The sequence below is a fragment of the Glandiceps talaboti genome, chromosome 2 (genome assembly GCF_964340395.1).
Source record: "Glandiceps talaboti chromosome 2, keGlaTala1.1, whole genome shotgun sequence".
Classification (NCBI taxonomy): Eukaryota; Metazoa; Hemichordata; class Enteropneusta; family Spengelidae; genus Glandiceps; species Glandiceps talaboti.
Window position 1 is genome coordinate 671247 of NC_135550.1, and position 144179 is coordinate 815425.

Consider the following 144179-nt stretch of genomic DNA (forward strand, 5'->3'; position numbering starts at 1 on the left):
ACTGTAGGGAAGGCCAAGTCTTGATGGTGTACATAATACCATCATCATAAAACTGTACTGTACTATGGGAAGGCTAAGTCTTGATAGTGTACATATTACCATCATCATAAAAATGTACTGTAGGGAAGCCCAAGTCTTGATAGTACAGTGTACATAATACCATCATCATAAAACTGTACTGTAGGGAAGGCCAAGTCTTGATGGTGTACATAATACCATCATCATAAAACTGTACTGTACTATGGGAAGGCTAAGTCTTGATAGTGTACATAATACCATAATCATAAAACTGTACTGTAGGGAAGGCCAAGTCTTGATAGTGTACATATTACCATCATCATAAAACTGTACTAAGGGAAGGCTAAGTCTTGATAGTGTACATATTACCATCATCATAAAACTGTACTGTAGGGAAGGCCAAGTCTTGATAGTGTACATATTACCATCATCATAAAACTGTACTGTAGGGTAGGCCAAGTCTTGATAGTGTACATATTACCATCATCATAAAACTACTGTAGGGAAGGCCAAGTCTTGATAGTGTACATATTACCATCATCATAAAACTGTACTGTAGGGAAGGCCAAGTCTTGATAGTGTACATATTACCATCATCATAAAACTGTACTGTAGGGAAGGCCAAGTCTTGATAGTGTACATATTACCATCATCATAAAACTGTACTGTAGGGAAGGCTAAGTCTTGATAGTGTACATAATACCATCATCATAAAACTGTACTATGGGAAGGCCAAGTCTTGATAGTGTACACATTACCATCATCATAAAACTGTACTGTAGGGAAGGCCAAGTCTTGATAGTGTACATATTACCACCATCATAAAACTGTACTAAGGGAAGGCCAAGTCTTGATAGTGTACATATTACCATCATCATAAGACTGTACTGTAGGGAAGGCCAAGTCTTGATAGTGTACATATTACCATCATCATAAAACTGTACTGTAGGGAAGGCCAAGTCTTGATAGTGTACATATTACCATCATCATAAAACTGTACTGTAGGGAAGGCCAAGTCTTGATAGTGTACATATTACCATCATCATAAAACTGTACTAAGGGAAGGCTAAGTCTTGATAGTGTACATATTACCATCATCATAAAACTGTACTGTTCTAAGGGAAGGCCAAGTCTTGATAGTGTACATATTACCATCATCATAAAACTGTACTAAGGGAAGGCCAAGTCTTGATAGTGTACATATTACCATCATCATAAAACTGTACTGTAGGGAAGGCTAAGTCTTGATAGTGTACATAATACCATCATCATAAAACTGTACTATGGGAAGGCCAAGTCTTGATAGTGTACATAATACATCATCATAAAACTGTACTGTACTAAGGGAAGGCCAAGTCTTGATAGTGTACATATTACCATCATCATAAAACTGTACTGTAGGGAAGGCCAAGTCTTGATAGTGTACATAATACCATCATCATAAAACTGTACTAAGGGAAGGCCAAGTCTTGATAGTGTACATATTACCATCATCATAAAACTGTACTAAGGGAAGGCTAAGTCTTGATAGTGTACATATTACCATCATCATAAAACTGTACTGTAGGGAAGGCCAAGTCTTGATAGTGTATATATTACCATCATCATAAAACTGTACTGTAGGGAAGGCCAAGTCTTGATAGTGTACATATTACCATCATCATAAAACTACTGTAGGGAAGGCCAAGTCTTGATAGTGTACATATTACCATCATCATAAAACTGTACTGTAGGGAAGGCCAAGTCTTGATAGTGTACATATTACCATCATCATAAAACTGTACTGTAGGGAAGGCCAAGTCTTGATAGTGTACATATTACCATCATCATAAAACTGTACTGTAGGGAAGGCCAATTCTTGATAGTGTACATATTACCATCATCATAAAACTGTACTGTACTAAGGGAAGGCCAAGTCTTGATAGTGTACACATTACCATCATCATAAAACTGTACTGTAGGGAAGGCCAAGTCTTGATAGTGTACATATTACCATCATCATAAAACTGTACTGTAGGGAAGGCCAAGTCTTGATAGTGTACATATTACCACCATCATAAAACTGTACTGTAGGGAAGGCCAAGTCTTGATAGTGTACATATTACCATCATCATAAAACTGTACTGTACTAAGGGAAGGCCAAGTCTTGATAGTGTACACATTACCATCATCATAAAACTGTACTGTAGGGAAGGCCAAGTCTTGATAGTGTACATATTACCATCATCATAAAACTGTACTGTACTAAGGGAAGGCCAAGTCTTGATAGTGTACACATTACCATCATCATAAAACTGTACTGTAGGGAAGGCCAAGTCTTGATAGTGTACATATTACCATCATCATAAAACTGTACTAAGGGAAGGCTAAGTCTTGATAGTGTACATATTACCATCATCATAAAACTGTACTGTAGGGAAGGCCAAGTCTTGATAGTGTACATATTACCATCATCATAAAACTGTACTGTAGGGAAGGCCAAGTCTTGATAGTGTACATAATACCATCATCATAAAACTGTACTAAGGGAAGGCTAAGTCTTGATAGTGTACATATTACCATCATCATAAAACTGTACTGTTCTAAGGGAAGGCCAAGTCTTGATAGTGTACATATTACCATCATCATAAAACTGTACTAAGGGAAGGCCAAGTCTTGATAGTGTACATATTACCATCATCATAAAACTGTACTGTAGGGAAGGCTAAGTCTTGATAGTGTACATAATACCATCATCATAAAACTGTACTATGGGAAGGCCAAGTCTTGATAGTGTACATATTACCATCATCATAAAACTGTACTGTAGGGAAGGCCAAGTCTTGATAGTGTACATAATACCATCATCATAAAACTGTACTAAGGGAAGGCTAAGTCTTGATAGTGTACATATTACCATCATCATAAAACTGTACTGTTCTAAGGGAAGGCCAAGTCTTGATAGTGTACATATTACCATCATCATAAAACTGTACTAAGGGAAGGCCAAGTCTTGATAGTGTACATATTACCATCATCATAAAACTGTACTGTAGGGAAGGCTAAGTCTTGATAGTGTACATAATACCATCATCATAAAACTGTACTGTAGGGAAGGCCAAGTCTTGATAGTGTACATAATACCATCATCATAAAACTGTACTGTAGGGAAGGCTAAGTCTTGATAGTGTACATAATACCATCATCATAAAACTGTACTGTAGGGAAGGCCAAGTCTTGATAGTGTACATAATACCATCATCATAAAACTGTACTATGGGAAGGCCAAGTCTTGATAGTGTACATAATACATCATCATAAAACTGTACTGTACTAAGGGAAGGCCAAGTCTTGATAGTGTACATATTACCATCATCATAAAACTGTACTATGGGAAGGCCAAGTCTTGATAGTGTACATAATACATCATCATAAAACTGTACTGTACTAAGGGAAGGCCAAGTCTTGATAGTGTACATAATACCATCATCATAAAACTGTACAATAGCCTTATAGGTAAGGCCAATGCCATTTCACCACAGATAGTGTTTTCAAATATATGAATGTAATGCACACAACAGCTTTATATGTATATTTTCAGATATTTGTGAAATTATGTTCTTGGTAGTATACTAGTTTGCATAAATTCTGTATATTTTATATATTTTGTGATCATTATTGTAAGAGGTATAAGATTTTTGTTACACATGGCCACTCCGTCTGGATTCTCCTGATTTTTGTTACACATGGCCACTCTGTCTGGATTCCCCTGGGGTTTTACCAGATTTCCATCCTCTGTTTTCTACAAGACCATATTTGTCATTTCAATGATTGTTCATGTTTCAGAGGAGTTAGAAATTGATGTAGCACTGTCATCTTTGGAAGTGTCACCTCATTTCATAGAGAAGCAAAAGGAATATGAAGAAGTGAACAACCATATCAAACTCAAGAACAGAGAATTGGAGGCACTCAATGAAAACCAAAATATGATGGCAAAGTATGTAGACTGAGATATATTGTGTCATTTATGATTTAGCCCTCATCAACACTTTTGTGTGAAGTGGTGGCTGATAGGGCAATGTGACATCTAAGTAGTAACAGACTAATTCATGGTAGACAATTGCGGTCAAGACTAATTAGCCACTTCGTCGTCTGTTGTAGAATTCACAAACAAGTGCAGTCCATTTCAGGCAAATTGTGGTTGATATATATGTATATGTGAAGGGAATGAGAGTCAGTCTAAATTCATTGATTTCACTGAAAATTTTACAGTACTGTAGCTATAAGTACATAAAATGTCCAGGACAGTAATCCACGTCTCTGTCAGGCCTGTCACAGTGAGTAAATGTAGTTAGTACATTTTTTTATTATTTAGATTACATCGAAAAGGTGAATTACAGGGACAATTTCTGAACTCATTACTATATCTACCTGGTCCAAGTTAAAATTAAATTGGCAATTCAGCAAGCCAATGGACTGAGATTGGGTCTAGTAAGGGGATGTACTTCTGTCATTTGATTGGCAAATTGATGAAAATGATTTTAAAAAATGCTCAGAGGTCGGCTGCTTATTGTTCTTAATCTTCTAGAGATAAATATTTTTGAAATTTACTAAAAATGAAAATATACCGCCAATGGCATTGTAGCACAACTGTACAGTTTTTAAAAATGTTTATCCATATGCTAGTCCATGCTAACAATAGGTGTTCATTTGCTGAATGACTATCCAGTTGCCTATACAACCATGTTGCTATCTTTACGATATATGCTATCATTTGGCTGTTGCTATGGGCGTGGTCATGTTGTTAGATGTATTTGTATACATTTTTGTATGTTTTTGTTCACTTGTGTATGAATTCCTGATATCATCTTTGCAATATATGTGATCATTTGGCTGTTGCTATGGGCGGGTCTTGTTGCTAGGCATATTTACATACATTTTTTGAATGTTTATTCAATTGTCTATTAATCCTAGTTGTTATCTTTGCAATATGTGGTTGTTATGGGTGTGTCTTGTTAGGCACATTTGCATACATTTTTTGAATGTTTATTCTTGTCTTTCAACTCCTGTTGTTATCTTTGCAATATACGTGATTATTTGGCTGTTGCTATGGGCGTGGTCTTGTTGCTAGGCACATTTGCATACATTTTTTGAATGTTTATTCTTTTGTCTTTCAACTCCTGTTATCTTTACAATATACATGATTATTTGGCTGTTGCTATGGGCGTGGTCTTGTTGCTAGGTACATTTGCATACATTTTTTGAATGTTTATTCTTTTGTCTTTCAATTCCTGTTATCTTTGCAATATACATGATTATTTGGCTGTTGCTTTGGGTGTGGTCTTGTTGCTAGGCAAATTTACATACATTTTTTGAATGTTTATTCAATTGTCTACAGTACAGTTATCTTTGTGAAATACATGACCGTTTGGCTGTTGCTATGGGCGTGGCCATGGTTGCCAGGGTATTTGCATACATTTTTTGAATGTTTACTCACTTGCCTACCAGATGATGTTGTTATTTGACCAAAATATACTGCCATTTGGTTGTTGCTAAGGGCGTGGTCATGGTTGCTAGGGCTAATTTTGTCAAAATGTTTTGAAGAAATTCTGCAGAATAACACTTTCAGAAACATCTCACCAAGTTTCAGACTTATTGACCAAGTACTTTTTGAGATAAGTTTTTGACAAAAAATGAACATTTTTATACCTAATTTGCATCACTCATGGAATCATTGTATGCTTAATATTTCTTCGTCCATACATCCCTAGATGCATTCCCATTAAATTTCACCCCAATCTGCTTCGTAGTTTAGGAATTATAGATTTTTAACCAAAAAGACACATGTTTAGGCCTAATTTTCATATTACTGAAGGAATCATCACGTCATAAACAAATCTTACTTTACACCCCCTTAAGAATGTTCCCACCAAATTTTGCAACATTCTGCCAAGTAGTTTCTGAGTTTAAGTCTTTTGACCAAAAATCAAATTTTTTTGACCCAAAATGGGCACCTGTAATGCGATCATTTCCATTTGAATACTTTTTCATCAGAACACCATAAGTAATGTCCCCACCAAATATCATGCCAATCGGTCTGGCGGTTTTTGACTTTAAGTCATTTACATACATACACACACACAGGGGCTGGGCGATGCCTATGAGTTCAGTTGTGCTAAAAAATGGCCAAATTATATCATAACTGTGTCTTTATTACTGACCTTTACTGAGAATGTTTTTGAGAGACAAAACCTCTGTGTCCTAACACATGTGTATATATCACCCTATATCTTCAATGTATTTGTTTGCTCTCAGGGAACTAAGCACAGCCCTACATGAGAAAGAAGGTCTACTCACAGAATTAGAAGAAATAGAACAAGCAGAAGATGAACTGATGAAGAGTGATGTTTCTGATGAAGAGATTGAAAAGGCATTTGACAAGATAAGATTAGTACAAAAGTATGGTGATTCGTTTCATAAAGTTCAATATTCATATTTTGATATTCTTGTTCATGCTATGGTCATCTTGTTATGGTAGTGTATTTAGAAAATATTGATAAATGATAAATACCCAGTCATTGCATATACTACCAAACTAGAGACTATAGAGTTTCAATTAGGTTGCACAATGTATTTGTACATCTCACATGGTTTGTTTTAGAACAACTGAACACTAAGTTCAATAGTGCTATAGGTGTCTCAAAATGTTTGTGTGTATGTGCAGATATTTGTTTGTATGTGTGACTGTGTGTGTGTAAAAAAACACAGAACCAATAATTATTGATTTGGAGACATTACTTTTCATGTCTAGATGAGAAATTCTTCAATTGAAATTGATCAGATCAGTGATTTTCAAGTTATGTCCAAAAAAGTGATTTTCTTTCAAATTTCTTGTTCTCTCAGTGCATAGGACAGGGATGTGTTATGTAATATCATGTTATGTAATCACTAGGCAACATATTCTGCTACTGTACTATATATACGACTTGTAAAATGTGCTTTCTTTCTTGCTACCTGAGTATAGTATCAGTTCACAAAAAAATAGTGATCTGAGACTATACTATTGAGACCATTGTGAACATGGAAGACTTTACCAAAGATTGTAAATGCAGCAAACATTACAAGTAGCATATATGTATCCCTAATACATCCATATTACTTGTCTGTGATCCATGCTAGTAGCAAAATTAAATACTAGTACACTACACAACACACAAACTGCTATAACTACACAAAGGAAACAATTGACACAATATACACAGAATAAAAGATAATATTATGTATGGAAGGCAACAATACAAACACTAAATATATTACTAAATCCCAAGAACATATTAAACACTCTAACCATAGAAGCATCACCCTTCAGTCGGAACTGCTAGACCTCGGATGTTCTTCTAATACAATATGACACACGACTGAACATCGCTATCGAGGATGGAAGATCTGAGATCTAGCAAAAGTCATCTCTGCAGTTCAGGGATATAAATAAACAAAACAGAGGACAATAGCTATTTTTTTCATGCATATTCAAGGGGCTTTTAAAAATAACCACCAATGCCTTAACTGAAGTGTGAATGACAACGTCTACACACTCATCAAACTCACAATTACCATAAATAATTCCGTCTTGGAACGCTGGAACCCCTTGGAATTAATAGATTATTCTCGTCTTTCCCAATCTAATTATCATGATTATTGGGTATTTTTTTAAATTTCAGGCGTATTCTATTGGGTTCTATTAGGTGCGTGCGAATTTAAGAACTTATCCCACGTATAACCGTTTATTTATATCACGCGCGGTTTTGTTCCATTACATTTAGAAATGTTCGGGTTTTCACCTGGCATTTCTCTGTCTCGCCAATTTTTCCTTTGAAAAAGAATATTTATTCGAAACGTCGGATTTAACAGCTATATATACGGACTGGTTTATTAGTTCCTTATGCATTTCACAATTACCATAAACTGATAAGACATAATACTAGTAGTTAGTAATTTGTTATCATTACGTGATATTGGACATTAGTATTATAGAGCATTTAGCATTATAGAGGTCATTGGTTATTGAATATATTAAGCATATTATATATGCATACAAGGTCCAACCCACGGCCATATGTCATCTCAATGGAATGTGAAGTCTGAAAATGACATTAGCTAGATGTTCGGGCAAGTCCTCACTGCAAACTTTGTTCGCTTATTGTATTGGAAGTAAGCCTGAATGTCTAGCAGCAAGACTACGATCACCCATGTCAGTTCTCATAATAGATCCATGGTTATACCATAGACCCTAAACGAAAAGTAGGGTCTATGGTTATACTTCCATGCTATATCCATGGAAGTTCTAACAGAGTTCATTTATCATTACATCCACAACTTTATTGATTGGTGTGTCTGTGATTTTGCCTTTTCCAAAGATATGTCATGAACAGTCTGTAACTCTATACATGGATGCACAATGTTCTGTACCAGTAACAACCTGACATCAGAGACTGGTTTTTGCCATCTAGTCAGATTTTTTTGCCATCTGTGACGGAGTAGTCTAAGATCATGATTTTTTGCAAACTGAGACTAGTCTCAGCTAGACAGGGTTTGTTTTTGCCATCTGAGACTGGCAAACAGAGACTATAGACAGACTGGTCTCAGATGGCAATTTTTTGCAAACTGAGACTGGTCTCAGACTCTCAGTTAACATTTTAGGTATCCTTACATACCACAAATTAGAGAATGATGATTTATATGATAAAGATAACTGAGATGGATAGGCAAGTGGATAAACATTCAAAAAATGAGCATGCGTGTATGCCTCACAACAAGACCACAGTCATGATAACTGCAAAATGATGATTTATATGACAAAGGTAACTGAGTTGGATAGGCAAATGGATAAACAATAAAAAATAAACATGTGTTTGCCAAGCAACAAGACCATGCTATAGCATCGGCGAAAAGATGATGTATATTGCAAAGCCATTGCTGCTATTTTTGTTACAAATTACATAAAATACAGACATTGATAGCATCAAGCATATACAAATGACACATTTTATTTCTCTATCTTGGTAGTATATAGTAGCTTCTTTGTTACTTCCTGTAATGGATAGCAGTACCCATTAATTGATCTAATTCTGGCCATAATAATTCTATTTACTGAAATAAACAAAAACAAAGTAGTATGTCCACTGTTGGTCAATTTTCTACACTGCTTTCTTCCAGATTCTTGGAGTGGAGACTGGAAGAGTTGAACCAATATGGTGTCAAGTACACATTCTTAGAAAAATCCCTAAAACTGGAAGTGACGTTTAGCAGAAAGATGGGTGAGTTGATACACAACAATTGCTGAACTTAACATCTATTCTTTTATAATTGTTTGTAAGGCTTAATAAAAATAATTATGTGGTTCCGATTACGCTCACTTTTAGAATAGGTGGGGTAGGTTGATTTTTTTTTTTATTTTATTGAATTTGTTTTTCTTGGTTGAGTGTCTAGTTCAGGTTTTCTAATGGTCTCTGTGTTATTTATTTCTTCCCATCAGATGTATAGTCATTACAGATTGGAAGAACAGTTTTTTCTTCCGTAAGGAAGAGATGAATTAGTGGGTGAAAGTCTGTGTGTGTGTCTGTTTGTCTGTCTGTCTGTGTCGTTTTCTCCAAAACAGCTGGCTCAATTCAAACAAAATTTGGCACAAATGTTCCGTTGAGTAATGGCAAGAACTGATTAGGTTTTGGTAAAAATTCCATGAATATTAATGAGCATTTTGCGTAATTAATCAATCGATCGTCTGGTTGCACACACGCTTTGTTTCGAACGTGCACCACCAACGTTGGTGTAAGGTAAACCAGGAAGCTACAGTATGGATATACATGCTGTTGTTCTACACTGAGAAAGACTGTTTTCAGGGGTTTCAAGTGTTTGTATTGATATTTTCGTTGAATCTGAAGATTATTACATCAAAGCAAGGAGGTGAGCACTGAAAATACACATCATCTGTAAGCTTTATTGCAAAAATATACAGTCACGGTCATCTGCTCTCTTCACACCTTTCACGCAAGTATACATTTGGAGCTGATGGTGCATCTGTCAATCTCGATCGAAACAAGAATGTATACATTTTACCCAGGGACCAAGTAGGGCAATAATACCTTATCACTTCACTGTATTAAAGTTGTTCAACTGTTACGATGCGTACCATGAAGTATGTAAACTTTCTGATGCGTAATAGCAATGTTATGCGGTTTTCAATTTCGTTTATTATTTGCCGTTGAAACGGGTGTACATATCCCGGGTATGTAGGGGATCATGAAAGCTGAGTGCAGTCGAGGATGGCAGGCTTTCCTGGCATTTGAAAAACGTTTTTGACAACTAACTTTCACAGGGACTTGAAAAAATCACAGATGTAGAGCTAAATTTCTTGTATAAATCATGAAATTGCAAAACTACCCTAACAGAAGGCATTCAGTTTAAATCTGGTATATTGTTTTTTTTAAGTTGATGTCAGTTTCCGCATCCAGTATTTCTTGTGAGACTTTTCTCGAAAAAGTAAAAGAAGTTTAGGGTCGGCAGTGAAAAATCTAGGTGGGGTCGGGTAACTGGAACCAAACAATTATTTTTTAGGCCTAACCAGTTCTTCAAAGCCAGTAACACTCCTACCTCTATTTTCTCTGATCCTGCATCTATTTTGTAAATGGTTGGTCTTGTGACATTAACCCTGTCTGTTAAATTGACAGGTTTTCAAGTAGACAAGTAAGCCATTCAAAAACAAAATTCCTTTCAAAGCTATTGATACTCCAGATGTAGAGTATATTCTGAATTCAAGGTTAGTGTACAGTATAGTATAAACAGATAAATGTATACATGTACCTCATTTCTGTTCAACAGAAACTATTCTTGCAGGAGATGAACTTGAGTATGATATTGTAGATATTGAACTGGAATCTTTGTTAGCAGGTAATGTTATATTTATTCTACTCATAATCTGTCAATTTGGACTTACTTCAATGTCAGCTTGTAATTTTTTTTAGCACAACTGAACTTCTTTGGTTCAGTAGTGCTATAGGCATGGCAAAGTGTCTGTCTGTCTGTCAGTATGGATGTGGAATTGATGTATTTGTGTAAACAACTTAAAGTCAAGGTTGGAGGTGGACGGCCCCGACCACCACTCTTGGAAAATAGCCGGCATTAGCAAGCTGCCTACTGGTTCTATTGTGTTTCGTCAAAATACAATATACACAAAAGATAAGATAAAAAAAGATGGGAATACTTTCGAAAGTATGTGAAGTAAAGGGCTGGCATATCACTTATGAAATGCATAGAACACAAAACAAGGTGTACAGGTGGTCGGAGGAAATTGACACGTAATGACAATGGTCGGGTGATCATACACAGAACAGAGACATGCAATGACTACATTGGGTAGGAATGAGTTGACACGTAAAACAGTAGAGACGGCAATCGTACACAACACAATGGACATGTGACAGTATGCAGTTAATTATTACCATAACCGCACAAACATGATGAAAGAGAACAATATGAATAATTTGACACTTCTAACAATGGTCAGGTGATCACTTTCAGACAATGGTAATAGATCAATAAGTTTACACGATAAGATGATGACATGGCAAACACAAAACAACAACTGTTACAATGTAAGCGGGCTCACAATCAAACACGGCCGTTTTTTTTCAATGCATATATGGCATACCTGTCGGCAAAATAAAGTTACAAGTATTGCTACGTAAATGTTTACATTAATTCACTGTAAATGGTGTGACAGAATCAAATCAAGCTGAATAAAACCAGAGTATATAAAATGTACAGAAACTTAGCATTCTTCACCATTCTCATGATTAAGACAAGCGATACTATAACAACCAGAGATAGAGAGAGAGAGAGAGAGAGAGAGAGAGAGAGAGAGAGAGAGAACGAGCATGTCAATTTAAAAGTTCATCACATCCAGCAAGTGCAAGAAGTCATTAGATGAAGAAAATGAAAATAATTTACAGCAAATTTGAAGAAAGCCAGAGTACAGCAGAATACCAATTCATAAAGTCACCACAGAGATCAAAGCAAGTGGACTACATTCCATAATGAGTGGGTTAGAAGTCGCAAGTTGTGGTCATACTACCGACTGGGCAAGGGTATGTTTTGCCGGCTTTGTCAAAAGTTCAATATGTAGCACATAAAGATGCAGTCACATACAAAGTAACAACCCAAACAACCAAGAACATTGCTGCAGTAATCCAACCTGAAGCAAACAACGACGCCATCACCGCTGCCTTCACCTCATGTATTTCATGGCTAAGCAGCAGTTTGGTTTGTCAGTGAAACAGGACTTGAATGTCAGTAAAAGTGTGACTTGTTGCATTGAAAATTCAAAGCAAGAAATGATGAATATCCTGTCCTCAGTAATTGAAGAGAAGGCGATCAACGAACTCAAAAGGTCTGATATATTTTCAATAATGCTTGACGAGACAACTGATGTTAATGTGAGAGAACAATTGACACTGAACAGTAGATACACACATATACTTAGATGCCCATGGGGATTTGTCTCAAATTCCTAAAGATGATCGCGCCACTAAAACAAGATGGTGATGACGACCTCAGTATAACCTTGAATGCTGAAACAATAACAAAGAACATGAAAAGGTCAAAGAGGGCAAAGAGTTAGAATGTGCTAGATTCGAAGGCATCAGTACAGACAGCGCCGGTGTCATGACCGGGAAGAAATCAGGTGTTGTAAAGAGGCTACAATTAAGATATTGCAAAGACAGCCATTGGTATACACTGCAGTACACACCAATTGCATTGTTACAAGCAGTGAATGTTATACCATACATCAAGAAGTTCACATCCATTTTGAGACAACAAATGTTTGATTTTTACAACAACAGCGTAGTTAGAATGGCAGGGCTACACGCAATCCAGTCAACATTACACAAAAAAACCTCCTTAAACCAATCGAGTCTTCCTCCACTAGATGGCTTAGCATGGAATTGTCGGTGTCAAGACTCGATAAGACTTTCGTGAGCACCATTTATGTCTAGATAGAGAAGGGGAAGAACATGGTGATGCCAAGGTAGTCGGTCTTAGCAGCTTGATGTGTTCATGCGGTTTATAGCAACCACATGCTACTAATGTGTGACTTACTACCAAACGTCAATAAGTTATCAAGAGTCCTGCAGGCCAAAGAGTTCTTGCACAGCCAACTGAAACCAGTGATTAATTTGACCATTTCAACTATACAGAACATGAAGACAAGCAATGGTGTAAATTTGCAGCAATTACCAGACATCCTCGGCAAACTCGAAAGTTCAGCCATCACCGTGAGAAAATGCAGCGACGACGAACAATTCTTCACACATCACATTCACGAGAAATACATTAACACACTTGTTGACAACATTAAACACCAATTTCCTGACGAAGACACCAGTATATTAGGACAGTTTCAGATAACCGACCCAAACAGTCTACTTAGTACTGAGGATACAACTACCTATGGAAACGAAGATGTTAGCATGTTAGCAGAACATTTCGTATCCTATCGACATCAATGAATGGAGCAGCTTCAAGAACTATGCTCATGACACAGTTTGCAAACAACCAGACCTGAAATCTGACACTGTTGTCAAGCTTTTGAGTACAAGTTCATCCTTGCAACTCACCTTTCCACAGATAACACATCTTGCCAAGATCTACAGAGTTCTACCCTGTCACACCACCGACTCTGAAAACTTTTTCCCAGTTGAACCTTGTGAAGACAGTATTGCGTAATCACCTAAATGAAACCAGCCTAGACAGCCTGATAAGAATTGCCATTGATTGGCCGCCAGTGGAAGACTACGATTACTGTGCCACATTGCCGAGTTGGGCTGAGAAGAAAAATCGGCGTATTCGTGTGAACGTCAAGTAGATTAAAATGAACTCAATGTAATGACACTTCAACACAAATGTGATTTTATTTCATCTGAATTTGTTTTCAGTTTCATTCAAGTATGCGACAGCTGTACTACTGTAGAAATTATTTGACTGTCCGTTTTGCTAAGTTGTAGCAGACAATTAATTAGTCTATCTGCTAGACCTTGGATGTTCTTCCGATACAATATGACACACGACCGAACATCGCTATCGAGGATGGAACATCCAATGTCTAGCAAATGTCATCAGGATATAAATAACTGCCAATCAGAGAACCGCATTAGCGACAAGCACAAACAGAGGACAATAGCTAATTTTTCATGCATATTCATCTTAAAGTGTACATGCAAAGGTACATACTTTTTTTTGTAATTATGTTTATTTTGCCATAAAAATAAATGAAATTGCATTCATACCTCTAAATATTGCACGCATTGGCAAGAAAGTCGCAAAAATACTTGCCCCCTTAATCCCCTGTGCTTCGACTAACTTCGACACCGCAACCAACTCACGAAAGGTGTCGAGGTCCCACGTGTTACAAAAGCCTTCTAAGCCTTTGTGTAATGTTTACTTATGAATTACTAATTACGCTTGCATTATAGTATTATCTGTAACTGTACATATTGTGGTGTACCAGTTTAGTCTTCCGACAACAATGGTTCCTTGGTGTTTTGTCGGCAGCACCCGCAGTGAAACATCACCCTACACATATTTCCGAGTTATATAACTGAGTAGGTAATAATGGGTGAAGGCAGTTGAAATCACGTAAAAACTGGACAGTGACGCCATACAGTGAAAGTCGGTAAATGTTACCGGGGCCGGGGTTCTCCACGCCACCGGTGTAGCCATGATCAAAGCGAAAAAAGGAAGACAAATAAAATAATTTGAAATGATGTTTTCAAGAAAGCAAGTTAGCTTCATAAAATATTTTCATTACGATAGCATTTGTTTTTAAACAATGCGTAGTCCGATTGTATGTTTTGATTTCCATGTTGCTGGGAGTCGATCGTTTTCATTGTGATACATCACATACATCGTCGGAATGATATCAAAGTAAAAAGACGCAACGCTCATTATAATGTTGCTATTTTTGTTTCCATTGTTTTGTCTACATGAACAATTACCGTGTCATGCCAATCACATGTCAAAAGTGGATGGACACAGCAAAGCACAGTCACCCGATTTCCTTTATTTTTATGGCAAAATAAACATAATTACGAAAAAAAGTATGTACCTTTGCATGTACACTTTAAGGAGGGGCTTGTAAAAATAACCACCAATGCGTTAACTGAAATGTGGGAATGACAACGTCTACACACTCATCAAGCTCACAATTACCATAAACCGATAAGACATAATAATGACATAAGTGTGTTTGTCAACACCTGCATGCAGAGATTGCATATATTAAAGTATATATATGCATACATGACCCAACCCACCGCTTAATGTAATCTCAATGGAATGTCCGGTCTGAAAATGACATTTGCTAGACTGTTCGGGTAAGCCCTCACTATATAGTATCGAAAGAAAGCCTGAACGTTTAGCAGCAAGACTAACAATTAATCTTGTTGGTTATCAGTTGGAAAGTAAACAATTAGCCCCATAAAACTCATTGAGACCATGTGTGGTCATTTTAGTGTCAGCTTACCCTTTTGTCTAGCTGTGAACTCAAACTTCATTAATTACCAGTATCACATCACACATACATACACAGTGTTTTACACAACAAAATTCTTCATAAAATTCATTTATAGTTCATTTTTTAAAATGATTTTGATAATGATAAATGATTAACAAATTAAACGTCCTTTACGTTGTCATTATTTAATAACAAAATAAAACAAAAAAATACTAGTATCAGCTTTTAGTGAAACTTTTACAACTTCAACTTTTAATAATAATAATAATAATAATATTTATTTCTTTAAAAAAAAAAAAAAACACTTTCCATGTAAAAACATCTCAAAACGCCTTACAGCACTAAGATACTATTAAAACACAATACATCAGAGAAAGTGAATAAAGCAATCATACAGTAAAAAAGTATGTTTTAAGATTTGATTTTAAAATATTAAAATTTTCACTCGAACGGAGTGCAACAGGCAGCCAATTCCACAAACGTGGAGCACATGACTTAAAGGCCCTGTCACCATAAAACACTGTGTTAACTACGGGCTGCTGTAATGTTTTTGCTGCTGCTGTAGTAGATCGAAGGGTGCTAATACTACTCTGATGTCCAGTCATCATAAAACAACAAACTATACAACATGTATTGACAACTCACAACTTTAACATTACAATGTATAGTCCAGTGACAACATTCAAGACTATAATAAAACATTTCTGGTACGTGTATATACTTTACATGCAACAACTTGTTCATGTATTGGCAACTTATACTACTTTGAAGTAAGCCATCATAACAAAGAGTTACTAACACATAGTTTACATGCAATGTTTACATCTAAGTCATTTCTAGCCCCGCTTCTCTGGATAATCTAATTGATCGGGTTGCGCCACTTGTACGGAATTTCGACTCCAATTTCTCTTTGATAGGGCTGTTCCTTGGATTTGAAAAATCAATGGCTCGCTGATTTGCACTTCTTGTTGCAAATGTTTGACTTGCAATTCAAGGTTTTTCGGGGATATTTCCTTGTAATATTTCTGTAGCATGGCTTTGTCAAGTTGTCAATACATGAAAAATGTATAGTTGCATGCAAAGTTTTAGTCTCGATTCCAACTGTGGTTTCTAAACCCTAACCTGTGAGTGGACCTTTAATGGTAACAATACTGTATAGGAACTAGATTAGTAAAGTTTATACCAGTAACGTGTTGTTATAGTCTTGTCACTCAACTATGAAGTTAAAGTTATATGAGTTGTCAATACATGATGTAAAGTTTGTTATTTTCTGATTGGACATCAGAGTAGTATTAAAGTTGAAGTTGTAAAAGTTTCACTATTAAAAGTTGATACTAGTATTTTCTAGTAATGTGTTATTAAATAATGACAACACAAAAGTTGAAGATGTTAGTCTTTACAGCTGATTTGACAAAATAAAGAACAAAAATGAAAGTTTGCCTCCCAGTTTACTTCATTTGTGGAAGTGTGTACAGTATATGACTTGCAGATTTACGAGCTTATCCCAAGAATTCAATGGGTTTGCCTGAATGAATAGACAAGTTTATACTGTACAAGGAGTTTTCTGCTTTTCCTTGACAACTGTAAAGTCTTGCTTTCTCTTCAGAGATATATGCTCATCAATTTTATGTTTGAATGAGTCCATGTAAATAGTTAATACCTGCAAATTACAACTATGAAAACTGCACATATTTAAAGTAGAATTACATCCGATTGTAGAAGCTATATCATTAAAAAATACATGGGACTAGTATTTTCATACAACTTACTTACAAGGCGACTACTAAGTGTGTCCACCCTGGTGATATAATGTACCTTTAAGTTTTAGAGTAACTTCAACAATGTCTGTCACTCTTGTAGTAATCTAACAATATATATGTAAACATTTATTTTTGTTCTTTATTTTGTCAAATCAGCTGTAATCATTTTTTTTTTAAATGTGTAAAACACTGTGCGTGCATGTGTGATGTGATACTAGTAATTACTGAAGTTTGAGTCCATAGCTAGACAAAAGGTAGTCTATCTGCTAGACCTCGGATGTTCTTCCGATAGAATACAACACACGCCCAAACATCGCTATCGAGGATGGAACATCCGAAGTCTAGCAAATGTCATCAGGATATAAATAACTGCCAATCAGAGAACCGTATTAGCGACAAGTACAAACAGGACAATAGCTAATTTTTCATGCATATTCATCTTAGGCTTGTAAAAATAACCACCAATGCGTTAACTGAAATGTGTGAATGACAACGTCTACACACTCATCAAGCTCACAATTACCATAAACCGATAAGACATAATAATGACATAAATGTGTTTGTCAACACCTGCATGCAGAGATTGAATATATTAAAGTATATATATATGCATATATGGCCCAACCCACTAATCTCAATGGAATGTCCGGTCTGAAAATGACATTAGCTAGACTGTTCGGGCAAGCCCTCACTGCGAACTTCGTTCGCTTGTGGTATCGAAAGAAAGCCTGAACGTCTAGCAGCAAGACTAGACAAAAGGGTAAACTGACACTAAAATGACCACACACTGTCTCAATGAGTTTTATTGGGCTAATTGTTTACTTTCCAACTGATAACCAACAAGATTACTTGTTGGCTACAACTTAGCAAAACAGACAGTCAGTTACAGTATTTAGATTTACGTCATGGTGTCACTGTATTGTGTTATGTCTACATTTTTTTAAGTGAGACACACTTTGGCCCCAAAATTGTACAGAAAGTATCAGCAATCAGTCATGTAGTGAACTTTTCTGCCGCAGTTTATTTAGAGTAACATTGTCATATAGCTTTATTTCTTACTGTCAACAACGGATATATTTTTCTCTTTATTTTATTCGGTTAATAATTAATGAAAATCAATTGAAAAATGTGCACTCTACCGTGTTTATTTCACACAGTATGATAGTAAGTAAGTGTGATGTACTGGGAGAAATTGGGTCATGTCCTGAAGAACAAGTTGTCACGTTATATGTTAATTATGAATATTAATTAGCTCATGAATATTGATATCATCCGGGACCATTTATTCAATCGGGAGTTCCCTGTGCATATTACAAAGTTAACAACAGAGATGGGTAGGTAAGTGAGTACAGATTCAAAATGTGTACACAAATATGCCTAGCAGCAGGACCACGGCCATAGCGATAGATTAATTGTTTATATTCCAAAGATGAAAAGTGGGAAGGGCAGGCAAGTTAATAAAGATTCCAAAAATGCATGCAATACACCTAACAACAAGACCACACCCATAGCAACATCTAACAGTTGTACTACAACACCATTGGTGCTATTTTTTCTGACAAGATTAAGAAAGTGAAATTATTGGATGATATTCATAAGCAGTGATGTTGCTAATTTTAAAAGTAGCCTATAAAACATGAAAAGTAAGTGGTTATGTCTATGAATGAGACCTATGAATCTGCCCAACAACAGATATATACTGAAACAACAGAATTTTTAAACAAATTACATGCAACAAAAAGGTAGCAGACAAGGATTGCAGAGTAGGTGCCAGGTTCATTTTGCTGTCTATTGGCTCTTATCTACATTCCTGATAAGTACCATTGACATCATAATTACTGTCATTGTCAAGAAAACTTGTGTCCATTTCTTGAAATCTTCATACTGGGCTCTAGAGTTGGATTTGAATTCACAGGATTATTAGAATTGTTTTGGTAAGCAGTGCAGTATTGTGAGTAGGTCTTTTTATCTATCATTGTCAGATGATGCATCACCATGTGCTCAGCTTGCACATAGAATGGCACTAGGAACCTTAAATAAAGTATCTTTACAACAAAAATGTCAAACAACTAAAAAGTTACCATTGGTAAGTACTACCTGTCCTTTCATCCTCTTCAATGTGTTTCTCTTACATGTCTTGTTTATTGCCAACCAAATTCTCCATGTGATGATCTATTTATCTTGATATATTACTGTTCATATTTTGAACCACACCTGTAATAGTTGTTTTCAACCCAGTGCTCCAAGTCCTGGTAAAGCTGATACTCACAAATTTTTATTTCAGTTTGTAGTAACTGCAAATGGCTAGCCTCATACCCTAATCTTGTTTTTAATTAATTGCAGCTCTAATTTTGAATTTGTTTATAGGTTGTATGTAACAATGCAAAAATGATTTAAAATAATGAGTCAATCTTCGCATACATACATACATACATACATACATACATACATACATACATACATACATACATACTGTTACATACATACATACATACATACATACATACATACACACACATACATACATACATACATACATACATACTTACATACACAGATACATACATACATATATACACATACATACATACATACATACATACATACATACATACATACACATACATACTTACATACATACATACACATACATACATACATACATACATACATACATTTTAAATTTCAAATTAGTCACTAAGCCTTGTTATATTCATTTTCAGATGTAACACATGTGGCTACTTTACATACCTTACATTTCATAGTGTTTTTAGTCTGCAATGGGCACCACCCGGAGGGAACATTAGGTTGAGTTCTTTGTGTGTGTGCGTCTGTCTGTACATTCACCCTCATATCGCTGGCATGCACCAATTGATTTCTACCAAATCTAGCATAAAGGTAACATTACTATGTGAGACATACATATATGCATGTCACTTTGTTTTATGACCAAATCAAATATGGCCAATTGGTGGCCATGTTTATTTTTAATTTCAAACTTTTGGAGGTGTAATACATAGTGACTACATTCAAGTGCCTACACCCATATTATCAAATGTGAGCTTTCTTTTAAGACTTCGACCTTGAAGGTCTTCAAGGTCAAATAGCCATTTCAAGTGATGACTCATGATATTTTAATCATGTCTTGGTTTTTAGTTAGTGACTAATTTGAATTTTAAAATATATGTCACTTAATTTTGCGACGTTGACCTTAATAGCAAAATGTTTGTGATAAATAAGGCTTAGCACATTTTGCCTGTTATCTCCAAACGGTTTAATACATATGGACACCATTCCAGTGTCTACCCCATCTTATCGATGATCAGCTTTCTAATGAGACATTGACTTTTCACCTTGACAAAACATTCTCAAGGTGATATGATCAAAATTTTTCTTTCTATGTTAACTCAAGAAGTTGAATAAATAAAGATTCCATTCAAATGTCTCTACCCCAAAGGTCAGCTTTCTTTTCATGTCTTGACCTTGATCTCTATAATCAAGGTCAAATAACAAATTGGTCATTATATTATACCAGTATATTGATGGCAAAAATCAAGAGTTCTGATTGGTCTTGACAACAAATTAGCATGTCTAAAATGAGCGATAATGAACAGTTGGCACATATCCAAATACTACTTGGAGTTCATTTTTGGGAGGCAAATAAAACCAATAAAAGTTCTTATCTTGTTTCCGAATATTAATAGCGATAAACTACCCCCTGGAAATGGTATACCAATCAGTTTTGACCAGTGAACTCAATATATGCATTCGCTATCGCTTGTACATAGATTTCGTTCATTGGTTTATTGCTTAAATAAATTATAAAGTTTTGTATTGAGACACCATAGTCTATAAGGTACGCCGTGACAGGGCACCCTCACACATCGGCCAACCCCTCTCAGAGGTCGGTGAGGGCGGAATGTCATGACGTATCTTACAATCTAGAGACACCATTCAAATTTGCGTAATAACTTTGCCGTAAAACACACAAGCTGAGGACTATGTCTTTGATTGGGATTGAGGGTTTGTTTGCAAATAGAACAGTAATAAGGAATGGGTATGGTTGGTAAAACTCTACCAGAGTTACATGTACCTACTGTAGTCACTTTACTGGGGTTCCCAAACAAATTTGTGGTACATGGTAAAAGTGGCTTGTTTTCCTGTACATTATACCATGATTTTATTTATTTGGGAGCCCTGGTAAAGTGACTTGGAAAGTCTGGTAAATATTACTGTTACCTACTTACAGTCCTTAGCAAAACCAATGATGTTTATGTGTGGTCAATAAATTAGATGCAACTTGTATATTGTCTCTTCCATCTTGACTGTTCATTCCTGTGTCCAAACCCATTATGTACCCTCAAAACCCCAAATTTCAACATGTGCTCATATTCAATACAAGACCTATAACAAATTGATGATCAAGAATCCCCGCTCTCTCCACACACACAGCACACACTCTTATACATATATACACATACATGTACAAATAGCTATTATAAAACTAGATACTGTACAATAATGCAGGTTTTCTCCTATTTCTTATTCCATCATTCTATCATTGTTATTTCATCATTATTTTATTATTTCATCATTTTATTATTATTTCATCATTATTTCATTCTTATTTGGTTTTTATTTCATTCTTATTTGGTTTTTATTTCATTCTTATTTGGTCATTATTTCATTCTTATTCCATTATTATTTGGTCATGATTTCATTCTTATTCCATTCTTATTTGGTCATGATTTCATTCTTGTTCCATTATTATTTGGTCATGATTTCATTCTTATTCCATTATTATTTGGTCATGATTTCATTCTTATTCCATTCTTATTTGGTCATGATTTTATTCTTATTCCATTCTTATTTGGTCATGATTTCATTCTTATTCCATTCTTATTTGGTCTTGATTTCATTCTTATTCCATTATTATTTGGTCATGATTTCATTCTTATTCCATTCTTATTTGGTCTTGATTTCATTCTTATTTGGTCATGATTTCATTCTTATTTCTTCTTATTTGGTCATGATTTCATTCTTATTTGGTCATGATTTCATTCTTATGACTACCCAACACCGGACTTCACGGCATTTTACTGCCTACGAGTAACCATATTTCATGTATGCGAAAGCCTAGAGTGGAAACGAGAAGACGTACACTAACACTAGTAACAGTAAGGAGATTTTGCCTGGAATCAACAACTTGACAGTCCCATGCCCGGGTTCCATGGCGTTTTGCATTTCTCTGATAATACTTTGCGGTCTTGCTTCAAATTCTACGAATAGGCACTTGTGTTATATTGTCTAAAAGAGTAATGGTGCCATTTAGTACTTCTTGGCCTGCCTTGACTACCTCTTGTATTAGTATATGACTCGCAGCGTATAGCGTTGTCCGAGACATTTGCATGTTTTGCTAGCTGCATGCTGCAGAGAAGAGGGCGGCAACTACGGCTTGATTGGAGAAATTAGCAACTGTGGCCCAGGACCATGGTTTCGAGAACACAGAGTTAAAAATTAATATGTCCAAATAATGTTCAATTAATGTCAAGTGACAAAAAGTTTCAAGCTGATGAGCGTTCTGCATAATCATGACATAAAAAAGTATTAGTTTCATGTTTGATTAATGACATTTTATTTATTAGTGAGCATTATTGGTCTCAAATTAATAATAATTATTTCATTATGAATATGGTATTTTATCTCATGATTATTTGAACATTATTTTATTCTTTTTATCTGTTTTCTCAAAACCATGGTCCAGGGCCCTCTCCACAGGCACTCGGTTCCAGGGTTGTGTCTTGGGGTAGTTTTGTCACTAGTATCAGAATTCAATAAAATGTCGATAATAACAATAATATAGACGTGTATAAGCCAAACGTTTATGAAAGGGGTAAAAATACACTATTTTCTGTGATCGTGCAAATTCACTGCAACTGCACGTTACATAAAAAAATAAAGTTATTATTTTGATCTAACGTGCAGTGAATTTGCACGATCACAGAAACAACTTTAACGAGTTTATTTATACCCCTTTCATAAACGTTTGGCTTATACATGTCTATACTATCGTTATTTTCGGAATTTTATTGCATTCTCATAGAACTACCCCAAGACACAACCTGGAAACAGAATGCCTGTGGCCCTCTCATAGTGAAATATGGCGTCTTTGGTGGCGAGGGTGTGCCAAGATATCCGTGTGCTGATTCGAAATTTAGAACTTGAAACTGACACCAACCAGTTGATAATATACTCGGAACAACTACTCTCCATTCAGGAAGAACTTGTCTTTGTAGCCGCTGGTACTGTTGATATACAAAGTTCTATTTTTGACAGCATCAGCCGGGTTATTGGCATTTTATGAAACCCTATCAGACATGGAATTCGAAGCCCATGGCATATGACTTACCAAACCCAAAGTGTATACGACCCTCTTTCGAAATTTCACGAGAACAGTTAATTTTTTTTCTTTGTGAAGGTTTTATCATTCCAAAGATGTCAGCAATGTAAGAAGTGTCTGCGAGAACAGTCGAAAGGCGATTATCACAACATGGGCTATCAGTGTCAGAATTGTACGCGACCCTGACGGATGATGAACTCGAAACCAAAGTTGAACATATAATTGAACACTGCCCAACACTGGTATGAAACGCCTTCACGGCATTTTATTGTCTATGGGTACACGTGTTACCATATTTCGTGTATGCGAAAGTCTAAGAAGGGTCGATCCTCATGGAGTGGAGTCGAGAAGGATGTGTGCAGTAAGGAGAAGACAGTACAATGTTCCTTGTCCAAACACACTGGCATATAAGTTGTTGATTCCGGGTAAAGTCTCCTTACTGTTACTAGTGTTAGTGTATGCCTTCTTGTTTCCACTCTAGGCTTTCGCGTACATGAAATATGGTTACTCGTAGACAGTAAAATGCCATGTAATGACGTGAAGTCCGGTGTTGGGTAGTCATAAGAATGAAATCATGACCAAATAAAAAGGAAATAAGAATGAAATCATGACCAAATAAGAATGAAATAATGACCAAATAAGAATGAAATCATGACCAAATAAGAATGAAATCATGACCAAATAAGAATGAAATCATAACCAAATAAGAATGAATTCATGACCAAATAAGAATGAATTCATGACTAAATAAGAATGAAATCATGACCAAATAAGAATGAAATAATAACCAAATAAGAATGAAATAATGACCAAATAAGAATGAAATAATGACCAAATAAGAATGAAATAATGACCAAATAAGAATGAAATAATGACCAAGTAAGAATGAAATCATGACCAAATAAGAATGAAATCATGACCAAATAAGAATGAAATAAGAATGAATTCATGACCAAATAAGAATGAAATAACGACCAAATAAGAATGAAATAATAACCAAATAAGAATGAAATCATAACCAAATAAGAATGAAATAATGACCAAATAAGAATGAAATCATGACCAAATAAGAATGAAATAACGACCAAATAAGAATGAAATAATGACCAAATGAGAATGAAATCATGACCAAATAAGAATGAAATAATAACCAAATAAGAATGAAATAATGACCAAATAAGAATGAAATAATGACCAAGTAAGAATGAAATCATGACCAAATAAGAATGAAATAAGAATGAATTCATGACCAAATAAGAATGAAATAACGACCAAATAAGAATGAAATAATGACCAAATAAGAATGAAATCATGACCAAATAAGAATGAAATAATAACCAAATAAGAATGAAATAACGACCAAATAAGAATGAAATCATAACCAAATAAGAATGAAATCATAACCAAATAAGAATGAAATAATGACCAAATAAGAATGAAATCATGACCAAATAAGAATGAAATAACGACCAAATAAGAATGAAATAATGACCAAATGAGAATGAAATCATGACCAAATAAGAATGAAATCATGACCAAATAAGAATGAAATCATGACCAAATAAGAATGAAATAATAACCAAATAAGAATGAAATAATAACCAAATAAGAATGAAATCATGACCAAATAAGAATGAAATAATAACCAAATAAGAATGAAATAATAACCAAATATGAATGAAATAATGACCAAATAAGAATGAAATAATAACCAAATAAGAATGAAATAATAACCAAATAAGAATGAAATAATAACCAAATATGAATGAAATAATGACCAAATAAGAATGAAATAATAACCAAATAAGAATGAAATAATAACCAAATAAGAATGAAATAATAACCAAATAAGAATGAAATCATGACCAAATAAGAATGAAATAATAACCAAATAAGAATGAAATAATAACCAAATAAGAATGAAATAATAACCAAATAAGAATGAAATCATGACCAAATAAGAATGAAATAATGACCAAATAAGAATGAAATAATAACCAAATAAGAATGAAATAATAACCAAATAAGAATGAAATAATAACCAAATAAGAATGAAATAATGACCAAATAAGAATGAAATACTGACCAAATAAGAATGAAATAATAACCAAATAAGAATGAAATAATAACCAAATAAGAATGAAATAATAACCAAATATGAATGAAATAATGATGAAATAATGACATAAGAATAAAATAATAACCAAATAATAATAAAATAATGATGATGAAATAACAATGATGAAATAAGAAATAATGCCACTCAATGATAAAATCATATTGAAATAAAGGTAACACCTAATTTTGGTGGGGATCTCACCCCATATTCTCCAAATGTGTTAGTCCATGTTTCCAGTCAGTTGATGTCAACTTTGTTTTGTGTTTGTAGTTGCTGCACTGTGTTTCATCAGCAGTGTGTTGTGCACGACAATTGGTCAGTGAGATGGAGCATATCAAGTTTTGGCATCAGGTAGAGATATCAAACACATGGTAAGGTTTTTCTCATTATTAAAACCGAAGTGTACTGCATGCATATTTTATCAGAAACCTCCAACTAAAACTTGGTATAATATAGAAAAATTACATTAACATTGAAGTCAGAGAGAGCTGTCAAGCCAGTGACGTCAGTTGGATTGATTAGAGAAATCAAGCCATTGAAAAGAAATTTTACTTGATGTCCATCATTTGAGTTTTTTCTTCGCATGTTGTTGTTTAGGATCATTAGTAAACTATTGAAAATATGATTATTAAACTTAGCTTTATATGTAAGGGTGACCGTATTTTTTTTAAGCATAGGCATAGCAAATTGTCTGTCTGTCTGTATGGATGTGTGTGTGTGTGTGTTTACACAACTTAAAGTCAAACACAGCTGGACCGATTGCCATGATATTTGATGGGTCCATTACCTTGGGTGTCTAGTTGGGAAATTGTTCAAATATTATCAAAACTATCTTTTTTGGTGTGGTTTATTTGTGATTTGGCCAGGGTCATAACATGTGATTTTTGGTTTTAAAAAAACCTGAAACTAAAAAATTACTTATATTAAGAATTGTTAATGACATATGATGCCATAGGTGATATGCAAATTAGGTCGAAAAATGTGTCTTTTTTGTAAAAGATCTTTAATTCCAAAACTTAGGAGCAGATTGGGCTGACATTTGGTGGTGTTTAGATTACACTACTTACAACCAAGCCTCAAACATAAAAATCAGCCAGTAAAAATCAGACAGATAGTATCAGCTATGAAAAACCAGGGTGCACACAACAGCTTTTTGCCATTGTGTGTGAATAGTAGTAAAATGTGTTAGCTTTCCTTCCCACTTTCATGTTCAATAGTCGAGATGTGTGTAGTAAGACTGCTACTTTTACCATCATGACAATAGTCTGATAGTTCTCGGTGTTTTCAATCCACTTTAATACACTGTCCCAGGACACTGCTAGTAAAAGTTTACTTCATTCAGACATTAGTACAGGAACCAGATGCCTATACTAATTGTGGGCACCCTGGTAAAAAACCTCCAGGGCTTCTAGGAGGAGACCCCTAGGACCCCCCCCCCCCCCCCCCCATAAGAGATGTACATATTCCCTTCTCAAACTTTCCCCTACCTTTCACTGTCAAGATGATATTAAACTCCTTTTGGAATATATTTACCCTGTGTAGTCAATAATTATAATTATGATAGTGCTATTAACTTATAAAGTAGATGCAAGACAGTCAAGCAGTCCACGAGTCACGATTAAAAAAATACCTGTCGTGTGAATATTATAATTATATATGGGGGGGAGGGGGGGGTGTCATCATGTTTTAGAATTAAGTGAGGGGGGTCAGCCTGTTTTTGGTTTTACAGATGGGGGGGGGGGGGGGGTTCAGTGACTTTTTGTTGGCCTGATTTAAGAATTCCCCCCCCCCTCTCCGACTGGAGAAACTGACTGGTCCCTAATCTAGCAACATCTATGAATATTTCTGTTTGAGACTCAATTGTACATGTAGGTATCATAAGAATGGTTCATAACATAATCCCATCGGTGATATGCAAATTAGGCCTAAAAATGTGTCTGTTTGCATGGTTTTGTCAAAATCTATGATTCCAAAATTACACAGCAGATTAAGCTGAAATTTGATGAGGATGCCAAACGTCGCTCAAACGTCGATGGTGCCATGTCTGATTGGACTGCTGTTACATCTGGGGTACCCCAGGGTTCTATTTTGGGACCATTGCTCTTTCTGTTTTATATTAACGACTTACCTAACTATGTAAATCCTAAGTCAGAGTGTGCAGGGATGGGTAGGAATGTGAATAAAGATTCAAATAATGTATGCAAATATCCCAAGCAACAAGACCATGCCCACAGCAACAGCCAAATGACACTTTATATTGAAAGATGAAAACTTGGATGGGTAGGCAAGTGACTAAAGATTCCAAAAATGTATGTAAGTATGCCTAGCTACAAGACCATGCCCATAGTAACAGCCAAATGGTGGCGTCTGTTACAAAGATAAAAACAGAACTTAATAGACAAGTGAATAAACATTCATAAAATGTATGCAGATATGCCTAGCAACAAGACTACACCCATAGCAACAGCTAAATGATGGTTTGTGTTGTCAAGATAACAACAGGGATGGTTAGGCAAGTGGATAAACATCCAAAAGGTGAATACAAATATGCCTACTAGTAGGCACATGACTATACCCATAGTAACAGCCAAACGATGACATGTGGTAAAGGTAAACAACAGGGCTGGATAGGTAACCAGTTAAACATGAACAGTTATGCTACAATGCCATTGGCTTTTTTTTATACAGTATTTCAGTACAGTTTTCCAGTGTTTTGGCCAAGACAAAGTTCATCATCATCTTTGAACTGATTCCTGGAAAGTATCCCTGGTGTGAAGTACAACACAACTTTGTCAATAAAATTGGGAAAATGAGGTGAGCTTATCATGTGTTATGCTATGTACAAGCCAAATGATTGCCTTTAAAATATGGACTAAATATGGTCGTTTTATGTCATGACAATTCAGGTCTACATCACTGTTCTGCAATGCTTGAAATGAATCAAAACATATCAAGATGTACATATCTGACAAGTACTTTTACACCTGAATTTACATGTATTGAAGCTAACCTTTTCACACTTCTAGTTACTCCACCTCCAGCAAATTTGGATCATTCTGTCAGATCCAATGATTTGTTCATGTCATTTCCTCAATCAAAAGTGGAAGAGAACTTGTGTATGAAAACATTCCAAATAGCCATTATTTTCATGATTTTCATAAATTATACACCTAGAGGTACACCTATATTATTCCCCAATATTTTTCTTCATTTAGTTGGAAAATTATGAATGACTAAAGGGTTTTTGTCTTTCGTCAAGTGGCACGTAGTGACAAGGCCATTTGGGTCACTCTTATTTTACTTGGCAAGCTGAAGAAAGAAAAATATTGTGGAATGATATCTAATTATACAATGAGCCAAGTTTAACAAAAGATTTGGAATATATACTCTAGTCGTTCTATGCCACAACATGTGTCTATGTCACTGGTTCTGGCGTGTTCCAAATATGAGTCAAAATGTTCAAAATTGCCATTACTTTCCCCGATTTTTCTTTTATATTATAGTATGTTGTTATTCTCCAATATTTTTCTTCATTGAGCCGAAAAATACTCACGGCCTAAGGGTTGTCAGCAACTCATACTGACATAACATCCCTATTAAACTATCGTAATGATAATGTCAATGTATGCCTTCTATGACCTTATCATTGTCTTCCGACATTATTAGAAAGTTGATTGCGTAATAGGGATTTCCTCAACAAATTATTATTTTTACCATCTATATATAGTAAATTATGTCATTGGATCGTTTATAATTTATTTATTAATGCCAGGTTTGAGTTCAGTTAAGTGATAGTAAAGTATGTGTCAGTAAGTAGAATACTGTGAGAACCTTTTGAATATGCAACAAAAATAACGGCCAAAAACATATAAAATCTGCTTGTGCCCTTTTAATTCTGTTCATCGAAAATACTCACCTTTATTATACTACTATTGGGTTACCCTTTTGCTTTTAGCCTAACTTCGCAAAATAAAGTCGTGACCCCTTACCCACCTGTGGCTATCCCATGATGCCCCTTTTCCCTCCAGTACTAAATTTTGCGAGCGAAAGAAGACATACATTTTCTTCGCTCACGACAAATTAGCCTTTTCAAGCCTTGGTGGATTGTTATAGCTGACTTCTGTGGCACCCAGTCCCTGGAAACCCCAGCTGAGTCCTTTCTTTTATTCTTTTCATTCAATTGTGCTTGTTTTAAGCTTCGCTTTTCTTTATTTGTTCTGTTTGTATTGAGCGGTCGTCTGTTGTGTTCCGTTACACGACCGTTTCAATTTTTTCCGCTTTTGACTATTGTTTAAAGCGTATTTTCAAACCATGCTTCCGAACCAAAAGAAGGGGTCTTGTGGACATGTTTTCCACATGGAGGACCTCCACAAATTTTGCCCTTCTTGTCGGAAGTGTTCCCGTACTTCACCATGCAAAACCGTATGCGGTCATTGGGTAGACGATCAATGGCAGGAATTCGATAAACCTATTGAATCGTCACGTAAACCTAAATCAAAGCAGAGTAAGCGGACCTCCGCTGCTCCGAGCACCGATTTAGATAAATTTTCAGGTAAGTCTTGTGTAAGTGTGGGTTCTCCCACGACAAAACGCCCTTCTGAGGGCGAGGTCTTAACCACAACGGGTTCTGAAGTACGGGTTTCTCGTGGACCTATGCAGGACTCATCCGATAAGGGACGTCCTGATACGGGTATTGTTAGTGGAGAGTGTCCTGTAATTACAGACAGCCCCTCTTCCTACAAACCTGATTCTCGTTCTCAGTCTCCGACACCTCAATATAGCGGTCGGTTTCGAGAACCTCCCAGGCGAACTGACGTAAACCCTTCGAGCCGTCCACATACCGTTCAAGGGTCGTTCAGTGAACGACAAACCATGCCGTCGAATATGCTAGATTCTTCGCGTGGGGTAATACCGGAAGTCAAAAGACGCACTTCCCGCCCTACCGCTAGCGGATCACGTGATCAGTCACCTGATCCTAGGTCGATACCATGGCCTCCTACGGGGACGCTACCATATCCATTCAATGCTATGGGCTACCCACAAGGTGAAACTTCCACAGATTTGGATCCAAGACAAAATCCATTTCCTTGGACTGCCTTTGGCCAACCTACAGGGTTTTGGCCTCCACCTAATTATTGGTCACCTTATGGTTACCCCCCCCACCATGGATACCCATCAGTCTAGGGGTCCCTGGGGAGGAGGGGATAGAGGAAGAGAGAGGTCACGGTCGCCTTATGACCGTTCCCAGTGCCACCGTCGTTCACGCAGTCTGCCGGAACGTGACGTAAGGGTACTTCGATTTCGCAGAGATCGCTCTCGTTCCCCACGCCGCTCGCACAGTCCACCGAGACGCGGGGATCGTAGATCATCGCCTTCACCGAGACGCTCTTCCAGACCACGCATTCCGGTAACGCGTGAAGAGCGTTCTCCCTCGTCTTCACCGACACGTTTCTGCCGCTTACAGGGCGAACGTTTCGGATCCCTATGGAGATGCGATCCCGATGAAATGTCCTTAACGGCCCCAGAGGATCGCGACCTTCTTGGGGGCGCTGGCCATTCGGATGACGATCGGGTTAGACCGCCGCCCTCTGAATCAGAGGGGAGAGCGCCCTCTCCGGAACGCTTTTCTGATATTCCATTTAGTCAATGCGTTGAATGGGTTTATCAACAGTTCCCAGATAAATGTACCCGTCCCACTGCAACGAATTCGGTACAGTCTGAGACAAGCTTAGCGTTGGAGGGCCAACTCGACCAGACGGAGTATCAACCTGCTACACTCCCCCTCTCAGCTATGGTCACTTCAGTACAGGGTAAAGTGTCCTCAGAGGTTTGTGGCAAGGGTCCAGGTCAGCCGCCAATGCGAATGAATAGGTACCCTTGGTTCCGCTATCCAGGGAAACCTTATCGTACCCACGCAACCGATCAACGTGTCAATTTTCCAGAGCTGGACACTGATGCTGATGCTGTTGACCAAGATCGTGATGGCTTTAAGAATACTACCATTGATAATAAGCACTTATCACGGTTAGGAGAAGGATACGCATTATCCCTTCGGATATTCTCCTCTATCGATTGGTTCCTTGCTACTACGGTGTCAGAGATGAGGTCCGCCCATCCTGACTCACAGAAGATATTTCGTCTGATGCAGGTAGTTAATAAAGCACTTAGCCACGTGACTGAGCAGACGACTAGATCACGTGCTGCCTTGTTACTCCTTCAGCGAGATGCTTTTCTACGTCGTAACTCAATTGTGTTGCCAACAGAATTAAGACAGGAAGTTCGTGCAGCACCGATTGATGCACCTTCTCTATTTGCTGGCACTTTAACTTCTATAGCTAACCGTGCCAGCGAAGCAAAGCAGCGGGAGCGTTTGATTTTTGACACTCCCCGTTTGAAACCGCGTACAAACTTCAAACAGTCCCCAGTCAGTAGTAAGTCCCCTGTGACAAACATCTCGCGAGGTTCACAGAGGGGACGAGGACGGGGTAGACAGACTTCCCGAGGCCATGGTAGAGGCAAGCCTCAGTGGTCTGTGACGAACAAAGACAGCAAACCCGGACCACCCTCAGGGAGGGGTTCAGGTGGTTTCGCGCAACATTCCTGACGGTGCTCCCGTCTTTACCGCCCCTACTTCACCCTCTCAATCAAGCGTAGGGCCAGTAGGGGGAAGGCTCCTGTCATTTGCCAAAGAGTGGCAGCTGATTACCGACGATTCCTTGGTTCTTTCAATAGTAAGAGAGGGTTATCGCCTAGAGTTCGAACGTCACCCACCACTTACAATGTCTCCCTTTGTCACAGTGCTTCCAGACAACAAGCAAAAAAGAGAAGCTCTGTTAGAAGCAATTCAAACCTTAGTCAAAAAAGGGGTAGTCAGACAGGTGAACGCTACCAATGCAGGTCCAGGGTTTTACAACCACCTGTTTTTGGTGCCAAAAAAATCGGGGGGGTGGTGCCCGATTCTGAACCTAACAGCACTGAATCAATTCATGACCGTGTCCAAGTTCAAGATGGAGACCACGCGATCCATTCTCGCCGCTGTTCAGCCAGGGGAATGGATGGCGTCAATCGATCTAAAGGACGCATATTTTCATGTACCGATTCACGATTCATGCCATCGGTTTCTTCGTTTTGCGGTGGACGAGCAGATTTTCGAATATGTTGCTCTTCCCTTCGGCCTTGCGACGGCCCCCAGAATCTTCACTCGTATCATTTTAGCCCCCGTGGCATGGCTACATCAAAGGGGCATTCTGCTTCACCCTTATCTCGACGATTGGCTTCTTCGCAGCATGACTCAAGAAGCCTTAGTTCTTCGGGTTCGAGAGACCCTATCCGTTCTAGTTCGTTTGGGTTTTCTCCCCAATTACGAAAAGTCGCAACTAGTCCCCACACAAGACATGAACTTTGTGGGGATGCATTTTCTTACATACCGACCTCAGGACAGGGTAGACAAGCTAGCGAGTGCCATTCATACGATCCTTCCCAGGCATGCCACTCAGGCAAGGGTAATACTGTCCATCCTAGGGTTGATGAATTCCCTTATAGATCTCACCCCATGGGCACGTTTGCGTATGCGCCCCATCCAATTATACCTATTGGCATTCTGGCGCCCATCATTACACCCCCTCTCTTTCAAGGTTCCTATTCGTCCGTCTCTCCGCTTGCACCTGCTTTGGTGGGTGGACGAGAACAATTTGCTAGAAGGGAGGTCCCTAGTGAACCTGTCCCTTTTCACCGATGCTTCGAAAGAGGGATGGGGAGCCCACTGCGACTCCCAGGTGGCCTCAGGTCAGTGGGGGGAGTAACAAGTCAGAGGCACATCAACTGGTTAGAACTCAAGGCAGTCTTTCTAGCCCTAGTGCAATTCGAGACTCTGGTGTCGGCTCGCCACGTACTGCTCCACTCCGACAATACGACAGTGGTAGCATATGTAAACAAAATGGGGGGCACAAAGTCACCAGACCTCTGTTATCTGCTCTGGGACATGATGTTTTGGTGCAAAGAGAGGGACATAACCCTTAAAGCACGACATCTCCCCGGCAGACTGAACAGAATCGCCGACGCTCTCTCTCGGCAGAAGAAGGTTCGGCCAACAGAATGGGAGATCCCCCAGGAGGTAGCAAATCAGGTCTTCGCTCACTGGGGAACCCCCCTGCTGGATCTCTTTGCAACTTACCACAACAAAAAACTGCCAATGTTCGTAGCTCCAACTCCGGACACAAGGGCAGTAGCGACGGATGCGCTGTCAATCTCATGGGAGGGAATATTAGCGTATGCTTACCCTCCAATAGTGATTCTTCCTCTGGTCCTTCGCAAGGTACAGGAGGAGGATGTAGTCCTTATTCTGATAGGACCGCTATGGCCAAATCGGTCTTGGTTCCCTTGGCTTCTGTCTCTTCTAGTAGATTGCCCAATTCAACTCCCACAGAGGACAGACCTTCTCTCACAGGGTCAGAGCATTGTTCACCCCAGCCCAGAGATTTTTCGTCTTCACGCATTCAAACTATCGAGAAATCCCTCGTTCAGAAAGGATTTTCTACTGACTCTGCCGCGGTTATCGCAAGACCGCAGCGGGCAAGTACTCTCAGCACTTACAACAGCAAATGGGAACGATTTTGTGATTGGTGTCAGCGAAGGCAGATTGATCCAATCCATATCACTATCAGAGACTTTGCAGACTTCTTGTTAGATCTCTTCAATGTTAAGAAATTTGCTGTAAAAACTATAATGGTATACCGCGCAGCAATTGCATCTACCATTAAGAGTACAGGAGGCAAAGACTTTGGTCAAGATAAAGTCTTATCTAGCATGATTAGGCATTTCCATATCAAGCGTCCTCCTAAACCTATTTCGGTCCCTCAGTGGAATCTGGCATTAGTCCTGAGGGTACTGGAGAAAGCTCCCTTTGAACCTCTGCAATCAGTTTCATTGAGAGCAATGACACTCAAAACAGTCTTCCTCTTGGCCTTAGCGTCAGGCAGAAGACGCAGTGAGATCCATGCTTTGGATGTGAGCAAGGGGAGAATTACCTGGTCTGAATCACAAGTAATTCTCAGGCCTCACCCGTCCTTCTTAGCAAAGAACCAGGTACTGGGGTCCTTTTCTTCCCCCATTACCCTTCTTGCGCTCTCTAATTTGGTAGGTTCTGACAAACAAGAGAGATTACTTTGTCCGGTTCGAGCCATACGTTGGTATTTGCATCGTACCAAATCATTCAGAGGAGAGAGATCGCGTCTCTTCATCCCTTATGACCCCGACAACAAGAGCGATTGTTCGGCAGCCATAATTTCTAAGTGGATTATTCAGACAGTCAGATGGGCATACCAGGAAGCATCTGATGATAGTTTAAGGTTATCCCGGGTCACAGCCCATGAAGTTAGAGCCATCTCAACTTCTTGGGCAGTACATGCAGGAATTCCAGTAGCAGAAGTACTCAAAGCTGCTACTTGGCGTTCTCCTAATTCTTTTATAAGCTACTATCTTAGAGATATGGCCCAGGATGCATCTGAATTGCAGTCTCTGGGTCCAGTCTGTGTCAGTCAGCACATTGTATAATTGGGATGTCAGGAACTCCCCCCTCCTAATTGGCTGACAAATTCTAACCCAATAGTAGTATAATAAAGGTGAGTATTTTCGATGAACAGAATTGAAGTTTCTACCGAAACTAATTTCTGTGAAGAGAAAATACTCACCTTTATGTGAATCCCTCCCACCACCCCACAGTTCCTGTTTCGTGTACTTTTCCGTATTTTTGTCTGTTAATATGACAAAATTTAGTACTGGAGGGAAAAGGGGCATCATGGGATAGCCACAGGTGGGTCAGGGGTCACGACTTTATTTTGCGAAGTTAGGCTAAAAGCAAAAGGGTAACCCAATAGTAGTATAATAAAGGTGAGTATTTTCTCTTCACAGAAATTAGTTTCGGTAGAAACTTCAATTATCACCAGAAGTTCCATCTTTATGTATGCAACTTTTCCTGATCGTGTATTTTCCTAATTTTGTGACTATCTAATACCATGAATAATTTGACAGAACCCCATGACACGTAAGTGCAAGTGTGGCGTACCCAAGGTATTTGCATGAGTGCTTTGTAGTTCTCTGAGCCCGTACTTTCACGAGCGTAGCAATAAAGTGAAAGTGCAGCAGAAAACACTGCAAGTACGAGTGCAAATACCCCTGAGTACCCATACTGGAACTCATGTGGCATGGGGTTATGCTATTATTTCATGTGTTTATCTTAAATGGAAAATTTCCATGTGCAATTTCATATGTAGTGAACGATCACATCCTCATTTGAATATCATTTGCATACAGGTATGGAACAATGGTTTCATTGTTGCACTGCAGTGAAAATACCACTATGCATATGCTTCGGTCCAAGTAATCTATGGTACATATGTAATAATCAGTTTTATTTGAGTATTACTGTTAACTCCATTGTTTTAATCTTTCTAGGACTGACATGGTTACATCAAGACTATCATCCGTGAAACCTGGGTTTAAATATCTAATTCGACTTGTAGCAAGTATTGATGAGCTTCTCAAGAAACCAGTATCACTGTAAATAGAACCAGTTTATGTGATGTTGTGATAGTAGTATATGCATAAGTAATGTCCTCAACTTTATTCTTTTCCAAGGCTCTGAATCTGTTACTTTTTTATATCAAAAAAGAAAACTTTCGTTCTCATTTCATTAGTATCAACTACCCATAGAGCCCTGATATGTCATTTAGACAAGGTTTTTATAAGTCCCCAAATCATTTTTGTATTTTCTTAAAACCTGTGTTAGTGAATTGATATTAAAACCAGGTTATAAATGTCAGTTGGCAGACATAAACTTGGTTACTGCTTTGAAGACATGCTCTATTGAGTTTGATTGAATTTGACTATTCTTTCAGACTATCACTTTAACCATAGCACAATCCATCAAATGTATAGCTATCTTTAAAGAAAGAGAGAAGAGAAAAATGATGCATCCTTTTTCATGTAGAATTTGAAAAGGAGAACATTTATGAATTTTTTGAAGATATGATATAAAATAATAAAGGCTAGATTTTGATATTTTTGTTATGGTCACTAGTGTATGTATAGTAGTTTGTATTCACCAGGCATGTACTTGGAATGGAAAGCTTCAATTTGAAATACATTGTACATAGTATTTGGGTAATATTTGTTTTTATCGTTATTTGTTACACTCACTTATGTCTTGTTGTTTATGAAATACTAACATGCAATACAGTGTGATCGTATGTTCTGTAAACATGTTCTAGTTGTTGTACCATACTTTCAAAGATTTAGAAGAGTTTAAGAGATTACATCTGTACCGTTCTGTCCTGTCAAAGTAAATATGAATGACAAAGCAAATTTGCCTCAATTTCATTATTATTTGTCACATTATATACTTAAGGAGAATTATAGTTGTACAAAAAATGAAAAGGAAATTACAAAAGAAGACGGCTTTCATTTTGCAATTTGTCAGATGTTCGTACACTTCTGAAACAGTAGTCAAGGATTTGTTGTTGAGATCATCAAACATGCCTGAATTCAACATTGAAATGTTTGAAGAGATTAGCAATTTTGCTGAAGAGTTTATATCTTCTGTAAAACACAGAATGTATAGTTGTAGATAAGAAACTACGTTCAGAGGAAATGCTGCCATTCATAGTTTTACTTATGATCTCATGACAAGTTGTACAAGTGACTCTTTCAGCCAGTTTTATATGCCCAGATCTTATATTTGTAGTGTATTGATAAATGTTAGTATTTAACTTTAACTTACAGTCATTATTGAACCATTAACCTTTACACCACCATGTTGGCATATATGCAAACATTTCTGGGTTCCCAGGCCATGTTAGTCTCAGTTATCCAGCCTCTCGCCTACTAGACCACCCCAAACAAGAGTCTGGGAAAACCACGTTCCAACTACCCCAACGATGGAAGTCACACAGTACACTTCTTCCAAGAATAAAAAATGAACTTACGAGGCTTGTCTGTTGTTACTAATATATATCAGTCACTTGAGAAGTGATAATCAGTAGCAAAGGTACCCAAATCGTTCAGCCTGCAATGTTGGACATGAAGTACTCCCCATAATGCACTGCTCCAGAGGCTACTTCCATGGGTGAGTTGAAATCTCATTTCCCCAGACTTTCGTTTGGGGTGTCTCATAGGCAGAGCCCCAGCGGAGGCTGGGTAACCAAGACTAAGGCCATGTCAGCATATATGCAGACAGTCCTTTCCAGGTTCCAAGGCCACATCTACATATATGTAGGCAAGTTAACTCATTTGCATAAGCCAAATTTTCACCTCTTCACCTCATATCTGGTTAAATTTATAGTTAGGATTGGTTGTATGTTTTATTATTCCTTTCAAGGTAAATTGATAATTGAAGAGCAGGTAAGATCATCCTCTGTAGTGGAAAAAGTCCTTGACCTAGGGAGACTTTTGCATGAAACGTCTATGGCATCTTAAAGGGGAACGCCACTCCAGAAAATAGAAACAGATTCATAAAGTATGGGTACTGGAGTCATTTCATGATTTTACATCACCTACAATTACCGGTATTTACAATTTCAGAGAAACATCTGGTTGATGTTGTGCATGTGTAAGGTATCTTTGCTATGGGCTATTACATCATGGGAGATAGCAGAAATATGTTATTCAATGGTTGAACACTGAATAATCACAACAACTGTTTAATACACTGAAGTATAGCATTTTGTACTCATGAATATTTAATTTTCAACCATTGAATAAGTTAAATGTATTTCTACAGATTCCCATGATGCAATAGCCCACAGCAAAGATAACCTATAAATGCACAAGATCAACTTGATGTTTCTCTGAAATCATAAATAATTGTATGGAATGACTTTCCAGAATCCATGTTTTATGAAAATATTTCTATTTCCTGGAATGGTGTTCCCTATGACATGTTTTGTGTAATAATTTCTAGTCACTTCTTCCCTATACCTGCAACTGCTGTCAATGATACATTCACAGTTACTTATACATAGATATTGTACCTGTGAGTTAGTTTATGTGTAAGTATAGTGTAGTAAGAGGTTGCAATCTTGTGAAAGCTTACTTTTGACTGTGATGTGAGTTGGATTTTAGCACACTATAGTGTTACATTGACATCATCAATAGATGTACACACAGATAAAATGACAATGGAAGGTACTGGTACTTTTTTGGGTGCAAACCCAATACAAGTTATCATCATGTTTATGCTATCATACGGCGCCCATTTACTAGACACAAAGATTCATTACTGTTGGCTCTCCTATAAATGATTGGCTTATCAGTAACGAGTGTACACAACAACAACTATTTCAATACTGCAGGCCATACTGCATCAAGAGCAAGTCATATTATGATTCACTATACTGCAGGCCATACTGCATCAAGAGTAAGTCATATGATTCACTATACTGCAGGCCATACTGCATCAAGAGTAAGTCATATTATGATTCACTATACTGCAGGTAATACTACATCAAGAGTAAGTCATATTATGATTCACTATACTGCAGGCCATACTGCATCAAGAGTAAGTCATATTATGATTCACTATACTGCAGGTAATACTACATCAAGAGTAAGTCATATTATGGAAGAAAACTGTTCCAGTTACAGCTGTAATTGCAACTGTCAACCTTCTGTATAGTGGTAGATTTACTCTTTGTATATTACCTTGTTATTGTGGTGGCATCATGATGGTTGGAGTGGCCGACTTTGAATCTACAGGTTACAGGTTCAAGCCCCATAGCTGCCATTTGTTTCTGAATGGCTAAGGTCCTTGGACAAGATTTGAACCATGGCTATGCCAGCTTATAATTGGGCACCTGGTAGGATAGAGGTTGCAATGTGAATGTTTTAATCCTATGTGCTTATAGAGGCTGCAATGGATTTTATGCTCCCCAGGGAGTTGAGGAAGTAAAGGACTGTTGAGCCGCTTTAGATCCGTGACGGGTAATAATTGTAAAGCGCTTTGAGCACGGAGTGGAAAAGTGCTATATAAAAACTAACATTATTTATCAATACTAAGGAATCTAGGATCATGTTATCAATTTTAGTTTGATATTCCTTGTGATCTGATAGATTTTCTCATAACTAATCCTGCAAAATTGTAAAAATGTTATGTAGTGATATGTTGTTACATGGTATTGAAATAAAAGTCAAAGCATGTCAATAGAAACTTTTACTTTTGTGTCACATTTTATTCAAGGTCATTTATTCATTTTGAAAAATCTTGAAAACAGTGTCAGATTCCAAATCAAAAGAAGAGGTGAATTTAAAAGAAAAGCAATGCATGATTTCACACATTTTATATTATTTATGTTACAGTTGATGTCTCTACAATTGTCTACATTTAAAATCGAGTTCCAGTATGTACACAGAAACACACACACACACACTCATTCTCCTGGCTATCTTTAATGAAAATCAAAATCACACAAGCAGTAACAGTAACCTGTTCAATGCACACATCATAGTCTTTCTGTCAATGTTGTTTTCACTACCATAAAGTCTTGACAGTTCAATAGCCAGGTTGAAAAGGACAGAATTATGTTTTGGTAAATAAGCTAGATCTTGATGTGCATGTGATGGAATAGCCATTTGCTCACTTTGGTTTTTCAGCACATTTACTTTCTTGCCTCTAAATAGTCGTCCTTCCTAAACATCAAACTACTCTGGTATTTGGACTGTGCTGTATGAAATTCAGGCCGTAACATGTCATAGCGACTGAGATAAGGTCTCTTGGCATCCACTCTAGGTCTGGGTTCTACTTCATTCAGACGCTCTCTCTTATCCAAGAATAAACTCTCGTCATGAGGACCCTTTGGAATTATACCACTTTGGTCACAATTCTATGAAGGAGAAAACATTTACTTTAAGAGAAAATGATGCATTTTCTTACTAAATTATTAATGTAAGAATTCCTACATTTGCCCCGTTTTACCATTTTCAACTTTTGAAGTGAAAAATAAATTAAAATGCCAAAATTTTGAAAAAAATATTTGCATTCCAACAGAAAGTATGGAACAATAGCTAACACTTTACTGTACATGGCCTCACGACTATTCACAAGAACTATAAAATACAGAAATATGTGCACTGTACGTTGTAGTTGCAAGTGGCTGCTGTAACTACTAGCACAACCTAACACACAGGGTACATCAAGCACTGATACATAACCTGTACATCACAGTTATGTTGTATTGACAATGACATAAAATTATATACATTACTTTATTGTCACTTTGTCTCCAGGTTAGTATCCTCCCTGCAATTAATTGTATATAGGTCGGTGATACTTCTATGCATGGAAGTAGAACCCGTTCTACTTCCATGTTCCATGCTATCGGGAAGTACCACTGACCCATTCCGTGTTGATATTTATAGAATACTGCATGATTTTGATGTACAGATAACATATATTAGTTGTTTGAGGTGTACATAAAACTTTTCTGAAAACTACATGTATTTACCTTCATAATCAGTTCTCTGTTTTTCATGTCATTTTTCCATTCGGGAACATATCGCCTTGGTATCACTGGGTGATATTTGGAAAATTTTGGAACACTGAAAACAAGAAAGGTCCACGTTATGATCAGACGTATAAATTATAATCTTTCAATGTATCAAAACTACCAGATTTCAACGAGTCTTGACGAACACCTTGGAAACTGAGCTACAATACTATACAGTGGCTTCCTTTCTTATTTCAGTTTGAATGATAGTGACTATAGTGTTACTGCAGTACAACAATCGTGATAAATTTGTGATACTGATAGATAAGAAAACGTTGCTGTGCCACACAAAGTCTGCGTATTCGTGTAATTTTTGAAATCGTGAAGATGACTTAGTTGACATTATTCTAGATTTTTGGTTTAAGTATATATGCTAAAGCCGAAAACGATAAACACTGTACCTGATATAAGTGCCACCCGTTGCTAAGCGGTCAGCCATCTTCGACGCTCTCTTTGTTTACTTTGAACACTATTTATCACGCTATGCACCAGAGTCTATGAGTATGATCGTAGAGGGCGCACTACTGTGCCACATGTCCGCGGTGCGGTGCCGCATGCAGTCTGGCGGTGCCGCGGATCCGACATCGACAGTCTGCACGTCCGCTCCGAAGGCTACAGTCTGGACATTCGTCTGCGCATATTTATCATGCATTAATGTTGAAATCCTACTTCGGTCTAAATATTCATAGAATTTGATGCTTTTATAGAGTTTGAATTTTTAAATACAACATGACAAACATTATTATGACTCTGAGTAAGGCTCTCTGAGAAGTGGAAATTCCAGCAAATGTTCGGAAAGAATTACAACATTTTTATCGATTGATGAGAGAGTACATCGTGACTTATTATCCAAGTGACATATTTTCGACACAAAAAAATATACGTAAAGTTAAATGTTCTTTGATGAAAAACATGTTTACACATAAACAAGCAACAAGAAAATCACATGAGATGAAATTTATATCTGGAAAATACATGGGCCAATTGTGTTTATTATTTTTAAAACATCGCATAGAAATTATAACTCCTAGCTGATCAATGATGACTAAAACTGAATTATCGAAAATAAAAATTGCCTTGAAAGTTTGACTGTCATGTCATTTGACTTTATCGGCAAATAAAGGCCGTGGTCAAATTTCGTGAATTTTCATACAGTTATTAACTGTGCGGTGATTTTTAGCATGATGCATTTTGATCAAATTTTACTTGCATACGGACGGAAAACGAGCCAGTAAAACCTACAGTAGTCGAGAGTACGTTGCACTATATTTCTAAAAACAAACAAGGTTACAATGTTCAGAGATATAGCATCTCGAAGGAACACATGAAATAGCGCGCCATTTGACGTGATTCAACTCTGACCGTATGCAAATGAGATCGAATGTCCAGACGACTGCAGCTAGCTGGCTTGGCGTGCATGCAGCTGAAGAATTATCTACAGATATATCTGCACGTCCGAGATATATTAGACTTGGTCACAAAATATCAGAAATAATAATTACATCAATGTGTTTCTGAGGTAAGGAATATAAATGTCACATTTTGCATGTGTACTAATTCACAACGACATCGTTTTGTTCAGTTCGGCTGAGGGATGGCCCGATAAGGTATCCGTGGATAATAAAAATCCCTTGGTTCATCATGTGTGTTAGCTGCAATAATTGTAGCGTTTGATGTGATTTTGAGATCTTTTTCGTCAGTATTTGTGCCTTTTTCGTTCCGAATCAAACGCTACAATTCCTCTAATGCAAATGCAAATAGACGAGACCACATTGAAAACGTGAGCGAGGGGTCAGCGTACTACCCGTTTCCAACTGCTGCATGCCTTGCTACATTTGCCGATTTTGACGGAATTGGGGTACCTATGAACACTTTTTAGGTCTTGAAGGCTCCGTAATTAATGTTGGCGTTAGGAAATGTCCGATATTTTGCCAGGTAAGGCGTAATTTAGCAGAAAATTCCACCCAACTTTGCGATTCAGATCTGAATCGCTTCCGTCTATTTGCATTAGAGGAATTGTAGCGTTTGATTCGGGTTAAACGTCGGAACGAAAAAAGGCACAAAAACAGACGAAAAAGCCCTCAAAATCACACCAAACGCTACAATTATTGCAGCTACATGTGTGTCGGCATAACGTCATGCTCATTTTAAACATTCGGTGCATTGACGACGTTTGCTGGTAAACTGCTCCATGTGTTAACAGTTCTTGGTGTAAAGAAGTATTTCCTGGTATTAAGTTTTACGGTTGGTTTGAGAAGTTTTAAATTGTGTCCACGTGTATTGATAATGAAAGCTGAAATGACAGGTCACACACTTCATGTCCGTGTAGTTGCTTGTAGACTTGACTTCGACTGTTCGACTTTCAATGTATCAAAACTACCAAACTTCAACGAGTCTTGACGAACACCTTGGAAACTGGGCTATACAATGGTATGGGCTTCCTTTCATATCTAGTGTTTGGTCAACAGACTCTTGTTGTCGAAGTAAAATCCCTAACCCTATTAGATTACTGAGTGTCTCGTGACATGCGTGACCGGCGCCTGTCAGCAGACTCGAGTCGGCAGCAGTGGACGTGCTCGTGAACCCCAGGTTCTACTTCCATGGTAGTACCTTGGAGGAAATATACTGACCCATTGGAAATACAGGTTCACTTTTCGTCACGTTTTTGTTCATAAAGCTATTTTGCTCACGCTCAGAGTATAGTATAGCATCTTATTTCAAGTGTGGCCAGTTTCACAATAATGAATGTTATTGATTCGACAAACTTTAGTTGTTAGATTAACTACCTTTACCCGTTGCTCATGGATCGTGTTCTACGTATTTCATCATGTAATACAATCAGGTGGTGGTCATTTCGTCCCAAAACGAACTCGTCCCAAATCAACTCATCCCAATATAAAGTTTGGGCCAACTCGTCCCACAACCAACTCGTCCCATTCAAAGAATTCCTGTGTGGTTCATAATTAACTGCAAATAGGCATAACACATGTAGCGTCATAGTCCTGCTTGCCGATGGTGCACAGGTCTATGCTGTCTTGAGGATAAAAGGGACGACTAACTCTATGCAAACAGGACTACCCTAGTGGCGTCATAGATCGTACATCAAACTTTCTGTCATCGTATTTTTCATATCAAAGTTCGGAAACATAACTATAAAGTAATTGTTTGTAATTTCATAACTTTCGATAGATGAAAAGTCGTGTTGCCTTCCTGAAAGAATCTGCCAAAGTTGCGTGATTTCATGTTTGTGTTCTGAACGCGTTGCTAAACACAATATTTGTGTACACCTCGTTACGTGTTCATGTACATGATGATTTTAGCGTGTATCTAAACCTCGTTGATAATTTCTTTTTTAAATGCCAGAAAGTTACAATTAATTTACAACAAAAATGTGAAGTTTTTAGCCTGAAAAAAGTAAACAATGTAACAATGCATGTAGATGTACTAAGTACTTGCACGATTTGATCTTTGCCATCAGTAATGTTCTGTCTATTGTTATACCTTACTATGTATTGTTGCATCTATTCAAGCTTGCTGGTCATTGACAGTCGATCGAGTTATAGTATTTTTTAGCCATAGACACTACGTGTTACGTCAAAAGGTTGTACTTTGATGAAATGATTGTATTGCATTTATGTGTCTGAGTCAAACATCGTCAGTGTCTTATAAAAATGCTACACAAAAGATAATTTAATACATAGAAAGAAATAGAAACGTGGTAAGCAATGTAACCAGTGACTGGGCCAAACGTCAGCCTAAAATAGCGATATTTCCAATGATTGGTATAGAGCGACACTAATGTGATGTGTATTATTTCTAGACAAGAAAGACTATCTATGCTACAATACCTCACCTTATGTCAATATGTCAGTCTTCGAAATAAGTACTATCTTCAATCATATTCTACTAAGCTTCTTGCTTCATTTATGGTAATGCTACGGTTGTGAGCATTAGATTCATAAGCACTGTCAGACTGGGATTTCCGAGATCATATTCAAAACATGTATTCTATAGGATTTTAAAAAGGAAACTGCTCAACGGAACCCACCAACCCAATCTGATGTACAGTCATTACAGTTTATAATGTCATTATAATGTCATTTTTTAAGTTGTTATATCCACAATTTTCTTGATTCTGTGTATTAATTATTATCATTGCCGTTGATTGTGTGACAGTCAATCATAGCCTCATGTAAATAAAAAAAGACATTCGAATTGTGATATATCATTGGAGTCTGGTTGCTTAATTTTTACGGTCGTTCTACATATGATCAAGATACGGTACAAATGACATTGAAACAATAGCAAGTACCATTTTAAATGAACACGGTGACAAACTTCAGTAGAACTTTGAAACCTTGTCTGTGGTAAATTAACCAAATTTTGATTGTTATAGATTGTTATAGATTTTAAAGAAAAGCCATTCCTATTTTATATCCTTGGACGATTTACAAATTCACTTGAATTTCGAAAGGTTCATTCTATGTCATTTGGATTCCACTCGTTTAATAGTCACGGAACGCAAGTACATGAGTGCCGGGTATCATGAGATCTAATCTGCCCATTCGTCATATTTCGGTTAACATGTTGCATCCGAGATGGGACGAGCTCATTTTGGGACGAGATGTCTGGCAACCAATACATCATACATGTGGTCATAACCTTAACATGGTGGTGCACACATGTGTATACGCGGCTGAAGTCGCGGTTGTTCGAAAAAAAAACAGATACTATCAAAACGTAAATTAACAGTTTTGAGAACTGATATAATGCTTGAGCGATCAATTTTGAAGGTAATAAGAACGTGTATTTGACACCGAAACATATCTTAATGGATGTCAAAGGTCATGCCTGTTACGAGCACGACGTACTTTTGACAGGCGTCGGGTACGAGCACGACGTGCTCGTGACTGGCGCCTGTCAGCAGACTCGGCCATTAAATTATGTAGTACATGACACGGACTACCTGGTACTAGTAGTATTCATTTAGAAGAGATATGTGTTGTATCATGCGATATAGTTAGCTGCAATAATTGTACTAAATTTGTAGTGTTTGATGTGATTTTGAGGGATTTTTCGTCCCGTACAAAACAGACAAAAAAGCCCCCAAAATCACATCACATGCTACAATTATTGCAGCTAGCATCATAGTATACGAAAAGAGAACTTCGGAAGTGCTGATGTAAAAATAATTGCTCCAGCAATGCGCTCTTTACTGATGTCAAAGAAAGTACAGGAAAGACAAAGGGGAAGGGGGGGGGGGGGGCAGTCTGTTTTTGATGGGGATCATCGTTTTTAGAAAGTGTTCAATAAAAGTGTGTAATGGAAGGACATGTCATATGTAAGAACTATTCATTTCTACAATACATGAACATGAGCACAATTATCTCTTTAACTGTACACTGTTATCACTGGCAGTTTTGCTGATGAAGTACATGTATATCACATAGACCTACATGTACACAGTGATAAACTGATACATGTAGGCTAAACAGTAAGGCTGCTTTCACAAAAACTTGTTTGAGTAATCTCCAATGACTGCTTGTTTCATCTTCTTTTGATTGGGTTCCTTACCATCTACACAGTGACACTTAGCGGTTTCACAGTCTTCTGTTGAAGCATGATCGCGACCTTTGTTCACATTTATAGTGTTGTATTGTTTTGTGTTGATACAAATGTGATATCGATCTACAATGTATGTACCAAAATGAAAACAATCGACTCTCCGTACCACAGAAAGCAAAGCAAATCAGACTACGCATTGTTTTAAAAAAATTACAATCATACTGAAGATATTTTATGATGCTAACTTGCCTTCTTATTAACGTTAAAACACCAATTTCAAAGCATTTTATCTGTTTTCTGTCATTCCACTTTGATCATGGCCACACCCGTGGGGAGCTCAGGTAAATTGATCCGATCCAGAGTAATATCGCGTACTGATAGCGAGTTTTGTAGACCCAAGCCTACGGCCCTCGCGATCAGTACACGATTATAGTAGTATTGCTCCGGATCAAAACGAGGCAACAACTTTACTTTTAGATGAAACGTTGCAAAAAAGGAATGGACGACTGTCAACAGTGTACTGCAGGAATGAACATAGTGATAATAATAAACATCACATTGGATGTATAGCACCTCATATCCACGACAGTGCTTGTACATGTAGGTACTGCACAGAAGAAACCTCCAATAAAAATGAAATACTGCTAGAAAAAAAAAGTTAAAATGTAAATGTATGTGTAGACTTGAATGCCTTGAAACCTACACAAGCATGTAAATGTAGACTTGAAACCTACACATGTATATAAATGAAGACTTGAATGCCATGAAACCTACACATGTAAATGTAGATGTGAATGCCTGGAAACCTACACATGTATGTACATGTAAATGTACACTTGAATGCCTTGAAACCTACACATGTATGTAAATGTAGACTTGAATGCCATGAAACCTACACATGTTCATGTAAATGTAGATGTGAATGCCTGGAAACCTACACATGTATGTACATGTACATGTACATGTAAATGTAGACTTGAATGCCTTGAAACCTACACATGTACGTGTAAATGTATATTTGAATGCCTTGAAACCTACACATGTATGTAAATGTGAATGTAGACTTGAATGCCTTGAAACCTACACATGTATGTGAATGTAGACTTGATTGCCTTGAAACCTACACATGTATATGTACACGTAAATGTAGACTTGAATGCCTTGAAACCTACACATGTATGTACATATGAATGTAGACTTGAATGCCTTGAAACCTACACATGTACATGTAAATGTAGACTTGAATACCTTGAAATCTACACTTCTGTAAATGTAGACTTGAATGCCTTGAAACCTACACGTATGTAAATGTAGACTTGAATGCCTTGAAACCTACACAAGCATGTAAATGTAGACTTGAATGCCTTGAAACCTACACATGTATGTAAATGTAGACTTGAATGCCTTGAAACTTGCACGTATGTAAATGTAGACTTGAATGCCTTGAAACCTACACATGTATGTAAATGTAGACTTGAATGCCTTGAAACCTACACGTATGTAAATGTAGACTTGAAACCTACACATGTATGTAAATGTAGATTTGAATGCCGTGAAACCTACACATGTATGTAAATGTAGACTTGAATGCCTTGAAACCTACATGTGTATATTGTACATGTAAATGTAGACTTGATTGCCTTGAAACCTACACATGTATGTAAATGTAGACTTGAATGCCTTGAAACCTACACATGTATGTAAATGTGGACTTGAATGCCTTGAAACCTACACATGTATGTAAATGTGGACTTGAATGCCTTGAAACCTACACATATATGTAAATGTAGACTTGAATGCCTTGAAACCTACACATATATGTAAATGTAGACTTGAATGCCTTGAAACCTACACGTATGTAAATGTAGACTTGAATGCCTTGAAACCTACCCGTATATGTAAATGTAGACTTGATTGCCTGGAAACCTACACAAGCATGTAAATGTAGACTTGAATGCCTTGAAACCTACACATGTATGTAAATGTAGATGTGAATGCCTGGAAACCTACACATGTATGTACATGTAAATGTACACTTGAATATTCATCACAGGCCAGACTGGCTTTTATCATCATGAATCTAATATCAGAAACTTTGTCCATATGTTGGAAACCAGTATAGTTTAACTCCTCCCATCAACTGTCTATAGTATTACGTTAATTACTAGTTTAATGTCATATTCATTACCAATCATGCCACTCCCGACAGTATTGTTTACACATGACACCATCCTCGGTTTATCATGAAGAGCTGATGATAGAAATGGCATTTCCTTAATTAACTATAATATGTAGTCTATACATACATGTAGTTCCTTTGATTGATACCGTGCATCCAACCTCAAACATCCTTGCAACAGATGTAACTGTAATTCACTTCTTTATGAGAACACCCCCTTGACTTGTAGTTTTAGAGCTTATGTAAACTTGTAGAGTTTGTAATAAACTTCAGATGTCATTGTTCAGGCTTATCATTGGCACAACCATATGTTGTTGTTTAGATTGTATTATATTGTTTTCATAGAACTTAAGGGCTATTAGGCTATTAATCCTCTTTGGAAAATGCAGCATTGCCTTTTTTTTACAACACAACAATCCAGGTTTTTATTACAATAGTGTAGCGTGGGTTCACAGGGAATTCAAAAATCATTGAAAAGCCATATTTTAACAACCGAATTACATCAAATCTTTGTGGATTTTTTGTTTTGACGTGACGTGACGACTGGCACAGCTAACCTCATTATACTATACCTAGAGTACAATGTATATTGAATTTCACTCAATCGTGCCCTAATTTATGTAATGTTCAAACAAGGATGACAAGTTGCCCCTTGTGAATATTAACAGTTGTGCAATTGTTTAGCCATAAAAAGTACATGTATTGTAAACTAGGGCCATGTAGAAGTTCATCACACTTTTCCTATCAACTGGAATTGTGGCTAAACATGTAATTAGCACAACTGAACTGAGGTTCAGTAGTGCTATAGGTATCACCCGGCGTCTGTCTGTCTGTCTGTGTGTGTGTGTAAACAAAAACCGCTGAACCGATTGCCACGATATTTGGTGGGTCCATTACCGTGGGTGTCTAGTTGGGAAATTGTTCAAATCAAAATGATCACATCATCGTACCAATCTCTTATTAGAGATAAGAAGAAGAATTTCACAGAACTGGATAAGCGTAAACTGCTCAATGCCGCCAAGCAATCTAACTCAAGTGAGTTTTGGTCTTTGTTAAAAACTAAGGCAGCAGGGCCATTCAGGAATATTCAACTAGAAGATTGGTTTAACTTTTTTTCACAACTTTTTTCTGATTCTGGTGCTCAGTCTTCTTCAATTAATGATTCATTTCTAGAAGAAGTAAAAGAATTCTTAGAAGGGTTAGATAGTAACTCTGATTTTGACCTTGATGTCGACACTGATATCCTTGACCATGAAATTACTAGTGACGAACTAGACAGTTCAATCAATCGTTTAAAAGTTAATAAGGCCCCAGGTCATGACGGAATTGCACCAGAAATATTTAAACATGTTCCAACGGATTTCAAAATTTTACTTCTTGTACTCTTCAACAAAATTCTCTCTACGGGGTCTTTTCCCGGGCAGTGGGTGAAAGGTTTGATTGTTCCGCTTCACAAAAAAGGGTCCAAGGATTGCGTAAATAATTATAGAGGTATAACCCTTTTGCCGACCATAACGAAAATCTTTAGCGATATCATTTATCAGAGATTGCTTGCGTGGGTTGAGCAGTATTACCCAATAGTTGAATTACAAGCCGGATTTAGGAAAAATTATTCTACCATAGATAATGTGTATATTTTATCTTCTATTATCAATCGTTATCTTTCTCTTAGTGGCAAACTTTATTGTGCGTTCGTAGATTTTGAGAAAGCCTTTGACAGAGTTAATCATTATATGTTGTTTTATAAACTTGCTAAAGTAGGGATGAAAGGAAAACTTTTCTCAGTTCTACGCTCAATGTATGTTGATATTAAGTCATGTATTCGTACACCTGTTGGTATTTCTGACTTTTTTCGTTGTGAACTTGGCGTCCAACAAGGGAGCATTTTGTCGCCACTATTATTTACTCTGTTCATTAACGATATAGGGGATGCGTTGCACCATGAATTTGCTGGAATTCACATAGCCTCCATTAAATTGTTTTACCTATTATTTGCAGATGATCTAGCTCTTTACAGTGCCACACCAATTGGTCTGCAGCGTCTCCTAAACAATTTGTCCGTGTATGCAAACAAATGGCATCTGAAGGTCAATGTAGCTAAGACAAAAGTACTCGTCTTCAGACATGGTGGTAGGCTTAAGTCTTGTGAAAAGTGGTTTTTTAATGGCACAAAACTAGATGCTGCCCCTAATTCTCGAGTTCTGGTCTGTGGGCCAAGGCACAAAGTCACCTTGCAAACCAAGCAACGAAAGCTTTATTTGGAGTTAAGAGGGCGATTGCAAAATTTAATGTTACTGATATTGATCTTGCCTTTAAAATATTCGATTGTAAGATTTCTCCCATTTTAATGTATGGAAGTGAAGTATGGGGTTTTGACAAGGGCGACGCAATAGAGATTGTTCATAACAAGTTCTGTTGTTTTGTTCTGAAAGTGTACCATAACGCATCAAATCTTGCTGTTCGAGGTGAATTAGGCCGCTTTACTATGCGTTCGCTCAGATTTGTTCATATTATTAAATATTGGATCCGTCTTTTGTCAATGCCGGTTGATAGAATAGCCCATAAGTGTTATCTTTTTGAATTTCGTGAAGCTGAACTTGAGAAAGCGTGTTGGGCATATAGGGTTAAAAATTTACTTTTTTCTGTTGGTATGGGCGAAGCATGGTTGAATCAAGGGGTTGGTAACCCTGAATTATTTGTTACTTTTTTTAAACAGCGCTGTCAAGACATAGACAGACAGGACTGGCAAAGCTCGTTATCTCTTTTCCCAAAACTCGATCTGTACAGAAAATTTAAAACGATATTTAGACAAGAGCCTTATCTTAACATTATAGATAATAATTGTTACAGAGAGAGTTTTTGTCGTTTTAGGATCTCTTGTCATTCTTTGCGTATTGAATCAGATCGTTGTTTACGGAACGATCGACAAGACAGAATCTGTATTTTTTGTGAAACAAATAACATAGAAGATGAGTTTCACTTTTGTCTTATATGTCCCTTATACACCGATTTGAGGGAGAAATATATTCCAAGATACTTCTATGTCTTTCCGACTCATGAAAAATTTATACAACTCATGCAGACGACAAGTAGGATTATTTTGCGTAATACTGCTAAGTTTATTTTCGTTGCCATGAAAAAGCGAGCTCAAGTTACTGTTAACCATTATTTGTAAAATGTATTTGTGAACCAGACATATAGCGTCCTCCAGTGATATTTCTTTATTTCTTGTAGTAATGTTGAAACATTAAGGCCGGTGGCCTATTGTTCCTGAATAAATTATTATATAATTGTTTAGCCATAAAAAGTACATGTATTGTAAACTAGGGCCATGTAGAAGTTCATCACACTTTTCCTATCAACTGGAATTGTGGCTAAACATGTAATTAGCACAACTGAACTGAGGTTCAGTAGTGCTATAGGGATCACCCGGCGTCTGTCTGTCTGTCTGTCTGTCTGTCTGTGTGTGTGTGTGTGTGTGTGTGGATGTGTGTGTGTGTAAACAAAAACCGCTGAACCGATTGCCACGATATTTGGTGGGTCCATTACCGTGGGTGTCTAGTTGGGAAATTGTTCAAATCAAAATGATCGCATCACAGGTGTGTGATTTGAATCAAAAAATGTGATTTTTGGTCAAAAAACTTAAACTCAGAAACTACTGGGCAGATTGGTGCGAAATTTGGTGGGAACATTCTTAAGGGGGTGTAAAGTAAGATTTGTTCATGACGGGATGATTCCATCAGTGATAAGCAAATTAGGGCTAAAAATGTGTCTTTTTGGTTAAAAATCTATAATTCCAAAACTACTGAGCAGATTGGGCTGAAATTTAATGGGAATGTATCTAGGGATGTATGGACAAAGAAATATTAAGCATACCATGATTCCATGAGTGATATGCAAATTAGGTGTAAAAATGTTCATTTTTGGTCAAAAACTTGTATCTCAAAAAGTACTTGGTCACCAAGTCTGAAACTTGGTGAGATGTTTCTGAGTGTTATTCTTCAAAACATTTTGACAAAATTGGCCCTAGCGACCATGACCACGCCCTTAGCAACAACCAAATGGCAGTATATTTTGGTCAAATAACAACATCATATGGTAGGCAAATGAGTAAACATTCAAAAAATGTATGCAAATACCGTGGCAATCATGACCACGCCCATAGCAACAGCCAAACGGTCGTGTATTTCACAAAGATAACGACAGGGATTAATAGACAATTGAATAAACGTTCAAAAAATGTATGTAAATTTGCCTAGCAACAAGACCACGCCCATAGCAACAGCCAAATAATCATGTATATTGCAAAGATAACCACAGGAATAGAAAGGCAAATGAATAAACAATTAAAAAATGTATGCAAATGTGCCTAGCAACAAGACCACGCCCATAGCAACAGCCAAATGATCACATATATTGCAAAGATAACAAAGGGGATTAATAGACAATTAAATAAACATTCAAAAAATGTATGTAAATATGCCTAGCAACAAGACCACGCCCATAGCAACAGCCAAATAATCACATATATTGCAAAGATAACAACAGGAATAGAAGACAAATGAATAAACATTCAAAAAATGTATGCAAGTGTGCCTAGCAACAAGACCATGCCCATAGCAACAGCCAAAATGATAACATATATTGCGAAGATAACAATGGGGATTAATAGACAATTGAATAAACATTCAAAAAAATGTATGTAAATATGCCTAGCAACAAGACCATGTCCATAGCAACAGCCAAATGATAGCATATATCGTAAAGATAGCAACATGGTTGGATAGGCAACTGGATAGTCATTCACCAAATGAACACTTATTGTTAGCATGTTAGCATTTTTAAAAACTGTACAATTGTGCTACAACGCCATTGGCGGTATTATTTTTTTGTGCAAACTAGGGCAGAACATTTCAACAAAATTTCAATAAATGGACAGATTCAAGGCATCACATTTTGATTGTTTGGTTCAACTGATATACAATTAGTTAGTGGATGAACGCAAATGCAATGTATATCAGGATTTGAACAGGTCTCCATTGTAACTTGATGTACTTTTGGGGGTTACTTTTGTTATGCATTGAATACCAATCCAACAACATGCTTGTAGCAAATTAACATGTTGAATCATGTCTGAACAACAGGTCTCATCAGGAATTTGAACATAGCTTCTGAATGGTGCATGACACAGTTTGTTGAAATGTGATAAATTTTGAAAAGATACCTTTTTCTGTTATTCACCCACTCACAATATTTGTACAACTGCCTATTATGCATATGAGGGTCATATCAAGTTTCATTTGAATGTGAGACAAGTGTCAGTTTGTATTAATCATGTAAGCAAATTCTACACCTCAAACTTTAGAAAAAGAGGCTGTATTCTCACTCGCATTGATGAATCAAATTCAAACTTGGTGAAAATATTTTTTACATCATTAGTCACAGTGGCAAAAGAACAATCGGCACTCAATCCCACAGTGCGTATACAATGAAAATTATTGCATTCACACATAATTCTGTGTAAAAGACCTTCGAAATGATGGTATAATAAAAATTTACCTAAGTATTTGAAAGGCATTTAAAAACACAACTTTATCAGGGGTAGGTAACAAATATTAGTCTAGAGCACGATCGATATAGTGACAAGTACAAAAATACAAGTTGCGGGAAAATTCTACATAGTACCTGGTACAAGTCGTTTAGTTACAAGCAAAGTCTATATTGCGACGAACACGAAGTCCTGATTTTCCCAGCGTCCATTGCGTATTCAACATGGTGGCAAGTAACATTGACAATCCTGAAGGTAAGAATCAGTTGATTTCTACTACTAAAAATCGAAAATATGTATTCCTATAGTGTGCGTTCTGGGAAGAATTGGTTGGAGGAACAACAGGGAAAATTTCATTGATCGATTCGACCATTTGTGGGAGGAGTTGGCGAAAAACTTTTTCTACCGATGGATGTCCTATTCTAAAACACACGTCCCTATACGAATGCATGTACATACGTATATTGAACCAGTGATCTTCTATCAGCGTATTGTGGGTTTTGTTAGCTGGCTTGCTGTAAATATTGTATGCTTTACTTTTTACATACATATGGGTTTGTTATTCTGTCTACATAAAATATAGTACTATAGGAATACGTATTTTCGATTTTTAGTAGTAGAAATCAACTGATTCTTACCTTCAGGATTGTCGATGTTACTTGCTGCCATGTTGAATAACGCAATGGATGCTGGGAAAATCAGGACTTTGTGTTCGTCGCAATATAGACTTTGCTTGTAACTAAATGACTTGTACCAGGTACTATGTAGAATTTTTGTACTTGTCACTATATCGATCGTGCTCTAGACTAATATTTGTTACCTACCCCTGTTTATAACAATTTGCAAATGAAACTCATGAGTACATGTATGGTACTCCGATGTGACTTCACTGTACTTCATGCGATTTGTGTTCAAAATAGATTGTTCAATGATGTTTTATCCATACCCTTTGAAAATAAACGACTAAAGGTGTTTGATGATGTATTTAAACTTGTCCCATTTCCGAAATCATTCTGTATTCGCCGGAAACAGTCATTGTCGGTCACCAACATACAGTCATGTGACATGTACAATTACTCCCCCAAGTACTCGCAATCGGGCCTTCGGGTACAGTGAGTTGATCCAAAGTACATACATTGTGCATAATAGTAATAATAATGTTGATTTTTAGCACAACTTAACTGATAGGTTCAGTAGTGCTATAGGCATGGCAAAGTGTCTGGATGTCTGGCTGGATGTGTGTAAACAACTTAAAGTAAAAAACCACTGGACTGATTGCCCTGATATTTGGTGCTGTATTACCATGGGTGTCTAGTTGGGAAATTGTTCAAATCAAAATGATCTTACCACTGATGTGTGATTTGGGACAAAAAATGTTGTTTTTGGTAATAAAAAAACAAACTTAAACTCAAAAACTGCTACACAGATAGGTCTAACATTTGGTGAGAACCTTCAGATGCAAGAATAGTAATTATATTATACCAGTATATTGATGGTGGAAATCGAGGGATCTGATTGGTCTAGACATCGAACTAGCGCGTCTAAAACGAGTGATAATGCACTGCTGGTACGATAATGCACTGCTGGCACGCGTCCAAATTTTGTTCGCCTACGAGCGTTGAGTTGTAGTCCGCCGTGATACTGATAGTGAACTCTTCGAATTGTCAGAGGAGGATTTTCTCTCAATGAGACAATATTTTATGAGAAATTATGAAGGAAATTTCGAAAGCAACCCAGTCATCGCGTATTTGTTCAAATCATCGCCTACTACATGTACTAAGGTCAAGGCGCTAGGCATGCACGAGATCGGTCGCGGTCCCAGCCTCGGCGCGGCTGGAGTGGAAACATTGGTGAGCTGTCCTGTCCTGTCATAAAAATGAAGCAAGTGAAAGAGGTTACACTGGCCGACTTACCATTAATCTAAATAGAAATTTGTCTGGGATCCTGTCCTAGAGTATCAGTCATCAATCAGAGAGGGAAATCCTCAAACCCGAAAATCTACTGACGTAACTTCCAGTAATATAAATACATTGTAAATATTAACCTGCCGCCATGCCTGGTATCGTCTCACTTCACCGAGTCGCGAATTCGGCCGGGAACGATCGAAGCACGCTGTATTTAATAAACCACTTCAAGTTTATACCTTGAGTCAAACAGGTTGTTTATTCATCACTGTGCACTTTTAATGAGCCGATCAATGTTTATTCATCACTGTGCACTTTTAATGAGCCGATCAATGTACAGATTATCCCTAGAAACGACGAGCAGATAAAATAAATCCAGTCGCTGCACGACGTTCACATTGAGGCCAAGATCAGCTGTCTTGAAAAGCAGCGTTATTGTTATGCAAATTAGACACAGAGGCGCATATGAATCGAGAAAACGTTAGTTCTTATCTTGTTTCCGATATTTTCAATATACTGGTATAATATAATAGCGATAAACCACCCCCTGGGGAAGGTATACCACTCGGTTTTGACCAGTGAACTCAATATATGCACTCGCTATCGCTCGTGCATATATTTCGTTCACTGGTCAAAACCTCTTGGTATACCATCCCCAGGGGGTGGTTTATTGCTTAAATATCTCTAGTAGGATCATAGGTAAAAAAAAACCCAGAAAGACCTCTGTGACCTATATAATTCAGCACTCCATAGGAAAGGATCAACCATTATAAGAGACTCTTCACACCCACTACATGATCACTTCCAATATTAACCATCAGGTCTAATGATGCCAAGAGCTTGTCACTGTCTAATGATGCCAAGTCCTTTGTTCCATCTGCTGTAAAACGTCTAAACTGGGACTTGGCAAAGAGTAAATGCAATTTTTTTAGCTCCGCTGTCAGCGAAAACTGATAGTGTAAGCTTTAGGTACAGGTTGATATAGGTATAGAAGTAGAAGTGATCATGGTTTGTCTGTCAACTTTTTTAGCTGCGCTGTCATATTTGGTGTGCATGTTCCCTGGGGGGAGGCTATTCAGATTTGTTCATGCCAAGTTGATCTGTGCCATTTTCAATTTTTTATGATTTTTTTCCAAAAATGACATTTTCATCAACTCCTCATAAACTTCAAGTCAGATTGCTTTGATATCTGGTGTGTTGATGCACAGGGGGTAGCTTACTTAGATTTGTTAATTTCAAGTCAGCACGTCTTCTCTTCTATTTTTTATGATTTTTTTTTTGAAATTTGAAAAAAAATGAATATGTTAATGAGCATTATGACCGACGCCATATTGGAATTCAGTCCGCGAGACTTTAGGTAAAGAGCAAGTTTTCAAAAGACACTATTGACGTCAAACAAGCAATGTAATATGTGCTATAGTCTTAATTCTACGCATTGTGCGCCCAAATGACAAATATTTGTTCGAAAAAGGGTTGTAAACTTCAAATCCAATTCTCCACCTCCTACAGAATGGTTCATTCCAGTATATGCACCTCATTATCATTGTGAGAAGTCTTCCATGCCTGAACTGAAGTGTATCGAACGATTTTTGACAGAGTCAGTCATCAATAAAAACAATAATACTCTTTCTAAAATTACCACATTTTGAAAGGGAAAGTACTTTGTGGTTCATTTATGGACTTTTGTTTTTGTACGATCAATATTGGTGGCAAAATTACAGCGTCAAAATTGCCGATGTGGTAATGCACGACAATCCCAAGTACCCGGATGCACGAGGGACTAACCCAGCAGCAAGTCGTTGTCAGCCATACGTTACAGTGCAGTGGTAACATCGTCCGAGAAATCGCTGCGTTCAGTGTCATTATTCACAGAATTGTTGTTTTCGAGTGAAAACCCGTCTTGAATTGTATAACTCTAACATGTCAAGTTATATTTTGAAAGTTGTATCGCTAGTTTGAGACGATTTTCTCACGTACTATCGGGGCTTACTTGGACTTGGACCTTACTCCAGTTCATCGGGAAGTTTAGCCAGCCCGATAATTCTTTCTGGTTTAGTTTACAACACTTTTGATCGTGCAGATTTTGTTGTTGTGATGAAAAGAAATTAAAAAAAGATCACTTCAACCATTTCGTGGTGTTTTCTTTATGAAAGGTAATCGAACATGAACGAGTGTTACGTGACCAGGAGGGTCTATGCTGTAACGTATGGCAAGGGTTCGACATACACGCTGCTATCCCGCGAGTCTAGTAACTTTCTGTAAGGACCAGTAAAGGTTACTAAAATGCCCATTGCAGGTAGTCCGACGGGATAGTGACTTTTCGATAGGTATATTAGGGAGCTCAGAATTCAAACCACCGGCTATATGATGAATTCACGGTCATAGTGAAATTCATTTGAGTATTCATCGGTGTCATTCCGTTGTTTCTAACAATAGCATTTACCTTCCTATGCTGATAGGTGGCGCACTTCTCATAGCATAAATAGGCTAAATTATGGCCTATACATCAGTACCTTTCTGAGCGCTGTGTCGATAACAGCTCTAACTGTTGTCGAGCGTACTTCATTATGTCAGACACTAAAAAGTCAAGGTCGAAGTCTAGCAAGTCAAAGTCTTCCGCAACTGTAACTCAGCCGGGAGACCAGTGCAATACTTCGAACATTTCTGGTTCTGTCGCTTCCTGTGAAACGGACGAACCTTCGCATGATGTCAACAGTGGCCGTACTTCGGATAGGTCCGAACGAGTAATTCAGCCAGCTGAACCAATTCCCTCAACTAGCAGCACACCGGACAATGTGATACAACTGGCAAGTCAATTAGCTCAGTTTTTGTCCCAGTCACAGTTGGCCCAGCAGCCATGTAGTGTGCCGACTACGGGTTTATTCGCTCAGCCCATGCCGTGTGCACGGGCGCAGCCATCTTTGTCGTCGTGGCAGGACATGCCTCCACCTCAAGCACATGGTATTAGGAGACGTATTCCCATGGTTAGTTCTCCTGTTCCCAGTAAGCGTTCCCGTTTCTCTGAACTTGGAACTGGTGAGTGCAACACAATTTATTCCGATTCTGGTTCGTCAGTGGATTCTGACATTGCTACTTCTATTCCACTAACCTTTTCGTCTACGAACGAGGTTGTTTACAATGAGGGCGACACCCAATATGGCGACCTACCTAACTATACCGAAGCGTCAGTGGGATGGAAAATTGACGAGGATACAGTCAATTGGTTTCACAACAGAGCTAATAACCCTCTTAGTACCTCACTTGTGGCACAGTTACGTGAGAAATACACAGTCCCGTGTAAGTACGAGCCGGTTTTTCAAGCACAAGAACTTCCTTCGGCAGTTCTCAGCCTCATTCGTTCCAATGTGCAGAATTTCCGCAATTATGACCGTTCGTATTTTCAAATGCATAAGACACTTAATTCAGGCATTCGTCCAGTTCTCAAGGCTTTGGAAACACTTGGTTCACCGGGTTTCAACCCCAGTTATGAAAGCCTGAAGCAGGTCAGGACAGAATTAGCGGATGCAATTCATTTACTGACAACAGCCAGCTCGTCAGTAGCAGAGATTCGTCAGGCCAGATTGAAGCCATTATTCCGACCCGAATATAAGGAGTTACTGCAGGATGCAAAGCCCTCAGTTCAGGGATTTTTCGGAGGAAACTTAATCAAGGCTATCAGTGACTCCAAGAAGTCTGTTGCTGCCTTTCGCTCCGTTTCAAAGACCAGCTACAAATCACAGCAAGGCTCTGGAAACCGGTCATCAGGTCAATACTACAAGTATAACAACAATAGTTCAGGGAAAAAGAACCAAAACTTCCAAAAGTCAAACAGCAACAGAGGCCGTGGTTACCAGAAAGGGAGCAAAGGCTACAGAGGTAAGGGTTCTTACACCAAGCAGGATAAGGACTGACATGGAAAATGCAGTAATTCCAGTGGCAGGCAGGCTTCAATTTTTTATGAGTTCTTGGAAAACAATAACAAGCAACAGTTGGATTCTGAAAGTAATACAGGGATACAGACTTCAACTAATAAAGACACCAGTGCAGTCCAGTCCTCCAATCACAACTCCGTCTTGCAGGGAGAAGTTTTCAATCATTCAAAAGGAGATAGACAGTCTCTTGAACAAACAAGTAATAGTGCCTGTTCAACCTTGCTCAGATCAGTTTGTGTCAAGAATCTTCACAGTACCCAAGCCAAATGGGGACCATCGTGTCATTATAGACCTAAAAGAACTGAACAAATGTATCAAAAAGATCTCCTTCAAGATGGAAAGTCATCCAGTAATAGAGCAGTTACTAGACAAGAACTTCTACATGACATCAATAGATCTAACGGATGCCTATTTCATGATACCAATTCATCCCGATCACCACAAGTTTCTGTGCTTTCAATGGATGAATCAACGGTACCAGTATGTATGCCTGCCGTTCGGACTGACCTCAGCCCCTCGAATTTTCACCAAGGTTTTAAGGGTTGTAATAGCACATGCTCGCTACAGGGGAACTCTTTGCACCAGCTACATAGACGACATTCTCAATGCAGCAGATCAAAGAGAACTTTGCCAGAGAAACACTCAATTTCTAATGCAACTTTTTCATCACCTAGGATTTATTCCAAACATTCGCAAATCCCAGCTTGTACCAACACAGGTTCTAACTCACTTGGGCAGAACTTACAACACAGCTCTTATGACAGTATCACTACCACTAGAAAAACTTCAGACCATTATAAGTTATGCAAGCCAGTTGCTAGGCAAGGAAAGTGTATCTCTAAGGCAGCTTGCAAGAATGTTAGGTTTGATCGAGAATGCCCGGGGATCAATGTCAATTGCAGCCAGTCACTACAGGCACCTACAGAGACAGTTAGTTCACAACCTATGTACATCATGGGTAGGCCAGGTCAGTCTATCTCAAGCTGCCAAAACAGACCTCATATGGTGGATTCAACAGGCACCAGGGCACAACGGCAGACCTCTTCACTCTCCACAACCAGACTTGATTATTCAGGCAGATGCCTCTCTACAAGGATGGGGAGCAGTGAGTGGCCAGGAAACTGCACAGGGTCGATGGTCAATAGAAGAAAAAGCCCTGCATATCAATGTACTGGAACTGAAAGCAGCATTCTTAGCCATCCAGTCATTTGTTCAAAATCACAGAGACTTGGTAATCGAGCTCCAGTTAGACAATACATCAGCAGTAGCATATCTCAATCATCAGGGAGGAGTCAAATCTCAAGCTCTTTGCAACCTAGCACTGCAAGTTTGGCAATATTGCGAAACTCGGAACATCTCCCTCTCAGTAGAACACTTGCCAGGAATTGCCAACCCGTTAGCAGATTATCAGTCCAGAACCTTTCTAGACAACCACGATTATCAGCTGAACCCTGTGGTTTTCAGACAGATTTGCCACAAGTTTTACCAGCCAGAAATCGACCTGTTTGCCAGTCGCAATTCAACTCAACTGCCTCAGTACGTTTCCTGGAAAATGGATCCTCAAGCAACAGCAATCAATGCCTTCTCCATTTCTTGGGAAGGGAAAAGGCTTTACATGTTCCCACCTCACCTTTTAATTCTGAGATGTCTCAAGAAGGTAATCAGGGACAAGGCAAGAACACTGTTCATTGCTCCAGTGTGGAAAACTTCACCCTGGTACCCACTTCTGCTCCAGCTTTCATGCCGGAATCCAGTATTACTTCCAGCTCGATGCAATCTGTTGATCGAACCACATACAGGCAAACCACCCAAGTTCAATCTCACCCCTCTAGCCGTGTGGCAGCTCTCAGGACATTGTATAGAGAACAGGGACTTTCGCAGCAGGCTACAGACATCCTCATTAGTGCAGTGTGTCCCAGAACATCAAAGCTGTATGACTGCAAGTGGGATAGATTTGCTAGCTGGTGTCTACGACGGAATTCAGATCCACTTTCATGCCCTGTAGAGGAAGTTATCGAATTTCTTACAGAACTGTTCACAGTACACAAGCTGGCATACAGTACAGTTAATGGTTACAGGTCTGCCATTTCGTCAGTGCATCAAAAGGTTAGTAATGAACCAATTGGTTGTCACCCTTTGGTGTCTAGGCTGTTTAAGGGTTTTTTCAGGCTTCGTCCTCCTGTACCACGTTATCCTACTACATGGAACGTTACTGTTGTACTTAATTATTTGAAGTCTTTGCATCCCTGTTCCTGCCTGAACTTAAAACAATTGACTCTTAAGACTGCTATGCTAGTCGCATTAACTTCCTCAGATAGAGGACAGACTCTGAGTTATTTAGACATTAAGTTTTGCAGTCTCACGAGAGATGAGTGTATTTTTGTTATACCAAATTTAACAAAGACATCTTCAGTTGCCAAACCTTCACGAGTAGTGAAATGCCCTAGCTTTGAAGTAAAGGCTTTGGATGTGAATTATTACGTTGGCAGTTATATTGAGAGAACTATTAGAGCTAGAGACTCTGTTGTTGCTTCTGGAGGTAAGAGACCTTCAAAACTGTTTATTTCTTATGTTAAACCTTTTCATGAAGTAACTTCACAGACAATTGCGAGATGGATTAAGACTGTTGTCGTCTGATGCTGGTATAGACACTAGCATCTTTAAAGCCCACAGTACCAGAGGAGCAGCAGCCTCAGCAGCCATTCGACAGGGAGCTACAACTTCCCAGATCCTGCAACTAGGGGATTGGTCAACAGAGTCTACATTCAATCGTTTCTACCGTCGCCACACAGATTCATCTGAAACTGGACGTCTTATCCTACAGGCTGCCAAGGAAACTGCTAATTCAGCTCATCATTCGGCGTCCAGCTAAATAGTCTGCTATTGTTAGAAACAACGGAATGACACCGATGAATACTTATAAAATTTGCCTACCTTAAGGCTGTCAAATTAAAAGTATTCGTAGGGTGTCATCCGTTGTTTCTCGTGTGTCACCACCCACCCATCCCGACGCCTCAAGAATTGGTGAGTTGCCGTTTTTTGCTAAGACTCTCTGTAGTTTTATTAATGTGGTCTTATAGTTTTTTGTAGGTTCCATAGAGCTCAACCCTTCCTGGTATAATTCTAACCACAAGTTGGTTTGGACGGATTACATTTACTCCTGTGATGGAACTGCTAGCATACATTGCTTATCATATCAGCACTAGTTGCTTACTAAAATTGGCATTAATTTGCATATTGAAAGCAGAGCTCACTTATGTATCGCTGGAACCTCTCCTTGCTGCTCAGAAAGGTACTGATGTATAGGCCATAATTTAGCCTATTTATGCTATGAGAAGTGCGCCACCTATCAGCATAGGAAGGTAAATGCTATTGTTAGAAACAACGGATGACACCCTACGAATACTTTTAATTTGACAGCCTTAAGGTAGGCAAATTTTATAATTTTTAATTTGCTATTTTGACCAACTCCGGTTGTCTATTCGCGATAAAATTACGATTAGTTTGGAAACGGGGTAGATTTTCTATGATTCCGTGTCATAAAAGCATGTGTTGTGTAGTTTTCGAAAAGCACACCCGGTGGGAAAGTCGCCCAACAGGCGATCTCGCGCCATTGCTGTACTACGTGGCACTTTATTCCGGCGGGGTGTCTCTTGAAAACAGGAATAGCGAAGGATGAGCCAATCAAGTGAGACCTTTCAAATGTAGCTAATATTATAGCCAATAAAATTAGTTGTACGATGATATGTGTATAATAAGGGTAAGGCTGGCCTCTACACAATAAGTAATAGTTGAAATCTTTGTCGCATGAATTCGTATTTATGTACGGATGCGTAGTCTTTCTGAACAGTAATTTTTAGATCAGTTAGTATTTAAACTACGTTTCTGAGTTAATTATTCGGTAGGTTATTGACGAGCTCCCTTTGTAAAAACGCTGTACAAATTGGATGTCAACGTTCGCCCGGCCACGTTCAACGGAACTAAGTGAAGCTCAATCATAACAATGGTGGCTGTCAAAATCGAAGACGCAATTTGACCGTGTTGTTATTTCAGTGAGTTTATTCAGCAAGAAAACAACGTGTTCTATGTTTTTGTACTTCCTACATGATGTGATGATCGTTTTTTTACCGGTACAACTTACAGCCTACAATGAAACTGCTAACTTCTTAGTTAGTAACACTGACACGATTCCGTGTTCCGTGTTCCGTGCACATTTCTAAATATGCGAAACCAGTTACTGAATGTGTAGTGGATATTGATATTCAGTTTGAAAAATTAAAATCCTGAACTTTATTTTGCAAACGGTTTTGTCATTTCTTAGTAATTATAGGGCCGACTGTATCACGTTTAACGTTTATGTCAACCCGGAAGTACATAGATATGAAAATAGACGAAGTGACTTGTTCATGTAATTAGTAACAAAATTTTGCTGTAACTGTTGGTAACCTTCAAATTTATTTATTTTTATGTTGTAAATACATTCTAATATGCACTAAGGACAACACTATAAAGACTTGCTCCATGGGAAGGTAATTTTTTGTCTTTTAAAAATGCAATAGTTAGATCAATGTGTACCAGAAATGTTATGTAGTATTTAAGCTAGAAATAAGACCACATAACATCTTATTACTCCCCCCCCCCCCCCCCAATTAAGACAAACTACTCACAGAAAGCAACAAAAAAAGAGAAGAAGCTCCAAAACATAAAAAAGAGAATAAATTACAGTAAGGAGTTGATGATGCACAAACAACTACAAAGAAATAGACAGTTCAATTACAACACACGGTTTGAAATAAATATGGGGTTTGGAAAAGTGAATTAGAAGTAGAGCAAAAACTAAGAGAGATGAAGAGCCTAAGTGAACAAGCGAAAGCACTTAAAGATAGGACCACCAAATTTTTTGCAGGACTACTACGTTATCAATTTTACTAGTCCTGTGGGATAGTGACTTTTTTACTCCAGTGTCGAACCCTGTTGGCTGAGAATGACTCTCTTTCGGGTACTTGGGGATTGTCGCCGTACGGAAACTAAGATGGCGATCAATACATTTCTTCCCTATATATATATCTACTACAACTAGTACAAGTTGAATGTTGTTGACTTGGTAAATTTGTTAGAAAATTGAAATTCAAATTGCCTCAAAATTATTTTAGATCCCTAGTTTATTTCATTCATCATTAAAATTTTCCAGGGTTAAAGCTGTAAGACACTGGAATTATTTATAGCCAACCTCAAAATCCTCTTTTTTTTCTTTTTCTTGTGTGCATTTCCCAGTCATTTTTTTTCTGAGATTTTGTGCAATTTTTCATAACAGTAGATTTTTGTTATAAAATGGTGACTATGGTATAAAAGTACAATACATTACCAACTTCTGTGTAAAATGTGTTTTATAGTGAGACATCATATGAAACCACTAACCACTTTATTGCATCGCTAAAACAAAACTGCATAGTAAAGAGCTGAAGAACTGAACCACTTCTACATGTCACCAAAATAAAAAATAAACTTAAAAAAAAACAGCGGAGCTATTCTGACCGATAGGTCGCTTGTTAGTTTTAACAATCGGTAGCGATGTCATACCCCCTACATACATACAACATGTTGTATGTATGTAGGGGGGTATGACATCGCTACTGATTTTATAAGAATATCACCAATCCCTATAATAATGTCATTGTTCTGTATCAGGTCCGTCATAGACAAGAATAAAACCATTTAGGAAAGGAATAACAGTTTACAAGCGACTGTGGTAATAACCTTTGAAAATTTGACATATACCTAAGTGTCAAATGATGTTCAATGTTATGGCCGCCATGTTTTTAGTATAAATATTCTATTTCGGCAAGTATTTTTGATATAATTTCGATTTATCATCACTTACCAATAGTATACAACTTCTATGAATGCTTGATCTCTGCTGAATATCATTTTATTTGTAACTTGAATGCAAGTAGCAACGTCGGAAAGATCAACATTGCCCTAAACAAACTTTGATTTGAATATGACTTTATCGACTGCTGTAACATAAAATATTTGTTCCAATTTTCGCCTTGTCATGATTTCTAAAACAAAGTATGTCTGCTGCTCAGACATGAATGGATCTCGCTACTTTAGTCGGCGACACCGGTCGTTCATGTGCAGGTACTAGGTGGGGTACGTGTTTTCTACATACCAAACTACCAAACCAGCTTGTTCCTCAGCAATCTTGGTCAACTCATTGCATCCTTGCACACAATCAATGTTTACCACAATGTCATCTGTGGAGACTTCAATGACAATCTCCTAGCACAACAAGTTCACCCAGTTGAGAAATTCATGTCTAGCTTCCAATTCAACCAAGTTGTTAACCCTTTGAACCCCAAGCCCCTGAGAGGGTATAATATAGGTGTTGGTACCATGTTACATAACACCTGGTGTCCAAACTGACCAAGGATGACCCAGGAAAACTATATAATTATGGAATCTACATATATCATAGTTTCCAAAAATATGCAAATTTTTGTCATGTGACCTCATTATATATTCAACATGGCCGCCAAACCAGTAAAGTTATGAAATATTTTTCACATTTTTATAATTTGTATTGGTGAGAGTACAAAATTCTCAGTTTTTTATAGCATTTTAGCCCTCAATGTTACCAGCCAGTGGAATAATAGAAATATTACATAATATGTAAAGATTTATGTATGAAATTTTGATTTTCACCATAGTAAACATGTGGTAACTCGTTATTTTTGCATGCAATTCAAGGAGTGGAAGTACCATATTGCAGGATTGTGAACTTTGAGTCCAAACTGACCAATGATGATCTGATGAAACCATATATTTTTGAACTGGTCATAAAAAAAAACATCCCCAAAATATGCAAATATTGGTCATGTGACCTCATATATTCAAAATGGCAGCCTTTACAATAAAATTATTAAATTCTCCACCCATTTTTCAATTTGTATGGGTAAGAGTATGATATTTTCAATTTGTTATTGCATTTTAGCCCTCAATGTTACAAGGCTGTGGAATAATATGGAAATATTACATCATATGTAAAGATTTAGGAGCAAAACTCTGATTTCACCCCATACAACATATGGCGAACATATAGTAACTTGGTACTCTTGAACAGGGATTCTGAGAGTGATAGTGCCATATTACAGGATCATTTGAGTCTAAACTGATCGTATTTGACCATACATAACCAAGTATTTTTGGAATTACCAAAAGATAGCGGGCCCAAAAATATGCAAATATAGGTCGTGACCTCATTAAATATTCAAAATGGCTGCCATTACATTCAAGTTATTGAATTTTATGCACATTTTTCAATTTGTATAAGTGAGAGTAAAATATTTTCAAATTTTTATTGTAATTTTAGCCCTCAATGTTGCAAGGCTGTGGAATAATACGAAAATATGACATCATATGTAAAGATTTGGGCCAAAAAACTTTCGTTTTAGTCATTATGTACTAGGCAAACATACAGTAATTTGATATGTTTGGCATACCATTCAACAAGTGAAATAGTCATATTACATGGGTACCTGAGTCCAAACTGACCATGTTTTACCATACATAACCAAGTATTTTTGGATAAAACCAAAGACAGTGGTCCCAAAATATGCAAAGTTTGGTCATGTGACCTCATTAAATATTCAAAATGGCTGCCATTACAGTCAAGTTATTAAATTTTTCACAAATTCTTCAATTCGTATTGGTGAAACCTGAAACATTCATTTTTCATTGCACTTTGTTGTTCAATGTCATAAGCATGCAGCATTATATATCCAAATATTTTATATGTAAATATTTGGGCACCAAATCTTTGTTTTTAGTCATCATGTACAGGGTAAACATATGATATATCTGTGTGACATGATGCAAAAAATGTAAATACATGTATCATACAAGCGTGCTTGAGTCCAAACTGGCCAAATGTCATCTGGTATAACCCAGGGCATGCCTTTTGAGGCGAGTGATCGCTCCGCTCGCCTACCGCTCGCGCAAATTAAAATCCACGAGAGCGATTTTCCACTCGCCTGGTCCCAACCAACCTGTACAACAGCCTGATGTTATTTTATGTCATTTTTCAGTATGTGGTTACCATAAAAATCAACATTTGTTCGGTAAAATTACGTGGTGGGAGCGTGGCACACTTCTGTGTTCATAATCGTCGATCTCCAGCTGAAATCAGCGCTGTCATTCATGACCTATATATGTATCTGAAATTTGCATTGTACTACCCTTATATGGGAAAAATAGTGACGTATTCGAAGCGGGACATGCATGATGTCGTGGAATATCATGAATATTGATCAGCTCAGTATGCAGGGAGATTTCAACTTTCGCATCATTGCAAATTGCGCAATTACAATTGATACGATGACTGTTTGGAGTTCTTGTTTTCAGCAATCCATCGATGAGTTTTTAGTTTTAAATTCCGATCGGCCTAGTTTTGTTAGAACAGGGTTTTTGGAGACCATCCTACGTGAATGTCTCCTCCGCAACATGAACAACAACTGAGATTTATAGTCGCTACACAAAGTACATGCCCAGAGTTCTGACAATAGCTTGGCGATGTTTTGGAGGGCATTGAAAGAATGACAATAAAATAAGATCGATTATTTTACAAAATAAAAATAAAAATAATCTGTCGATATTTTTCCCTTCTTATCTTATTATTCTCGTGCAGTTTTCAGAGAAATTCCGAGGTTTTTATCATGATCTCCAACACCCAGATTCATTGTTTTTGTCCGATGATCTATTCAACTGCTGACCACGTCTGTTTTATCTCCATGACTTTATCGACTGCTGTAACATATAAAATATTTGCTCGAATTTTCGCCTTGTCATGACTTCTAAAACAAAGTAGGTCTGCTGCTCAGACGTGAATGGATCTCGCTACTTTAGTCGGCGACACTGGTCGTCCGTGTGCAGGTACTTGGTGGGGTTACGTGTTTTATTGTCTCGGATCGAGTGAATGGTTACAAATTAGTCAAATTAGCAAGCAATTTAACGTCAACGTCAAAGCTCAACATCAGGAGGCATTTGTCATCTGGGGTACGTTTTTGTCAATTCATTATAGTTTTGTACAATCTCAAGTTTGAATTAGCTGCATTTTAAGCGAAATAAAATGCCCTCCAAAACATGTACATTGTAGCGACTATAAATTGTTCCGGGGGAGATATTCAGGTACGATGTTTTTAGCACAACTGAACTTGTTCAGTAGTGCTATAGGGATCGTCCGGCATCTGTCTGTCTGTCTGTCTGTCTGTCTGTGTGTGAGTGTGTGTGTGTGTGTAAACAACTTAAAGCCAAAAACCGCTGAACCGATTGCCATGATATTTGATGGGTCCATTACCTTGGGTGTCTGGTTGGGAAATTGTTCAAATCAAAATGATCGCGTCACAGGTGTGTGATGTGGGTCAAAAAGTGTGATTTTTGGTCAAAAAACTTAAACTCAGAAACTAATGGGCAGATTGGTGCGAAATTTGGTGGGAACATTCTTAAGGGGATGTAAAGTAAGATTTGTTCATGACATGATGATTCCATCACTGATATGCAAATTAGGGCTAAAATGTGTCTTTTTGGTTAAAAATCTATAATTCCAAAACTACTGAGCAAATTGGGCTGAAATTTAATGGGAATGCATCTAGGGATGTATGGACGAAAAAATATTAAGCATACCATGATTCCATGACTAATATGCAAATTAGTCAAAAATTTTGGTCAAAAACTTATGTCTCAAAAAGTACTTGGTCTGAAACTGGGTGAGATGTTTCTGAAAGTGTTATTCTGCACATTTTGACAAAATTGGCCCTAGCGACCATGACCACGCCCTTAGCAACAACCAAATGGCAGTATATTTTGGTAAAATAACATCATCTGGTAGGCAATTGAGTAAACATTCAAAAAAATGTATGCAAATACCGTAGCAACCATGACCATGCCCATAGCAACAGCCAAACGGTCATGTATTTCACAAAGATAACATCAGGGATCAATAGACAATTGAATAAAACATTTAAAAAATGTATGCAATTTTGCCTGGCAACAAGACCACGCCCATAGCAACAACCCAATAATCAGGTGTATTGCAAAGATAACAACAGGAATAGAAAGGCAAATGAATGAACATTCAAAAAATGTATGCAAATGTGCCCAGCAACAAGACCACGCCCATAGCAACAGCCAAATGATCATGTGTATTGCAAAGATAATATCAGGAATTCATACACAAGTGAACAAAAACATACAAAAATGTATGCAAATATATCTAACAACATGACCACGCCCATAGCAACAGCCAAATGATAGCATATAAAGATAGCAACATGGTTGGATAGGCAACTGGATAGTCATTCAGCATTCACTTATTGTTAGCATGGACTAGCATATGGATAAACATTTTTAAAGACTGTACAGTTGTGCTACAACACCATTTGTGGTATTTTTATAAAACGTTCTAAGAAAACAAGACCAGTTAGAATTTGAAATTAAAAACATATTTTTCTATTGTACTACTTGTAGTCACAACAAAAAACTGAATATTTTTTCAAGATTTTGATGTGCACAGACTTAACAAAATTGTTGCAATAATAATTGTTGTACAAATAACCAAACGAACTGTTACTTATAAATATATTTTTGCATACATTTTTTAAATGTTTTTATTTATTTATTTTTTTTATTTATTCGGAGCCAACTGGCCATTTGAAAATACAAATAGAAATGAAAATGAATTTTTTTTTCTTCACCTGCCTGACTATTTTCAGGAGAGGTATTAAATCACTCACCTGGATGGTTTCAGGAGAGTGATTTTTAGCTCTTCTGCCATTTTCAAAAGACATGCCCTGATAACCATATATTTGTGGAATCAAAATGCAACACAGATCCCAAAAAATATGCAAATTTTTTTCTCATGACAGCATTAAATATTCAAAATGGCCTCCAATACACAAATCATACAATGTAGTTTCCTTTATATTTTTTTTTCTGTATTTTGAAGGTGGACGTAAGACTTTCTTGACTTTTCATATCATTCTATTGCTCATTATTACATGGTTGTGCCTTAGCATGCAAATATACAACAACAAACAATATCTATAACATAAAATTGATCTTTAATATTCATCAACTGCTGAATGTATGTGGTAAATCTGAAACATCATCCAAGAATTCAAAAAGGAGGAGTATCATATCACTAGGGCCCTAGGCCCCAGGCCCTCGGTCGAATGTGACTTCTCTTTGTCTAATATTACTATACACTTTTCAACTCAGTGTGACACAGAGGACCCAAAAATAAATAATTTGTTCACATAACTTCACTGCTCTTTCAAAAATAGCTGACAATCTCTAAAAAAATTGACAGAATCTGTGATATTTTTTATTAGCATTGGTAATATTAAGAAGAAAAAATAAAAATGAGACACTAACACTCGCGAGAAGTCAGGTAGTAGATAAATGACAAAGATATGGTAAATTGTCATTGCTACTTGTTACTAGTAGTGGCAATGTACATGTACATGCAAAGTCAATTGACAGTCCCCTAGTATGTCACTACATGTCATGTGTATTGTTGAACTTGATGTTGATATATGAAACATTTTCAGCATACTTCTAACGGTCCCAAACACCAATGGCAGCATCTGGTATAAAATACATGGCTATTATAATCTCAACAGTGTCATGTGAAATAATTGGCTATTCAAAATGACTGAAAATCTTAGGTAATCTGATATCAACATAATATGTTCGGTTGTGTTCATCAGAAGTGTTGAGGATTATATAATATTTAAAGTCTTATCACTCCGCTCAAGGTTATTACCTATTTTATTAAGGAGTGGATACGAGATGTGAATGTTGGTAATCCCAAGCGGAATGATTTTCCATTTATGGGTGGGTGGGTGGGGCTTCGGATCTTATTTCCTGGTTTGTGTTACCTGCTCTGCCTTCCCTCATCACCCATTATATATTTTGGAGTCTGCTTACTCTCCTCATTCGTACTTCAGTGTCGTGAACAAGGGATGACACCGACCTCTTCCCTTCACCTGGTTATATACCTATCCTCATTAATATTCATGAGATCATTTGCATATTGCGTAGTAATTTCACTCCGTGATAAGGCTTTTAATAATATAATATTTAAAGTCTTATCACTCCGCTCAAGGTTATTACCTATTGTATTAAGGAGTGGATACGAGATGTGAATGTTGTCCATTCCATGTTGTATTCTCTTCGTATTCCTCACACTATTATACATCTTCCCATTTCTCACCACATCAGTATCATCAACCCTTTCCTCACCCCACACTTCATCAATACCAATCAATACGGCACACCCTTCTTTTCATTTTTATTCATAATTATTTTTATTTATTTTTTTTATTTATTTATTTTTTTTTTTTTATTATTATTATTATTTTTTCATTTCTTTATTTATTCTCCGTGCACAGGTATTATCATTTAATACATTATGCTTATGGTATTCATGGTTACTGTAACATATCGTTCTAATTAATTCAGGTCATGATTATAGTCATCCTTCGTCTATCTATTGGTTTGAAGGTCAGATATGCCTGCAGCCTGAAAAGCTACAGTGAAACCCGCGAGCTTCTCCACATTTTCATATATAGCCGTATCGTGCATATTTCCAAGCATCTCTTCCGTTCTATTTTCGGGTCGTCCGATGGCCGAAACAACCGATAACTTTGTATAGTGGTGTGCTGTTTTTTCTGCCTTCCATCCCACATGGCCCATCACCTCATGGATGCTAGCGCCCGCCAGAGACATGGTGATGGCGCATGCACTCCTTAGACTATGTGGTGTCTCGCCTTCATCCAAGTTCAGAACTTGGAGGTAAGATTTCAATCGTTGATACACCAATTGCGAAGATAGGGGTTTATTCTCCACTTCTCCCGTTGGCGTTGTTGGTCTAAAGAGATATCCTGTCGTTATATCTATGCCTAATTTCAGTGCTAGATCTATATATTGCTCTAACGTATTTACGGGACATAAGCGTATGTCCCCACATCTCTTAATTGCAAACATATTTGACTCTGAACCTCTTAAAGTCTTTCCAAAAGTGTGATTGAAAATCAATCCCGAGTTATCAGGGAACCGGAGAATTTCCTGCGTTTTGATCTGCCCGAGGTCTCCTGCTCTATCACCAGAGAAGAATAACATCTTCAAGAATGCCATGTCTCTTGCATAGACATATATTAGCGTGGCTGATGAGGATGACATGATTTTTTCCAGGATATGATCAAACACTTGTACCAGCTTTTGCAAGAATAGCGGCTTTGCTTGTTTCACTGTAACGTGCGCTTTTGCCTGCTCTTCAGACGTCTTCTTTAGGTATCGATGCACCATTACACCATTGGCTGGGTTTCTTATACTCCTCCCGGTTTCTGCTTGCATTGCTTGAAAGTACGTCGATAATTTCGACACGATATTTTTTGCAGTCCCCGCTCTCAGCCGTTTTGGGCACTCACAGGGCATTTGACGACGGACTCTTGCAGCATTTCCATATGTATAGGAAGTGTGTCTAATTGCTCCACTCGAACTATTCTTTAGAAATTTGGAGACCTTCGAAGCTATCTCCTCCTCCTCCTTGTTGCCCAACAGCAATACAATAAGTCGACCGGCGTCGTCACCAAAATCGTTGGCTTCGAACTGACACAGCACCGCTCGAAATCTCTGTAGCTTTGCGTGTGCCACCATAGTGGCACGGTCCACGAGGGTTCTCAGGCCATTAAGCAGTTGTTGTCTTGACATTAAGGCAGGGCTGTGAGCCATTTCCATAAGCTTTTGCAGGGCGTCATCTACGCCAGCTGCCCCAGCTGTCTCTTGTATCTTTTCAACTTTTTTCAAAAGCTGTTCCAACTTTTCCGTAACCTGAAACGAAATCAGGGATTCAGTGAGACGTTACATATGTTACAAAATGTCCCTCTGACATTTATACATACATACATACATACATACATTCATTACTACTTGGGTACCCTTCCCGGCACTATATTCAACATCACCAACAGGGTGCCCTAGTCATTGGCACTCCCTACATCCCTGACACATTGGGTGCTCCGCCTTGGCACTCCACCTCGACGCCACCAACAATGGTGCCCTAACTAGCACTCCCATTTACAATCTTCCGACACATTGGGTGCTCCGCATTGGCACTCCAACTCGACGCCACCAACGGGGTGCCCTTGCTAGCACTCCCCATATCATTTACAATCTTCCGACACATTGAGTGCTCCGCATTGGCACTCCAACTCGACGCCACCAACGGGGTGCCCTCACTAGCACTCCCCCATTTATAATCTTACGACACATTGGGTGCTCCGCCTTGGCACTCCTACCCGACACCACCCACTTGGTGCACTCGCTGGCAAACCTCCATTGCATTATCATCATGCGTTGGGTGTCCCCTTGGCATTTTTTTTTTTTTTTTTTTTTTTTTTTTTTTTTTTTTTTTTTTTTTTTTTTTTTTGTAATATGCCCTGGGCCTCTACCAACAACACATAAAATACCCCACAGGCGATGTAATGCACCTGCACATTTTCACCAGCACATCTAAATTGATTTACAAAAGGTGGAAACCGCCTTAGGTAATACGCGTGTGAAGCCATATGGGGACACTAGCTAACATGCAAATTATTTCCAGGTGCACTCACCACGCCACTCGTGGCTACGTGTCACTGTACCACAACAAAAGGCCCCTAGTACTTACCTGTTTTGTCTATTGCGAAAATATGAGAAAATAGAATAGAGAAAAAACTAATTTAACACAAAACTGGCTATTTTTCAACCTCCTGGCCGACAAAATACTGCGAGGTTACTCCAAAACGCCTAGCTCCCCAACTAATCAAAAGGGCAGTATACAAGATGGCCCAGACACATTCTCGAACAAGGTAAACTGCTAACACAAGCTTGTACAGCTCAATAGGGGTAACCTTCACTGAACACTGGGGAACTAGTAAAACGTATTTACCTGTTTTTGTGCGTGTCGTGGTCCGTGGCCATCCCCTGCCACAGTGGGTGGAGTAACACCATTCTCACACACCTGTGGAGAAGAAGCGGATGCTTGTGCACTAGAAGTGGAACGCTGTGCACTAGTACTGGGTTGAGTGGCTGCGACGTGTCCCTGCACAAACGTCGCCGTCGTAGCCGTGAGTCTTTCTCCGGTCGTAGCTGGGGCACAGGTGTTGGTACGACTATTCTCCATAATGCTGTCTTCAGTGTCGTGAACAAGGGATGACACCGACCTCTTCCCTTCACCTGGTTATATACCTATCCTCATTAATATTCATGAGATCATTTGCATATTGCGTAGTAATTTCACTCCGTGATAAGGCTTTTAATAAAACTTACGATGGGCAACACATGTAACAATAAACTTACATGGATTCAGAAAAAAAAAAGTATTTTACAATGTACATGTGCTACTGTTGATCTTGTTGGCATGTATCACATTGTGGTATCTAAACTATCCAGATGCATACATAAACCTACATTGCTTCATTTGTGAACTACATGTAAAACTGTAAAACCAAGTTGATACAGGAAGATAACAAACAACAAGACAACATCTTGTATGATGCCCTCAAATAAACTAGTGAAACAGCATACAAATGTAAGAATTTGAGCGACAAACAACTATACAACACTATTTGCAATATAAATGTTACCAAAATAAGAAGAAGAAAAAAATATGTAGATGATAAAATAAGGTACAAATCATAGACTAATATTGTCATGAATAGTGCATGTAGGTTGTTTTTTTCCATTTTGAGAATATACATGTAATACCACTGTCAATGTTCATCCTTATTTAGTCCCCGCGGACGAAGTCCGGAACGGGGACTTATGGATTGGGTTCCGTCCGTCCGTCCGTCCGTCCGTCCGTCCGCAGCTGTTTCTTGGAGATGCCTGGACCGATTTTTTTCAAACTTGGTACAGGGGCAACATACTATGGCATACATATGCACGTCAATTTGTTTTATGATACGATCCAATATGGCCGCCTAGCAACCATTTTGTTTGCGAATTTTCCCTGTCTAGAGCCATAACTCAGACATGCTTTAACAGATCTCATTCAAAGTTGGTATTAGGACAGTGTTCTATGACATACATGTGCATATTCATTGTTGTCACGATACGATCCAATATGGCCGCCTAGCAGCCATTTTGTTAGTGAATTTTCATGTCCAAAGCCATAACTCAGACATGCTTGAACAGATCTCATTCAAAGTTGGTATTAGGACATTGTTCTATGACATACATGTGCATATCCATTTTCATTGTGATACGATCCAATATGGCTGCCTGGTAGCCATTTTGTTTGTGAATTTTCATGTCCAAAGCCATAACTCAGACATGCTTGAACAGATCTCATTCAAAATTGGTATTAGGACAGTGTTCTATGACATACATGTGTATATCCATTTTCGTCGTGATACGATCCACTATGGCTGCCTGGCAGCCATTTTGTTTGTGAATTTTCCATGTCCAAAGCCATAACTCAGACTCCATTTTCATCGTGATTTGATCCCCCATACCCAACCAATCCTTTATTGTTGGAGGCATATTCCATGTCCAACAAGCACACACAACATATCTAAGTCTGTTTGTTTTAGGTTCACAAATGTTGTTGCGTGATCAGAGTAGTGATAATTCCTTAAAACCCAATTATAGCAGGGACTATGTCATTCTCAATGACTTGTTCTTGAGTGTGTAAGGAGTTGTAGCTCACTGTTCAATCAAGTAATGCCTCTTCCTGGTACACTCTGTTGGGTATGAAAATTGTCCATACACAGCTCATCATCAGTATTGAGTAGATACTTCGAAATATCAATTTCAATAGGTGCAGGCTTATCCCAGGTTTATTGTATTCTTTTCCTGAAATTCAATAACAAGAATGACAAGATTTATTATCCTCAATATTTCTTTTGTATGTTGACTCTGGCTGATGTCGAAATTGCAAATCATACAATGCACTAACAACAAAACACTTGAACTGAACATAAGAATTGCAACGAGGAAAAAATGAAAATAAGTTTCATTGTACATGTTTGTATGCATGTCTACATTTTCCACAATATTTCAACATTGCTAGAGTTCAAACATACTCTATAGAAGAAGAAATGAACTATGTATATCTTGCTATTATTTCAATGAAACATATTTGTACATAAATGTCCACCTCTGAGATACACTTCACACATAACATTACATATTAAGCAGATGACTTATCTCGATAGTTCAATAGTTTATGTAAATACTCATGAAATTCAGTTGAACACTTATCAAGAAAAGTTAAAATTTGTTTATATAATTTATTACACATTTACTTTGATCTGAACTAATTGATATGTGTAACCTGACTCAACATACAAATGAAGTATCAGAAATGATATTGCTTGTTTTGAGATAATAACCATGACATACTAAAAATCTGACACTCTAAAAAAATGGAAATTAGAAAAACATGGTCACCTAAGTCTAGTATTTTCAAAATTCATTTCTGGATGTTTTGAACAGAGTACACGAATACATTTCACTCATAATACAACACATGGAAAATTCTGAACATATTCATATTTACCTTGATTGTGTTGAGGTCTTCCAAAAGTGCTCCCAATTTTATCTGCTTGCCTTCAAGGGCACAACGATGCACACTATCTCAGGTCACCTGGCATCAACACATGTCTGTGTTGACATCCCAAGTCCCGTTGCATTCTAGGTATAGCATTCAGATATGCGATGTCAAATATGTTGACATTGTTATCATTCAGATAAATACTTTACAACGCACAGTTTGTTTGATTGCCGTGCCCACGCTGACGATCATAAATACAGCAATGCATATCATAATTTCGGAGCATCGCCATTTTGACATCATAGTATTCCGATTAGCTGATCTTACCCTTCTTCGATGACACGACACTGGCCATTTTACGACCGAGGTTCGATTTGTTGACACTGCAATCTCCAATATGGCGGACCTTGATCCCATGTGTGTCATCTGACGTCTTGAACACTGATTTTCAACAACAAAAACATCAAAAATAGCCTAGAAACTTCCCCATCCTGCTGCGGATCTGTGCGTAATGGTCGCATTCTCGCTATTTTTAAAAACTTGTACAAATTTTGCTCAAAATTCATGTAAAAATCACGGTTTTCTTGGGTCAAACACAGTCAAACGTACATACTATAACATAATGGGTGTATGACTCCCTAGCTTACTCATATCTGATAGCTGGCCCCTCAGCAATGTCTTTAAACTATGAGTTACATTATCAAGTTGTAAATACATTACCGCCGAACGGTGTACAAAGGGTTAAAACAGCCACCACACTCAAAGGCACCTAGTAATAGACCACATCTATGTCAAATCTGCACACTCACCTATTGGGAAATGCCCATGTCATACAAACATGTTACAGCTACCATAGTCCTGTAATATACCAGATGTCTCCCAACCCTTAGGTATGTAACCTTGTTTCACTGCCACACTATCCTACCCTCAATATATCCACTATCGACCAATTTACACCAATCCAAACATCATCGCCTCTTCATGTCCCCAACTGTGCCCTGGAACTACGCTTTTGCTTGCAAATGCACACTAGTAAGGATACAATGATGTCATAAGTGATGTGCAAATTAGGTGTAAAAGTGTTCATTTTTGGTCAAAAACTTGTATCTCAAGAAGTACTTGGTCAGTGAGACTGAAACTTGGTGAGATGTTTCTAGAAGTGTTATTCTGCAGATTTTCTTCAAAATATATGACACAATTGGCCCTAGCAACAGTTACCACGCCGTTAGCAACAACCAAGTGGCAGTATAGTTTGGTCAAATAACATCATCTAGTAGGCAAGTGAGTAAACATTCAAAAAATGTATACAAATATCCCTACCATAGCAACAACCAAAATGTGGTGTATTTCAGAAAGATAACAGGGATTAATAGACAAGTGAATAAACATTTTTTTTTTAAATTATGTAAATTTGCCTAGCAACAAGACCACACCCATAGCAACAGGTAAATGATCATGTATTTTGCAAAGATAACAGCGATGAATAGCCAAGTGAATAAACAATCAAAAAATGTATGTAAATGTGCCTAACAACAAGACCATGCCCATATCAACAGCCAAACGGTGGTGTATTTTACAATGAATAAACATTTAAAAAGTGTATGCAAATATACCTAGCAACAAGACCATACCCATACCAACAGCCAAATAATCATGTATATTGCAAAGATAACATCAGGGATTCATAGATAAGTGAACAAACGTTCAAAAAATGTATGCAAATATTTCTAGAGCAACACAACCACGCCTATAGCAACAGCCAATGATAGTGTATGTTGCAAAGCTAACGACATGGTTGGATAGACAACTGGATAGTCATTTCATCAAATGAACACCTATGCTTAGCATGGATCAGCATGTGCATAAACATTGATAAAAACTGTACAGTTGTGCTACAACGCCATTAGCACTATTTTTTCTTAATTGTAGCATAACTTTCTAGAAAATGCTCAACTAATACAACATTTGAGATTCACCTTGTCCATCTTCTGTACAATTTATGTAACAAAATTATTTTTTTAAACAGCCAAGTTATTTTTACCACAAGGTCCACTTGTTTAAAAGTGGATGCCATCTAGGGCAGGATTAGGAAAAAATCATGTCACTGCAAGATGGCAACCCCATGGGTCACTGAGTGCAAGATGGCAACCCCATGGGTCACTGAGTGCAAGATGGCAACCATATGGGTCACTGAGTGCTAGATGGCAACCATATGGGTCACTGAGTGCAAGATGGCAACCCCATGGGGCTGAGCACTATCTCAGTGAAAATTAATGTTTATTGCTAAAATTCAGGAAAATTAATAAAACACATGGTTCAAAGTTTGTGTCTGACTTTAATCGTCACTTGTAAGTCGTTCAGACTGTTTAAGTACGATTGTGAGTTGTACATGTATGTACATGTGAACTCACACTCACACACATTCAAATACACACACATACACACACTGTACAAGCATAAACATGCAACATTAAATACAGATAAAAATTAAAGTTAATCAGATGTGATGAACTTCTAATTCTGTTTTTGAATTGTAGGTGATATTTTCATCAAAAGCCATGCAGTGCCTGCGATCTATTTCTTCACTTCTGACAAGACCATTATCAATGGTTACAACAGGTAAGTGATGTACTTCAAGTTAAAAATTCCCAAAAAACTGAAAGTGAAGTACAGAAATTCTTAACCTTGTACATTCTTGCCACAATGTCCGATGATGTATTTGCTCAGTGCATCAGGTCAGAGTCATGGTATGCAATTTAGGTTTTAAGGTTATTTTTAGTGGAAACGCTTGGACTTGGAGTCCAAAACCAACTAGCTGAATAGCTGAAAATTGGTGGGGATATTTCTGGAGGTATATATAATAACATCTTTTACTGTATTATACCACACACAAGCCAGGTTGAACATGTTCAAACTAAAAGATGGGTTTTTAGCACAACTAAACCGATAAGATTCAGTAGTGATATAGTCATGCGCATGGCAAAGTGTCTGTCGTGTGTGTTGTGTATAAACAAAAAACGCTGAACCGATTACCATGATATTTGGTGGGTCCCTTACCTTGGGTGTCTAGTTGGGAAATTGTTCAAATCAAAATAATCTAACCACCGGTGACACCATGTATGATTTGGGTATAAAAATGGGATTTTTTGTCAAAAAACAAACTCAAAAACTGCTGGGCAGATCAGTCTGAATTTTAATGGGAACATTCTTAGGGGTATTTAGATTAAGAATTGTTCACGACATGATGATTCCATCAGTGATATGCAAATTAGGTTTAAAATGTCATTTTGGTCAAAAACCTATAATTCCAAAACTGTTGAGCAGATTGGGCAGAAATTTAACGGGAATGCATCTAGGGTGTATAAATGAAGAAATAAATGTTAAGCATATAATGATCTCATCAGTGATATGCAAATTATGTGTAAAAATGTGAATTTTGGTCAAAAACTTATATCTCAAAAAATAGTTGGTCAGTGAGACAAACAAAAAAATACCCCTAGCAACCATGACCATGTCCATAGCAACAGCCAAACGGTGGTGTATTTCACAAAGATAACGGATTTTTAGACAAGTGAACAACCATTCAAAAAGTGTATGTAAATATGCCTAGCAACAAGACCATGGCCATGCCTATGACAACAGCCAAACGATCACATGTATTGCAAAGATAACAACAGGGATTAATAGACAAGTGAATAAACATTCAAAAATTGTATGTAAATGTGCCTAGCAACAACACCACACCCATAGCAACAGCCAATTGATCATGTATATTGCAAAGATAACAGATTAATAATGAAAAAAAACATTCAAAAATGTATGCAAATATACCTAATATACCTAGCAATAAGACCACACCCATAGCAACAGCCAAATGATCATGTATATTGCAAAGATAACATTAGGGATTCATAGACTAGTGAACAAACATTCAAAAAATGTATTCAAATATGTCTAGCAACAGCCAAATGATCGCATACATTGTATATTGCAAAGGTAACAACAGGGTTGGATAGGCACCTGGATAGTCATTCAGTAAATGAACACCTATACCTATAGCGTGGATCAGCATGTGGGTAAACATTTTTAAAAACTGTACAGTTGTGCTACAATGCCATTGGCACTATTTTATGCCATGGCCAGCTGCTCTACATTACGATAACTCATCATGTCTAAAGCACTGGTTCTGTTGTACTCAAAATATGAGTAAAAACATTCCAAATCGCCATTATTTTTCCTCTTTTTAACACAACTGAACTGATAAGGTTCAGTAGTTCTATAGGCATGGTGCGTTGTATGTCCGTCTGTCTGTGTGTATGTATGTGTGTCTGTGGATGACTTAAACCCAACAGTCACAAGACAGATTGCCTTGGTATTTAGTGTGGACATTACTTTTATTTGGAAAATTGTTCAAAGCAAAATGATCGCATCACTGGTTTGTGATTTGGATAAAAAAAATGTCCGTTTAGCACAACTGAACTGAGTGTGAAATTTAGTGGGAACATTCTTAAGGGGATGTAAAGTAAGATTTGTTCATGACATGATGATTCCATCAGTGATATGCAAATTAGGGCTAAAAATAAATGTGTCTTTTTGGTTGAAAATCTATAATTCCAAAACTACTGAGCAGATTGGGCTGAAATTTAATGGTAATGCATCTAGGGATGTATGGACGAAGAAATATTAAGCATACAATGATTCCATGAGTGATATGCAAATGAGGTGTAAAAATGTTCATTTTTGGTCAAAAACTTATATCTCAAAAAGTACTTGGTCACCGAGTCTTAAACTTGGTGAGATGTTTCTGAAAGTGTTATTCTGCAGATTTTCTTCAAAACATTTTGACAAAATTGGCCCTAGCGACCATGACCACGCCCTTAGCAACAACCAAATGGCAGTATATTTTGGTCAAATAACAACATCATCTGGTAGGCAAATGAGTAAACATTCAAAAAATGTATGCAAATACCCTAGCAACCATGAACACGCCCATAGCAACAGCCAAATCTTCGTGTATTTCACAAAGATAACAACAGGAATTGATAGACAATTGAATACACATTCAAAAAATGTATGTAGATATGCCTAGCAACAAGACCACGCCCATAGCAACAGCCAAATGATTATGTATATTGCAAAAATAATATCAGGAATTCATACACAAGTGAACAAAAACATACACAAATGTATACAAATATATCTGACAACATGACCACGCCCATAGCAACAGCCAAATGATAGCATACAGTGCAGCTCACATAGCACATCACCTGAGTGCGCATTGATCACAAAAGGATCATTCTTGCACAATTGGGGTGCTAACTATGCATTGATGCACTGTTGTTCTTGCATCATCAAAGCATCTACATGGAACAATGCTCGCATCTCTCATACTAGTCTATCAGCTAGCCCTCGGATGTTCTTCCGATAAAATACGACACACAGCCGAACAACGCTATCGAGGATGGAACATCCGAGGTCTAGCGAATGTCATCAGGATATAAATAACTGCCAATCAGAGAACCGTATTAGCGACAAGCACAAACAGAGGACAATAGCTAAATTTTCATGCATATTCATCTTAAGGAGGGGCTTGTAAAAATAACCACCAATGCGTTAACTAAAATGTGTGAATGACGTCTACACACTCATCAAACACAATTACCATAAACTGATAAGACATAGTAATGACGTAAATGTGTTTGTCAACACCTGCATGCAGAGCTTGAATATATTAAAGTATATATATGCATATATGGCCCAACCCACCGCTTATCGTAATCTCAATTGAATGTCCGGTCTGAAAATGGCATTCGCTAGACTGTTCGGGCAGGCCCTCACATGCGAACTTCGTTCGCTTATAGTTTTAGCATCGAAAGAAAGCCCGAACATCTAGCAGCAAGACTACTCTCATACAGAATAAACAGCACTTTATGTGCACATTCTTTGTGACTTAGTAATAATCATGTACTCTGCTATCAAGATTCAATGTTTATAATGAGATGCTGATGCATTGTTTACTTGATGCACTGTTAGGGGCGTCATCGAAATCAAAAGCATCGTAATTACGCGTCACTACGAGTAAAGACTAGTAACTACTAGTAGCTACGATGTACTACGAGAAACGGGAGATAATGAGGTGTTCAAGTTCATGAATAACTGACAATAGATAATAAGTTTACCTTTCTTTGTTTCCCTTAATGATGTCGTCTTTATGCGTAGATACACGTAATTTTTTATCGCCAACACACAATAGATAGTGATTCTCACCTTCAGTGTTTCCAATGATGACATCGTCTTCTATCGTAGTTGATCGTAGTTTGTCATAATTTTCGATCGTCAAAGAAAACCACGTACTCAGCCAGTAATATGCTGATGAAACTAGTACTGCACATGTTTTTATGAGTGCAAGTTCATGGGCGATATTCATAAAAAAAAAACAACAATAAGATACGCACGAAATCAAAGTTTCAATATTCAGTAAATCTTTTCACGAACAGGACGGTATGTATTCGAAATTTATTGTGATGGACGCATGGACGTAATATTGTAACAGTCCTGGGTTAACAGTAAATCTTTGAGGAAGATTAACGTACAATTGTGTGACTCTCAAAGCATCAATCGCGGTTAGACTTTCTTTTTTGTTTTTTGCACGGCCGACAAACTAACAGTACAACTTACAAGCTCACGCTTGACGGCCATGGTAGGGCCAAAAAATGCTGTTGAATTTCCGGGTTGTGGAAGTGCAGTTTTGACTTTTATATCATCGAATAACGGGATTTGTTTTATATATTCTAAAACAACAACTATTTTTTTATGTTTCTCGGTACAGTAACATTCCTAAATGATGGGGTTGAGTTGAGAAATCGCAATGTTCGGCAACACGTGGCGTAATGCATGTTGTCGGTAGATATATAAACATAGAGACGCAAGTGATGAACGTATTCAGTTATTCGTAGCCCGAAATTTCGTTATATAAATGACGTTTTTCCTCAAAATTTTGAAGAAACAAAACCTTTTTATGTGACTTCTAAATCAATCAAATCAAATGATATATTAGTGCGAGACAAGCTTTAGTTTTTAATTTGTTTTTGTGGACAATGTTCGAATTCGACTGACGAATCCTGTGACTAGAATCTAACACGATCAATGCACCGTTGACCAGCCAGACGAAAATGGTCGACATGTTTGTTGACCAGCCGAGAAGTGCATAAGGAACTTGTGAGGCAGTCCGAATAAATAGATGTAAAATCCGACGTTTCGAATAAAAATTCTTCTTCAAGGTATTTTTAGGCAAGACATATTAGGTAAACATCTGAATATATCTGAAACACTTAGTTGACTAGCCGACTGTACGAATGCCATAGAACTTAGAAGGCATCGAATGAATAACAAATAACATTGAAAAAAGTAAGCGTGAAACTGATTTGCACAGGAAAGAAAATCTTTTTGTTTCGTTATTTTTTTCACGATGAAGACTACGCGTAAATGGTCGTAGTTTGGGCTCATGAATAAACAGACAATAGGTGTTTACTTTTTATTGTCTACAACCTAAAGTACATGAATATGCGTTGAGACTTATGAATATTCACCGTAGTACATCGTAACTACTAGTAGCTACTCGTCTTTACTCGTTACGACGCGTAATTACGATGCTTTTGATTTCGATGACGCCCCTTAATGAGATGCTCTGTGGACACCTCAAAGGTGCAAATTGAATGCTGTTTACATACACTAATCCCCAAGAGCATTGTTCATGAAGTTTTCCAGCATAATGCTTTGAAGATGCGAGCGCAGTTCATGCACAATCTCCCATTATGCTTGATCTTTACTGTATATATCGTAAAGATAGCAACATGGTTGGATAGGCAACTCGATAGTCATTCAACAAATGAACACCGTGACCTAGTGTTAGCATGGACTAGCACATGGATAAACGTTTTTAAAAACTATACAGTTGTACTACAACGCCATTGGCAGTATTTTTCAGTATGTGGTTACCATAAAAATCAACGTTTGTTCGGTAAAATTAATTAAATAAACCAGCAAATAACAGATACTTGGAGGGCATGAAGCAGTATTTAAACTGAATTCAAATACCGGGATGTTGCCTATAATTAACACATATGAATACTGCGATGGAGATGGTGGAAATTGATTTTTAAATCACCGAAATTTGTAGTCCATGTGTGATGAAAGGTAAACATTTTAGCTGAATCGAGAGGCCAGAGTCCTGTAAATTACGTATACTGAATGTTTATTGTCATTTAAGATTGATTTGGGTGTTTTTGAGGCTTGAAAAGAGGGACAGAGAAAGACCTTGAGTGAACCCTTGTGTTTTTTTATAGTGATGGGTACAAAAAACGTATCTAGGTATATCCCACAAGTATCTGTTTATTTGCTGGTTTATTTAATTATTTTATTTGTCCCTATACTTGTCGTTCGTTTGCTTGTTCATTTGTCATTTATTTGATAGTTTATTTATTTATTTGTTTTTTGGGGTTTTTTTTTTTGTTTGTCACACGGTTCCTGGTCCCCTGTGCCTACACCTGTGCATACGACCTTTGCGGCAACTTAGGTGGAGGAAATAATTTCAAACAACCAAACAAATCTCTGTCAAAAACAACATGGCTGCTGCCGACATAAGTGGCGGAGTGCGATCGTCATTTATAATTGCCGAAAATTGTATTTAAAATGCCATAAATTATCGATTCAACAAACTATTTTAATGATCCATATTCCTATCTTACTCCGACAAGATGATAAACATGATTCCGCCGTGCAATGTTTGACAGTACAACAAAGAACTTCGACGTGTTGGAGTCTTCAGCTGTTTACAACATAGCTGCAATAATTGTAGCGTTTGATGTGATTTTGAGGGTTTTTTCGTTCCAAAGTTTAACCCGAATCAAACGCTACAATTCCTCTAAAGCAAATGCAAATAGACAAGACCTCATTGAAAACGTGAGCGAGGTGTCAGTGTACCGCCCATTTCAAAATGCTACATGCCTTGCTATATTTGCCGTTTTTGACGGAATTGGGGTACCTCTGAACACTTCTTGGGTCTTGAAGGCTCTGTAATTAATGTTGGCGTTAGGAAATGACCGATATTTTGCCAGGTAAGGCATAATTTAACAGAAAAATCAGCCCAACATTTGATTCAGATCTGAATCGGTTCAGTCTATTTGCGTTTGTGTAAGAGGAATTGTAGCGTTTGATTCGGATTAAACTTCAGAACAAAAAAAGGCACAAAAACAGATGAAAAAACCCTCAAAATCACATCAAACGCTACAATTATTGCAGCTATTTACAACACAACTCAGTAAGTTAGCTTTGTGACCCTGAAATGTAATTTTGTCATCAATTTTTGACATGTTAATCAATTTTAAAGTCATTGTAACCGATTTAGATGTATTCCTTGTGATTTTATCATCATATTTTGTGATGTTATATGTCTTGAGTATTTTTTCTGTCGTTTGAGTTTTTTTCCCGTAATGTGTGGTGTTACGTGTGTATGGACGATTTTTGTATCATCACTACACATTATTATTACACATCGACTGACGACATCTTGAAATTTGGCGCCTCTTCCTAACATATGGTACCAGTGACACTATTGTGGTTTTGATTTGTGGTATGCTGAGCGAGAAGGGCAATGTCATATGAATTTCATGGAACTCATTTTTAGCACAACTGAACTTGTTCAGTAGTGCTATAGGGATCGCCCGGCGTCTGTCTGTCTGTGTGTGTGTGTGTGTGTGTGTGTGTGTGTGTGTGTGGATGTGTGTGTGTGTGTAAACAACTTAAAGTCAAAAACTGCTGAACCGATTGCCACGATATTTGGTGGGTCCATTACTTTGGGTGTCTAGTTGGGAAATTGTTCAAATCAAAATGATCGCATCACAGGTGTGTGATTTGGGTCAAAAAATGTGATTTTTGGTCAAAAAACTTAAACTCAGAAACTACTGGGCAGATTGGTGCGAAATTTGGTGGGAATATTCTTAAGGGGGTGTAAAGTAAGATTTGTTCATGACGGGATGATTCCATCAGTGATATGCAAATTAGGGCTAAAAATGTGTCTTTTTGGTTAAAAATCTATAATTCTAAAACTACTGAGCAGATTGGGCTGAAATTTAATGGGAATGTATCTAGGGATGTATGGACGAAGAAATATTAAGCATACCATGATTCCATGAGTGATATGCAAATTAGGTGTAAAAATGTTCATTTTTGGTCAAAAACTTATATCTCAAAAAGTACTTGGTCAATTAGTCTGAAACTTGGCGAGATGTTTCTGAAACTGTTATTCTGCAGATTTTCTTCAAAACATTTTGACAAAATTGGCCCTAGCGACCATGACCACGCCCTTTAGCAACAACCAAATGGCAGTATATTTTGGTCAAATAACAACATCTTCTGGTAAGCAAGTGAGTAAACATTCAAAAAATGTATGCAAATACCCTAGCAACCATGACCACGCCCATAGCAACTGCCAAAAGGTGGTGTATTTCACAAAGATAACAGGGTTTAATAGATAATTGAATAAACATTCAAAAAATGTATGTAAATTTTCCTAGCAACAAGACCACGCCCATAGCAACAGCCAAATGATCACTTATATTGCAAAGACAATATCAGGAATTCATACACAAGTGAACAAAAACATACACAAATGTATGCAAATATATCTAACAACATGACCACGCCCATAGCAACAGCCAAATGATAGCATTTATCGTAAAGATAGCAACATGGTTGGATAGGCAACTGGATAGTTATTCAGCAAATAAACACCTATTGTTAGCATAGACTAGCATATGGATAAACATTTTTAAAAACTACAGTTGTGCTACAACGCCATTGGCGGTATTTTTAAAAAATGCTGTGTTTGTGCTAGGAAAGTATTCAGTACAGGCATAGAAGTACATGTATCAACCACTTCCATGGTAGGCTACAACTGTTTTAATATTGTTGACAAGCTTCAAGTTCAACATTGTTTTGTCAGATGTCAGTGAAGATACACAAGATAATCATCCAATATATGTAGATTCTGTTTATGTTGTAAGATCATCATTTCTATCACAGATAGTCCTGGTCTGTGTTAGGTTTTGAAAACCATTAGTCATTTTGGCTAATGTTAACCAATTTCAATCAGCCAAATTGAAAACTGATTAGCTAAAATTTTGTTTAATAATAATTTCATACTTCAAGTTTGCAAATTCATTCTTTGCCATGAGCATTCAAAATTTTTATAAATACTACTACAACAAAGGTATGTTCAATGTTTTGTTTATCGCAACAACTCCCTGTAAATAAAGCTTTTACAACAGTACATATGTTTGTGGTAACCACTTATACTTTGACATTGATACATGTGACCAGATCACTATCAGTGTTCCCCACACCAATTGTGGTTAGTTTTGTCAGGATAGCTAAAATTATTTCAAACAATATATATGATTAGTTTTGTCAGGAAAGCTAAAATTATTTCAATTGTTAGGCCAAATAAAAAAAGTTGGTTGAATCCGGTTACCCGACCCCACCTAGTTTTTCAAGCCGACCCTAAACTTTTCTTTCTTTTGTGTTTCGCAACAAATAGTGGATGCGGAAACTGACATCAACTGTACATCTGATGAGAAGAAGCCCATAACACAGAGACCATATGAAAACAACAGAAAAACATAACTACCTGAACTACATACTCACAAATGAAAAAAAAAAATTAAAAATTAAACAAAAAATCTACCAATTTTAAAATTGAATGTAATCAGAACCCCACAATTCTTCTTTTTTTTACGCCTTATTTCAAACAATACATATGATTAGTTTTGTCAGGAAAGCTACAATTATTTCAAACTAAATGCCCAGAGAAGAGTAGACTTTAAAAAAACATTAAAAAGTTTGTGCAGGGATGTCACATATACCGTACCTACATGTTGTCGTAGCTGGCCGAAATCTCGTGATATGTGAGACTTACTTACTATGGACGACTTCAAAAACTCGCGAGATTTTGTGACGTCATTACATGTACTTGCCATGTTGGAATTGTGTATGCAGTCGCCCTGGTTGAACCAACTATTAACCTATAAATGTTTTTAGAGTAAATTTGAACAAAAAACTAATGATCAGACACAGCATCCCTACTTTATCAAAAGGTATATGAGTTTGTTAAACTTTTTTGACGACGTTGAAGAATACAAGTCGAAAGTCTAAAGCATCATGTTTGTTACGTGTATTCATGGATCGTGGACAGTGGAGGGGAAACACGTTACCGTACATGGCACGACGGTGTCACAACATTTGAAACTGGGCACAAAACATTAAAGCAGTGCGCTGGCCATCAATACCAGGGCACCACGCCCTGCTAAAAACTCCTCATGATGGCAACTGCCAGAATTACCACGAAGTATGTGTTGTGAACGATCATTTTACCGTCAAGATCGAGCGAGAATTTCTGTTCGCCACTGTGGCGAACAAAGCATAAAATATTTTCGTCAAATTGAATATGAGTTCGCGTTTGCGAATTTGGCAATTGTTAGCGCAAACACAGATGGTATCATACATACTAGGGACACATATATATACCATAGTGGTCAAAACACTGAGAAACGAGGTAAGCACTTATTGAAATAAATCTTTAAAGATAGAGGAAATACTTCAGCATCAACATATATTAATTATTATTGTCAAAGATAAAGAAAGATCAGTGATGAAGCTGATATGTGATTTATATTTCATGTATACAAATTTAGTAGGTAAAGCTACAATGTAGTAAAATCATTAATGGCATGTCCTTTCTACAAAGAAAGTATAGACTGAGCAGTTCAAATCATCTATGATGGCTCTCACACATTTTGTTCTTAATGGTTTTGTAATTGATAGATTGTGTCACTGTCCTGTACAATGGTGTGATGTTATCACTTGTGGTGCATTTGTGTGTTCGTTACTGTTACTAGTATATTCACCAATCTTCTTATGTAACCTAGAGGTTAGCTGTGACTGCAAGTGCAGGTTGTACTTTGACTGTACCCATGCAAACTTTGAAGTGTCATGAAGAGAAGATTGAAAATACAAGCTAATCAAATGTATATTATTCAATCACTTCTTACCCTCCCAATCAACCTAGTCTTTATCACAAGTCAATGTGCTGTGAGTCATTGGTAGAGCTGAGCAACAATGCTTTTGTCCAGTTAAAACTGCTGAAGTCGTTTTTCAGCATATGTCAGAGATGTTTTTAAGATTTCAAACTATGAAGAATAGGCAAGGCTTGTTAGGGCCAAAATAAATAATAAAAAAGTGAAGTTCTATGTAACTTAAAACTAAAGGCCAGGTGAGTAATCTTTTAGTCAAAATACACCAATAAAAGTTAGCAACTTCTTGATAAATCAAGTCGTATCATATTAAAAATTTTACAGTTACATTTATATTTTTTTTTGGTAAATAGAAAACTACATGATTCCTCAGACATCCACCTCCAATGAATTCATAAAAATATGAAAAAAAAATTGTCAAACTTCCCATTCACACTGTTTACGATACAAATGTGAGCTGTGCATTGAATTTAACTTTCAGTTGTTACATCATAATCAAGATAAACTCCTGATAAAATAGAATTTGCAGTGATAACATGTGAATGCATGCACACAATATTTGCATGGTTGGTATATTCTTGTATGATATTGTATTTACCTCCATATTGTATTTTAAAATAGATTGTCTCGTTTTTAGCACAACTGAACTGAGGTTCAGTAGTGCTATAGGGATCGCCCGGCATCTGTCTGTCTGTCTGTCTGTGTGTGTGTGTGTGGATGTGCGTGTGTGTGTAAACAACTTAAAGTAAAAAACCGCTGAACCGATTGCCACGATATTTGGTGGGTCCATTACCTTGGGTGTCTAGTTGGGAAAATGTTCAAGTCAAAATGATCGCATCACAGGTGTGTGATTTGGGTCAAAAAATGTGATTTTTGGTCAAAAAACTTAAACTCAGAAACTACTGGGCAGATTGGTGCGAAATTTGGTGGGAACATTCTTAAGGGGGTGTAAAGTAAGATTTGTTCATGACGGGATGATTCCATCAGTGATATGCAAATTAGGGCTAAAAATGTGTCTTTTTGGTTAAAAATCTATAATTCCAAAACTACTGAGCAGATTGGGCTGAAATTTAATGGGAATGTATCTAGGGATGTATGGACAAAGAAATATGAAGCATACCATGATTCCATTTTTGGTCAAAAACTTATATCTCAAAAAGTACTTGGTCACCGAGTCTGAAACTTGGTGAGATGTTTCTGAGTGTTATTCTTCAAAACATTTTGACAAAATTGGCCCTAGTGACCATGACTGCGCCCTTAGCAACAACCAAATGCCAGTATATTTTGGTCAAATAACAACATCATATGTTAGGCAAATGAGTAAACATTCAAAAAATGTATGCAAATACCATAGCAACCATGACCACGCCCATAGCAACAGCCAAACTGTCGTGTATTTCACAAAGATAACAACAGGGATTAATAGACAATTGAATAAACGTTCAAAAAATGTATGTAAATTTGCCTAGTAACAAGTCCACGCCCATAGCAACAGCCAAATAATCATGTTTATTGCAAAGATAACAGGAATAGAAAGACAAATGAATAAACATTCAAAAAATGTATGCAAATGTGCCTAGCAACAAGACCACTCCCATAGCAACAGCCAAATGATCACATATATTGCAAAGATAACAAAGGGGATTAATAGACAATTAAATAAACATTCAAAAAATGTATGTAAATATGCCTAGCAACAAGACCACGCCCATAGCAACAGCCAAATGATCACATATATTGCAAAGATAACAGGAATAGAAAGACAAATGAATAAACATTCAAAAAATGTATGCAAGTGTGCCTAGCAACAAGACCACGCCCATAGCAACAGCCAAATGATCACATATATTGTGAAGATAACAATGGGGATTAATAGACAATTGAATAAACATTCAAAAAATGTATGTAAATATGCCTAGCAACAAGACCACGTCCATAGCAACAGCCAAATGATAGCATATGTCGTAAAGATAGCAACATGGTTGGATAGGCAACTGGATAGTCATTCACCAAATGAACACTTATTGTTAAGGCCCAGTTACACAATGCAACTCATGAAGCAATTCGTCGCATGCGACGAGGCTTGCAACTGCGACGGGAGCGCGTACACGATGCAACTAGTTGCATGGTGAGTCGCAAGAGCTAACTGTTGCACATGCGTAAATATATAAAAGTTTCAGGTCATCGAGGTCAAGTCTTCTAGTGGCAGGAATTTGGCAAAAATGCTATGAAATTGCTAATATTTACGAATAAAGTGACTGAAAACTTGTTGAGGTATCGATAGTAAAACTCTATTCAATTCGAAGTTCGTTTAGGGCAATGTTGATCTTTCCGATGTCGCTACTTGCATTCAAGTTGGAAATAAAATGATATTCAGCGGAAATCAAGCATTCATAGACATTGTATACTATTTATAAGTGGGAATCGTGGTGATAAATCGAAATGATATAAAAAAATACTTGCTGAAATAGAATATTTATACTAAAAACATGGCGGCCATAACATTGAACGTCATTTGACACGTAGGTATATGTCAAAGGTTATTGCTTGCGACGCAACGAAGTGGTTACACGGTGCAACTCACGAAGCAACTCGAGAAGCAACTTGCGACGCGTCGCAAGGAAACCGACATGTCGGTTTCCTTGCGACGCACCTTGCAACATCGCAAGACCCTGCGACGAGGCGAGTACACGATGCAATTCGTCGCATGCGACGAATTGCTTGGTGCGTTGCTAGTCGAGTTGCATCGTGTAACCGGGCCTTTAGCATGGACTACCATATGGATAAACATTTTTAAAAATGGAATTTTGTGCTACAACGCCATTGGCGGTATTTTTATTTATATCCAGTGAACATTTCTTGAGAAATTTAGCTCTCTTTTTATGTACAGCAATAATTATATATAAGTTTTTTACCAATTTTGGTGAATCTTATTGTTGGTTTAATGAATGAATCCTGCCAGATCAGGAGTTTTTTGTTTCTATTTAGGCAATTTTTAGGTTATTCATAGCCTCTGAGGTAATATTGCCAAGCTTCGAAAAGCTAAAGTAATATATAACTTAAATAAGTTTTCCATGTTATAAAAGTGGGCCTGTATCATTGGTATAGGGGCATTGATAATGCATGTATAGTAAAGTTACTGGTATGTTAGAGCTCTTTAGGAGGTCATGTACCTAGTGTACAATAGAAACTTGAATTTGATTTGTTGCGTCGATACATGTAGTGTCCGAAATAGGAAGTATATTCATCCCTTCTGACAAATTCATACTGAAGAGACTAGAACAATTTAGATTAAGTTCTTTTATAAACTATCTAGTAGTATGAAGATTACCATTACAAAACCTTCAAGTTCACTTTTGCCCCAAGTGCAAGATAAAAGAAGCACCGATTGTGAAACAGCCAAACATTTACCCCAGCACATCCGAATGGGTACGAACAAGCGTTCGGCAAATCACAAATCCTTCATTGGCAGGTTGAAATCATGTGATTGTAGTTACTTTTCACTTGATTAGCGTGGATTTGCATGCTTTCTTCTTATTTTTGCCAGAGTATCCAATTTGCACCATGAATTAGTGTTGTCATATAAAAAACTAATTTGGATGTTTAGTATGCCTTTCCCATATCTTTGAAAATGAAATATCAGTATTTTGGGTGTACAAAAAACCTGTATGAGTAATGTAATAAAATACGGCCTGGCTGGGTATGTTTTGATTTCCCGCAGTGCCACTATCTTTGAAACCCTACTTAACACTTACACTGGTGAAATTTACACAAAAAAAGTGTTGTCAAGACCACAATTACCGGGATCGGTCAACGCAATCGATTGTGAAAAATAATTGTCCATGACAACAATAATTCATGGTGCAAATTGGATACTCTGGCAAAAATAACAAGAGAGCATGCAAATCCAGGCAAATCAAGTGAAAAGTAATTACAATCACATGATTTCAACCTGCCAATGAAGGATATGTGATTTGCCGAACGCATGTTCGTACCCATTCGGAAGTACTTCGAATCTGATGATGAATGTGTAAGCTATCATCATATTCACATTGATCGTAGAGGTCAACTTTTGAAAGTGAAGATGAATATGAATATGATGGTAGCTTCACACTCGTTAATACATGTGTATAATTTTATTAGTCTTATGGATTGGGTTCCGTCTGTCCGTCCGTGCATGCGTGCGTCCGTCCGCAGCTGTTTCTTGGAGATGCCTGGACCGATTTTTTTCAAACTTGGTACAGGGGCAACATACTATGGCATACATATGCACGTCAATTTGTTTTATGATACGATCCAATATGGCCACCTAGCAACCATTTTGTTTGCGAATTTTCCCTGTCTAGAGCCATAACTCAGACATGCTTTAACAGATCTCATTCAAAGTTGGTATTAGGACAGTGTTCTATGACATACATGTGTATATTCATTGTTGTCATGATACAATCCAATATGGCCGCCTAGCAGCCATTTTGTTTGTGAATTTTCATGTCCAAAGCCATAACTCAGACATGCTTGAACAGATCTCATTCAAAGTTGGTATTAGGACAGTGTTCTATGACATACATGTGCATATCCATTTTCGTCGTGATACGATCCAATATGGCTGCCTGGCAGCCATTTTGTTTGTGAATTTTCCATGTCCAAAGCCATAACTCAGACTCCATTTTCATCGTGATATGATCCCCCATACCCAACCAATCCTTTATTGTTGGAGGCATATTCCATGTCCAACAAGCACACACAACATATCTAAGTCTGTTTGTTTTAGGTTCACAAATGTTGTTGCGTGATCAGAGTAGTGATAATTCCTTAAAACCCAATTATAGCGGGGACTATGTCATTCTCAATGACTTGTGTGTAGTTATGTTTGAACCCTTACAGGACGTAATATTTAAAAAAATTATGAAAGAAACAGACAAGAACAAATATATATATGTACCACATGCCAACAAAACTGACTGGTCCCTGACGTGTTTGAAAATGTTTATCATGATCTGACAAGTGTCCTGGTTGGAGAGGTACTAGGAGGTTGAACAGTATACTCGAACTAGTGCATCATTTCTCTGCCAAGACATTTTTTTTTCTAGCAGCAATGGTCCATCTTTTTTGCAAGAGGTTGCATATTTGCACAAATTTGCATAGATCAGTAAAATTAAAAAAGGCCGCCATCAACCATGAAAAATCATAATATTTAAAATGGGGTCCTGGAAGGAACCTCATACTAAATTCTCGACTAGTTCCAAATTTCAGGCAATTTCCCACAGAATTTTCTCTCGCTAATTCGCTGGTTGACATTTACATATTGGTGATTATGTATTTTGATCTACAATGGGGTCTTCTAAAAATTTATATGATCTAAAATGGGGTATTGGTTTTGGGTCAAAATGGGTCTAAAATGATGGGGTCTGGGGGTTGCCAGCATTGACCACACCAGACTTGACCAGTGGTACCCCCATTCCCCCCACCCCCATCCCAATAGTAAGATACTATGGAATGCTACTATCATGGTTATTGTGTTTTCACTTCATGATTGATATTGTTCTCGTTATGGTATGGTAACAAAGGCAAAAACAACAATTCATACAAGTCTATTTCTGGGTTGCTGGCACCAATCACCATATTTTGTTTGTCCAAGCTAAATTTTAGGAAAAATGTGAACACAAAGGGTATGTAATCCCCCCTTACAAAACATTAAATAAATACGGTTTTGGAAAATGCAAGTTATACTGGACCACTTATCTTCTTCATTTCTATTTTTCTATGTAGGTGTTTCAGTAGTTGTCAGACCTAATGGATGCCTCAGTATCCCTCTACCAGCAGCAAATGGTATTCAACCTATTCGCAGCATCTCAGTCAATCAACTACACAGAAGAGGACCATTCAAAAAGAAAGAAAACCCCTATGCTAAACATCCCATGGATCATAGACCACAGATAAAAGGTGTTGTATTGAAAACACTTATACGAAAGCCAAGAAAACCTAACTCTGCCAATCGGAAGTGTGCTAAGGTGCGGTTGACCAATGGGAAGGAAGTCATTGCATTTATACCAGGCATAGGACATAATTTACAAGAACACAATATAGTGTTAGTGGAAGGTGGAAGAACACAAGATTTGCCTGGTGTCAAACATACCATTATCAGAGGAAAGTATGACTGTAGTCATGTTGTAAAGAAAACCAAGCGATAAAAGACCTAAAATATAAAATGTCAACCAGTTGTAGTTTGTAAACCACAACTATATCTAATTGTTATGGAGTGGTAGAAATAGACAAAATAAAATTGTAAAAAGGTATTAAAACATCATCGTGTGTGGTTTGATGTGAAATTCTTGCTTTATCCCTGAAACACAAATAATATAACAGTAATCATGTTAATAACTATTTACTGTTGAGAGTAGCTTGTGTATTAGACTAGTACTTAGTTTCCCTTAAAATGTTAACAGTTATAATTACAGTAAACCATACAAAATATACAGCAACATTTTAAAAAAATAAAAAATAAAAAGCAAACACCAGCAATTGTCAACAGTCTATTTTTATGTACACCTGGTGTTTTCAACCGCAAGATTATACCTAATGGGTTGGTGGTGGTGGTGGTGTGTGTGTGTGTGTGTGTGTGTAAAAGTCAGTATTATTTGTCAAGCTCAATAACACATGATCAGGTTGATAAGTGATATTTATTGCATGTTGAATTTAATAGTCTATACACATGAGACTGATAATGATTTTGACCTTTCAGAGAAAATCATTAGCAGGCATTTTGTGTTGTATTTCAATGAACTATACAAGTGATGTGTAGAATATAAAGTACTCTCATGTAACATAACTCAGTGATTACAATTTAAACAATGGTTGATCTACTTCAGTTGGATTTTTCCAAAATGGCAAAACACTGATAGAGATGAAATACAAAAAATTGTTTCACTGATGATTCACTGATGTTATAAAAGACTGAAGAAAATATTCATGAAAATTGATAATAAAAGTTCTTGTTTTAGTAAACTGCAATTTTTCTTGAGGTAATGTACAAACCACACTTTGTAATAAACATAGTGACACAACCCCCTTATTCATTACTAAGAATTAACAAACCCCTGTGGGTTCAAGGTCTGGAAACAGATTAACAATCAAAGACATGCAGCCTGCACTTACAGCTAGGACTTGAACCTGACCAGGTATGCAAACTGATACAAAGCCCTCATCACTTCTAAGGAGGATGCTGTAACAAAGTTTGACAGAAAATTTGTTCATCTTCAAGAAAGGATGTTATCACCCAACACTACTATTACTCAATGTTTACTATTAATTAGTCCTTCGTTCGGCGCGAACTTATGGATTGGGTTCGATCTGTCCGTGCGTGCTTGCATGCATCTGTCCGTCCGTTCGTCCATCCATCCAGAGCTGTTTCTTAGAGATGCCTGGACTGATTTTTTTCAAACTTGGCACAGGGACAACATACTATGGCATACATATGTACGTCAATTTGTTTCATGATACGATCCAATATGGCCGCCTAGCAGCCATTTTGTTTGCAAATTTTCCCTGCCCAAAGCCATAACTCAGACATGCTTGAACAGATCTCATTCAAAGTTGGTATTAGGACAGTGTTCTATGACATACATGTGCATATTCATTGTTGTCATGATACGATCCTATATGGCCACCTAGCAGCCATTTTGTTTACGAATTTTCCCTGTCCAAAGCCATAACTCGGACATGCTTGAACAGATCTCATTCAAAGTTGGTATTAGGACAGTGTTCTATGACATACATGTGCATATTCATTGTTGTCATGATCCGATCCAATATGGCCACCTAGCAGCCATTTTGTTTGCAAATTTTCCCTGTCCAAAGCCATAACTCAGACTGGTTGGCCAGATCTCATTCAAAGTTGGTATTAGGACAGTGTTCTATGACATACATGGGCATATTCATTGTTGTTGTGATACGATCCAATATGGCCACCTAGCAGCCATTTTGTTTACGAATTTTCCATGTCCAAAGCCATAACTCAGACATGCTTGAACAGATCTCATTCAGAGTTGGTATTAGGACAGTGTTCTATGACATACATGTGCATATTCATTGTTGTCATGATACGATCCAATATGGCCACCTAGCAGCCATTTTGTTTACGAATTTTCCATGTCCAAAGCCATAACTCAGACTGGTTGGCCAGGAGATCACTAACAGCAATGGGCAAATAGCAATCAATTAGAAAAAATAACTTATTGCATATGTTCTGTTATCTCAAAACTTTGCCCTTATGGAAGGCATTCAGTTTAAATCTGGTTCATTATATTTTACCCTGTGTAGTCGCTAACATAGTATGATGCTATCTTATCAAGTATTTAGCCAAGCGGTCCACTCTGAGTCACAATCAAATACCTATCATATAAACATGATATTGGGGGGGGGGGGGGGGGGTGTCACTTTGTTTAAGAATTATAAGTAATGGGAGGGGGGGTTCAGCCTGTTTTCAGTTTTACCACAAAAAACAGACAACTTCTGAGTTGTCTGTGGTTTTGCAGATGGTGGGGGGGGGGGGAGGACTTTTTGTCAGCCCAATGGAAAAATACTATAATACCTATACCACTACTGAACTTCACTTCAGTAGTGCTAAAAAGTGGCAGGGTCAGTTTTCTGCTTGTCTTCATTTTTACCTCCCGTAAGGGTACGGGAGGTATTAAAATACAAACGTTTGTCTGTGTGTCTGTCCGTCTGTCTCTGTCTGTCTGTGTGTCTGTGTCATCATTTTCTAAAATTTGGCTGGCTCAATTGTAATGAAATTTGAAATATATAATCTTTAGGGTAATAGCTAGACCTGATTAGGTTTTGAGCCAGATCGGTTAATGTTTAATTAGAGAAATTTGCAATGAAATCCAATAATTAAGCAATATCTTAAGACTCCATACTTCAATTTCAATAAAAATTAGTACATTCATCAAACATAAGAAAATACATTTGTCCTATAAAATTTATTAGTGTACTGTAAAGTGTTAAGACAATATGAATTAATATAATTACGCTATATTAATTTGAGTAAACTTGGAAGGCTGCCCTCAGTGGCCAGTTGCTGTCAATAGTTTTATGATATTGTGTCTAGTCTGCCCAAATTAGCTGTTCGAACAGACCAAATCCGAAACGTTTGGTGAGTATACAAATACTATATATTTTTTAGATCTTCCCTTTGGTTCTAGTGTCTACATTTCAATTGAGTTATACCTTCACGAAGTTCAATTCGGTGAGAGAATGTAATGAAGACAAATGCGTATGGATGAACCATGAGTGTAATATAGCAAGATTGTAGTAGGTAGCGTTTGCTGTGATTTTGGGGCTTCTTCTTCTGTGTTTGTGATATTGAATTCAGCGTGAACCAAATCCTACAATTCCTACAATGTAAACGCAAATAGAAGCGATTCACATCTAAATTGCAAAGTTGAGTGGGTTTTCAGCTAAATTACGCCTTACTTGGCATAAAATCAAACATACACACCCCAGTCCTGCTTGCATACGGAGTGAGTCGTCCCTTCCTTCCTTCCTTCCCTTCATTGAGGGTTGTGTCAGTAATAGAGACTTGCCAGCATAACTATAGCTATTTTTCAGGGTAATTTCATCTACGTTACTGGAATTGTGTTGTTTGGTTCAGAATAAACATCGAAAACTCAAAAGGCTCAAAAATAGAAGAAAAAACGTTCAAAATTATAACAGGAGGTAAAAATTATTGCATAGCTGCTAGTTGATGGCATTACTATTAATTATGTACATTTGTTAGATGAAAGCTATACCTGAATTAAAAGCTGACACAATTTGACTAGAACATAATTTAAATTTGGGGTGGGAGATATGAGTCCATCTATTTTATTGGGGGACGGGGTATGATTCTGTTTTGTTTTGCATCTCACAGAATTGTACAAAGTAAAGGGTTTTGGATTGATCACAAAAATAATGTGCTTCATGATGTGGATATAAGTTGACCAAGGTTACACCTGGCTGTTCAGTACTAGATTAGTAACTTTTTATAGATCTTGTTAGTGATTCCAAAAAACAATGACAACAATAAAATATTGTATTCTCAATATCAAGCTCGAGGTATCCTGAAATTTTTCAAAATGAAATATTCTACATGCATTCATATAATTTTGATCCCATAAATTCATGATTTAAATAAATACATCCTGATACACTTGTATTTCATTTTGGAATAATTTATTAAAGTACAATGTTTGTATTGCAAATGTGGGCATGCACAATTATATTTTGCTCAATAATTTAACAACAACAACAACAACAACAACCCCCCCCCACACACACACACATTACACCACCACCACATACATACATACATACATACATACATACATACATACATACAGACATACATACATACATACATACATACATACATACATACATACAGACATTTGTAAACCTGGGGGTTTGCCTTGAGTTGTACTGTGACCCACACAAAAAGAAATATATATTAGAATAGGAAAGTGTTTCAATTAAAAGAAAACTACGATTTTTGCACTTAATATAAGATTATATTGTAACTTATTTCTCTACATACACAACAACAACGATGACGACGACGACGACAACAACAACAACAACAATGATGACGACGACGACAACAACAACAACAACAACAACAACATAACATAAAAGAGTGGTTTAGTTACAAATCAATCCTATGATCTCACTCAAACTGAAACCTTTTTTTTTAGCTCCGTTACCGGATCAAACACATTACATTATATGGAGTTACAGTTCACTTCATGCTCTTCGAATATTCATTTGAGGTTAACCATGGTTCACGTACACATCGTTAAGAAATAAAAATTATCATGGTGTATACCAAGTTCATAGTTCTCCTCAGCTACACAAATTTGTTTATACCATAGGGGTTTTTTTAGTTTAATTTTAATAATTGGTGGTTCCCTTACGGGAGGCACTCAGTTTACATCTGGTTGTTATTTGGGGTCATGACATCATTATTTATTGGGGTTATTTTATCAAAACATTTTTTTTTCAGTATTTCCAAGACATTTTTCAAACTGTATAGGAGTGACAGGGGAAACTAGGTATCAAGAGTTGGATAATTTGAATGGTACCATTTCTTTAAATCCAGTTATGAGCAATTTAGACAGTGTCATCATGAAGATTCAACTACAGTATGGCTCTATTATATCACACCACTGAAACACAATTTCAGCTACTTTGTAATTTTCATCTTTGTAATTAACAGATTTTCATCCAACATTTTCACTAAGACTACACTATACTGACACAATGCAACATCAACATTACTGTTGGCCAATGTTAGTTCTTACTTAAGCTGGTTCAGGGGTCGGTCCAATATTTCATGAACGACTCATTTTAAATGAAAACATTATTGAAGTGAATTGTTGATTAAGGCCTAAGGGAAGATAAAATAATGTAGGTGATGTATACAAATGAAGATGTTCTTGAAGGGTGCCCTCTATGACAAGAAAAAAAAAATAGCGCAATGGCATTGAAGCACAACTGTACAGTTTTTACCTCCCGTAAGGGTACGGGAAGGGGATGTCTGTCTGTGTGTGTTTGTGTGTCATCATTTTCTTAAAAACAGTTGGTTCATTTATAATGAAATTTAGTACATATAATGTTTGGGGTAATGGCCAGACCTGATTAGTTTTTGAGCGAGATCTGTTCATGGTAATTAGGGGAATTTGTATATCAATGAAATCAACTAATTAAGCAATATCTTACAATTGCATACTTCAATTTCAATATAATGTTGTACATATGTTAACCATAAGAAAATGTATATGTCCTATAAAGTTTGTTGATGTAACTTATAGTGTTAATGAATAATTTGCATAATTAATGATTTTTGGTAATTAGGCCATATATTAAGAATACATACTTCAATTTCAATATAATTCAGCACATACCAGAGGTCCCATTAACGTGTTATTCATGCGTATTTGATGCCATATTTGACACTTGGGATGCATTTTTTGGATGTATGCGTCACTGGGGATGCGTCATAAACAGGGGACAAATGGGGCTTACTGTTGACTTACGGTTGTCATCTTTGCTTCCAAGTTGTAGAACAAGGCATCATGGATTTAGTCAGTTCTAATTGTAACTACCTTCAAGTTCTAAATCTCTATGTGTAGTGTGACCTGTGAAATTTGAATATGACCCATCGTATGCAAAATGTTTCAACAGTTTCATGTGCCCCATGACCATTTCCTGATCTGGTGAGCATGTCTATCAGACGTTATATGTCATTGGTCATCAGTACATTATCTACAGGCGTTATATGTTATTATTGGTTATCAGTACATTATCAGACGTTATATGTTATTGGTCATCAGTACATTATCAGACGTTATATGTTATTGGTCATCAGTACATTATCAGGTGTTATATGTTATTGGTCATCAGTACATATCAGACGTTATATGTTATTGGTCATCAGTACATTATCTGCAGGCATTATATGTTATTGGTTATCAGTACATTATCAGATGTTATATGTTATTGGTCATCAGTACATATCAGACGTTATATGTTATTGGTCATCAGTACATTATCAGGTGTTATATGTTATTGGTCATCAGTACATATCAGACGTTATATGTTATTGGTCATCAGTACATTATCAGGTGTTATATGTTATTGGTCATCAGTACATTATCAGGTGTTATATGTTATTGGTCATCAGTACATTATCAGACGTTATATGTTATTGGTCATCAGTACATTATCTGCAGGTGTTATATGTTATTGGTCATCAGTACATATCAGACGTTATATGTTATTGGTCATCAGTACATTATCTGCAGGCATTATATGTTATTGGTCATCAGTACATTATGAGGTGTTATATGTTATTCAGGGTGAGATTTTATAGTAGGTTCAGTGTAGCATTATAAGTCTTACTAATGATTCCATTAGATTAAATCACAAACTGCCCATGAGAGAATGATGAAGACCATCTGAATGAAAGGAGGTCATACAGAATGATTTACAATGACATTCATGACCATGTCAAGGGGCTGTATACTTCAACTGCAGTGAAAAGTGAGAATGACAAATGAAGATCGTGATAAATGATGCAAAACAGTTCTCCTTTATCTTTCACAATGCACAGATATCAAATATACTGACACTTTAGGCTGCCACATTATAAATTAAACACTTGGTGGTATTGTGATACTGTGGGAGGTATCACTATGTAAACTTGAACTTTCTTGATAATGACAGGATACATGCATGACCCAGTATCTGGATAATTTAAGGAGAAGCAGGTAGTGATGATCGTGATAAGTTGTAGTTTTATCAAGCTTACTTGGATGAATAGGTACACAGCATTGATCAATTAACTCTAGCTACTGACGTATTTATTACTATAAGTCTTTGAAGTATGTATACCAAAAATGATTTAACTGATAACCTTAATCACCAAAATGCAGCATAATCCTAAACATCAAGTCTCTGGGCTGGTTCAGCTATGATGAATTATGATACACTACATCCTTGTGAAAATAGTTCTAAAACGTGATGTCGTCGTCCCCCCCCCCCCCCCCCCATATATATCACATTCATATGACAGGTATTTTTTTATCATGACTCAGTGTGGACTGCTTGATGATCTTGCAAATAAGATCCCGGGATAGCACTGTCATATAATTAGTGACTATACAGGGTAAATATATTCCAAAAGGAGTTTTAATAGCATCTTGACAGTGAAAGGTAGGGGGAAAGCTTGAGACGGGAATATGTACACCTCTCATGGAGGGTTCGAGTGGGTATGCCATTAGAAGCTCTGGAGGATTTTTACTCATAAAAGTCAATTTTGAGACTATTCAGAAACTTTCAGACAATAATTTCCAAGCTTTACAACACAGCACCAACATGTAAAAAAGCAACTACATAGGGTTGAAATAAAAATAAAGTTTGATAGCATCTTGACAGTAAGAGGTAGGGGAAGAGCTTGAGACTGGGATATGTCCACCTCCCCCTAGAGGCTCTGGAAGTTTTTTAATCTTGAAAGCCATTTTTTAGGCTATTAAGACCCTTCCAAGCAATAACCTCCAAGCTTTACAAGACAGCACCATCAAGTATCAGAAACTATTCTTTATAACTTACATTGGTTTGAAATATGTTCTTAAAAAGTTAAATGGCATCATTATAGTAAAGGTCAGCGCATCTAATGGTAGTATCATTGGTAGGGGAGATTTGGAGTTCTAAGGCAATTTTAAACTATCTTGGCAAATATTTTACATCTTTAAAAGACAATATCATCTCAAATTAGAATAGGGTGAAAATATTTAAGAAAAGTTTAATACCAATAACATTATGACAGTAAAAAGGTTGGTGCATCGCAATTGTTGGTTGAATGCATGAGTGACCTCTGTACTGGGGGTGAGGGAGTCCTTGGGGGTTTCCCCCTGGCAGATCTGGAGTTTTTTTGTAATAATTGCGATCTTGGGATGGCTGGGTTGTGAAACATTGTGAATTTTCAAAAATGAATGATAAAAGTTAATAATAGTATTTTGTGATGTCTTCTACCTAATAATGGTTTATTTTAGTCGATAAGTCTAGCAGCTCAAAAGCGAGGGACAGTTATACAGGAGACGGTAGATGACCTAGGTTGCTTGAAGCATATGACATACCGTTGGAAGACACTAGCACTCTGCATCTCTGTCATTGAAATTGAACAATTTTCAGACAAGACCTTTTCAGTTATGATTAGCGAAATATTTATTTTTGCCGAGATTAGTAGGTCTACAATTCTGATTTACACGATGTATCTTGCCATGCATGTCACATTGAGCTTTGAGCACTTGACTAAATTTAGTCCAGCTTGCATATGAAATGCTAGTCCTGCTTGCAGACGGGCACAGGTCTATTACTAACATGACCCTCAACACTGAAGGGGCGAATTGTTCTGTATGCAAGCAAGACTAATGAAATATGTGCACCACCTGCAAGGAGGTCCATGGACTATTAAATTAAAATATCAGATGGTGCTATGTCTACTACAAGTTGAATGTTGTTGACAATTATGGACAGTGTTTTTGGTAAATTTGTTAGAATATTGTAATTCGAATTGCCTCAAAATTATTTTAGGTCCCTAGTTTATTTCATTCATCATTAAAATTTTCCAGGGTTAAAGCTGTAAGACACTGGAATTATTTATAGCCAATGTCAAAAATCCTTTTTTTGTTTTGTTAGTCCCCGCGGACGAAGTCCGGAACGGGGACTTATGGATTGGGTTCCGTCTGTCTGTGCATGCGTGCGTGCGTCCGTCCGTCCGTCCGCAGCCGTTTCTTGGAGATGCCTGGACCGAATTTTTTCAAACTTGGTACAGGGGCAACATGCTATGGCATACATATGCACGTCAATTTGTTTTATGATACGATCCAATATGGCCGCCTAGCAACCATTTTGTTTGCGAATTTTCCCTGTCTAAAGCCATAACTCAGACATGCTTTAACAGATCTCATTCAAAGTTGGTATTAGGACAGTGTTCTATGACATACATGTGCATATTCATTGTTGTCATGATACGATCCAATATGGCTGCCTGGTAGCCATTTTGTTTGTGAATTTTCCCTGTCTAAAGCCATAACTCAGACATGCTTTAACAGATCTCATTCAAAGTTGGTATTAGGACAGTGTTCTATGACATACATGTGCATATTCATTGTTGTCATGATACGATCCAATATGGCTGCCTGGTAGCCATTTTGTTTGTGAATTTTCCCTGTCTAAAGCCATAACTCAGACATGCTTGAACAGATCTCATTCAAAGTTGGTATTAGGACAGTGTTCTATGACATACATGTGCATATCCATTTTCATTGTGATACGATCCAATATGGCTGCCTGGTAGCCATTTTGTTTGCGAATTTTCATGTCCAAAGCCATAACTCAGACATGCTTGAACAGATCTCATTCAAAGTTGGTATTAGGACAGTGTTCTATGACATACATGTGCATATCCATTTTCATTGTGATACGATCCAATATGGCTGCCTGGTAGCCATTTTGTTTGCGAATTTTCATGTCCAAAGCCATAACTCAGACATGCTTGAAAAGATCTCATTAAAAGTTGGTATTAGGACAGTGTTCTATGACATACATGTGCATATCCATTTTCGTCGTGATACGATCCAATATGGCTGCCTGGCAGCCATATTGTTTGTGAATTTTCCATGTCCAAAGCCATAACTCAGACATGCTTGAACAGATCTCATTCAAAGTTGGTATTAGGACAGCGTTCTATAACATACATGTGCATATCCATTTTCGTTGTGATACGATCCAATATGGCTGCCTGGCAGCCATTTTGTTTGCGAATTTTCATGTCCAAAGCCATAACTCAGACACATGATGCTTGAACAGATCTCATTCAAAGTTGGTATTAGGACAGTGTTCTATGACATACATGTGCATATCCATTTTCGTCGTGATACGATCCAATATGGCTGCCTGGCAGCCATTTTGTTTGTGAATTTTCCATGTCCAAAGCCATTACTAAGACATGCTTGAACAGATCTCATTCAAAGTTGGTATTAGGACAGCGTTCTATGACATACATGTGCATATCCATTTTTGTCATGATACGATCCAATATGGCTGCCTGGCAGCCATTTTGTTTGTGAATTTTCCATGTCCAAAGCCATAACTCAGACTCCATTTTCATCGTGATATGATCCCCCATACCCAACCAATCCTTTATTGTTGGAGGCCTATTCCATGTCCAACAAGCACACACAACATATCTAAGTCTGTTTGTTTTAGGTTCACAAATGTTGTTGCGTGATCACAGTAGTGATAATTCCTTAAAACCCAATTATAGCGGGGACTATGTCATTCTCAATGACTTGTTTTTTGCGCATTTCCCAGTCATTATTTTTCTGAGATTTTGTGTAATTTTCATAACAGTAGATTTTTTGTAAAATGGTGACTATAATATAAAAGTACAATATTTTACCAACTTTCTGTGTGAAATGTGTTTTATAGTGAGTCATCATATGAAACCACTAACCACTTTATTACATCGCTAAAACAAAACTGCATAGTGGAGAGCTGAACAACTGAACCACTTCTACATGTTACCAAAAAAAAGAAATAAAGAAAACAGCAGAGCTATTCTGACCGATAGGTCACTTGTTGTGAAAGCAGCCTTAGTTTCTGTTTGTAGAATTGTGTTAGATGTTCACCATGGGTACAATATATGACTTCTCTTTTCTGTGCAGATTATAATACAATGAATGGAATACAGTAGATTTATACAGCTCATTGCCTGACTTATCGAAATCCTTACTAACATTGCTACATTTTACTGCCAAACTAGAATGACTATACTGTTTCAATAAGCCAGCATGGTGTTTTTGCAAGTCACACAAGGTCTTTTTGTTACACATTACATAAACATAATACAGACACTAAAAACACACAGGTATATAATGATACATTTTATCACAGTGTGAACACAAATAAACATCACTGTCAGATGAAAGAAGGAAGAATCAAATATAAAACTAATTATTTGTGTTCACAGTATATACCTTTACATGCCTGCCTGTTATCACTTTCTGTAGTTTGTTTTTAGAATTCCAACAAAACACATTATGTGAGATTTAACAAAAACATGTTGCCTAATTAAAACGCTGTAGTCTTTCTGGTTTGGTAGTATTGTCATAGATAACAAATATAGTACCACTTCTTCTTTTCATCGTCTGGCGTCTCCAGTTTTCAGACACGTCAATGGTATAAAATGTAACAATTGTACTTCAGTGCCAGTCTATACGGTTTAGCAATGTCAATCAGCTTTTTCGTCGGGCCAGAAATTAATAATATTTAGCAATCGTGAAGCCAGGTAATAAAATACAGCACTATTGGTATAAGTCACGCCAGACGACGGGTTGTTTCAATTTATTGGCTCCCATTGTACCATTGTAATTGCAATAATCTAGTGTCAAACTTAAGGTTCACTTTTCATTATCACTTACAAAGTAATTTATAGGATTAAACACTTTCAGGATACTGATGAATAATATTTCAAATACGGTGACAATATTAACAATACCAGGACATGGACATGTTGTGACCATTTAATGAGCAAAGACAATAAGTTGGTCCAATTTAATTGCAAAGGCATTACAAAGTGTGTTTATGTACCGTATTGCTTCTATGCAAAAACTCAAGGCATGTCATACTTCGGTTTCCTCTTAATAGTATCAACAGTCAATTTTTAGCACAACTGAACTGAAGGTTCAGTAGTGCTATAGGCATGGCAAAGTGTCTGTCTGTCTGTCTGTCTGTGTGTGTGGATGTGTGTGTTTGAATGTGTGTGTGTGTGTAAACAACCAAATAATCACGTATATTGCAGACAACAGGAATTGAAAGCAAATGAATAAACATCCAAAAAATCTATGCATGTGTGCCTAGAAACAAGACCACGGCCATAGCAACAGCCAAATGATCACATATATTTTGAAGATAACAGTAGGGATTAATAGACAAATGAATAAACATTCAATAAATGTATGCAAATTTGCCTAGCAACAAGACCACGCCCATAGCAACAGTCAAATAATCAGGTATATTGCAAAGATAACAGGAATTGAAAGACAAATGAATAAACATTCAATAAATGTATGCAAATGTGCCTAGCAACAAGACCACGCCCATAGTAACAGCCAAATGATCACGTATATTGCAAAGATAATATCAGGAATTCATACACAAGTGAACAAAAACATTTAAAAATGTATGCAAATATAGCTAGCGACATGACCAAACCCATAGCAACAGCCAAATGATCACGAATATCGCAAAGGTAGCAACATGGTTGGATAGGCAACTGGATAGTCATTCAGCAAATGAACACCTATTGTTAGCATGGACTAGCATATGGATAAACATTTTTTAAAACTGTACTGTTGTGCTACAATGCCATTGGCGGTATTTTTACAATTTACTCCTTCCAAAATGAATGTTTGTTCTTCATTATTAGAGTGTGTGAGTGCTAAATGTAAATGAAAGCCACCACAGGAAACTGTAAGCTTTATTTCCTAATGAATTGCCAACTCTATCATCACCCATAATAATATCCGAGTATCAACACAATTGTATGCTATATATTGATTGAAATATTCAACTTTTATGAACAATCACAATAAATTAGTCAGGATATGTGATGCAAAATATAGACAATTATACAAATGGATGCTTACATATACAGGGAATTTGTCTGCATGTCTGCAGTGTTGTTAAGAACAGGTACGTGCAATGTGTGTCTAGATCTGTCTTTAACAGTGTCTGTGTCTATGTATGCTTGTGTCTGTGTATCTGTGTAATAGTCTGTCTAGTCTGTGTCTGTCACTGTTTGTCTGTCTGTCTGTAATGCTATGAATACAATGACACCATGTAGTACATAGTATGAAGTGATATGAATACAAAGCCAGTATGTAGTACATAGCATGTAGTGCTATGAATACAAAGACTATGTATAGTAGGGTCACACATTTTCATGCCTGTGTTTGGGGGAGAGTCACAATTTTTTGGACTGGGTGTTTGTGCAGCAAAATATTTTTTTAAATTTTCTGTGAGACAGAAGAGAAAATACTGAACTGATGTTAATGATTAGCTTAACAAAGTTTCTCTATTATGAAAACTTTTATATTCAGTCTACTGCCATGTACACAACTGAATTCAATGTACAATATACATCTTTAGTCTAACTACCACCATATCCATCACTAACATCAACACTGCCACCACCACCACCACTGTCAGTGATTGCTCTGGTCATCATCATTATTTTGATTGTCAATGTTGTCGCTGTCATTATCATTATCATCATCACATTTGTCATCATCAATGTCACCATCATCATCATTATAAGTGTGCCTGAAAAGTATTTTCGTTTTGGCGTCCTTAGTTACATACTCTAGATTAAAAATAGTTTTTAGCTCCGCTGTCAGCGAAAGCTGAAAGCATAGCTTTAGGTATAGGTTGTATAGAGTATAGAGTGTATAGGTGAATCATAGGTGTCCGTCAAACTTTTATATTTTCATCATCTTCTCCGAAAGTAACAGCCAGAATACTTCGATATTTGGTGTGCATGTTCCCTGGGGGAGGCTATTCAGATTTGTTCATGCCAAGTTGATCAGTGCCATTTCAATTTTTTATGATTTTTTTTTCAAAAATGACATTTTCATCATCTCCTCATATACTTCATATCAGATTGCTTTGATATCTGGAGTGTTGAAGCACAGAGGGTAGCTTACTTAGATTTGTTAATTTCAAGTCAGCACGTCTTCTCTTCTATTTTTTATGATTTTTTTTTTTGTAATTTGAAAAAAAAAATGAATATGTTAATGAGCATTATGACCGACGCCATATTGGAAATCAGACCACGAGACTTAAGTAAACTGCCACTTTTCAAAAGACACTATTGACGTCAAACAAGCACTGTAATATGTGCTATAGTCATAATTCTATGCATTGTGCACCCAAATGACAAGCGTTTGTTCGAAACAGGGTTGTGAATCCAAATTCTGCACCCCTTCTACATAATCAGCCAGTCCGCATCATCCTCATTTGCATGCATCGTGTGCATATCTATCCTTCAGATCGCGACTGTTACTCTTTGAATGGCTGCTCACGGGATTTATTTTTGGGTATTTTCAACTCGCCGTAACTTTCACTAGAGTCCACCATTTTAGATACTGTAAACGCCTAAACCTCAACTGACATCTCTTCTTTCGTACCAGCAACACAAATTTTGGAATTACATTTAGGAATACCGATTTTCCAACGAATTCGAGACGCATACTTGAGGCCCTGAAATTTCTTTTCGGACCGGAAAGTTTTACAAATTTCACAAAAAGGTGGATTTTTATGTGTTTTAAATAACTGTGGCAAGTAAATTTAGTAGGATCGTTGTGTAAAGCTCCGTTCAAGAATTTTCGGTAGAAAATGACCGATTTGACCTGACCTCGTTTGACCGGGCGATTTTCCACAGCAAGTAGCAACATGGGACATGTTCTTGTTATTCACTAAAATCACACTTCAGACCCACTATAAAAAAATGTGATCTTTGAGGTATCCAACCACCTTTAGGATGTTCCCATGGCTTCTTGACTTCAGCAACAGATTTGTTAGGTTAGGAATTACAAACTTCTTGACCAGGTTTCTAGCTACTTCTCCCTGTTTGCATCTGAACCCCCCCCCCCCCCCAGCCCAATTTGGGACAATCCTACCAAATGGCAAACAAATCAATATTTCAGTTACTTTGATAGAGAAATAAGCTAATATGAAATAAATAAAATAAGACAGAAACTATCAATTATAAGTAATCATTTCTGGAAAACTAAGTACTACAAATATGAAAAAAAAACATCCTTATAACCCTTTAAAGTTTAATGACTTGGTTTAACTACACCCTTTATATATGGTGGCTTTACAGGGTTTAATATGAAACACACACACACATACTTTCCAAGCATTTTTTGTTTACTACAGAATGTTTACTCTTCCCACTTAGTGACAGTATCTCATTCACTTACATAAACATATGTTGTCCATCATGGACAATGTTTGCATATTTTGCATTTCATCTGTAAATTTATGGAGTCAGATCTTTGTTCATAGAAAACGACCTTTGTTGACAACAGCAATGCTTAGTTTAATAACATATTTCTTCAAACCCTTCCATGATGGGATTATATTTATTGCCATTCAGTTATTGAGGGAACAAAATAACACTGAGACGATGAGAAATAAATATATGAAACTTAGACACAACTTACTCCAAAACTGGAGATCATCCATCTTTTCACGCCATTTTCAAGGAAACATCTGAATGTTCAGTCAGGGCAAAACACTAAGAAAGTCGACAGTGGAACTTTCACTGTTCATCTGGTTTGCAGTGTCAGCCATTTTGAGTTGTACAACCTTACTGAATCCAACTTGAGGCCAAAAAACTTTTCCTGAAGATGGCTAGCAGAACGAACGATACCTCAACATCAACAACAACACGTTTGTTCCTGCACTTCATTGAAACAAACTTGAAAACGAAATAATACTGATATCAAATCAAACAATTTGGAATCAGCTTGTTGTGGTAACAAAACCACCACAACCACAGTCCCAACTCTAAGTCCCGTGAAACTGATACTGTCGCTATCGATACGGGTCGCTTTTCTCATGATTTACAAATGTCAAAGGGCATTTATAAAATGGCGCTCTCGATGACACACCAAGAAAAATATGAAGAGCAAAAGCTGTTGGTAACCAGTTCTTGTATCAGGGTGATGGTGCACTGCCCAACTCCCAGGTTTAAAGATTCTGTTAACATTACCACCAGTGTTGCCTATTGATGATACATGTATTAAGTTTACACATACATATAATTTATAATAAGGCCAGACAAAATAAAAAAGCTGTTCAACGGGCAACCTCAGCCCATCAGTGTCACATTGTCATTTGGTAGGCAGGACGATTTTAATTTTTTTTTTTGCAATAATTGGGCAAGGATGTAAAAATGAGCCATAAATAATGATGGTAAAACAGTTTGAGTTGAGTTTACATAGTATTTAATTCAGACATTGTTATTTTATCCCTTTGTCTGTATGGCAATATAGATTTGTTATCATCAGATCTACAGTTAGTTAGGAAATGTACACTATTTACATTTAAACAACCAATGAACCTCCAGAATTATTGTAGCCTGTGACCCTGTCTGTCACCTACATTACTGTACACTAGGGACGTAACATTACCAGTGATATTGATAATCAATTACAATAACAGTCATATTTACAAAGGATGTGGATTTCACATGCATATAGAGATGTCTCAAAATGAGCTCTAACTTGTACTTGGAGGTACTAATAGTCAGCCACATTCCATCTTGATTTGGGAGAAAGACATTATCACCATGATTGGGTAGGCAGGCAGCTGCTGCTGCTTGGAAGGGGACACTTCCAAAGCGAAAACATTTTTGACAATAATTTAAGACCCTGTAGGAGGCCATTTAGAGGCATAAAATATCAAACCATAAACATAATGTCTGACAATGCTTGAATATGGTCATAAAATACCAGAATTGAAACAATTTTACTATGCACTCCATATTGTCTGGCTATGAAGTGTATTTAGTTGTGGCAAAGCTGCGATATATTTTGCAGATGTGCCCTTGGTAAATGACTTCTCCTGAAGTATGACTTGGTTCCAAAAAAGCGCAACATTTCAAGTGAGAATTTTAATATATAATTTTGAATTCAAGACTCCAGTGTATAAGCTATTGTATTGTATTGTATTGTATTGTAATGTATTGTATTGTATTGTATTGTATAATGCAATTTGTTCAGAAAATATTTTTTTTTAAATCCCCTTAAATATGAAATAAAGTGTGCATATTAGTCCAGAAACCACATATTGCCTATCACCAAAGATAAATATAAAAAATATAAATGCCAAAAATATGGGTAGGTTAGGCCCATTGAACAGCCTTTTTATTTCCCCTGGCCTAAATATTAAAATAGATGACATCACTACTACTGGAAAAATCTTACATATGACTAAACTCAGCGTGAGTGTGTGGTTCATAATCCAGAACTAAACAGTACTTATATATGTCAAAAAGAAGATGGGGGGCCTTAAATAGACTGGGCTCCATCCGTGTGTGTGTGTGTGTGCGTGCGTCCAGAGCCATTTGTCAAAAATAACTGTACCGATTTCTCTCAAACTTGATACAAGGACAACACACTATGGCAGACATATGCACGGTAATTTATTTTGTGATACAATCCAATATTAGCTGCCAGACGGTCATTTTGTTACGATTTTCTCATGCCTAAAGCCATTACGCAGACATGCCTGAACAGATATAAGGACAGTGTTGTATTACATACATATGCAGGTCAATTTATGTAGCAATACAATCCAATATGGCCAACGGGTGGCCATTGTTTTATGATTTTTTTCATGTCCAGAACCATTACTTGGACATGACTGGACCAATTTCTATCAAACTTGGCACAAGGACAATGCACTATGGTATACATATATGCATGTCAATTTATGTCTCAATACAATCCAGTATGGCTGCCGTGCGGCCATTTTGTTACCATTTGTTCATGTCCAGAACCATTACTTCGATGTGTCTGAACCAATTCCCTTCAAACTGGGTACAGGGATATATTGTATCATATTCTTCATATACATGTCAACAATATAACCACTGGGTGAACATAAACAATTTCCATCAAAACTTTACACAAAGACAGTGTACAATGATGTATATGTGTATGTCAATTTGTGTCATGACTAGATCCAACATGACTGCTGGGCAGCCATTCTGTTTTAACTAATTCCCTTTAAACTGGATACAAGGATATATCTTGTACTATAATTTTCACATGCATATCAACTTGTGTCACGATACGATCCAATATGGCCACTGACATTGTCCTTATACCAACTTTGAATGAGATCTGTTCAGGCATGTCTGCATAATAGCTTTGAAAATTTTGTTAGGATTTTCCATGTTTGGGACCATTACACACTCATGCATGAACACTTTCCATTAAAACTTATTTAACCATTTCCCCACCTGAGTACCCCATATATAAAGACAGCAAAGTTCATTCACCCATGATTCACCTATCTCGCCTTTATACCGTTTAACGGCAGCTATTGCTGCCATAACTAGTTCCATACATGCGTATTAGCTATGTTTTGCCAGCCAGCCATTTTGAACATGTGGAAATGAACGGTTTAGAAATAGAAAGAAATGACGAGCGATCGTAATTTTGTGTACGCTTTTCGCTGACAAAATCGAATTTCAACATTGCGGAAGTAACCAATGGCTCTCATAACATCTCCTATGATATCAACCGTCCAAAGAAATTTCCACTGAATTTTACCAGAAATACATTGTTGACTACATGTTGTTGGTCGTGGGAATCGTACAAGCATCAGAAGTACCGCTAAGTTCGTGTGATCTCCCAACATGGAATTTACGGGTGTCATAGTGAAAGTCGGCAAAATGCGTAACTTGTTGACCCATAGTCTGCGCCCATACTATTGTCTTGGGGCCAATTTTTATCGATATAAAGAATTAATTTGGTCATATTTCTTTGTGGTAGTGTTCAAAAATGAATAATACTCGTATCGTACAAGGTCGATTTATACTGGTCAGTGCAGTGGTACATTAGCCTTTAGGCACGATCTGCGGATTTTCCAATGGGATTTTTAGCGCGCTTTTTTTAGGGACAAAAAGAGTCAAATTCCAACATGGCCGCAACCAAAATCGTATACCACTACCTTGCCCATCTGATTTTTGGTGCCGATACTACCGACTTGTGGGCATTTTTTACCGATTTAGAGAATAAATTCAGTGATAATTTTTTGCTGTCCTGTCTAATACTGAATTATATTTACAGAAGCTCACTTTTCATATGGTCTTGAGGCGACGACTTCAGATATTTTAGTACACTTTCAATGCCAGTGGGGGACCGACTGTAGCACCATAAATGAATTAGTGAGCCGTTAGTTATTTTTATTCAAATTTAATACGACTGAAAATAACATTTTCTGACAAATTTTAGCCGATTTTGACCATTTAACCAGTATAGAGAAGTTTTGTAGGACATAAATGTTGGTATTTTGAATTTTGTTTGTGACATAAATGTTTTGTTTATTAGTGATATGTCAATAAATATACAACCAATGTTTGTTTTATTAATATTTTATTACTTGAATCCATATTTCGGTTGTGTATGTGACATTTGAATATATGAATTTGCAACTATGACGTAGAAAATTTATTTTCCATTAAAATGATAACTTATTTTTCAAAAATATGCAAGTCTAAGTATTTTTATATCAATTTGATTGCATACCACTCATGCTGGTTTTTTAGCACAACTGAACTGATAAGGTTCAGTAGTGCTATAGGCATGGCAAAGTGTCTGTCTGTCTGTCTGTCTGTGTGTGTATGTGTGTAAACAACTTAAAGTCAAAAACTGCTGGACCGATTGCTTTGATATTTGGTGGTCATGTTACTTCTGGTGTCTAGTTGGGAAATTGTTCAAATGAAAGTGATTGCATCAGGGATGTGGGTTTTGGGTCAAAAAATGTGATTTTTGGTCAAAAAACTTAAACTCAGAAACTACTGGGCAGATTGGTGCGAAATTTGGTGGGAACATTCTTAAGGGGGTGTAAAGTAAGATTTGTTCATGACGGGATGATTCCATCAGTGATATGCAAATTAGGGCTGAAAATGTGTCTTTTTGCTTAAAAATCTATCATTCCAAAACCACTGAGCAGATTGGGCTGAAATTTAATGGAAATGCATTTAGGGATGTATGGACGAAGATATGTTAAGCATACCATGATTCCATGAGTGATATGGAATTAAGGTGTAAAAATGTGAATTTTGGTCAAAAACTTATATCTCAAAAAATACTAAGTGAATGAGTTTGAAACTTGGTGAGATGTTTTTAGAAGTGTTATTCTTTGTCATTGCTTTTCCTCAAAAATCTTCAACTCTGAAATTACCCAGTAGATTGAGCTTAACTTTGTTGAGAATGTGTAGATTTGTCCTCATTAATAGCTGACACAGTGAGAACAGTACATTGTTAATTAACTATAATGTTTACTTTACTATTTCCTCTGGTGGTAAAGCCTGTAGCATGGCCAGTTTGGTTTATGACTGGATTATGTAATATATTGTAAGACAGCTGTTTCATCACCTACCCATATAAACTGAATGTAGCTGGCTTTTACAATATTACAATAAGACAACCAAGAAAGATAAACCTGTTACCTGGTATGACTTGGTTCCAAATTGATTTTAAAAAATAAAGAAGTACAAAACCTTGTAGACACATCCCTTTAAAGTTTGATTAGGATGTTGCTATACTTGTCTTGTACACTTCCAACATAGGATGGCTGGATTATGATGATGGAAATTAGGTATGAAAATTTTGTTTTGGTTACAACTTTAAATCTTCAAAAAATTATATATCTAACATGAAGTTGTGCGGCAACGCAATATTTGCGCTATTTTTTAATTATTTTATTTGTCCCTTTAATACACAGGAGGCAAATTCTGTGTTGTCTAGGTATACCTAATTTACGATCGGATTCTACTCTGAGTTGGTGTCCTGAAGCTCTAAATCTACACAAAGCAAATCTCAAGGTACTGTCTTCGGTATTTGAAAGATAAAACACACTTAAAATTGATCTTGAAATCACGATATTTATCCAGTTTAGAATAATCCAACAAGCCAGAACTCCATGACTGGATATGAATATCGCGAGATCTCTGTTAGCTGCTTAAGGCCTCAATAAAACCACCTTCATCTTCAACACCTTGATTTAGCTAAGCAAAACCAAATCCATACGAGAAAAGTAGTTTCTTTACCGAAACAGTAAATGTAAGTTTGAAATGAGTCTCCCATGTCACATAAAAATGGCCCCGTAACATTGGTATAGTGGCATTAATATTGCATGTATAGTAAAGTCACCGGTATGTTAGAGAACTTTAGGTGGTCATACCTAGTGTATAATAGAAACTGGAATCTGATGAGATGTGGTGATTTGTAGTGTCAATAACATGTAGTGTCCAAAATAGAAAGTGTATTAATCCCTTCTGACAAGTTCATAGTGACGAGTAGGGAACAATTTAGATTAACTTCTTTTATAAACTATCTATGAAGATTACCATTTAACGAAACCTTCAAGTTCACTTTTGCCCTAAAGTGCAATATAAGTGAAGCACTGATTGTGAAACAGCCAAGCATTTACATGACATGTTCTGTAACTAGTGTGGTAGCTAGGTAATACATGTATATGTATATTTATAGTTATGCTTGAACTAATAAGTAATATTAAAGAATTCATGTAAGAAACAGGGAGAAGAACAAATATTTACATGTACCACATTTCAGACAAGGCTATATGCCACTGTAGAAAAATGATTTTTTTTCTTCCATCACAATCCAAAACACAATGACCCCCCCTATCCACAATTTTGAAAACAGCATACCCCCCCCCCTCTACTGCCAATTTAAAAAACAGGGTGACCCCCCCCCCCTCCCAATCCACCCCCCCCCCCCCGGCCGAAGAAACTGACCGGTCCCTAAGCATGGATAGTTCTATTTCTAACGTTGCACTCCAGCACTCACACTCTCATACTCTCGTACGGGATCGTTCAGGTCCAAGTCGGGAATTAGTCACGACTGAGAAGAGATTTCGGCTTGCCAGAATCACCTACCCGAGTGCTTCTGGATGTTTAATTCTCACTTTAAGTATACTTCCAATACAATGGAATTTACACAACAACTAAGAAAATTAATAGAAAATCACGCCATCATAAAAGTTATTACATACTTTTCTTTAACCAATCATGTGAATTCCAGTTACATCACGGTTGCCCAGATTCGTAATCGCCAGTCTACTTCTGACCTATGGCCTACAATGCCGAAATGTAGAATTTATTCCCATAATTCCGAAATACGATATTTTGGATCGTAACATTAGTAGTTTGAGTGTCAAGGTCAAGTACTGTCAATGCTATACTTCTGCATTCCCTAATTATATAAACACAAACTAGGCATTATACGAAACATTATACTTCACATGAAGATGTTGTAAATGTGGTTTTATTAAGAGGAAATTAATTTTAAAAAATTAACTGTATGGTAAGGTTGCCATGGTAATTAGGCATTCTCTCAAGCCAGTGTATTATGTTTTTCCTTCACACAACGCGACGTGGTGTGTCTCGATTGATGTCGTAAAGAGACTTGTGGCACTTGGGTTTACAACATACGATCAGCTTTCTATAACGTCTAGTAACCAAAGGAACTGAACACATTTACTTCAAGGCAATAATCACGATACTCCTAAATTTGTAAAGAGATGGCACGTAGTTTCTTCCGTAAAGAAGAGATATATTTATGGGTGGAAGTCTGTGTGTCTGTCTGTCTGTGTGTGTGTGTGTGTGCGTGTGTCTGTCTGTCTGTCTGTGTCATCGTTTTCTCCATAACGGCTTGCTCAATTCAAACGAAATTTTGAAAACGTATTCCGTAGGGTAATTGCAAGACTTGATTAGGTTTTGGTAAACATCCCGTGAATATTAATGAGCAATTTACGTAATTAATGATTTTCGGTAATTATGCTATATCTCAAGAATGCACTCTTCAAATTCACCATAACTTGGTACACACATTTGCGATACCAAAGCGCACTTGTCCTGAAAATATTATTGATGTAGCTTTTAGTTTTAATAAATTATTGGCATATTTTTGTAGGCCACTAAAAAGGAAGAAATAGTTTCTCGTTTTTCGACGATGCACTTATTTTTTTTTTTACATTCTCAACAAATGTCACAGTACATGTTGTGGTTGGCCAGGAGATCACTAACAGCAATGAGTAAATAGCAATCAATGAGAAAAAATAACTTATTACATATGTTCTGTTGTATTCCAACAATTGTCTGTAGGAACGACAATCTCAAAACTTTGCCCTTACGGAAGACATTTAGTTTACATCTAGTTTTATATTTAATGTGGTTCTCAAATTGGTGTGTAACATCGAGACATTTGAAGGTAAATCGTTATTATAGATTTGCCGATGGCAATTGAAAGTGTGATGTTGTTATGATTTTCATGTGTTCACAATTCAAACAACAAACAGGTTAGAGACCTTTCAATTGACCAAGAAAGTCATATCTGAAAGAACTATTAATGCGTGTAAAATTCCTCGCGGCATGGTCGTGCACATGAAGTTGATTGTTGTTCAGCAATGGAAACCTGGAGAATAACTTAATGCTTTGCATGTAGTTCAGTTTTATCTTGGCAATAATGTAATGTTTCTATATATCAAATTCATTGTTAGAGTCTAACAAATAAGGAAATGTATGATGACAAACCCGGAGATTAATATAAAGAAAGTTACAACACTTTTTGTAACATGCTGCAGGAAGACTGAAACCAACATTTGTTTCGGATGATATACCGTAGTATGCGTTTGATTTGTATATCATATTAACGATTTAATGTGTTTAGGTTGAACTTGTATATATTTTGTGTGGGACAGGTATCATCCGACATACAAGACCCATTCTTCTAAGAAAATATGCATGTTACCATGGCAATGGCCATGTTTTGTACCAAAATCACATTTCGTCTTCCTGTAGTTCAGCAACGGAAACCTGGAGAGTCACATAAAATTTTGCAGGAGAGCTTTAAACTAAGGTTTATATATCAAACTCTTTGAGTCTAATAAAAAAGGAAATATATGATGACAGACTTGGAGACTGATCCAAAGAAAGTTACAACACTTGTAACGTGTTGCAGGAAGACAAAGACGAACATTTATTCACTTACCATACAGGTCCGATGTGATGGGATCGTGTATCTTGTTAACAATTTAATGTGTTTAGGTTGAATATGTGTCTGTCTGTGTTAGGGGTCAACTTGCATACATGAACTATTATTCCCCGTGTTACCATAGCAACGGTCATGTTTTGAGCTAAATCCCACTTTGTCTTCCTGTAATCCAGCAATAGAAAACTGGACAGTCACCTAAAGGTTTACAGGATGGCTTTAAGCTGAAAATAAGTACAACAAGTAACACTGAAGTAAAGCACTTTCTTTATGTGCTACACTCGTTTATAGCATTCATATCAAGTATAAAACTATACTGTTTCAATTCGTTTATTTACAAGCCTAGCATGTGTCCTTTCCAATGTGGTCAATTACCAAATGAAATGGTATACTTTTACACTTGATATCAATACTATGAACGATTGTGGTACAAACAGAAAATGCTTTACTTTGGTGTTATGGGTTGTAATAAGGCTTCTATACATTAAACTCTTTGTTTGAATAACGGAAATATATTATGACATACCTGGACACTAACACAAATAATGTTACAACACATTTTGCAACATGATGAAGAAAGACTGAGACGAATATTGACTGGTACAGAATACTATGTATTGTTGTTTAGATCGAGTGTGTCTATGTTTTATTATCAATAAGATGTTTTCTACACACATATATTATTAGTATCCCCAAAACATGTTTCCATAACAACTGCCAATAAGTTAGTAAATTTACACATCGTTGTTCCTTGCATGTCACGTGCCACAATAGAAACCAGACAATTTTCTAAGTTCGTGACCAACTACAATTTGAAAACACAAGGGTTACATAAATCAAACTCTTCGTTAAAGTCTAAGGAATTTCATCATTCTAAGGAATGATGAAATGGTGATATACTTAACTTAAACACTTATTACAAGTTAAATGACAGTTCAAATTACAAATAGACTGTGAAATTCATTCACTTTGAGCTGACATTATTCAGGGTGTTGCAGAACCTGCACTAAGTATAACTGGGTCATGTTGTTCATCATATTGTCAAAGAGATCTTCCCTAAAATTGATCATTTATATCAGGTCAATTCTTGTAAGTATTGTTTTTTGATCAGACAACAAAAATATATTTTATTCACTGTAAATTGACATTCAGTATGTTAATCAGTGGTCCATATTATCCATAAACAATACAGAAACAGGTTGAAATTGTGATCGCCATTGAAGGTTCTGATTTTTGGGGCGGACTCAAAAATCAATTTGATTTCATTTATCATGTATACAGCTACACAAAATATGTTCTATGGTGATTCTATTATTGACATGAAAATTGTGAATTAGAAATGTGAGTTTGCGGTCAAAAAGCCCAGACTCCAAAACTACTAGTAATATTGGACTGTTTCAAGGGGTGTACACAAAAAGGTATTGAATACTTGAATATCCCATTAGCAAAATGCAAATTAGGGCACCCAAGGAACAAGGGTGTTAGACATTGCTAAATTTTGGTATTTGTCGTGGTATCACATTTTTGGGATAATAATGATTTCTGAGTACAGATTAACACTTATACCAACAAAATTATGTACACATTCGATATAAATAAATTAAAACTTAAGTATTAAACTATTAAGTATTTGAAGCTTGCATTTTTAAGATATAGCCTAGTGACCTTAAATCATTAATTATGCAAATTTTCATTAAACTAATCTATAACAACAAAGTTTTTAGGGCATAAGTACTTAATTGTATTGAAATTGAAGAGTGCAGTCTTAAGATAAAGCCTAATTACCGAAAATCATTAATTATGCAAATTATTCATTAACACTGTAAGGTACATCAACAGACTTTATAGGACATATGCACTTAGTTATAGTTAACTTATGTACTAAATTATATTGAAATTGAAGTATGCAATTTTAAGATATAGCCTAATTACCGAAATTCATTAATTATGCAAATTATTCATAAAAGCTTTCAGCTAAATCAACAAACTTTATAGGACATATGCACCAAATTATATTGAATTTGAAGTATGCGTTCCAAAGATATAGCCTAATTACTCAAAACCATTAATTATGCAAATAACTAATTAATATTCATTGAATGTTTACCAAAATCTAATCAGTTCTTGCCATTAGCATATGGAAGATGTGTAGCAAATTTCATTGTAATTGAGCAAGCTATTTTTAAGAAAATGATGGCACAGACAGACAGACAGACAGACACACACACACACACACAGAGAGACAGACATCCCCCTTTTAATACCTCCAGTGAGGTAAAAAGTGTTGTAAATTTCTTTATATCAGTCCCAAGGTCTGTCATTTTTTCTTCCGTAGATGTATTAGTGGGTGAAAAGTCTGTCTGTGTGTGTGTCTGTCTGTCTGTCTGTCTGTCTGTCTGTCTGTCTGTCTGTCTGTCTGCATCATTGTTTTCTCCAAAACGGCTGGTTCAATTCAAACAAGATTTTGAAGACGTATTCCGTAGGGTAATGGCAAGAACTGATTAGGTTTTGGTAAACATTCCATGAATACTAATGAGCAATTTGTGTAATTAGTGGTTTTCGGTAATTAGACTACATATCAAGAATGCACGCTTCAAATTCAATATAATTTGATTCACACATTTGCAATACCTAAGCACATCTGTCCTGAAAATATTATTGATGTAGCTGTAAGTTTTAATAAGTTATTGATATATTTCGATAATTAGCATTGTTTCTGGTCAGGAAATGTTGACTAAATTCGATGGGAATTTAATTTTTTTTTTAATTGTTCATGTAATGTAAATATTTATGGAACGTTGTAACATAGCACTCATCGTAGAAAGAGTTTTAAAGGCAAAAAAAAATTGTTTCTGGTCAGCACCCATCACTTAAGTAACCCTTCCTGTGTTAATTTTTTTCATGTTTGTCCAGCCAATTCAGTCTGCAGATGAAAGGGAAAACACAAAGGTAACTCTCCATACATTAATTGCCACCAGTGAAGACAACTGCAAAATTAATCACCAAGGTTCGTACTCTTAAAGCAAAACAAAATTCCAGGACTTTCCACTAGGGGTTTCTTGTCAGTTTTTCAGGGGTATTCGTATTGATTTTGGCCATTTTCCAGGGGTGTTGAGCAAAGTATATTTTTTGAATGACATCTAATTGTCTGATGTGGACGAGAAGAAATTAACAACAGTTCCCATAATATGTGACAAAACATTTTAAAGACAATTGACACTATGCAAGACGTTGATTTCAAAACCACATTTATACGCTAAGATTAATGGAGAAACCTCTGTCCTATCCCCTAAGTCTAGTTGTCGTTTCGTCAAGCTGGTGCATTGATCGTGTAAGAGTTAAGTCGCAGCATTCGTCAGTCTAAAAAAATCGTTTATTCTTTTAGAACATGTAAAACAAATACCCATTTATAGACGACATAAAAGTCAAAACCGTACTTCCACAACCCGGAAATTCAACTGCACTTCCCTAGGCCCTAGTATTGCCATGCGTGAGCTTGTAGTAATTTAGTATGTTGACTCATGCGCTGACCTTGTAACAATTTCTAATCATGGTTGGCGTTGCATTGATACTCGCTACAATGTTACAATAATCTTGCTAACAGACCTACTGTTACCCCCAGGACTGTTACAATATTATGTCGCTGAAATGACGACTGGAGTAGCAATACCCAAGACCGAAATAAACATTGTGGCGCCCAGGGCCATTCAACTACGCATAGGCATGGTCTGTGGGGCAAAGTGTCTCGTGAAATTCATTTGACTCTGGGTTTAATCAGCGTGAATTTTGATTCACCACCGTGGCGAAAGAATCATATGAATGCGTGTACATACATAGAGTGATATCACAAAGTACTTCCAGATTTCTATAGTTTGGTACACCTTTTTGCCAATTTAGGGGTATATCATGTATAGCCTACTCTATAACAAAGATTGTTGCATTCCAGCAATTATTACGTGTAGGAACAAAAGGCTCAATATTACCTTACGGAAGGCATTCAGTTTAAAGCTGGTCTTATTTGTTAGACTCTAACAATGAATTTGATGTATAGAAACCTTACATTATTTTCAGAATAAACTGAACTTCAAAACATTAAGTTACTCTCCAGGTTTCCATTGCTGAACTGCAGGGACACAAATTGTAATATTGGATCAAAACATGATCGTTACCATGGTAACATGGACATTGTTCGGGGAACAATGATTCCTGTGTGTTGCCTAATACGTATCACACACTAATATGATCCACAAACACAACACATAGTATCTTTACTTTATCCCAACAAATGTTGATCTTAGTTTTCTACATCATGTTACATATTGTGCTCTAACTTAATTTGTAATAATTTTTGGCTCTGTCGTCATGGATTTCCATATTCTTGAGATAGATATATATATATATATATATATATATATATATATATATATATATATATATATATATATATATATATATATATATATATATATATATATATATATATATATATATATACACACACACACACACACACACAAAATACACAAGTTATGGTACGGAGCCGTTACTCATAGCGACACTTTGAAATCAGTTCTGATCGTTTATTAAGGAGTCCCAATTTATTTACACTGATGATAAACATCTTCTCTGTAAGACACAGGTTGCACCTTTTTGTTGCATTAGAGTAGTTTTCAAAGTGTCGCTATGAAAACAAATACATTCTTTCATTCCACCATGTCAAACCTCAACGCGCATCACATCCGGGTACCAGTTCTTCTGCGAGTTCGAATTCCATCACTTGAATTTCCGTTAAAATTTAGTCGTCCGAAGATCGCATTCAAGCGTGAAACTCTGAGTAACGGCTCCGTACCATAACTTGTGTATTTTGTGTAAATACAGCTCTACTTCGCAGTATTGAGCGCTTTTCCTTCAGTTTATGACTTACCTCTTACACTGAATTAGTATATATATATATATATATATATATATATATATATATATATATATATATATATATATATATATATATATATATATATATATATATATATATATATATATATATATATAACTCGGTGAGTATCAATCTGCTAAGACAGTGCTCTATACCGCAGTGGCAGAGCGTAATAGTTTATATATATACATATATATATATATATATATATATATATATATATATATATATATATATATATATATATATATATATATATATATATATATATATATATATGTTGAGGGTTTCTTCTACCCTCAACATATACTCCGCTCTGCGTGCAGACGTATCGAGCACTGTACTACGGACAAATCTTACCACTGACTTCCTATATATATATATATATATATATATATATATATATATATATATATATATATATATATATATATATATATATATATATATATATATATATATATATATATATATGCTGGTTATTTTCCGGTTGCGCTATCTCGCAAACTAGGCCACTTTTCTGGCCTCTGCTGCTCCACTACATAGTTCTGTGTTGTACTGCAGTTTGAATGTTACATGCTGTGTATGGTACAGCTTGCATTAGCGACACGTTTTCTTCGATATGTAAGGGAGCCTTCAGTATATACAAAGGGGGGGGGGCGAGGAAATCACACATGAAACATGACCCTCCCCCCATTCTCCATTTGTAAAAAGTGACCCTCCCCTTTGTCCCATTTTGTAAAACATGACCCTCCTCATGACAATTGCATATACTGAACGTTAATCAATATTTCCATTATATGTATACATACAAATTAAATGATTTTGACTGTATTAGAAAGCAATATATGTACATATAAATTGACAAACAGTAAAAGACTGGCTAGTTACATTTCTCTTATAATATTACACAATCTAGTTAGTTAGTATCTAAAACGTGCTTTCCATGTTGTGCATACTCTGCCAGATCTGGTCACTTTTAAAAGTTCCCGATATCATTACCATCATCATCACCTTCACCTTCAGTATTGCCATTGTCAGTGTCACTCTAATCTGACTCACTGGTACTACTTGAGTCAGTACATGAATCACTGTCCGTGTTCTCTATGACATTCAAAACTGCATAATAATAATCATCAACACCATCATCATCATCAGCAGCAGCAGCAGCAGCGCTACCATCATATTCTAACAACAACATTCACGGACAGTGTGAGTGATAAGGTGAGATGGTACACTCAACAAAATGCATCGTTTTATAAAACTATTTTCTGACAATACATATATTTTTATTTTTGTATTTTGGCATGTAAAGTACTCGTAAAAATAAATGTTGAGTGCTCATCTCACTATTACATCTCAAAAGTTTTTTAACACACAAAACAAATTGACAATAATTGAATCCTCAATTTGGTCACAAAACTACGGATTGTAATGTGATCCTCCCCCAAACATTGTAATGCAAAATATGACCCTCCCCCCCAAGAAGAGGTTTGTAAAATGTGACCCACCCCCCGATTCCTTCGGCCCTCCCCCCTTGTAAATACTGAAGGCCCCCTAATATTCCATCAAAAGATCTATAGCACGTGCAATGTAACACAATTAGAACTTGCTTTGTACTTGTTAAAGCCGAACGCATATGAACATTTGTGGCATTGTTGTTGGCATTTGATGTTGAAGTTCAAGAACTCCGAATCGTTTACAATATTTGCCATCTGTCAAGTACTAGTATTTCGTATTTACTCCAACTGGAACCAAAAACAGGACTATTGTCTTCTGCACGCCTACTTTTCAATTTAGCTAGCATATAATGATTAATTTGTGTCGAACATCGAATGGTTGCTCTTCGGGGAATTCATGACTATAGGGAGACATATCTGATACACACATACGCCAAATTGCAATCTTTTCTGCAAATGAACGTTTTCATTAATTATTTGCCAGGTTTTTTTTGTGAATTATGAACTGCTAAGCAAAGTTGAGCACACCATTCAACAACCCATGTTTGTTTTGACGATACCTTGCTTCCTTTATTAATTCAATATACAACAATATATTTTTTTTAAAAAGTCAAATCGAATACATGTATGTCATAATATTGTGTCCGTTCACACAGTCCAAGAAGTGCAGGATGTTATCTTACAGCGGAAAATTATTTCAAACAAATAAAATATAAGAGTGGCGGTAAAAGCCAAAACTAACAATACCACAAGTAGACAATGCAACAGGAGAAGTGGCCTAGTACCAATTATTTCTGACAGCCACCCATTTTTAGTCTCAAAGCAGCTGTAGTAGTTATCGAATGGAACATTTATCCTTAGACACGTGACTAAAACATATCATAGCCAACTGTTTCAATTTCAAGATGGAAGGAGAATGGGGGGGGGGGGGTGTAGCCTTAATTTTCTCTAAAGGACATTCATTCTCCGTGGTCCAGTTACTAACAGCTGTTGTAATTATAGCAGGACAGTAGCAGCCACAACACCGACATCATAATTGTAATCTGCATACGCATGTGTATGTGTGTCTTTTTGGGTGTGTGTTGGGGTATGTATGTATGTATGTATGTATGTATGTATGTATGTATGTATGTATGTATGTATGTAGGTAGGTAGGTAGGTGTGTGTGTGTGTACGTACTTGCGTGCGTGCGTGCGTATGTATGTATGTATGTATGTATGTATGTATGTATGTATGTATGTATGTCTGTCTGTCTGTCTGTCTGTTTGTATGTGTGTATTTATGAATCATAAAATCAGTCTATATTAATATTCTGAGTACGCTTTGCTTGTCTACCATGTTACCTATGACCTCACATCTAGTGAAGATAAAGCTGTCTTAATCTTCAAGAAAAATAAGGGAGTCGTCATTCTTTATAACCTGGGGGGGGGGGCTACTCAAAAACTGGGGAGTGAAAATGTTTGTAACACTGTAGTATAGAACACAACTATATATATACACGATTATGCAAGTTATTTATTAACACAGTGTTTTCTCTGTTAGAATTTTTTAGTGTATATTGCATATACATAACCCCTATGATATGCATACACATTTGATATATACATGTATATTCTGAAGCCAGTAGAGTAGACCATAACAATCTGTAACACAAATTGAGCAAACCGTTACTAGTACATTGAGTTCTGTTACATGAAACAATTAAATCATTAATTGATAAAGTAGTAAGAAATAACCTGGTTAAAGAAATAAACAGCTGAAGCCACACAGGAGGGCAAAGTCTGACCAAATAGGATCAACTCATCTAAAATATAACGGTGGAGATTGTCCCGGGGGGCAACTCCCATAGGCGCCTATACGGGGAGGGTCCGCGCGAAAGGGGTTGTTTTTTATGCTGGTTGGTATCAGAAAGGGTATACTTTTCATGAAGTGTTGGTATCAGAAAGGGTCTGTAAATTAGACTATGCAATCTGGAAGCGTTTCAAGCTGTTTTTCTTCCTTGAAAACTTCTCTCGTCGCTCATGCCACTTCAGATCTAGGGCCACCTCCCCCTGAAAACCCTTGGTTTTAGTCACAGCATGCAATATTCCTGCAACCATAACCAGACTGAGCTCGAGCGTGTCTCCAGCAATGGTATAATGTGTAAACATCCAAAAATCCAAGAACCGGACCATAATGATAATTATCAACATATAGATGATGATGGGGTTATCAGATTTGTAGTGCCACCATCAACACAAGACAACTTGAACAGACTGAGTGCTAGTGGACTGAGACGGTTACGGCGAACAATGACAGTTCGATCAGTACCGTAGCCTGTGGGGGGGGGGGGGCAAGGGGGGCAGCTGCCCCCCCCCCCCCGAGATTTTGGAAAAAAGAAAGAAAAAAAGCTACTTTTTGAATACATAGCGATGCTATTAAAATCGTCATTTACGTGACGATTCCTAGTATGCGCGATTTAAATGGATAGTTCACTAAAGTGACTGTACACTGACTCCTGGCTAATATGTATCTTATATCGCTATTGTACGCTGGCTTAACTTTGAATAAAAATGTGTCCAGTTCAAAATTGTAACTTTTTGCAGCAAATTAAAAACATTTTGTGCGGGAAAGTACAAAAGAAGTGCGCACGTGCACTGTGCATTTTCCGCGAGTAACAGTAGTCTTGAAACTCTCCTTCATTTGAAGATAGCAAGTCGCAATTATAATGTCAGCGAGTGAAACTCAAAAAAAAAGACGGAAAAAGTCGTTCAACGTGAGGTCGCCTGCTATGCTGCATGCAGTGACTCCGAAGATGCGCTCGATCTCATTTACATCTTGTTCCCTATATTAAAACATTTCATACTGATAAAACGGCAGATCTCTTTTTGGTGGCCCTGAAAAACTATTAAACTATGTACGCAGTTTAAGATCCACTATTTGAAGATATTTCTTTCAATAATTGTGTTCGACGTTGTCTTTGGTTAAAATGTTGTTTGATATAATTATCTCATTGCACACTGACACAAGCGTTATTCCGCAATTCATTTAGAAGCGACAATTTGCTATGGAAAGAATGGCCCTCAGTAAACAGAGCTGTACCTTCGGCATCAAAATCCAAACTTCAATTTCCATTATAATGATAATGGCAAGGAGAATTCACTGAGTTCACCTTGGGTTCCGACATAAACGAGGCCATAACAGTTTTGGAAGTTGGGTAAAGAAAATGATTATTTTGTTGTGTTACTTATTTGAGAAAGCACCATCCATTTTTTTTACTTTGAATGTGACATCTCTTCGGCAACTACTTTGAAAGATACGACATTAGACCAGAAAAAATGAAAAAGCTGTTCAACCTACCCATATATTTTTTTCTGGTGATGGGCAATATATCATCATGCGGGCTTCACATTTTCTTTTTTCAAAATTAAGGACATTTCTTTATATTTTCTGAATAGTACATGTAACAGTATACATTTGAGTCTATTCCAAATTATATAATATCTTATACAGTGGTTTACTTGGCTCTGATGTTGCATACAAGCATGAATTGAGATTAAATATCCAATGTGCACTAAAAAGAATTGAACAAAAGTTTACGACTATTTGGCCATCACCAGTCTGAAAGTCTTGAAATGTTTTGCTCTTTATTCGGGATTTTTTGGAACCAAATTAAACTTCAGGAGAAGTCATTTACCATGTGCACATCCGCATAATATCTTTCAGCTTTGCCACAAAATACACTTCCAGATAATATGTAATGCATAGCATAATTGTTTCAATTCTGGTATTTTATTATGTCTATGGTTTGATATTCTATGCCTCTAAATGGCCTCCTACACTGTCTTATTTTCATTTTTTTCGCCTTTGGAGTTGTCTCCTTCCAACGCATCGTTGTACCATATGATTTGATATCTCCACTGTAGTGCAGGTGACAGAAGGGGTGGCTAAAATAATGCTCGAGATTCAATGGGCGGGGCTTAACATTTTTTGAGAGGAACTACAACATTTGTTTGCAGACAAATTGCATGAGATAGTATCAAGATGACTGAATAAGTTCTATCTAAACTCGACCTGAAATATTTTGCTATCATTATATATGGTTTGTTTTATCCTTGTCAAGCATTGTGAAAAAATGAAATCGACCTACTTACCCAATGTGATGGGTTAGGTTACCCGTTGACCAGCATTTGTTTATTTTTTCTGACCTTACATATGATATTTAATTGCGTATGCTAAAATAGATATTATGTAAATTGCATGCAAATTTGTGTAAATTAGCATTTTTCTAAATTTTAAATGCACGATTGCACCAAGACAAAGTTCTGCCCCCCCCCCCCCGGCAATTTGGTCAGGCTACGGCCCTGTCGATTGTACTTAGACTAATTAAAATGGTATCAGAAAGGGTATCCTTTTTTGCATAAAAGTGGTATCACAACAGTTTGGGTTTTAATGCTTGTGAGGAGCCCCCCCCCCCCCCCCGTAATGTTACCCATGGAGTTGCCCCCCGGGAGATTATACATGTATGTCAGTCATTGAAAGCATACCAGATACTGGGATGATATTGTAACTTGGTGAGCTGAAAATAAATCTCTGACAAGTTTCATTGCACAGATATTTATAACTGGTAAATAGATTATAAAAATTAATTAACATGTTGAAAACAAAGACAATGTTACTATTTAGTTAACTTTTCATTACACAGATACTAGTACATGGTGTTCTGTTACATGAAATCAATATATAAGTATACTATAATGTTTCCTAACTTTAATTGGTATGGCATGCAACTATATTTTGAGAATTTTTCTCAGTGTTAGTATGAATTACAATTTCAATTGTGATGAGGAGAGGGTATTGTTATCACCTTGACATGTTAAAATAATATCAGATAACATTTTTTTTCAGTTTTAGTCCTTGAATTTCAAAAATTTCTTGGGGCTCAAGGTGAACCCCTCCTGTACCTACCCTCACACTGCTCCCTTTTATTTTGATTCAAGTTTTATGTAGTATTATTACTACCTTGACATGTTAAAATAGCACCAGAAAGCATGCTGTTTTTCCTTGAATTTCAAAAATCTCCAGGGACGTGAGGGGGAACCCCCCCCCCCACTGTAACCACTTCCCTCCAATAAACTGATTCAATTTATACCGCCTAATTTACATTTTACTAGCTACTTTGAGAATAAGCTGTACTCATTTTTTCCTCTTCCCTTTGAAATAAGCTACATCCATCATGTTATGAGGAAATTCAATTTCAAAATAAAAAAAATGTTTTTGTTTGTTTGTTTGTTTGTTTGTTTGTTTGTTTGTTTGTTTGTATGTATGTATGTATGTATGTATGTATGTATATATGTATGTATGTATGTATGTATATGTATGTATGTGTGTGTGTGTGTGTGTATGTATGTATGTATGTATTTGTGTAAAGAAATGCATATGGAACTATAAATCAGTCCGTATAAATAGATGTAAAATCCGACGTTTCGAATAAATATTCTTTTTCAAAGGAATTATTGGCGAGATACAGAAATGTTAGGTTAACACCTGAACATATCTGAATGTAATGGAACAGAACGACAACCGCACGAGATTAACGGTTATATGTGTGAAAAGTTCTTTCGTTCGCACGTACATGTACCAAATAGAACCCAATAGAACACGCCTAAAATTAAAAAAAAAAAACCTGATTAGACTGGGAATGACGAGAATAATCTATTAATTCCAAGGGGTTCCAGCGTTCCGAGACGGAAAATGATTTCCTTTTCCTTTAACCTCAATAGTTTCATCGCCAGAAACCTTACAAATTCCTGAAGTAGACATATCTGATACACTGTGATCGTTGGTAATGAAATGCATAGATACTGGATAGTTACGATTCTGTTGTCTGGTCAGACGGAGATGTTCCACGAAACGATCACCAAGACGACGTACAGTCAAACCTATATATAAAAAACCACATTTCTGGCATGTAATGTAATACACTGCGTTAGTACTAATACAAGACAGTAAATTTACTCGTAACAGCCACACTGTTCTTAGGGCCAAAAACATGATTAGTATTAATAATGAAACGACATGTACCACATCGAGTACGATCGCATGGAAATGAACCAGCATTAACTTCCAATCCATGTTGTTTTGTATGGACCACCATATCTCTAAGACTGGTATCACGACGCCAAGCTGTTAAAGGTACTTCAGGAAATAATGAATTGGTAACCCTATTAGAACGTAAGATATTAAAATGCTTGTATATAATGTTCTTAACTCTAGTGGAAAAGGGATGGTATGTTAGAGCCAATATGGGACGATCGTTGTTACTAATATCATCGATATTATCAACATTTTATTTATTCTGATAGAAACATTCTGATACGTATCTCGGGAAACAAGTGCCTGTGGGTGTATCTATTGACACTGGTATAAAATAGTGACTAGATTCGTCACATCGCGTACATTCTTATCTTTCAAAGTAATCTATATAACCTTGAGCGTATGATATAGGTACATATGTACGATCAAGGAACATCAAACAGTTTCGTGTGGAATATATCCATAATCTAGATTTTGCCATTTAAAATAAAAACTGGCCGCGGTTTTAACATTTTGTAACATGTTTTCCATGTAACCAGTTGAAAGAGTAGATAAGTGCGGGTACATTGTCTGTCTCATATTTAGATTTTATGGATTGCGATGAGACCTCGAAAATGTCCATACACGCTCAATAGTTGCAGTATAATGACACGGGTGAACAGAAGGCCTTCCTGAACATGTGCTAACATGAACTATTTTTGTCCGAGGTCGTTTGTTGGTTCTATTTCTATCACGGCACATACAGAGTTTCCAAAGATGAACTATTTGCACCAAATCTTATTTTTGATTACAACTAATATAACTTTATAAGGGGTGTAATTAACCTTATATCAGTATCGGACTCCATGCATCATATACACGATAATCCTAAACGTTCAATGCCATAGTACTTGCCCGTTGTGCTTCTAGTCACTATTGGTAGTCATAGATTCGAAAGGTATTTTGGCCCTACACTTGGATTATGCTAGACGCTATTTGGGGCCCTCTCCATCTGAAACGGTGATCAAAATCGCACATTTGTTTCAAGTTTGTTTTAGAATAAGACTGGAGTCAGAATTTATGGCAGGGGAGAAATTGGGGAGGGGCATGGAAAAAATTCAATTCTGATGTGGTCTCTCTCTCTCTCTCTCTCTCTCTCTCTCTCTCTCTCTCTCTCTCTCTCTCTCTCTCTCTCTCTCCTTTTTTGAACATTCAAACCTCAGGAGCAGTCGTTTACCTTGTACGATTGCAACATTGTTCACTTCATTTACCTACATACATTTAATTATGAGGCAGTCGATAGCCAAGCGAATGTGTGTGTCCACCAAAATATCTCTGTATAAGTTAAAATGTAGGTAATATAGCCAAACACATGTATAATAATGTATTGGAGGTAAAATTAAGTACTCCATGGCATTCGGTAATGTGTATGGTTTGAAATTTCATGCCCCTAATTGGCCTCCTACATGTCCTTACTTTCAAAAAAAAATTATTACCGTGGGCTCCACACCCTCCCCACTATCTATCATAAGGGATGCTGTTTCTGCCCAAAATCAAGATTGAAAGATAAAACTCTGCTGACTAAGTATTTCCAAGTACAGGTTACAGCCCAATGCGAGAGCTTTTTCGCAAAGCCGATATCTGTTTGTAAAGAAATCTCTCATTGTTATGTATGGACGCTGCAGTTGATTTCCACTGTAAGTTTCATGTAGTGTACCATACTGTACATCTCTGAAGTAGAGGGTTAGGGTACTGTAAAATGACACATTATAATATGAGTAGTAGCGGGGGGGGGGGGGGGGGCTACGAAAATTCTTGGGTTCATATCGGGAGGGGGCATGAACTTATTTGAGAGTGCGATGGGGGGGGGGCGGCTGTGAAAAAAAGTTTGACCAAAATAATTCCCCCCAGGCCCCCCTGCCGGCCTAAATGGAAAGGAAGATATCACAGAAGCCAGCGATCGTTAGTACATTACCCTGTCAAGACAACTGAACTGTACTCATATCTCCAATCGTGTAGTTTCGCCCATTACCCCATCATAACAACTGAACTGTACTCATATCTCCAACCGTGTAGTTTCGCCCATTACCCCATCATAACAACTGAACTGTACTCATATCTCCAACCGTGTAGTTTCGCCCATTACCCCATCATAACAACTGAACTGTACTCATATCTCCAACCGTGTAGTTTCGCCCATTACCCCATCATAACAACTGAACTGTACTCATATCTCCAACCGTGTAGTTTCGCCCATTACCCCATCATAACAACTGAACTGTACTCATATCTCCAACCGTGTAGTTTCGCCCATTACCCCATCATAACAACTGAACTGTGTTCATTTCTCCAACCGTGTAGTTTCGCCCATTACCCCATCATAACAACTGAACTGTGTTCATTTCTCCAACCGTTTAGTTCGCCCCCCCCCCCCCAGTAAGCTCACATCTCCCATTGACATGAGCAAGTGAAACTGATCGAATATATATTTTACATTGCACTTTCATTAAATCGGTATCAAATTGTATTGACAGTATTGAGTGAGTCTACTTGTATGTGGCCTAACCGAAACCAATTACATAACCTAGCATCAAACTTAAATCGGACCAAACAGATGGTAATTATGAAGGCTATAGTACAAACGAAATGGTAGACCACAGCCCGGGGACCACAGTATCACAATATACCATGATTCGTTGCATGATGGGGTTACACCATTTTATACGTTTACTCGACTCATACTCCAATAATACACATGTAACACATGCGTTTATAGCTTTATTTATACTGAACCATAATCCTGCATAGTTTTACAGGTACGTATACTGGCACCTATGTATCCTCAAAATAAAATAATACGTGTTATATGCACTATTTCTTTGGTAGTTCTCTAAGTGTCGTGGCCACGTGTTTTTACTTTTAATATATGTATAGAATAACTACAATGATATGGAAATTAATATTACTATGATTACCCGAGATTTAATACCATACCTGTGATGTCATATTACCAAACATTGGTATTATACCTATTTATTGCTCTATCACGGAATATTTGAATATTCCTCTGGTTCTCGTTTGGCACAGGACGATGTACTAAAACTAAATAAATCTTTCAGGTGCTAATATTCAAATTAGTTATTTTGGGGGCAGAGACAATCGTGTATGTTTTTTGATGTGTTGAGTAATATGCAAACATACTTCTTATTACACAATAACATAAAAGCTTTTCAAGACAAAAGGTCAAAGATTACGAACAACATGAGAGGGGTGTATATAGACATCGCCAATCTGTACATTGCAGAAAAAGTGTATCACCTCTGTTTTCCTCAGTACACACGTTAACCATAACAAATCGCATATGTCTTATAAAGTTTGTTGATGTACCTTATAGTGTTAATGAATAATTTGCATAATTAATTATTTTCGGTAATTAGATTATATCTTAAGACTGTATACTTCAATACAATTCCGTACATACGTTAACGATAACAAATCGCATATGTCCTATAAAGTTTGTTGATGTACCTTAGTGTTAATGAATCATTTGCATAATTAATGAGTTTCGGTAATTAGGCTATACCTTAAGACTACATACTTCAAATTCAATATACTTTACTACATACATTAAACATAACAATGTCCATGCGCCCTACAAAGTTTGTTGATGTACCTTACAGTGTTAATGACTAATTTGCATGATTACTGATTTTCAGTAATCAGGATATATCTTAAGAATGCATACTTGAATTTCAATATCATTTAGTACATGTTAACCATAACAAAGTGGGTATGTCCTATAAAATTTGTTGATATAGCTTACAGTTTTACTGAAAAATTTGCATAATTAACAATTTTCGGTAACTAGGCTGCGCTGTATCTTAATAAAGCAAGCTTCAAATTTCATATAATATGGTATATATATCAACCATAAGCATAATAATACGCACCTGTCCTATGAACCTTGTTGATACAACTTTTACCTTTAATGAGTAAGTTGCATAATTAGTGACCCCCCTCACGGGAGGCATTCAGTATAAATCTGGTTTGTTTAATAAATGTATGGACATTTAAGTACACCAGCATGGCTCATGATTTTCTTTAGTTGTTGAAAACAAGGTGACTCCCCTTTATTCACTTCGTAAATGATGATCCCCCTTCTTTGAGTCCCAAATTGAGGTGAACCCCCCTCTGATGCTCAAAATGGAATTACAGATATGTAATATGTATAGGATCGAATAATGCATGGATTGATGAGATGAAATGAAGTCAATTACTTATAACATATATACAGCAAAAGCAAAACATATAATATGAGATAAATCCGGTATGTTACTGGTGACACTTACAGGACAGGACAGGACATTGACATAACGGTCTTTATTAATAATATTGGTCCAAAGCGTTCGCAAGAGTGCGGGCCGTAAATATATACTTCAAGTTATGTCAGTAATTTCAAAGTTTAATAAATGAATATAATGAACCTTCGATGTTTACTTTCTCTCAGTTTGTTATCCAATGATGCAACTATTTGAATCGGGGAGATTCACTTTTAGCGTTTTACCTCCAGGTTTTACACAACTCTGAAATCAGTCCATATTGTCTGCAGCAATCGATTAAGGTAAGATTATTACGCATGACAAACCGACGAAAGCAGTGACGTCACAGAGCCAAAGAAACGCTCCACATCATGATATGTCACAGAACTCCATAGAAACGTAAGGTACTTAATGAAAAGATTTCACGTTTTCTCCTGAATCAAGTTTACCTTCATTAGATAGCTGTCGAAGACTTCAGGGTGTTTTTGAAAGGGATTGAAGTAGCTTGACGGTTTGAGCGGTTATTCCCCTGTTCGAGTTTTCCCTTTAATATGACTCTCTCGTGTCTTGCTGTTCTAGATATATAAATTACACTTCCTATCAAAGAATGTAAATGTTCCTTCGTTCAGTTTCTGTTACTTTACGTTAACTTACTTTATAATCTCATTACGCTGGAATGATGTATCTACTCTAATGAGCATTCTTGCCTTCTCTACTGAATAAACTTGTTTTCGCCATGACTTCACTATTTCTTAGGAAAGTAAATATGTATCATATTAATAGACAAATGGATTACTACCATTCTCGCAAACCAGAGCTGTTATTTCTTCCTCGACACTGCGAAAATAACATGCGTCTTGGACGGTGCAGTAAAAGAGGGTGTGATTTACGATGACGATTACTACTGGATACCAAACATATACTTCTGAATTCACTTCACGCATTGCAATTATTATTTCAATGAAGTACATCACTTGCTCGTTCCTTCAATTACGAAACGCTAATATATGATGAGCTTTAATAAATACAAAACAATATGAAGTACTAGTATATTATTTCTTAATAATGTATACTTTAAATTTCGTTTATTTTACTTATTTCATCTGTGCGTTGTAACCTTTTAGTAATTCCTCTGGGAATCACAATGTGTTCGAATAAATTACTATAAGACAGTACACATACATACATACATACATACATACATACATACATACATACATATGCATATGCGTCTTACTGGAGTTTTACGCTTCCTCAGCGATCATCAGGCGACTGATACAAGTGGGATTGTTTAAGATCGATATGTGCACGTAAATATGTGTGTGTGTGTGTGTGTGTGTGTGTGTGTGTAACAAGATGTTCGGACTAAACTATTCCTTATATTATTACTTACATTGCGGAGGTTTACGTCTGTAGTTGGGGAGGGAATATTTACTTTCATGGCAACATTTGAAGACTAATTCAGATTTTTTGTTCAGTAGCATGCTCTTATGAGCATTGATTATACATAGATTCTCAGTTAAACAGAGAATACAACTTTTCGTCTCATTTGTGTAAGCAGCCGCTCGCATGACGATATCCCACTCAATATTATATGGTTTCCTTTCCTTCAAATTCCATAATTGTTTGGATATAGCTCTGTGCTATACTGGAGTCTCTTATGAGTAAATTTGAGTTTGTGGTTTGAGAATCGGTTTAAATGTGTTCTCTGTTATCCCAAAGTACAGTTTTGTGTTGTTGTTATTGGATGTGACTTGTGCCCTGTATATTATGTTGGTTGATAGACAATTGCCGTTGACCGGACGCTGTTTACGATCTCTACACCTGCAGGATTTACATACATACATACATACATACATACATACATACATACATACATACATACATACATACATACATACGAACACACACACTGGCTAATCATATGAATATGAACATCTTGACGGATCTCGTGAACATAAAAAAACCCATAACACTGGTCTCTTATGGAACATTATGTATCCGTAGCTAAATGTTCACTACAATTCAAAGAATCTAGTCTTCTTAATAACGTGTACGATCGTAGACACTCCTCTTTTAATAATCCATGGATGAACAGATTACAGCAATACTTATCAGTACTTTCCATGACGTATGTGATTTGTTGTATTGTAAATGTACACCAAAGGGTAACAGTACACCGAACAAGTTGCTATGAGTCCTTTAAAGCTCGTTTTCATTATCACATTTTAGAAGCAAGTATTTTATGTTCATAATAGATATGATTCTACATCACTTCAGTCGTTCAGAGTTATTCTGTTATGGTTAAGTCTTTACCAATCACTTCATTAGTTTAATAGGAAAGAAAGTGAACTGTTGTTGAACCGATAAAACTAACGAAGACTGCTTAAATATTGTCAGTGCACGTCGTGACTTAAACGTGTCTGTACATAATTGAGGCATCTGTCGGTACCACTGTAATAATGCTTTTTTATCTCTGGTATGCAATATTGATGGATGAATGAATGAATGAATGAATGTATGAATGATTGATTGATTGATTGAATGAATGAATGAATGAAGGAATAAATGAATAATTGAAATTTGTAATTTTCTGACATGTCATTCACTGTTTTTTACGAGAATAGTTTTCACGACTCATACAATGACACACTGTTGATTATACCCATTCAATTACTTTCGAATTCTATATTTTTTAAGTTCGATGTTTTCTTATTATTCAGTTCTTCTTTCATTATTAGTGTGATATATGCAGACGACAAGGGATAAGAAAGGTTGTGAATTAAACCGATAACTTATTAATGACGCTCCATGCAGGCAGACCTACTGCCATTATATTCATTAATCGTTCCATGCACATTTGACAAGTAAATGCAAAGTTGTACGTTAAACAAAACCACAATATAATTCGATATATGAATTTGAGTGCAAATGTTAACTTATGCCTAGTAAGTATTATCCTGTTAATGTTTGGTGTTCACACCTAATGCTAGTTATACGTATGTGACGAAGATACGTCGAGTTATATGTGACGATATTAGTCTCCAAAAAAAGCTGATATATGAATATTGCAAGGCTACAAATTTAACATCAAAGTGATGGATTTCTCTCCAGAATCAGACGCTAAAGTTTATGCATGATTTATTCGTACCGTGGGAAGCATATTCCAACCAGCCAACCAACCAACCCACCTACCTACTTTAATAGATTGAACAACCGACGCCATATCCCAACCTACAAACATACCTGTCTTTAGGAGCACTCGTGAATACCAGTAGTTATATTGCAATGTTTTTATACATATGGCAATAAAGTATCTGAATCTGATTGTGAAGTATTCCCATCAACTTTACAAATATTGATGTAGCATATACATATCATAATATTTTCGCGCGATCGTTAACATGAACTCCTAAATTTATGAACGATATAAAAATTGCCGCAACAGAGGATGCAAATTTTGCTTAACTAGAACAACCAAGCATGCTACGAACATGTCTGTACATTTAATGGAATGCAGTACGCAAAACAAAGACGCACTCATTTCATTTTTCAGCAGAAGGTTATTAGTTTGAATATGTCACTGAGTGATGCAAATAGTAAACAATACGTCATACTACAGCGCAAACACGCACTCTGATTGGATGATTGGATGATAAAGTTTAGGCTGAGATGTAAACAACCGCATTGCAGTCATCAGAGAGGTGCGTGATAGTACGCTCCATAGTATAACGCGAAAGTAATTTTATTTTGAGCATTTTTATACATTCAAAATTGAATTCGTAGTAGCAGGTGACGTATACGTATATTATTTGCCAAATACTGTTCCACATCTTGCTACTCGGGGTCATTTTCCGGTATATAACGGCTCGCCATTATTACCGGATAAATGACCTCTCGCAGCAAGATATGGAACGGTATTTGACAAATAACATATACTCTTATCTAACTCTATTTCCATAGTATTGTGTCTTCACAACAAACAACAAAACGATGGAAAAGACCGAGGTAAATCTGAGGGTAAATAAGGACATCTAGCCGCTTTCACCACATCAGATTTTAATCAGATTGTTTAGATATCAGAGTACAGTTTCGAAAGTACATGTACATACAAACATATGAATATCTTTGAAATCAAATGCAAGTTCTGAACATTTCCCCATCTATGATTCAACTTATAGTTGTTTATAAAAATTTCATTGTTTGGAGTCTTGGTGAATTTGTCAGCCTATTTGAGAATGTGATTTACTCATAAGGGAGGTTAATTATTGTCGGCGATTTTAATATTCATATCGACAATCCTGCTAAAAATACTGACTATGTAATAGAGTCAACGATTTTGGGACGGTTATGTGCCAATAAACTACGCCCCCGAGTTTTTGGCACATAACCCTACCGAACGAGTTGTCCATCTTACTTATACTACGGCGTGATTGGCTCAAATCTTTTTCAAAATTTTGTGTAATTTGTTGCATGCAAATCGAGTGCCGAGCGTAATATAGGTCACACCCCTAAGAAAGAGTGGGTTGTGGCTCCATATAACCAATCGAAAGCAAGGCCTCTGATTGGCCAAGTCGGTCTAGCCGTAGTATAAGAAAAGTTCATCGATTACTCGACTCTATGGGACTGACTCAACATGTGATTGGTCCAACACATACTAAGGGCCACACCCTGGATCTGATCATCACTAGGGCAGCAGACCCATGTGTTACCAACATCGAATCCGATTGGTTTCTACCATCTGACCATGCTGCTCTTCCTTTCTCATCTGCATTTACGCGAGTACGCCCACTGAAATTCAACCGGTTTCTAGAAAATTGGCAAACATCAACATGAGTGAACTCAACAGAACATTACGTCATCGCTGCAACTGGTAGTTTCTGAGACTGGCTGTTGCCCCCGACTGACCTTGTGAATGCTTACAATAGTGCTTTAACTTCAGTTATTTATGAAGTTGCACCATAATAAAGAGTTCTTGGATATAATTCGCGCTCACGGAAAGTTCACGGAAGGATTGATTGAGACACGTCAAAATATTCGCCAATTGGAATGGCAATGGAGACCAGATTGAATGCCTTCCGTAAGGGTATAGTCTTGCAATTTCAGGATTTTATGCAATAAATTTAGCTCTACATCTGTGATTTATCAATGAAAGTTAGTTGTCAAAAATGTTGTTCAAATGCCCGCCTCCTATTCTCAGCACAGGAAAGTTTGCCATCCTCGACTGCACTCAGCTGTCATGATCCTCTACATACCCGGGATATGCACACCCGTTTCCACAGCAAATAATAAACGAAATTCAAACCCACATAACATTGCTATAATTACGCATCAGTAAGTTTACATATTTCATGGTTTGCATCGTAACAGTTTAACAACTTTAATACAGTGAAGTGATACGGTATTATTGCCCTACTTCGTCACTGGGTAAAGTGTATACACTCCTATTTCGACCGACAGACGTACCATCTGCTCCAAATCCTATAAGTTTCTGCTGCACTAACACCACCATCAGCATGTGCGTGTTGAACTTCCTTCTGTCTCACCACGAGTTTACAAGTCGGTTTGTATACTCATCGCATGTAGACTATTTCACAACCTTAAATCACTACGGGAAAATTGTCAAGATTTTGTTGATTTGCGCGCCCTCACTGTCACTATTATATAGAGGTCAAGGTATAGTCACCATTATTGATACATTGTCACAAAATGTTCTTCGTAGGCTAGGCTAGGCTTGGTCTATTTTCCATATTTTGACCACATACATTTGGGTATAAATTGTAGATTATTACACTTGTTAAA

At 36.9% G+C, this 144179-nt stretch overlaps 3 protein-coding genes across 8 annotated transcripts; 2 read left to right on the forward strand and 1 right to left on the reverse strand.

Moving 5' to 3' along the window:
* The first annotated feature begins 9236 nt into the window (after positions 1-9236).
* LOC144453831 (uncharacterized) lies at positions 9237-36999 on the forward strand. Its single transcript, XM_078145197.1, has 6 exons — positions 9237-9314; positions 10876-10944; positions 19308-19411; positions 26115-26215; positions 28533-28658; positions 36297-36999. The coding sequence occupies exons 1-6, from the start codon at positions 9311-9313 to the stop codon at positions 36403-36405; spliced, it is 513 nt and encodes a 170-aa protein (XP_078001323.1). The 5' UTR covers positions 9237-9310; the 3' UTR covers positions 36406-36999.
* Positions 37000-40062: 3063 nt separating this feature from the next.
* LOC144453525 (sperm-associated microtubule inner protein 10-like) lies at positions 40063-41826 on the reverse strand. The gene is made up of 3 exons (XM_078144839.1): positions 41782-41826; positions 41339-41432; positions 40063-40717 (listed from the first exon to the last, which is right to left on the reverse strand). The coding sequence occupies exons 1-3, from the start codon at positions 41817-41819 to the stop codon at positions 40493-40495; spliced, it is 357 nt and encodes a 118-aa protein (XP_078000965.1). The 5' UTR covers positions 41820-41826; the 3' UTR covers positions 40063-40492.
* A 940-nt stretch (positions 41827-42766) lies between these two features.
* On the forward strand, positions 42767-98150 carry LOC144448494 (small ribosomal subunit protein uS12m-like). Of its 6 annotated transcripts, none has more exons than XR_013482104.1 (3): positions 42767-42899; positions 80642-80723; positions 89704-89765. XR_013482104.1 is itself a non-coding variant. In XM_078138759.1 (3 exons), exons 2-3 carry the CDS (start codon positions 80663-80665, stop codon positions 97384-97386), a joined length of 483 nt encoding a protein of 160 aa, XP_077994885.1. In that variant the 5' UTR covers positions 42767-42899; positions 80642-80662; the 3' UTR covers positions 97387-98150. The 6 variants fall into 6 exon arrangements, 4 of the variants coding, with proteins under 4 accessions (XP_077994885.1, XP_077994893.1, XP_077994901.1 ...); XR_013482105.1 differs by lacking the exon at positions 89704-89765 and adding an exon at positions 86683-86782; XM_078138759.1 differs by lacking the exon at positions 89704-89765 and adding an exon at positions 96965-98150.
* The last annotated feature ends 46029 nt before the right edge of the window (positions 98151-144179 follow it).

Excerpts from the sequence above, each read along its gene's own strand:
- LOC144453831 (XM_078145197.1), top strand. Across the intron at positions 10,945-19,307 it reads ACTGGAATCTTTGTTAGCAG|ATGATGCATCACCATGTGCT; the intron begins GTAATGTTATAT and ends TATCATTGTCAG. Across the intron at positions 19,412-26,114 it reads CAACTAAAAAGTTACCATTG|TTGCTGCACTGTGTTTCATC; the intron begins GTAAGTACTACC and ends TTGTGTTTGTAG.
- LOC144453525 (XM_078144839.1), bottom strand. The coding sequence starts at position 41,819 with ATGGCTGACCGCTTAGCAACGGGTGGCACTTATATCAG. Across the intron at positions 41,433-41,781 it reads ACGGGTGGCACTTATATCAG|TGTTCCAAAATTTTCCAAAT; the intron begins GTACAGTGTTTA and ends TCTTGTTTTCAG. Across the intron at positions 40,718-41,338 it reads ACAGAGAACTGATTATGAAG|AATTGTGACCAAAGTGGTAT; the intron begins GTAAATACATGT and ends TCTCCTTCATAG.
- LOC144448494 (XM_078138759.1), top strand. The coding sequence starts at position 80,663 with ATGCAGTGCCTGCGATCTATTTCTTCACTTCTGACAAGACCATTATCA. Across the intron at positions 80,724-96,964 it reads ATTATCAATGGTTACAACAG|GTGTTTCAGTAGTTGTCAGA; the intron begins GTAAGTGATGTA and ends TTTTCTATGTAG.